Here is a 144,179-nt window from a genome sequence, read left to right on the forward strand (position 1 = left end):
CATGGCAGCCTGCTGTTTAATGAAAACACACCCATCCATTCTTATGTCATTTGTGTAAATGGTACAGTATGATTGGAAAACCATTGTGTGTTTTTTATAAATATTGATTTGATGAAAAGTATTAACGACTTTGTGAGTAAATATTAACTACATTGAATCCATTGGAACACAGGTTCTTTTTTCCATTATCTGAAAAGAACAGTATTGGACATACAAGGTTTCCACCTGGCAGTGATGATATGCTGTAAACAGGATATTGATACTCACTGCTTGGAGGAATCAGTTCCATGCTGTTCCTTCTCCTGACAGCTGGTAGGGTTGATTCTACTGGCTCCTTCACCACAGACTTACAATTAAATCAAATATAAAGTAAATAAATAAGAATTAAAATGTGTGTGATTGATGTAAAAAACTTAAGTTTAATCTATAAAACAGCTTCATCTATCACACTTACATCAGCATCAGTCTGGGTAGGAGCATCACTCATGGTGTCATATGCTGAAGAGCGTGTTCCACCACTCACTGGAACAGAAGACAGCAAGACATTTACAATGATAATAAAAACACACCTGGATGTCAAAACCCTGCAGCCCAGCACAACATCTCTACATGTCTCTAGTTCCTCACATATGAGCCATGATGTGATTTTGACCGTGACCTCTTACAACGAAAACTTCATCATCTCGCACGCGCACGCACGCAAGCACGCACGCACATACACGCGCACGCGCACACGCACACACACACACACACACACACACACACACACACACACACACACACACACACACACACACACACACACACACACACACACACACACACACACACCACACACACACACACAGGAACAATGACAATATGCTGCAGGATATTGATACTCACTGCTTGGAGGAATCAGTTCCATGCTGTTCCTTCTCCTGACAGCTGGCAGGGTTTTTTCTTCTGGTTCCGTCACCACAGACTTCAACATCCTCTCTACGATCTCCTGCTCTCTCTTCTTCCATTGTTCTTCTGTTCTTCCTTTCAATCTTTCCAACAGTGTCATCTGTCTTGAAGGTCCAAAGTGTCCTCTGTTCCTCATCACCATGTCTTCTATTTTCTCCATCAGCTTTTCTACTCTTGAAATGTCCCACTTGTGGAGCTGGAGGACATGGTACCTGTATCCACATTTCTCCAGGATCCACCTCAGAGGTTCCCCTTCAGACTCTATGAACTCCTCAACACGTCTCTCTGCCAGCCACCATCCCCGTGTGAACAGAACCAGAGTGTGTCTCCAGACTCCGTCCCCCAGCAACTCCATGTGTTCCTCCACTGATCTCCTGTCAGCTTCAGAGAAACTGGACCTGACATCAACAGTCAACAGGACAGCGTGGGGTTCAGGAGAACACAGAGTCACACCATGTAGAAGGACGTCTTTGATCTTCTGTGATGGAGGTGTAGTCGACCAGTCTGGACAGTTCACCACACTCACTTTTCTTCCAGCAACTTGTCTCTGTTGTCTGACACATTCTGTCAGTTTAGTCTGAGTTTTAAACTCCTGGAATATGAAGTTTACTGTATGTTAGTCATAATAATCAAAACATTCACTCTATTCTGTCTTCACTGGAGTTCCTCTTCAAGCTTACCAGAAATTAACTAACTGAATGTATCATTCTCCATCACTTTGCCTAACAGTGCCACAGTAATATGGGATTAATAGCATGCCATAATCTGATTTCTGAAACTGAAAAAAGCTTTCAAAGCTTTCAAAAGTGTTTGAAAGCTTGATGTACAGGTGTGCATCAGTCAATTTGAGTGAAGTCATTCATTATAACATAACATCCATATAATATTACTCACCTTGACCGGAGTTCGTTTAAACACAGCCTCCTGCAGTATGACATCTCCAGCTCTACCTCTCTCATTCTGCTCTCCACCAACCAACATCACCTTCACATCTGGTAGATTCTGATGCTCTCCTGAGACACACACACACACACACACACACACACACACACACACACACACACACACACACACACACACACACACACACACACACACACACACACACACACACACACACACACACACACTACATTAGTTCACTTAACAGTAAAATGACCCATTATGCAAAAAAAGCCTATATCAGAATAATAAATATTTGTTATTGCATTATAATTATTGATGCTTTAATGTTGGAGATTATTTTAACTACTTTAATACTGCTACCCCTCATCATTATACTGTAGATCTTATCTTAATCTAATAATGCTCCTAATGTATGTATTGCTTATCATGTATTATTTATCTCATTTGCATACAGTACTTGAGTAAATGTACTTAATAACTTTCGACCATTTGTTATAACAGGGGTCAACGTTTTTCCAGGCCAAGGACCCCTTGTATTAGGGACCCCCAATACATTTTCATAGATTTCTTAGATAGCTTCATAGATTAGTTTGACAGCACTAGCATCAATGTTGTGTAAATCATTTTTTTGTTTATACATTATCTTATCTATTATTGGATTCATGTTAATGTGTATTTTTAGACATTTAACCACTTAAACCCTCAATACTGAGTAAACTTGACCTGTAACTCTGTACTGTAGGGTTCAAGTGGTTAATGTAAAAAAAAGGTCCAATCACAGAAAGATTTGGCGGCCCCCCTGTAGTAACTCTGAGGAACCGCTAGGGGTCAAGGACAGAGAGGCAGACTGGCACGCACGCACACACACACACACACACACACACACACACACACACACACACACACACACACACACACACACACACACACACACACACACACACACACACACACACACACACACACACACACACACACACACTTGATAAACATCACCTTCAAACAGAGCTTTCAGAGCAGTTCTTTGTCTCTGTGTCTTGGTCAGGAATGTCTGGACATGTTCCTCTGTGATCTTCTTCCTCTCTGACAACGTCTCTGAAACATCTCCATCATCTTCATAGTGTCCACCTCTGTTTCCTGTCACCATCTCCTCTATCTTCCGCAGCAACTCTGTGACCTGAGTGTCATCTGTCTTCTGATTGTTGAGGACATGATATCTGTTCCCACATTTGTCAACAAGCCAGCGGAGGTCTTCCCCTTCAGCCTCAATGTGCTGCTCAATGCTTGTGTCTCCCAGACAGTCTCCATAGTTGAACAGTACTATAGCATGACTCCACACGCTCTGTGACAGAAGTGTCATGTGTTCCTCTAATGCTACTCTCTGTGCTTTGGTGAATGCTCTATGAAGAGGAACCGTCACAAGAACAGCATGTGGTCCAAGAGGACAGAGAGACACACTGTTCTGAATCTCCTGTTCGTCCATCTCTGAGGTGTCCTGTAGTGGACTGTTGTAGTACCAGCCTGGTGAGTCAACCACTGTCACATGTCTCCCTGCTACTTCACCATGTCTCACCTGACACTGCACTGACCTTTGACCTCTCTGACCTCTCTGATTAACTTTAAAACCACTTCCTCCCAGAATGGTGTTTCCTGCTGAACTCTTCCCAGAATACTGCCTTCCCAACAACACAATCCTGAGGTCAGTCAGTCCTGTCAGAGAAAACATTGTTTACTTTTCTTTGACAGCTTCTTATTTAACCACTTAAGACATATCATTATTTCATAATTCATCACACGACAAATAGTGAAAATAGCAGATCTACAAGCTCACAACACAATGTGTTGTGAGCTTGTAGTTTTGTTTGGAAATTTCCACCTACAGTATAACAACATGCTCACATTAGGCATGCCAGGATTGATATATGATTAAGAAACAAGACTACAATGTCCAGGTCTATATGTTGTTCTTAATATCTATTAAATAAATAGCTAAAAAAAAAGATTATTAACAGCAGATAGGTGTGTTCAGAACAAATGTCCTCCAGGAGACATCATAGAATTAATAATAATGTGCATTACTACCTAGACTAGACTCATGTAACAATATGTGTGTAAAACAAAACATACCAGTATCTTTTGGAAGTCCAGTTGTTTGCTTCTGAGCGTCTGCCATCCTTTGTTCTGCTCTTCTGCTGATAGTTCTCTCCATCTCCTTCAGTTCCTCTGAGACGTGTTTCTCTAACTCATAGTGACAACCGTTACTAGTCACCATCTGATCTATCTTCTCTATCAGCTCTGTGACCTGACTTCTATCTCCTCTGTCACTAATGTTAAGAACATGGAAGCGGCCTTCACATTTCTCAGTAAGATATCTTAAGCTATGGCTAGATCTAATAAGATCTCTCACAGGACTCATTTTGTTTTTATCAGCCACAGTGAACACCACAATAGTGTGTCGCCACACTCGGTCACCGAGGAGAAGACTCAAATGCTCCTCTACTGACATCGCTGTCCCTTCATATGTGTTGTCCAATGGCATCACAAGGACAAAGGCATCGGGTCCTGGAGGACACAGATTCACACTCTGTTGGATTTCTAACTGAGTACGTTTTGGGGTCAGATCTAGGGGATGAGTAGACCTCCATCCTGGAGTGTCAACCACAGTGACCTTTCTACCAGACACTTCCTCTTGTCTCATGACACTCTTGACTGTTCTTCTGTTTCTTTCAAAGACATGTCTGCCCAGGATGATGTTTCCTACTGAACTCTTTCCACTGGGTTTACCTCCATATCCTGGTTCCCCGAACAGAACAATTCTCAGTTCTGTCGGGTCGCTGTTCTTCCCTGATTGGGAAAATAAATAAATAATATTCATAAAGATAACAGATGTTACTAAATCAGTATCAGTTTGCTGGTTTCATGTGTTTTAATAGAACTCACCTCTGATGGAAGCTGAGGTTCCACTGGCCATCCTGTCTACAGCTGTTGTTTGAACTGTAAAACAGTAACATACAGTAAGTCACACTAATCTGTTATTATAGTTTTGTTGTCATTACTGTTATATCACACAGTTGACAATATAATGAATGGTCAGACCACGTCTTAAGGGGAATACCACTCATTTTCAACATTGAACTATGTATTTAATACACCTAGAGCTGTAAATATGAAAAAAAAAACTTCTATGTTGCCTGGAACTGGAGAATTGATTGAGGTCATGTGATCAGTGACATACGCACGGTGTACTCTTGGCTCCACCCTCTAGGCTGCTGCATTCACTAGAATGGGGAATCTGACTTCCAGCTGAAATAGTCTTGAATAAGACTTTTTAGAGCATTTTCAGCAAATTGATCTATATTATCTATGTCTTGTGAAATGTGATATACTGTATAACCATAATGCCATTATAAACTACTACAAGTCGCACCTTTTCAGCTGGAAGTGAGATTCCCCATTCTAGTGAATGCAGCAGCCTAGAGGGCCGAGCCAAAAGTACACCATGCGTATGTCACTGATCACATGACCTCAATCAATTCTCCTGTTCAAGGCAACATAGAAGGGGGGGGAACTTTTTTTCTTATTTCCACACAACAGCTCTAAGGTGTATTAAAGACATAGTTCAATGTTGAAAATGAGTGGTATTCCCCTTTAAGTGCAAAAAGAAATGTTTGATTATAAGGACACCAGCAGTTTGTGATTGTATTGTCTCCCCATCAAATAATATCAAGCAAAAAGGAAACATTGGGCACGCAAAGCGCCTGGATATAGTCAGCAAGAGCTTCACATTTAAGTATAGCTGTGCAAGGCACCAACCTGCTCATCGGGAACAATTAGGGGTTCAGCGTCTTGTTCAATAACACTTTGACAGTAACTCTTCTGGGGGAGCCCGGAATCGAACTGGAAACCTCACGGCTTCCATCCGGCCACTCTACCCCTGAGCTACTGCCGCACTCATACAAACATGAACCAGCTGGAATTTAATCACTGTACACAGATCACACTGAAATGTGAACAGATCTGACCTACCACCAGGTGTGACTTGCCTAAAAACCCCAGGGCCCCGCCCCTCACACACAGTGATGTGCATTCCCATTGGCTCCAATTGATTCATCTCGTCAAGCTAAGCTAAGAAGCTAAGTTAGCTACATTGAATCATGTTGATGTTTTTGAACCACATATACATTTATCAATGTTCAAGGACTACAGTATGAGTATGATGCCATTTAAAAGTTATGTTAGAAGGGATATCGCCACCCATCAGTATGCGGTTGTGCCTCACAGACCTCAAGGCCTCAATGTCTGCCTTGTTGTTCTAAGCTCACCATGTCACTGCACCATGTCAGGCTTTCTGCAGTGTTGTGGAAAGACTAGTTTCTATTTAGTGTTCAGTGTTCTGATCCGGTCTAGAGCCCGCCTACTGTATCCTGTAATTTGCACACACACATACAGTACATGCATCACCGTGTCCCTATCCGTTCTACAGACCCAGAGTGGATCAGCTCCCTGCAGAGCAAACTGATCCCAGTCTACATTGTTCAGTATCACACACTGCCACACCCTCCCAGTGAAACACCTGATATATATATTATTTGTCTGCAAAAACTGCTTTCAATAGACTACATTTGTATTTAATGAAGACATTTTAAAAGATTTCATCAACATCATCTTTACTACTTAATGTACATACAGTTCTATAGTACAATGTAACATGTGTTAGATTTTCTGGTTCAGTCCTTACCTGTCAATGAGTTGTGTCAGTCCACGATTGTTGTCTGTAGTTTGAGATATAGTCTAGTTGTTTTGTAGATGCACTGTTAGTCACACAGCATCAGATACAAGTTTCTATTTCCTGTTCAGAAAAGGGTGGAGAGAGAGAGAGAGAGAGAGAGAGAGAGAGAGATGGTAACCACATCCTGCACTACTGATGTTCAAGTTCCAAGAACAGGGCTGTTGTCTGTGGGTGCATCCACACATGTCCGTCAAGTTGTCGTACGGAAGTGCGTGTGCGTGTGCGTGTGCGTTTGCGTGTGCGTGTGTGTGTGTGACGTCATTGAAATAGTACTGCCCCTGTGAAAAATCCCCACTACACTACTGGTTGTGATATAGAACTATAAATTCATAAATTATTATTATACAGTACCACACCAATCAGATTGATCATGTTTGATAGAAGTAGACAATACGTCAAAGTGGTTACATTTAGAACAACAGAGATTAAACCTTCCATGATATAGACATATATTATTTAATACTTTCACTGTTTTATCATTTTTAATCTAGCACTTATCTTTTATTGTTGGTTCCTTCCTTTTCTTTATGTAAAGTGACATTGGGTACTTAGAAAAGCGCTATATAAATCTGAGCTATTATTATTATTGTCAACTCCTTCCATGTTGCTCAAGAAGCTCAAGATGTTTATCAATAGCAATATGAATATCAGTTTATTATTATTAACCTAATAGCATGTGTATTTTACTTATGTAGATCATAAAATGTGTTTACCCTAGGCCTGATATGTGGAAACTAAACTACTTATAATATTCATAAACTGTATCATATTTATAATGAACACATTTGCTTGTAACATACAGTAGAGTAGGGCCTAGGTCAGATGTAAAAATGCATCAGCATGTTAAGTTCACTGTCCTGCAGATTGCACCAACCAACAGTACTTAATGAAATAAGTACATAAACCATAAACATAACTAATAACAAAACTGTTACAGTGATAGTCAGTGCACATTCCTCACGGTCTGTCATTATGTAATAACGATGCAACTCTGACTCTCACTCAGGTGTGCGTCATAATCCTCAAAGCCTCACTGTCGAACGTACGTCCAAAGGTTTATTATAGAAGAAATGTTCACAGCATCAGAAGATGAGCAGGCAGCGATTCACCCCCTCCTTCTCTATTAATTACATTCATTCTAATGTGGGCTCTGAAAATGTCCTCGGTAGGACCTCTGGTGCTCCTCTCCAACCCTTGCCTCACTCTCTCCCTTCATCTGTCTATGGGTGTCACCAGGCTTTCCACAGTACCTGTCTCTATTTATTAGAATATACTAGAAACCACAGTAGAGCCTGACTACTGTATCTGGTAATTTGCACAAGCGCGCGCACACACACACACACACACACACACACACACACACACACACACACACACACACACACACACACACACACACACACACACACACACACACACACACACACACCACACTGTACGCTGCCGTTTCTGTATGAACTATAGACTCACTGCTTTCAAACTGCTTTTAATAGACTTTACATTTGTATTTAATGAAGACATTTCTAAAGATTATATCAGCATCATCTTCATATACAGTTCTATCCTATGTACAGTAGCATGTGTTTGATTTTCTGGTTCAGTCCTTACCTGTCAATGACTCCTGTCTGTCAACGATCCTTGTCTGTAGATTGAGATGTAGTCTAGTTGTTTTGTAGATGAACTGTAGTCACACAGCATCAGATACAAGTTTCCATTTCTTGTTCAGAAAAAGTGGTTGCGAGGTTGGGCGGCTTGGGCGGTGAGAGAGCGAGAGAGAGAGATATGGTAACCACATGCTGCTGACACTGCTGATGTTCAAGTTGCAAAGACAAAAAAATCAAAAAATGATAATGAAATTATGTTTTTCTTAGGGGAAAAAAATCTAAACAAAAGATGATATGATGAAATGATGTTCTTCCCCTGTCTAACTGTCTGTAGATGAACTGTAGTCACACAGCATCAGATACAAGTTTCTATTTCCTGTTCAGAAAAAGTGGTTGGGCGGTTGGGCGGCTGGGGCGGTGAGATTAACGATGTTCTTCCCCTGTCTAACTGTCTAAACAAACACAAAGACTACAGATTCTATTTTAGGGTTTGAAATTGCCGGATGACTCTGCAGCTCCATTCCATCTACAAGGCCTCATAATTTCAACTTCATAGTTCATTAAATTGCAATGACAGTTTTTTATACTAAGGATGAAAAAGTTATTGCCCGTCCTGTTAGATATTTTAGTTCCTCTATATTTTGAAAGAGACGTAGATGTGAACACAACTGTGCACTTACAATTCATGAATAAAAATCTCTTTTTAAGGATAGTCTTTCTAACTTTCTCACAGTACCAGAAGGCATGTACGAGGGAGTCCCTTTACGTGACACATTTTAAACATCTATCAGAGGACGTAGAATCAAATGTATTAATATTATCTCTAGTGTAATACATTCTTGTCATGAATTTGTCATGAATTTAGAATGAATTAGTTTAACATTTTCAAACAAATAATTAGGTGCAACAAATAACATAAAACATAAAATGATTGAGCTTGAGCAAATATTGTAATAATGTTGAAATACATGCTCTCTTCAATGAAAGATGATATTGTAAATGTAGCCTATAAATGATAACTTGTTTAGAGCCTGACTGATGTGGGATTTCTGAGACAAATAGAGATTTAAGAAAGGGAAAATTCACCAGCATTCCAGCAACATACCAAACATCAGCTGGATGATATACTGTATCGGTCAGGCTCTAGTTTAGATACATTTTCTTCTGTTCTTAAATCTGACTTATATAGTAAACAACATATAGAAATATATACATGAAAAAATAAAACACCTGTACAACAACTCAAAGTTTTAATGAACTGATTCAAAAGATGCAATACACACTGCAAAGAAACAACAATGCACATGACTAGCTGACACAGGCGTGCAACAAAGTATAAATCAAGCCTAAAGTTTTATCTATGAAACATCTTCATCTCTCACACTCATCACATCTGTGTCTGCCTGGCTGGGAGCTATACTCATGCTGTCATATCCTGAAGAGGGCGCTATTGATCCAAAATGTGTAGCCAGCCAATCAGAGACCTTGATAGGTGACCAGCAGTATGTTCCACTTGCTGGAACAGAAGACAACAGACAGCAAGACATTTACAATGATAATAAAAACACACCTGGATGTGAAAAACCCTGCAGCCCAGCACAACATCTCTACATGTCTCTGTTCCTCACATATGAACCATGATGTCATTTTGACCTTTGACCTCTTCCACCGAAAGGTTCATCATCTTTTCAGAGCACACTACTGATCATTCCCTCCAAGTTTCATGAAAATGCACACATCTATTCTTTGTATTTTATGCACACAGGCACATTGTAATAATGTATTTATGTCCACATAAGAGGATAAAGGTAAGACTCACTACTTGGTTCTTGTGGCTCCATCATCACAAACGTCAACATCCTCTCTATCGCCTCCTTCTCTCTCTTCTTCCATTCTTCTTTTTCTTTCCTGTCAGTCTTTCAAACAAAGTCTTCTGTCGTGCCTACTTGTCACAATATCGACAGGTAAGAGAGGGAAAATTCACTGACAAGTGACAACATCTTTGTATATAGTATAGTATTTGTACTTGTTGATTACATGCATTTCTCCAGGAGCTTCATTTTTGTGTGAATTTGTTATGCTATGTTGATGAATTGAATACATAGGCCCACAATGGAAACAAGTCCTCAGGACCTTTTTGTGTTATCCTTTTAGCCCAAATGTCTTGTACCTCTGTGCTGTTTGTGTTTACATTTCTGACTAATAAAGTATTCAATCAGCCAAAAAAAAAAAGCTTACACAAAAAGAAACATCACACACGTTTAACTAAATGTAATGTAATATAGATATAATAATAAAGTAATAGCCAGGGAGGAAAAAGAAACAAATATTACTGTGTTCTTATAATGATCATCAACAATGATACAAAATGAATCCGTTACGATGTCATGTAGGCTACTGTATGAAAAAAAGACAAGGTAAAGACATACAGTAAGAATTAAAATGTGTGTGATTGAAGTAAAATTAAGTTTAATCTATGAAACATCTTCATCTCTCACACTTACATCAGCATCAGCCTGGGTAGGAGCTGCATGGTGTCAAATTCTGAAGAGCGTGTTCCACCACTCACTCTCACTGGAACAGAAGGCCTACACAAAATCCTATCTACAAGCTCAGGCTTGGAGATAGGCTATTTTCACCAAATATGAATCTGACCAGAATAAGCATGATATTCTTGATATTATGGTTAAAAAGGTTATGTTGCATGTTACTGTTGACGGTATAGTGGTTATATCTGACCACAGACTCATTCAATAACCACCACCCTTTTCCTGGACTAATTTCCCCCAGAGCCTTCACATCTGTCTCTCCTACACCGTCTCCCTCTGAGATACTCTCTGTCTCTCCAACACTGTTGCCCTGTCAAGCTTCCCTACTGTCTGTCAAAATAGAAAATACAATAAAGATTTCAATGTGAGTGGACTACCACTGCACTTGGAAAATGTAACAACATTGTGTGTCTGTTGTCTGATCTGCCTTTGCACCACCGAGCCTCTGCAGAGCAGAGGGGGGAGACACCATTTAGCTCTGGTTGGGAATCGCTGGCCCAGTAAAACTGCTGTCCACACAAACAGGTTTTGTCAAACGAAGCCAATCCACATTGCCTTGTCTCTTCTCTTGTATCCCTGATTAGAAGAACAAACATGAGTTTTCAGTGTTTTCAGTGGCAGCTGTAGGCTAGTGAGTAGAAAGGTTGTCTGGTAATCAAATGGCCACCGGTTCACCCCCCCAGCAATGGTCAGTACATGTGTTGAAGTGTCCCTGCGCAAAACTCAGAACCCCTACGCACTGGGTATAGGCAGGTTTCTGAACTGTCCACAGCCTTCCTCTGAGACACAGAGCGAGTAGACATAAAAGGTGCCATCTTCTTATGAGCATTAGTGAGGACCAACTATGTGAAAAAAATAAAAATGGGTGAAGTGGGCCTTTAAGTCAGTGGTTGTCAACCTGTGTCCCACAATATCTATCTGTGGAACCGAGTCAACTCCTACAATTTCAAGTGCTTGTCAGGGTGTGGGGTCCCCAGTTCAAATATGATTATGTTGGGGGGTTGCGGCCTGAAAAGGTTGAGAACCACTGACTGACCTGCTTTAAGTACAGTTATCACCTCAGTTATGGATAAATCCAAATGTTCTTTGGACCTTTTTGCTTGTTTGTTGATTAAAGTTATGAGCCATGATCTTTGTTTCATGTAAGCCACACAGTGTGGACAGGCCTTCCATTTCATTTGCTGTTTTTGTATTCTGCCCAGTAGGCTACTGTTGTCTTTCGTAGTTTGTATTTTGTGTGCTGGCTGTTTGTCTGGATTGCAAGTCCTCTGTTACCGTCAGCCGTTTCTAGCTCCATTTATACATGACTGATGGTCTGGTCAGTGAAATGATTAGTTTAATTCACCTTTTAAGTTTGTTTAACATCTTACTATTTAACCTTTTATTTAACTGTTTATTTGACAATTACCTTTTCTAATGTCTGTTATCCTTTCCTCTCTTCCCACAGTACACTGCCATGGCGGCTGTTCAATCGTCAATTAATCTGTGTGGAAAATAAACAAGCACCTTCACACACCTGCAAGCTCAGACTGAGCGTCTCCTTCTGCAGTAATACTGGTCATCAGACCCTGACTGCATGTGACACAAACAGGGTTTGATTTGTAAATTCACCCATTTTCAACATTACCTTCATATAATTCCTCACTAAATGCTTAATATGAGATGGTACGATTTGTGTCTGTTTCTCAGAGGAGGGCGGTGGGCAGTTCAGAAACCTAGCTGCTTACCTATGACGTCATCGGTAGGCATGGTCATTTCGAGATTTTTTAATTTTTTAATTAATGGCATCTATTTCAGTGTTCTACTGTAACTTTCCAGAAAGAGAAAGGCTGTCCCCATCGATGATGTCAGGTAGGCGGGTTTCTGAACTGTCCACAGCCCAACTCTGAGACACAGAGTGAGTAGACAGAAATGGTACTACTACCAATTATATGAAGATAGTGTTAAAAATGGGTGAAGTGCTTATTTAAGCCCCACATACTTCTTCATACGACATTATACTGATAATAGCCAATCCAGAAACTTTTTAAAATCTTTTGTAGCTATTTTCCAGAGGTCCCCTCACCTCATTCAACTGTGCGTGTTGTCCCAAACAAGACACAAAGATACAAATCATTAAATCATTGTACGATTAGGTTTCTTTTTAATGTTCCACTGCTCTTTGTGTTTATTGTATTGTTAGAATTGTATTAGTTTAATTTCTTTATAGGAAGCACTACATAACCACGTTATTTCCTGTGGGAAAACTGCTACTTTATGGAAAGCAATACTTTGCTAATGGAATGCATTACGTACTGTAGCAACAGACCATAATGTAATCTGGGTAAATCTGAGGTTTCTAATTGACCTCATTTTGCGTTTCCTTTTGCTTCTGACCCAAATGGACCAAGTTGTGTTGTGACATTTCCTCTTGCGGAAATGTGACAATTATGTTGCCAATAACAGCACGTACGTTAATCTTATATCTTGAATCTTATAATGATCTGGTCATATAAGACTCTCTCTCTCCTTCTCACACACTTGTGAGGGTGATAAATGTCTGCCTAGTTCAGATGAAAATCCGGAGAGTAAACCCGAGAGTAAACTCGAAAGTAAATCCAAAAGTATAAAGATACACCCGTATCTTTATACAGGAAACATTATTGTGTGTGTATATCTTTGAGTATATCTGGGCTATTTTTTGCCATTTCACACGCCCACCCCCACACACACACACACACACACACACACACACACACACACACACACACACACACACACACACACACACACACACACACACACACACACACACACACACACACACACACACACACAGTGTGCCCTATCTCCTTTAGTCTCCTGCAGCTATGTTTAATGCACTACACTTTACTTTAGGATTAAAACCTATTATTTTCTGTTTAATCTCACTATTATCTTAATAAATACTTTTGTTTAATGTTTGCCCTGTGTGGTGTTCTTTTCTAGCATGGCCATGAGCCAGGCATGTGTAACAACACAGTATACACACAAACGTGCTTGTGTGTGCACTGCACTACACCACAGCACTCCACGGCGAACCAATAAATGGGTGTGTTCAAAGGGGTTTAAAACTGCATGTCATAACCTCATTAACTCACACACACACTCATTCATTGCTGGTTACTTCGTACACGCATCCATCGTGACAGGTGAGTTATTAGATGTCTATCATTTAAAAATGTGTACTAATATAATGAATCATATTTAATCATATACGTATCTTTTTTTCTATAGTGTTAATTGTTTTAATATATATATATATATATATATATATATATATATATATATATATATATATATATATATATATAATAACCTTATCTAGGCTGTAGCACTTCAGTTTAGAAGCCTATTTCAAGGGATATTTACAAAATTAAACAATAAAAAACAGAACATTTGGAAAATGTGCAAGCCTAAAGGGAACAAGCTGAAACGTACTGTACACAACACACCACATAGGCTACAGGTATGTAAAGTTAAGTTTCTACCAAAACTGAATCATCACAACAGACAAACCGTGAGATGAATATCAGAGACACAATCTTCTTATCTTTAGGACAGTTTCAAACCTCTTTGTATTAATTTGTTCGTATTTCAGTCTTAGTTGATCGTGTTATTCTCTTTTTGGTTGAAATAGCACAATATAACACTAATGTGATTTTATCATTTAACTGAATTGTTGCACAGTAACCCAGTGAAATAGCCTACAGACGGACTGCAAGTGACCTCTACCGTGAACAGTGACATCACATCTGTACAGAATGTCCTTTGTTTTGTTCTTTACAGATTTTCTGCAATCAGTGCCTCCCTGGAAATAAGGAAGGAGGTCAAAAGAGGAAGAGGAAATTTCCTAAATTGTTTCATATAGTATTATTTCGGTAATATAAGAGACATCACAACAAACAGAAATCAGTCCCTCTTCACTGCTCGGCCAGAATGACTCCAGACCACAGCAGTATCTTCAGCAACACCACCAGCACGCCAGCCTACACCACCCACAATCTCTCTGGGGGTCATGGCGGCGGCTGCCCGCCGGTCGGCATCCAACTCGAAGGCCTGATCCTGCCTCCCATCCTCTGCATCGACGTCATACTCGGGCTTCTGGGAAACGTAGTGGCCTTCTGGATCTTCTGCTGGAGGCTGAAGGCGTGGAACCCCAACAACCTGTTCCTCTTCCAACTGGTCATCGCCGACTTCATGGTCCTGGTCAGCCTGCCGCTGAGGATCGATGCCTTGCTCAGGGGCCACTGGGTGTTCGGGGACGTGCTGTGTCGCATGAACCTGTTCCTGATGTTCACCAACCGCTCGGCCAGCATCGGACTCATGACCGTGGTGGCGGTGTACCGATACTTCAAGGTGGGTGGAGCACTGGTTCTCAAACCTTTTCTCAAGGACCCCCAAATTTGATATGTATTTGGCCGCAGACCCCCATCTGAATAGGTTTTGTGTCAGGGATCCCCCAAGAAGATAAGATTTATGTAAAAATAATCAAAATATTTTCGATATTTAAGTTTTCAAAATTAGCAGATGTACAAGCTCGTCACTGTGAGCTTGTAGATCTGCCATTTTGAATAGCCAACATTTAAATGGATAAAGTGGTTGCGGATTATACATTTATTGCCCATTTGATCTGAAGTCTCTGAGGTAAATAAAATTGCCTTATTGTTAGGAACGGAAGTCGGTCATAATGCAGATTTATGATGGGGCATGATGGACAGGTTAATTATTGTTTTCTGTTGATGGGAGTGTTTTCTGTCCGAAGTGTTGTAAAACAAACAGCCTATAGTGCATCATATGAGCCTATGCAGTGAAATGGTGAAATGGCTTCTTAATTTGTAAATCAGTCTCTCATGGCTCGGCATGTCTCTGGTACGGTATTAAGGATGCTGGCCTGGCATGCAGATATATCTGATCATACAAACGCTATTGTGAGGAGATTTTTCTACGGTTATGTTGTTGCCGTACACAACACATAACATTATCTATATCTATTTCACACTTGAGGGTGCGGTCACACCAAACTTTAATTCTGCCTATGAGGCCACCAGATATAGGCAGAATTAAAGTTTGGTGTGACTGCACCCTGACAGCGTAAACATTCTAAAATGATTTAGTTTATTTCCTGTTGCAATTGTTACTATGAGTAGCTGACTTGGGCTCAAACCGTTCCCTAGCAACGTAATTCCACTGAAAATGTCAGATGCAGGTAAAATACTGTGAAAAAATGTAGCCTAGTAGAAACCACATGTTAGCCATTATCATATCAAATCAAAACATTTCCCTTTGCTCACCACATCGCTGCAGTGATTCAATAACTGATAAACACCAGTGAACATCTCATTCCTTGTATTACTCACTCCATGCAACACAGTAGTACAGTTGTAGGGCATTTGTGGGTCAAGAAAGCACCTGTAGAGAACAGAATTTACATTCTAAAATGGCGCTATAGGAGGCCTGTGACTGCCATATAGGAGGGGTCTTGTATTGTATCGGCTGAGGGGCCTACGTATGAAGCGTTAACCTATACATTTTAATAAATCGTCATTGAGCCTCATGGCCCAAGGGCCCCTGGTAGTCAAGGGCCCCTGTGCACTGTCCCGCTCTATAACCTGTCCATGATTCTACCTGTTTCTGTTCCTCCAGGTGGTTCATCCTCATCACCGCTTCAACCGTATGACCATGAGGCAGGCCGGGTGGATCACCGTCGTCGTGTGGCTTCTCGTGATCGGCCCTCGGGCTCCCATGCTGGCCTACAGTCACATCAAAGTCCGCGGCGCCGAGACTCAGTGCTTCTTCTTCACGTCGTACAAAGAAGCCTCCCGCGCCATCCTGTTCCTGGTGGGGATGCACCGCGTCCTCTCCGTGTTCGAGTTCTTCGTCCCGCTGGCGCTGCTGCTGTTCTGCTCCGCCCGCATCTCCTGCATCCTGCGCCAGAGGACCATGATCAAGGCTCAGAACGTGCGGCGGGCCATGCAAGTCTGTGCCGTCATCGTGGCCGTGTTCATCGTCTGCTTCCTGCCGGGGACGGTGACCACGGTGGGGCTGTGGGTCATCCGTGCCCACCGGCCGTGGGACTGTGCGTCGTTCTACACCTTCACCCAGCTCACCATCGTCTCGTTCGGGCTGACCTTCCTCAACTCGGCCCTGGATCCCATCATCTACTGCTTCTCCAGCTCCATGTTCCGGAAGGCGCTGGTCGGCTCGCTGGTCGGGACGCTGCGCTGCCGGTGCGTGGGCGTAGAGGGAGAGAGCGAGTCAGGGCAGACTGGAGGAACCACGTCTGGGAGTCAGAGCAACAAACCGACTGATCTGACACCCATGAAAGAGAACAGCCAGGGGAAGTGAGGACAATCAGGACATGTCCTGAAGTTTTAAACCGTGTCACTTGCTTTTATTATGTTCAAATACTGCAGTGGATCTCAAGCGTTTTAATTTCAACGACCCCCCCGCCCCAGTTTGGTATGCATTAGGCCTCAGAGTCAGACCCCCATAACTCTGAGAGCGTACGAATGGAACAAAATTGACACGTTTTGTTCCATTCATACACTATAGCCCCCTTTCCATTGCAGCTTAAGCACCACACCACACCACACCACACTACACCAAAATATCTACCGTTTCCATTACAAACAAAAAAAACGCTCAAATCCACAGGTATGAGTAGCAGACTCCGGTCATTGACACTCATTTGTAATGTAAACATAGGTGGAGGTCATTGCTTTTTGTCTAACAATGTAATGTAAATGAGATGCCAACTGTCCTGTGTACAAATGCAAATCACCTGTGCACGTGTGGGTGAACCATTTGGTTCGGTCATTGCTTTTTGTCTAACAATGTAATGTAAATGAGTGGCCAACTGTCCTGTATACAAATGAAAGTCACCTGTTCCTCAAAACATTCACACTGTGTTGAGGAACAAATGCCACCCTTTTAACATTGCCCCATTATAGCCGATTTTTGCTCTTTATTGGCTCGACGCCTTATCTTGTTCAATTGGAAATCAGCCAGTCCTCCATCGCATCGACGCTGGGTCGGAGATGTGATGGCTCATCTAAAACTTGAGAAGATGAGATATTCTACCAGGGGTTCTGTTGAGAAATTTTACAGGGTTTGGCAGCCATTTCTGGATTATTTTGATCAATAATTCCCGGCTGGGGACACCTAGGTATGGGACGGTGAACTAATAATTTGACAATTCTTGTATGGCAAGTGACAATCTGTATGAGAACGACATGTTTTTTGTTTGTTTTTTTATTTTTATTTTGGGTTTATTTTCTGATTTTTGTATTACTGTCTATTTACTTAAGGTATTGTTAATGTACGGTTAATGTATGGTTATGTTCCTTCCTGTAATGTATGTATGTATGTATGTATTGTTGGTGTTGAAAAATCAATAAAAACAATTTAATAATAATAGCCGATTTTTGCAAAAGACATTTTTTTATTACTCCTACAAATTTATTCCAAACATCACAGAAATCGGTACACATTATCTCTATAGTTTATCTCTTATATTTTTCATATTCCATCCTGATTGGCAAATTCCGAACATTGCTGGCCCACAACAACCTGACCTGTGCTCCGAGGAGCACTTTTTCTTCTGTAACCATACAGAATAATATCTCACTCTTTTCTTACAAAAAGAGTCATTGACTTAATGTGGTTGTCACCACACTGTACGTGATTAGCACCTATTGTCATTTAATTTCAAATCTTTATTTATTCTCGAAGGACATTGAGGTTGCCCTCATTTGCAGTGTCGCCGAGATACATCACAGTACAGTTTCATTTTCTTTTTTTTTTTTTTTTTAAGATTTTTTTTTTGTGGCTTTTTATAGCTTTATTGGGAGAGGGATAGTGAAAGTAGGCTGACAGGAAATGGGGAGAGAGATGGGGGAAGACACGCAGCAAAGGCCGTCGGGAACGGGACGCGAACCCGCGGCACGCTGTCTGTTAAGGGATTTCAACCAGGGTGCCTGGACCGCGACGCCACGGCCCAGGCCTACAGTTTCATTTTCACATCAATATTCATCAATGTAAAAACAAAAGAAAACAAAACAGAAACTTTCATCTATCGTCTGATACAACACAAATTATACAACAGGTAGTTCCGACCAAGCAATCTGATTGGTTGAAATAGCTATCTAGCCGTGCTTCAAACCAGCATGATAGCACAGGCCTAATCACATTAATAAATCACTCCGTACTGCAGTCCGCACCTGATTAGACCATATATGGCACAGCTGTGCTGTGACGTCACGCTGTCCCACGGTACAAACAGACAGCCTGACCCACCGCCTGACCCACCGCCGCCACCGGAGAACTAACAGCTATGCAAAATGGACTATGTTGTTCATTTTGACTTAACATCCATACTGTATAAATATCCTCCTGTGTTAAAGTAAAATTACTCCCATTTCGTTAACAGTCCAGTGTATGTTATACTTTATCGTACAAAGGTATCGCACGGCGAAAATAGACGATCTACAAGTTCACAACACGTCGCCAAGACTCGCCATCGTGACGCGTTGTCAGCTTGTAGATCAGTTATTTTGGCCACGTGACACGGTCATACGACGGAGCATATTCACCTGTTTCCTAGGCTTAACACTTCCTGTGTGTTTTCCACTTCCTGTCGATTTGATCCAATGAAATCCAATGAAACTGGTCAGATGACTAATGATATCCAATGAAATCCGACAGGAAGTGGAAAACACACACACACACACACACACACACACACACACACACACCTACTGTAGGAAACAGGTGGATAGCGTACTGGAATCAGCTGTGTTGATGAGACGGTGCCTCGGAGCGCTGCTACAGGGACTATTTAATGTCTCAGTCAAATAAACTCTTCTCTTTACAGGGAAACGGATAATAGCGAAACATTTTTATCATGAATTGCCCCACAATATGAATACATTTGGATGTGTTTTGTTGGTAACTGTTGTATAATCGCAATATTACACTCGAGGGTGTGCTTTACCTACATTATTGGCACTTCAGTGATGCTTGCGGAACTCGGCTCCGCCTCGTTCCTGACTGCATCACTGGCGTGCCAATAATAACGGTAAAGCACACCCTCTCGTGTAAAATTGCTCAATTGAAAAGCAGTTGCAGACGCTTGTGGGTAGGCATGCAATCAAAGATTTAAAGTGACCGTATGTTATGAGAGAACAGATCTTTAATTTAAGCTATAGGTCATTCCAAGAGTCCATATATTCACACGGCGTCCATTTTGGAATTTAACATTGCGTTGCTGTGGCAACTGGGGTGGCAACTGGGGTGGCATTTCATTGACTTAATGGCAATATGGCCGCCGTGTGAATATGGTCTATTGGGGCACTAAAACAAAAGGCTGTTTTCCCCCATTCAGTCTTTACTTTGGGGACTTTTAGCGTGAGCCAGTCACTGGAGCGTGTAGTCTTTCAATATTCTATCAAAGGTTCTCAACATTCTGAATATGTGTTCATCTTGTGGACTTCACATAAGAATGTCTGAACGTACATCACTGCTGTTTGTCCACAAGATGGTCACATGTTTCGGCAGGTCACCAATTTCACCGTAAACTTCCATGCTGGAGGACAAAGCAAGATGCAGAAAGTTTTGAGATTTGGCTTATGTCTTTTTGGATATAAAATATTGTGTTCCAGGGACCCCCAGAAGCAAAGATTTGAGTTACAAATGTTCGCTTAAAAACGTATTCAAAGATTTGCACAAATGTTGACAATTCTTCAAAAATAGCAGATCTACAAGCTTGTACAGTAGTGCATCACTCGGTGCAGCGCTATGAGCTTGTATATCTGCTATATTTGAATAGCCCAAGACATTTAAAATGACACAGATGTGTTCCCGGCTTTAATGGGTTAATGATTTTTTTTTTTTAATTTTGCATGGTAGAGTAGCCTATTTTAATACAATATAACTAGTACATCTGTCAGTGGCTGGAGGTGGCCTCTCTTCTCTTCCATTGAGAAATGTATATTTGTGTCAGGTAGGACACCTACTGGTTGAATGGAGGTACTGCCCGAAGGTCATAATCTATCTGGAAAGAGTGGTCTCTCATGTGTGACATACGAAATCTAAGTTATGGATTGCAGCTTTAGCCAACAGGTTTACACCAGGTATTAAAACCCTTCAAAAAAAGGACAAGTCATGTTATCTCACATGCTGTAGTCATTAACATAGAGTGATCAGCCAAAATAACTATTTCTGTATGCCAAGACAAAGTATTCAATAATGTAAGTGTGTGATACGTTGAAAAATATCAAAATCATATTTTGTGTATGCCCCAAAAATATATATAACAGATATACACTGAACTTATATCGCTTGATTTGTTACGCAATCGGAATGCAAGCAGAAATATAGCTGCAAGCAGCGATAATACGGGGCCAGGAGAGAGAAAGAGAAATGATAATTCCTTTAACAGGTCAGTTCATGAAAGTCCTTGCGGTCTTGTTTCCAATGAGGGCCTGTGAGCAATTAGGGGTTAAGAGTCTTGCTTGTGTCGATGACAAATTTCATCGACACATTTGCTGACCTGGCCTGGAATCGTACTATGGCCGCCCCTGAGAGAGAGAGAGAGAGAGAGAGAGAGAGAGAGAGAGAGAGAGAGAGAGAGAGAGAGAGAGAGAGAGAGAGAGAGAGAGAGAGAGAGAGAGAGAGAGAGAGATGGAATAGATTGAAGATAGAAACGGAATAGATTGAAGAGACAGAGAGAGAGAGACATGGAAACGGAATAGATTGAAGAGAAAGACATGGAAACGGAATAGATTGAAGAGAGAGAGAGAGAGAGCCATGGAAACGGAATAGATTGAGTCATGTTTTTTGCAATTCAACTTAAATGAGTGTGCATCAAGTGAGACTTGAACCAGCAACCTTGCGGTCGTGAGGCACTCTTAGGTAGCTGCAACACTACCTATAGTGCTATAGCTTTGTCCAGGCTGATGTTGTCTGTTGAGGATGACAAACGCTTGCCTTCTGTCATGACCCAAGCCCCTGTTTCACTAACACTAAGATCACTCGTTCACAAACCATTTACCAATGAAGAAATTGTACATCTCCTCAGAAGCAAAACTAGTGAAAGTAGCCGATCTACAAGCTCTCAAACCATTAAAAGTTGTCAGATTGTACATCGGCTATTTTCACAATGAAGTATGTTATACATTGAAAAAACATACTCTCATTGCTATCTGAAAAGTTGTGAGATTGTAGATCAGCTGTATGTAAAAAACACTCAATTAAGTATTTCATGTTATCTTTAACAATTGCAGATGTATTCATTGATAGTCATGTTGTGTGAAATGCAACTTAGATGAAGTCTGCACCAAGTGAGGCTTGAACTGGTGACCTTCAGGTTGTGGGGCACACATTTAAGCGAGAAGCCACCAACATACAAGAACCTGTGAAAGGAGATCACACAGATGATACAGTTTCACGCAAATAGCTGAAAAATCCTGGGTTTAAGTGTTTTTCAAACTGCTCAAGATTGCGGACAATCTAAGGGCGGTGCTTACTGGTCAACGTGATAGATGTGTTCCTCATTAGTCAAGGCACATGTGTAAGCAGGTCTAATGGCTGTCGGCCAAACGAGGCATGACTTTTGCCTGTTTAAAGTTTGCATTTAAAAAAAATTGCTATAGCGCCCCCGTTTGACCAATTGGAGTAAGATTGGTTTTAGTGATATTTGGAATGGCCCTTTACATTTCTGCAAAGTTTCAAAGAATGGTAAGTCTGCATGTATGTGTTAGGGGCAGATGAATAATTGTCATAAAACTGCAATATTCATTGGCTCATTAAAGCTTCATTTTTTCACTTATGGAAAATATTTTGCAAACGTTTTTTGGCATAGGTCCAAAGTTCATGTGTAAAAAGTTTCGTGCAGATTACTCAAAAATCCCAGGAGGAGATAGGTTTTAACTGTTTTTCATATAATTCAAAATGGTGGGAGATCTAAAGGTCAGAGGTCAAAAGTCAGAGTGTGAAAGTTGTTCAGCATGAGGAGACGCATGTGTGCATCGAAGTTTCATGGCTGTAGGTGAAACAGGGCATGAGTTGCACCTGTTCAAAGTTGGCATTTTTCAATTGAGTGCTATAGCGCCACCTTTTGACGAAAGATTGTGAGAATTATTTCTTGATCGTTTTTCATGACCATCTATCATATGGCCGAGTTTCATAAAAAGCGACTGCACGGTTCAGCCAGAACTGCCAAAAGTGGCAGAAGAAGAAACGGAATAATCAGAATAACAATACGGGTCCATGCTGGAAGCCTGGCCCCGTAATGACTTGCTTCACTGAATCAGATTTTTCCCCCCATTAAAAGGTACAGCAGATTAAATACATGGAAGGTTAGTAAGAAACACAGCTGCAGCTAATAAAATGAATGGGACAGGTGTGTTAGAGGTGTGCCCAGAGCCATGGGTGTGCCAATACCATAAATAGTAGCCAACCTAAATCTGACACATCCATTGTTCATTTGATTAGCTGCAGTGTTGCTTACATCACTATGTACTATATGGTCAGCCATGTTTTTACCCTGCTGTAGTTGACCCTGACCCAGAAAACAAATGGCAAAGTCAGCTTAGGGTTTCTTCCTCCTTAAATACATCACAAAATACAACATAGGCTAACTGCCTAATTGACCCATTGTCAGCCTTCTTGATTGGTCCCTGACCGAAATATATAAAAAATATCCAGTTTGGGGGGAAAAACTAAGCACAACAACTTAATGCCCAGGTATACCGCACCAAAGATGTTCCTTGTAGTGGATGGAAAGAGGATTGTTTTTGTCCAAAAAAGCAAGAGGGACGGGATCACGGTGGGACTTGACAAAGGTTAATTTGCCATCAGATAACTGGTCCATTGTGTAAATGTGGTCAAACAGGCATCCTTGCAGGAGAGATCACACATCGTCACCTTGCTAAACTAATGGCCTAAGTCATTTTTTGAGGAAAATGTTATTTTTGTTTAAGTCAGCTCCTCATGACACTGGCCACCTCTGGTAAAATCGCCCATCTCCTAATTGAAAAGGATCATGCTGTTCACTCCCCTTTTAGTATAATGGCCTATCTCCCCAGTGTGACTTAGGCCAAATTATTTACTAATTTAGGCCATTAAAAAAATATATATACATACATTTATTTTGGCCTAAGTCAGATTTAATCCTATTTAAACCTATTTAAATCTCTTATGTTACATAACTGACAGAAAGTGTTGTTTCTATTTTAATTGTCATAATTTGTTATAAACATTTTGGGTGAAATGATTAAGAAATATCATACAGTTTTGTTTTGGATCAGTTTTTTTATTTTTCCTGAAAGACTTTAAAAAATTACATAGGCCATTAGTTTAGCAAGGCGACGACATGTCTTTGTGCCTTATAGTCTCTTGATTGATCAATGGTGGTCCTGGTTAAAAATCACAAGAAGGAAAAGTACAAAATAGGCCTTTTAGATGCATGTGGATGATGTCCATTGTGTTTCAACATGGTTGGTTTCAAGTATAGGATTTCATGCAGTACAACAGTGGTTCTCAAAATGGGGATTGGGGACCCCCAAAGGCCCTTGAAGGGGTTCCAGGGGATCCCCAACAAAATGTGTTAATATACCATCAAAATCACTTCCTTATTTTATGCTTCGGCTATTCGAAAATAGACAATCTACTAAATGCTCTCTTATTGGGGTCCCTGGCACAAGATATTTCCAAATACATATAAAGTTGGAGGTCCTTGACATGAAAATGTTTGAGAACCACTGTGGTACAATTAAACTGAACGTTGATGAATTCTCCAAGAATGAATTGCAGCAGCTGACAGCACCATGAATTGTGCCTGCCATCTGCCCCATCTCAAGGTCGGGGTAAAGTTTTCACGATGAGTGATAATTATTTGCCTGTGTTTTGCTGCATCTGATTGCAATAATGTATGTGTCCAAGCATAAATGGTGGCTTGGACACAAACAGGGTAATTCACAAAAGTGCATATTCATTTTATTTTTGTGTGGATTTAATGGGGGAAAAAACTGTACAAATCTTTAGTGAATTCATGCCAGAAAGTCTGAAAGCTCCTTACACCCAACTGGGTTGCAGGGTGATGCTAGAGGTATATTCACATATAAATAATAATTAGGGTTCACGATCCAGGGAGCATGAATTGTCTCATCAGGTTTCATGACTGTATGAGTCAGAAACGGTCCATAAATCATGTACTTTTTGTCATCTTTGTATAATAATAATCCTACTATAATTCTAGTAACCTCTGTGCGTTTGTAGTGGTGGTGTTTGTAGTGGTGGTGAAGCTACCCGGTTCTCCCCACTGGCTGGACCAATTGCTCTGATTTTGCACACAGCCATTGACCATTACCATCTGAACTTAACTGTGAAGCCCGTTTTTCAATTTCATCAAATCTCAGCTTCTTATTAGCGTTTTTGTGTCAAACACTGTCGCCATGGTTACGGGCCTGCCCAGCTATGGGACGAACTGCCTCCCGGGTTGCCAGATCATGTGCGCATATCCCCCCACGGATGCGCTGCGCCGACCGGGTATGGTCTAGTAATATATAATTATATCTAGCACATAGAATAAAATCAATACAATAAAATTGACTATATGTAATTTAAATATATTTAAAATGAAACCTTTTTAGGATTGCTTTTACTTACTTGTCACTGTTCCATGTCCTGAGCCAGATATTCCTCATTATCTTCCCCATCTTCTTGGGGGTTTTGATTTTCTGCTGGTAAGTAAACTTCTCAAAACCCTGGTGTGCTCTCCCAGGAATGTACCTGAAGAGATATGGGGAGAGATTTGTCTCAAAGTTATTTGTGAATCCAATACCATGATGCACAAATATTCCATGATTTACAAATGTGTTTCCATGATTCACAAATGTGTTTTGCAATCTGCAAACACACATTATTTATTTGTGACTTTTTTGAATATGAATTTGTACATTTTACAAAAATGTATTATACTTGTGTGTGCATTTATCATAAAATATCATTTGTAAATCATCGATTCTGCGTGTCAATTGATGAGTCTGCATTTGTGAGTAGACCAACACACACATTCCTTTTCCCTGTTACATCATTTTGAGACAAACGTCACGCTTTATAAGAACATTTTTACAAATGTATTCTCCTATCTAACTTACTGTACTTGTAAGTTGGCATTTACATACGTGCTATGTAAATGTATATGTGCTATGATTTGTACAAACTATTTGTAAATACATCATTTGCAATTTATACTTTTTATACTTGCAGGCGCATTTATCATAAAATATAATTTGTAAATAATCAATTCTGCGTGTGAATTGTTGAATCTGCATTTGTGAGTACACCAACACTCGCATTCAGTTTTGAGACAAGCTTCACACTCTTTGCCTGCAGAAGATCCACACTAGTGCTTGGACTGCCCCACCCCCACCCCATGGCAATTACAGCCAGGTGGGCACTGCCACTAATCAGGATTTCAGAAAAAAATGGTATTTGGGTTGTAAAAGTTGGGAAGCTGACTATTTTACATAAGACAAGGGTGCTGAATCTGAATAACATGGTTCCCAAACGAATTTTATTGTTTTTAACCTTCAAATTTGCATTAAAAAATGGCTGCCAATGTTGAACAAATTTAACAAGGCAAGCAAAACTGAAAAATAAAGTGTCTATATCTATGTTCTGAGGGTCAGACAATGTGTGTAAGGTATGTTTAATGTAATTAGTGGTAAGCCGACTCCTAAATATGCAAATTGGAGGCCACCATTACAGGAAACTCTGTAGTACTCAAAGAAGTGGTCCATATGCACCCCCTTATTTTCTTTTCTACTTATCTGTATTTTTGTGTGCACTTCAGACAGTTGTGTCTAAACATTGATTCAAGCGATTCAATATTTAGACATTTAATATTAATTTAATCAGTTGCATGTGTTCATGCTACGTACATACATACATGCGTACTGTACATACAGTACATACAGTACTACATACATACGATCAGCACCAAACTTGTCACATTCACTAGTCAGGGATCTGCCATCAGAATAGCCACACCAGGGGCCACATGTGGCCCTCAGGGGCCACATCAGGGGCCCCCGGGGTTCCACAGGTGCACTGTTGCCCCTATCTGCACCAAACTTGGCACAAACACTGTTCAGGGGTCTGCCATGACAATAGTCAAACCAGGGGCCCCCTAATGTATTTTACCGTTTGTATCAACGTATCTCTGTGACAGTAGTACAGTATTTTCATGCTGGCATACCTGAAGAATATGTACAGGGCAAGGTTCGAGCCAGAAAAATGACATGGAACATGAGACTCCTCATTAGCCAAGAAGAGACAGACATGGACCACCTGTAATCATGCCATGAAAAACAGAAAAACAGACACGTCGATGTAGTTAACAGCTGTTACTGGGAAGTAGTTACTGGGAACTTCCACAGTAAAGGGAGTTTGAATCTCAAGAAGGGGAAGTGTACCGGATTGCCTTAGTTATCATTATTAGGAAATGTGCCCATGTAGGGTGTGTCTGCTCACTAATACATAAGTTACAAATCAGTATATCAGTTAATACGTGTTTGGTTCCTCCATTGTTGTTTGTCAAACTTTTTGGGCTGACCCCATGTCCAGCTGACCGTAGTCTAGTTATCTCCCATCATTACTATACAGGGTAATGTTTCAACCAAACTGAAATGCAGATGTCCTTTGTTAACATCAATGACAATCAGTCATAATACAGTATGGTCATAAAACAATAAAATAAACCAAAATAATATAATCACATTCTTGATTATTTCTTCAGGATCAAAAAAGTAATATTAAGGAAGAACTGACTAGTCTCAAAGTATAAAAGGGATAAAAATGAATTAAATCAACAATAATTCACAATAATAACCCTTTTGTCAAAATCATAGCATATCATAGTAAAATGAGTTCCGATAATTAATATCACACTTTAGCGTAATTTATAATTGGTTCTACGGTATAACACAACCAAACTAGAAAAAGTGCTCCTCGGAGCACAGGTCTCCGCCAGGTCAGGTAGGTTATTGTGGCCTCCTGGTGGCGCTATAATAGGCCAATGTGAAAAGGGTGCCATTTCTTCTTAGGCCTTGCACGGCAATCAGACACTGCATTCATGAATTGAGACATTTTGTTCAAAAAATGTGTTTTGCTAAATTAGACCTGGTGGTGGCGCTATAACAGGCCAATGTTAAAAGGGTGACATTTGCTCCTCAACATAGTGAGAATGTGTGTGCAAAGTTTGACCGCAATCGGACGCTGCGTTCATGATTTGCGTCATTTTGTTCAAAACAAGCCACTACTGCAAACTTTAAATGTCAATCTTAGCCAATCAGGATGGAATATGAAAAATCACACACATCCGTCTTGATCACATGACTATAGAGATCATGTGTACCAATGTGCGCAAAATTTGGATAAAATTGGAAGGAGTAATATAAAAAAATGTGTTTTACATAAGTCGGCCTCCTGGTGGCCGACTTATGTGAAAAAAGCAGGGCAAAGGTTTTTCCTTGACCTCTAGAGAGTGCGCTTACAAAGTTTTACACAGATCGGTGCAGTTATAGGTAAAAACAAGAATCGGCCTGTCATTGCGCCACCATGAGGCTGATTTGAAAATGTTCAAGTGGCATTTCTTCCTGGGCATAGTGGAAATATGCGTGGAAATTTTCAAGGAAATTGCATACTGTGTTCATGATTTGAGGCATTTTGTTCAAAACGGAGCACTCCTACACTCCTACTTTGGAAGACATTTTTAGCCAATCAGGATGGAATATGAAAAATGTGAAAGACCCGTTTCGTTTAATGACTATAGAGATACTGTGTACCAATTTGCGGGATCTTTGGACAAAATCTGTAGGAGTACTGTCAAAAAATGTTTTGCACAAATCGGCCTCCTGGTGGCGCTATAAAATACCCATGTGAAAAATTTGGGGCAGAGGTTCTGCTGTGGCATCCAGGGAGTGTGTGTGCACAGTTTTGTTGCGATCAAGACAACGGTGCCGGAGATTAGCTGGTCACAGACGGACGGACGGACTCACGGACACGCGGACGGACGGACAGACAGGGGGAAAAACATACTCTCTCGACATGCCTATCGGCCTGGCGGAGACAATAATGCCAATATCAAAACGGAGCCATGCTTGTGCCTGGCCCCGTAAAAAAAGGATTTAGCTGCATGGCAGTAACGTACTGGGTTCCACAGAATGACAAAAAGTGGGGATTTAATTTTATGCTGGAGGCTTAACTGTATATGTCCATAATCAGATGTACATTCCGGACCAAGTGTCACCTACTGTAGCCCTGTAGGACAAATCGATCACAGCGCTGCACTTATTTACGTTTCTGTGCTGTGAAGTGGCCAAAATCCAGACTGGGACTTTGGCCAGCAAAGTAATTGTAAGTTACTAAGCCGTTCACTTATGAAGGGTTTGTTTAATATACTGTAAGTCTGTAGCTTCGGAGGCATCTAGATTAGTCTTTTTTTTTATAACTTAAAGCATGCTCTTATTTACCTACCTTCTCCACAGAAACAGACTTCATTCCTCTCTACTTCAGAGAGACATGCAGTGGCAGCAGCAGTAGTTATGTGTTCTTGAGGTGGTGGCATCCACACCAAGTCCACCAGTCTGTGTGAGAGTCCACTAAGCCACTCCATTTGGGCCTCAGCGTCTGTGGGGAAGTCTGAAGGCTGCTGATCAACAGTTTCAAGGTTGCACTCGGTAGCAGCGTATAAAGTGATGTAAGTGGAAGTCACAAACTTTGTAGGAAACAAAAAAACATTTGTTTTTGGTTTAGGTGATGTGTATTGCAGAACATGCATGGAAACATTATATAAGTATGAGGAAAGTTAAAGCAATGCAATGCATATTTTCGGAATATTACCGTGATGAAATCCAAATCCCAGACATGTTGGATTGTTTCCTTGACCTTTCCTTCAATACTCAGGCCTCTCACTGCAAACACTGATTTGAGCTGGGACAGAGATCCTCGAGCCTCCAGGCTCTTCTCACTTAACAGCATTTGCATAATGTCCTGTGGTTCAAGAGATGATGATAAATATAATTGCCAAAAGTAGACAACTTTTTTTTGTGTACCCAGTTATTTTCATACTATTCTTTTTCTTCAAATGAATCCGTTAAGACAATTGATCCTCCCTTCTGTGTCCCTACTGCTGTTTTAACCTACTGGCTCACCTGCCAATGAGGAGCCCCCACCGGGAGGAACTCTGACAGGCGCCGCCCCAGCCCATAGCAGCCACTAGCACAGCGACAAACATCACCCTGACCAGTAAGGTAAATTATTGTGGGCCAGCAATGTTCGGAATTCCATGTCCTATTCCATCAGGATGGAATAGGAAAAATCGGACGGATCTGTCTTGATCACTTGACTATAGAGATAATGTGTACCAATTTGCGTGATATTTGGACAAAATCCAAAGCCATTTCAGGATGGAATTTGAAAAATCAAAACAGTTTTACGGTGCAGTTATAGGGAAAAATTACTAATAATCCTGTTATAGCGCCACCATGAGGCTGATTCGAAATTTTTCAAGTGGCATTTCTTACTCGGCCTAATGGGAAATCACACGCTGTGTTCAGGATTTGAGGCATTTTGTTCAAAATGGAGCACTCCTGCAAACTTTGGAAGCCAATCTTAGCCAATTGGGCTAAGAGAAATATGAAAGACCCGTTTTGTTTAATGACTACAGACACACCGTATACCAATTTGCAGAAAAATACCATTACTGCATCAAAAGTAACCAACAAACTATACTACAAATTGTCAAATAATATAAGAAAGAGGCAGAAATTGTGAAAATACCACATTGTCTCCTCGATCTGCTATTTTCACAATACTATTTCAAACCAAGTCAACTCCAAGTGCTTGTCAGGGTGAGGGGTCCCCAGTTCAAATATGATTATGTTGTGGGGTCGCAGCCTGAAAAGGTTGAGAACCACTGCTTTAAGTACAGTTATCACCTCAATTATGGATAAATCCAAATGCTCTTTGAACCTTTTTGCTTGTTTGTTGATGGTAAAGTTAAGAGCCATGATCTTTTGTTTTATGTAAGCCACACACTTTAGTTTAATTAACCTTTTAAGTTTGTTTAACATCTTATTATCTAACCCCTATAGCTGTTTATTTGACAATTACCTTTTCTAATGTCTGTTATTCTTTCCTCTCTTCCCAGAGTACACTGCCATGGCGGCTGTTCAATGGCCAATCTGTGTGGAAAATAAAAAAGCACCCTCATACACCTGCAAGCTCTCTCTCCTTCACACACACTTGTGAGGGTGATAAATGTCTGCCTAGTTCAGATGAAAATCTGGAGAGTAAACTTGCCAACTCAAAGTATAACGACACACCCGTATCTTTATACAGGAAACATTATCGCGTGTACATCTTTGAGTATATCTGGGCTATCTTTTTAGCCATTTCACAAACCCAAACCCAACCACACACACACACACACACACACACACACACACACACACACACACACACACACACACACACACACACACACACACACACACACACACACACACACACACACACACACACACACACACACACACACACACACACACACACACACACACACACACACACACACTTACCGGAATACTTGCAGCCAGGTGCGTGTACTGGTGTGCGCATGCATGATTGGGCTAATTGGCTTCATGAAGCATAGAGGATTTGTCTGCTTCAGTGTGTATATCTCCTTTAGTCTCCTGCAGCCATATTTAATGCACTACACTTTACTTTAGGATTAAAACCTATTATTTTCTGTTTAATCTCACTATCATCCTAATAAATACTTTTGTTTAATGTTTGCCCTGTGTGGTGTTCTTTTGTTGCATGGCCATGAGCCAGGCATGTGTAACAACACAGTATACACACAAACGTGCTTGTGTGTGCACTGCACTACACAGCACTCCACGGCAAACCGATAAATGGGTGTGGCCAAAGTGGTTTAAAACTGCATGTCATAACCTCATTCACTCACACACTCATTCATTGCTGGTTACTTCTTACACGCATCCATCGTGACAGGTGAGTTTTTAGATGTTTATCATTTTAAAATGGTGTAATAATATAATTAATTATATTTTTATTATTACTCATCTTTTTTTCTGTAGTGTTATATTTTTTACATAATAACCTTATCTAGGCTATTAGCACTTTTCAGTTTAGAAGCCTATTTCAAGGGATATTTACAAAATTAAACAATAAAAAACAGGACATTTGGAAAATGTGCAAGCCTAAAGGGAACAAGGTGAAACGTACACAACACACCACATAGGCTACAGGTATGTAAAGTTAAGTTTCTACCATACATGAATCATCACAACAGACTAACCGTAAGATGAATATCAAAGACACAATCTTCTTATCTTTAGGACAGTTTCAAACCTCTTTTTATAAATTTGTTTGAATTTCAGTCTATAGTTGATCCTGTTATTCTCTTTTTGGTTGAAATAGCACAATATAACACTAGTGATTTTATCATTTAACTGAATTGTTGCACAGTAACCCAGTGAAATAGCCTACAGATGGACCGCAAGTGACCTCTACAGAATGTCCTCTGTTTTGTTCTTTAGGCTACAGATTTTCTGCAATCGGTGCCTCCCTGGAAATAAGGAGGGAGGTAATTTTTTTTGGTATCATACAGTATTATTTCGGTAATATAAGAGACATCACAACAAACAGTAATCAGTCCCTCTTCACTGCTTGGCCAGAATGACTCCAGATCACAGCAGTATCTTCAGCAACACCACCAGCACGCCAGCCTACACCACCCACAATCTCTCTGGGGGTCATGGCGGATGCCCGCCGGTCAGCATCGAACTCGAGGGCCTGATCATGCATCGATGCATCCTCTGCATCGACGTCATAATCGGGCTTCTGGGAAACGTAGTGGCCTTCTGGATCTTCTGCTGGAGGCTGAAGGCGTGGAACCCCAACAACCTGTTCCTCTTCCAACTGGTCATCGCAGACTTCATGGTCCTGGTCAGCCTGCCACTGAGGATTGATTCCTTGCTCAGGGGCCACTGGGTGTTCGGGGACGTGCTGTGTCGCATGAACCTGTTCCTGATGTTCACCAACCGCTCGGCCAGCATCGGACTCATGACCCTGGTGGCGGTGTACCGATACTTCAAGGTGGGTAGAGCACTGGTTCTCAAACCTTTTCTAAGTCAAGGGCCCCCAAATTGATATGTACTTGGCCGCGGACCCCCGTCTGAATATGTTTTGTGCTAGGGACCCCCCAGAAGATAAGATTTATATAAAAATAATCAACATATTTTCGATATTTTTCAGAAGTTTTCAAAATTAGCAGATGTACAAGCTCGTCTCTTCGTGCCACGCTGTGAGCTTGTAGATCTGCTAACCACAAAAATGTTATGAAGCATTTCAAATATAGCCGATCTACAAGCATACGTGTTGAATCATCGCTGTGAGCTGATCTGCTATTTTCAAAAGCAATTCAAAATTCTTGCCATACCCAAAATAGGAACGCCACGGTTAGTGTGGTTGTAGCTTTATTCAAATGAAGTGTTCAAATTGTCCGCTCTATAACCTGTCCATGATTCTACATGTTCCTGTTCCTCCAGGTGGTTCATCCTCATCACCGCTTCAACCGTATGACCATGAGGCAGGCCGTGTGGGTCACAGTCGTCGTGTGGCTTCTCGTGATCGGCCCTCGGGCTCCTATGCTGGCCCACAGCCACATCAAAGTCCGCGTCACCGGGACTCAGTGCCTCTTCTTCACGTCGTACAAAGCCTCCCGCGCCCTCCTGTTCCTGGTGGAGATGCAACGCGTCCTCTCCTTGTTCGAGTTCTTTGTCCCGCTGGCACTGCTGCTGTTCTGCTCCGCCCGCATCTCCTGCATCCTGCGCCAGAGGACCATGATCAAGGCTCAGAACGTGCGGCGGGCCATGCGCGCCTGCGTCGTCATCGTGGCCGTGTTCGTCGTCTGCTTCCTGCCGGGGACGGTGACCACGGTGGGGATGTGGGTCATCCGCGCCCACCGGCCGTGGGACTGCGCCTCGTTCTACACCTTCACCCAGCTCACCATCGTCTCGTTCGGGCTGACCTTCCTCAACTCGGCCCTGGATCCCATCATCTACTGCTTCTCCAGCACCATGTTCCGGAAGGCGCTGGTCGGCTCGCTGCGCGGGACGCTGCGCTGCCGGTGTGTGGGCGTAGAGGGAGAGAGCGAGTCAGGGCAGACTGGAGGAACCACGTCTGGGAGTCAGAGCAACGCACCGACTGAACTGACACCCATGAACGAGAACAGTGAGGACACGTCCTGAAGTTTTATTTCGTGTCACCTGCTTTTATTATGTTCAAATACTGCAGTGGATCTCAAGCGTTTTAATTTCAACAACCCCCCCCCCCCACCAGTTTGGTATGCATTAGGCCTCAGAGTCAGACCCCCATAACTCTGAGAGCGTAAGAATGGAACAAAATGGACACGTTTGATTCCATTCATACACTCTGAGTTACAGACCTGTAAGGGTCCATTTGGTTCTTAACTATCAATAATTTCGCTGGGGACGCCCTGGAGCCCCTTCAAGGACCCCTGGGGGTCCCCGGACCCCACTTGAGAACCACTGAAAAAGTTTATTTAAGCTACAAGCTTGTGAAAAAATAAGTTTCATAATATATAAACACAAAATATTACTCATTTAGTGCCTGCAGTTAGAAATGGGCGCAGTACAAGCACAGTATACAGGCTGTATGGAGATTTATTTAGGGACACAGTGAACACATCAAGTACAGTAGTTTAGCATGTGGCATGTTGTCTTCACTAGGACAAACGCGCTGTTGCAGTGTTATAGCTCTAGTATCCGATAGATCCTGTAATTCTGAGTAGTTTTTTGTAATATTTCTGTGTAATCCGCAAAGTGATTGTGATGCTTGCTTGATTGCATTTTGAAATATGTCGGGTTTTGATCCAATCCTTCTCGAGGGGAAGTAAGATCTGTCATTGAGATTATGGTTACACAAGTTGGCAGTCAACACGAAACCAAAATGTAATTGCAATGTAGGACGAGATGTACACACGGTATATGTGAAAGGTGGCAGACCATGCTAGCATAGTCTCACAAGAGAGACCTCAGATGGTAATAGTAAACGTTATAATTGGTTATTGCTCAGCTATTCTACGCTTCATTAACCCAGTTGAAATAATGTGATTGTGATGCCTTTATTTTATCATTACTCCTTCAGATTTTATCAAAATTTCTCGCAAATCGGTACCCATGATCTCCTGTGATCAGGACGTATCTGTTCGATTTTTCATATTCCATCCTGATTGGCTAAGATTGACTTCTGAAGTTTGCGGAAGTGGCTTGTTTTGTAGAAACATACGTTTTTCAGAAAACTGATTTTGGAAGACATTTTTGGAGAAATCGGCCTCAGGTCTTAAAGGGTTAACCTAAATTCAGTTATTTTATGCACATTTCCTCCACCTTGGAATGCTTTTGGCAGATTCATCAGATTTTAGGTGCTGCTGTGCTGAGTGCCTGTCCATCTACATGTAACACGTTAATAGACATGAGTTTTCTTGTCTGCAACCATACATTCATTAGCTACTTTCAACTTGGTGTCCCTATTTTGGGAATGCCATTATAGGCAAACAGTTTAAAAAATGTAAACTTTTTTTTAAAAGTACAAAACAGGGCTTAAGTTAATAGAGCCACCCAGACTGTTGACTGTAGATCATTACCACAATATACAAGGTTTATTCATAAAAAACAATATCGTCTTTCAATATTCTATCAAAGGTTCTCAACATTCTGAATATATTATTCACATAAGAATGTCTGAACGTACATCACTGCTGTTTGTCCACAAGATGGTCACATGTTTCGGCAGGTCACCAATTTCACCGTAAACTTCCATGCTGGAGGACAAAGCAAGAGGAGGCAGACAGTTTTGAGATCTGGCTTATGTCTTTTTGGCAAGCCAGGCAGTTTACCTCCAAGAATAAACCACATTGCCCAGGTTGATAAAGCTGCAATCCAAAAGTTATTTCAACCCGTTTAGACCGAGTCTAAAAAAAATAATGCTTCTATATCAGTGGTTCTCAAAATTGTTCTCAAACATGTCAAGGACCCCCAAAATTATATGTATTTGTCCACAGACCCCCATCTCAAAATATTGTGTTAAAAAAAAGTAGCAGATCTTCAAGCTCGTAGCGCAGCACTCAGTGCCGGGCTATGAGCTTGTATATCTGCTATTTTTGAATAGCCAAAGACATTTAAATTGACACAGATGCATTCCCGGCTTTAATGGGTTAATGAATATTTTTAATGTTAATACTATATAAGTTATAACTAGTCTAACTACTAATCTGTAGTGGTTGGAGGTGGCCTCCCTTCTCTTCCATTGAGAAATGTATATATGTATGTGAGGTGGGACACCTACTGGTTCAATGGAGGTACTGCCCGAAGGTCATAATCTCTCCCAAGGCCAAGCAGGGATCTGGAAAGAGTGGTCTCTCATGTGTGACATGCGACATCTAAGTTATGGATTGCAGCTTTAGCCAACAGGTTTACACCAGGTATTAAAACCCTTTTGAAAAAAGGACAAGTCATGTTATCTCACATGCTGTAGTCATTAACAGAGTGATCAGCCAAAATAACTATTTCTGTATGCCAAGACAAAATATTCAATAATGTAAGTGCGTGATACGTTTTAAGCATTATATATATTTGACTCATACAATTTTAAATTACTTTTTATTTTGCTATGCAGAATGAATTGCTTTCTAATGAAAAATATCAAAATCTTGTGTATGACCCAAAAATATATATAACAGATATACACTGAACTTATATCACTCGATTTGTTACGCAATCAGAATGCAAGCAGAATGACTTGCTTCATTGAAAAATCACAATGAAAAATGTATAAATCTTGGCATGAAACCTGAGGCAGATTTTTTTCCCCCGATTCAGGTTAAAAACTACAGCAGATTAAAAACATTGAAGATTAGTAAGAAACGCAGCTGCAGCTAATACAATTAATAATGGGACAGGTGTGTTAGAGGTGTGCCCAGAGCCGTGGGTGTGCCAATACCTTAAATAGTAGCCAACCTAAATCTTGCACATCCCTTGTTAATTTGATTAGCTGCAGTGTTACTCACATCACTATACATACTATATGGTCAGCCTTATGCAGCTTGCCATGTTTTTACCCTGCTGTAGTTGACCCAGAAAACAAACTACAAAGTCAGCTTAGGGCTTCTAAGCTGAATACTATAAATATAAATACGAGACAACTGAAAAATAAAAAAAATCAATGGTAGTGGATGGAAAGAGGATTGTTTTGGTCCAACCAAGCAACAGAAACCAATGGGAGCGAAGAGGGACAGGGTCACGGGTGGGACTTGACAAAGGGTCATTTGCCATCAGATAACTGGTCCATTGTGTAAATGTGGTCAAACAGGCATCCTTGCAGGAGAGATGACACATCTTTGTGCCTCAAGAGTCTCTTGATTGTCCTGGTTAAACATAACAGAAGAAGAAAAAGTACAAAAGAGGCCTTTTAGATGTGGATGAAGTCCACTGTGTTTCAACATGATTGGTTTCAAGTATAGGATTTCATGAGGTACAACAGTGGTTCTCAAAGTGGGGATTGGGGACCCCCAGAGGCCCTTGAGGCGGTTCCAGGGGATCCCCAGCAAAATGTGTTAATATAGCATCAAAATCACTTCCTTATTTTATGCTACGGCTATTCAAAAATAGACAATCTACTAAATGTTCTCTTATTAAATTGGGGTCACTGGCACAAAATATTTCCAAATACATATCAAGTTGGAGGTCCTTGACATGAAAATGTTTGAGAACCACTGTGGTACAATAAAACTGAGGGGTGATGAATTCTCCATGAATGGATTATAGCAGCTGACAGCACCATGTACAGTATTGTGCCTGCCATCTGCCCCATCTCAAGGTCAAGGGTAAAGTTTTCATGATGAGTGATAATTATTTGCCTGTGTTTTGCTGCATCTGATTGCAATAATGTATGTGTCCAAGTATAAATGGTGACTTGGACACAAACAGGGTAATTCTCAAAAGTGCACATTCATTTTATTTTTGTATGGATTTAGTGGGGGGGAAAAAGCAGTGCAAGTCTTTAGTGAATTCATGCCAGAGAGTCTGAAAGCTCCTTACACCCAACTGGGTTGCAGGGTGATACTAGAGGTATATTCAAATGTACATAATAATTAGGGTTCACGATCCAGGGAGCATGAATTGGCTCATCATGTTTCATGACTGTATCAGTCGGAAAGAATCATCAGTCATCATACTTTTTGTCATGTTTGTATAATAATAATAATAATGTATAATTATGTGAAGCACATAGAATAACATCTTAAGACACCCTTTTAGGATTGCTTTGACTTACTTGTCACTGTTGGTCCATGTCCTGAGCCAGATTCCTCATCATCTTCCCCATCTTCTTGGGGGTTTTGATTTTCTGCTGGTAAGTGAACTTCTCAAAGCCCTGGTGTGCTCTCCCAGGAATGTACCTGAAGAGATGGTCCTTCTTATACTCGGCCACAAACTTAGCGATGTCAGCTTGTCTTCTTGTCTTGTAGACGTGTGACGATGGCAGCGACGTTGTGAGGCCGCTGCCGTTCCCTGCTCCTATCGTGATGAGAAGCCGATTCGCCTTGCTTCCAATTGCTCCTGCCATCATTCCACAGAGCTCCATCCTTTCATTGGTGTAGTGGTCGCTCACACGTCCCAAGGACTCTACAAAATACAGAGTTACAGCTCAGTATGTCACATCAGGGAACCTCGAGGGACCCTTGAGGTTTTAATGAAACATTACAAATGTAATGTTTAATTAATATTAATGGGCCCCCCGTGAAAATCTATTCTACCTTTATTTCACCAATCATTGCAATGCTACCATATGATTGACTATTGTGATAATTAGATGCCCTTTCTCCACTATTTACTCTTAATTCCAGACAGTTAAAGAATTCTGGAATAGATGTTTTTTAATAATAAAGATCTCCTCAGAAGGGAGAGCTTCAGACCATCGCTGTGAGGGAGAGAGAACCAGTCATAAATTAATAAAATATAGACTATTTCCAAATTAATATAAAATGATATAATATGTATTGATAATGACTATAAATCACAACAGTACATAGCAGAATGTTCTTTTAATATGTCCATGGGCTGTTTATTTATCGCTCCAACAGCCAACGCTGATCTGAGATGTTTTAATGGTCCACAGCGATGACAGAATTGACGGCGACCTGAGTCGTGTCCGAAATGTTTTTTTTAAATTATTATTTAATCGATGAGTTCACTTTATAGTCCTCTACATCTGACTCACTATATAGGCAGTAGCGTATGATGAGTATTCAGACAATTAGTAAACAAGGGTTTGTGTGATAATGCAAAGCCTTGACATAATCAGGATGAGAACTGTCAAATTTGTCACTCAACAAATGACATAAATGTGAAATTAATTAGCAAATAGTTCAGTAACATACCTTTAAATTCGATATTCATGAATTCATTGACTAAATCCAAGCTGATGTTGCATCCAGGTTTTCCTTCAAGGTTTGCCACACGGTTCCACTTCAGGTCTTGTCTAATCTCCTCTGGGTAGAATCCTTCAATCCCTATTCAAACAAGATGCACTTGATTAATGACATTGGTATAACAGTGACAGAATGTCCATAGCAACACATTACATTTTCTAAGTCCTACCGGTGAGCATTCGATGGCAGGTGGTAAAATCCTTGAGGTGTTTTCTAGCCCAGAACAGAACCATGTCCATTTTCCAGAAGTCTGTCATGGCTTCTCCATCACCTTCTTTGATAGCATCTCGTCTTGCCATGTTATAAAGCCCCTCCCACACAAGAGCCTTCGTGTAGTTGAGCACATGGTCGTCTGCATCAGACGCAATGAAGCACATCTCTGAACAGTACCATGTAGCTGTAATGGGGAAAGAAACAGTATCAAGCATTTTGTAAAGCAAATTATATTTCAAATGTAGCTGTCGGGCAGAAACTTTGTATCTCCATATTTCAACTTTTTATGTTTTTTTCAACACTTCAAGCCCTACTTCGTCGTACAAGAGTTTCAAGCAAAACTAGTGAAAATAGCCGATATACAAGCTCACAACGGGAGCATGTAGACCTATTTTATGTACATAATAGCTTAATTTGTACACACATTTCTTTTACTTTTTAATTCATAAAAGTCAAAGTTCAAAGCTCAAGCCCCAGTCATAAAACCTCCAGGTCTGAAGACATAGATGGTCGAGTCATAATCAAGTTACAAGTCACTAATTATTCGAGTCTAGGAGTCTAGGAGGTCAACACTAAAGGACATTGGAAAGGACAACAAGTTATTTCTTACACTCCTCAGAGTCAGCATTGCCTTGTTCTGACGGACTCAGACAGTCCTTGTGGTACCACTCATGTCTTCTGCACTGGTCCATGAGTGCACACTGTACCATCTGTCCCCCTCGTTGCTCTTTACAGAAACAGTATATGTAGGTGCCATCTCCTTGACAAGCTGGGCTGCAGAACCAATCCTGAGTGACGGTCGGATCGGTTGTTGGGTCTATCGGCGCACAACCTTCATGGAACCACACACCTCCACAAAGGTTGCTGCAGCACTGCACTAATTGTTCACCTGGTTTTTCTAAAATGAAGTAGACAGAGATTTAATTATGATATACAATCACTCAAGTATCTGACATCTAAGGCAAGGCAAACTTATTTGTTTAGGACTTTCATTCACAAAGGCAGTTCAAAGTACTATAAAAGACATAAAAAGGCATTCAAAAAGAGAGAAAAAAACCCATTTAAAAGCATGATTTACAGAAGAAAAACGAAATAAAAATGATTTAGCTGCATGGCAGTAATGGACCGGGTTCCACAGAATGACAAAAAGTGGGGATTTTTTTTTGTATCCTGGAGGCTTGATTGTTTATATTATGTCCAGAATTAGATGTACATTCCGGACCAAGTGTCACCTCTGTCGGACAAATCGATCACAGTGCTGCACTTATTTACGTTCCTGTGCTGTGAAGTGGCCAAAATCCAGACTGGAACTTAGCAAAGTAATTGTAAGTTACTAAGCTGTTCACTTATGTTTGCTTATGAAGGGTTTGTTAAATATACTGTATGTCTGTAGCACCTGAAGCATAGACCTACCAGCATGCAATGCGGGTCTACAAAGAGACTCAGCACTAGTCATTTCTCGACATATTCTCGACATGTTTTCGATCATTGGCTGTCCTTTAAGCCAATGGGGATACTTTCCCATACTCTGAGCGGGCGGTGTCGTCCTCCCAAGCTATGGTACTAGACACGCCTCTCGCCTCTGAGGCTACTATACACGCCTGCTGTCGGTTAAAATCGCCAGTGACACAGAGTAATATACAGTATAGGACAAAATTTAGGTAAAGTACTTGAGTAAATGTACTTAGTTACTTTACACCTCTGCATACGCGCTGCGGAGCGTCCATTCTGCATGCTGGTATACATGACTGAGTCATGTCTTGTTTTAACTTAAAGCATGCTCTTATTTGCCTACCTTCTCCACAGAAACAGACTTCATTCCTCTCTACTTCAGAGAGAATTGCAGTGGCAGCAGCAGTATTTATGTCTTCTTGAGGTGGTGGCATCCACACCAAGTCCACCAGTCTGTGTGAGAGTCCACTAAGCCACTCCATTTGGACCTCAGCGTCTGTGGGGAAGTCTGAAGGCTGCTGATCAACAGTGTCAAGGTTGCACTCGGTAGCAGCGTATAAAGTGATGTAAGCGGAAGTCACAAACTTTGTAGGAAACAAAAACAACATTTGTTTTTGGTTTAGATGATGTGTATTGCAGAACATGCATGGAAACATTATATAAGTATGAGGAAAGTTAAAGCAATGCAATGCATATTTTCGGAATATTACCGTGATGAAATCCACACCCCAGACATGTTGGATTGTTTCCTTGACCTTTCCTTCAATACTCAGGCCTCTCACTGCAAACACTGATTTGAGCTGGGACAGAGATCCTCGAGCCTCCAGGCTCTTCTCACTGCACAGCATTTTCATAATGTCCTGTGGTTCAAGAGATGATGATAAATATAATTGCCAAAACTAGACTTTTTTTTGTGTACCGACTACGAGTTATTTTTACACTCTTTTTTTCTTCAAATGAATCCGTTAAGACAATGAATCCTCCCTTCTGTGTCGCCACTGCTGTTTTAACCCACTGGCTCACCTGCCAGTGAGGAGCCCCCACCGGGAGGACGTAGCACCTCTGACAGGCGCCGCCCCAGCCCATAGCAGCCACTAGCACAGCGACAAACATCACTCTCACCAGGTCAGGTAAATTATTGTGGGCCAGCAATGTTCGGAATTCCCCAATCAGGATGGAATATGAAAAATCGGACGGATCTGTCTTGATCACTTGACTATAGAGATAATGTGTACCGATTAGCGTGATGTTTGGACAAAATTTGTAGGAGAAATATATTTTTTATTTGCAAAAATGGGCCTCCTGGTGGCGCTATAATAGGGCAATATTGAAAGGTGGCATTTGTTCCTCAATGTAATGTGAATGTGCATGTAAAGTTTCACCGCAATAGGATGCTGCAAAGTTTTACGGTGCAGTTATAGGTAAAAATACTAATAAGCCTGTTATAGTGCCACCATGAGGCTGATTCAAAACATTTCAAGTGGCATTACTTACTCGGCCTAATGGGAAATCGCACGCTGTGTTCATGATTTGAGGCATCTTAGCTAATCAGGCTAAGAAAAATCTGAAAGACCCGTTTTGTTTAATGACACCAATTTGCGTGATGTTTGGACAAAATCTGTAGGAGTGCTGTAAAAAAAAAGTATTTTGAAAAGATCGGCCTCCTGGTGGCGCTATAACAGGCCCATGTAAAATATTTGTGGCAGAGGTTCTGCTCTGGCATCCAGGGAGTGTGTGTGCACAGTTTCGCTGTGATCAAGCCAACGGTGCCGGAGATTAGCTCATTACGGACACACACACACACACACACACACACACACACACACACACACACACACACACACACACACACACACACACACACACACACACACACACACACACACACACACACACACACACACACACACACACACACACACACACACACGATAGTTAATTCATTCTTCATTCATACATTTATACAACTTAGTTTGTCACCTGGTAACACAGGGATTCCTTGGGATATTCTGGTGGCGCGTCCACAAGCCCTTCAAATCTCTGTTCGGCTGTTGATTCACTGGGCTCCTCCGTAGTGTTAATGTTTAGGCCGTCTGAACAGCACAATACTTTGTGGGGTTTCTTCAACAATGTTGGAACATATTCAATAAGGCCGTCAATTATCTCAGTATCTCCTTCTGTTGTGCTCGAGACCACAGGGACTGCACCAAGATTGACCTGTTAAAAACAACAACAAAAAACGGCCCATTAGAGAAATTTAAAGGCATAGTTCTTTTGGGGGGAATTTTATTATCTTTAGCCTCGCTAGTCTAAATAAAAGAGGGCCAGTCTGTCTGTCAGCTGGTGGGTGGCATCAGTCCATCCCTATGTTCCCGGGTTCTATGTTCCCCGCTTATGTTAGGTTGTAAGTGGGTTGTAAGCGGGGAACATAGAACCCAGGAAACATAGATACGATCCAACAATTCAAAGAAATAGAAATTTAAAGAAATAGTAAAAAAGTACATTTATGTGCCGACTTACAACATTGCTCTTCTCCTTCATCTGCTTGGAGTATAAGTGGGGAATGTGCCATACAACCTTGCTTCTCAATCCTTCCAGGGCTGTGAGGTTGTCAACAATTATGCGCATCACAATTGTCTTCATGCGCTGCCGCAGTGCCTCATATGTCTAACATAAAAAAAGTATATAAAAGTATATAATATATTTATTTTTTACAGCAGGCTGGTGGTCATGTGTATGTTTTCTTTAAAGGATGTGTACCTGTTTGGATGGGAGGATGATGCCTGGGGACACCTCAACTGCCTTTTTCGGAGGCCCCTGTAGATAGCTGAAAGGTATGCGGTTTCTATGGGCAAAGCGAAATGCCCAAATCGTGGGCTTGTTTCCTCCTAGACGTTCATGCTTGGCATGGGATGCTATCTGTTATGGGAAGGCATGAGGTTTTATTGCTAGGGAAGAATTCATTCAACAAAATGGTAATAAACCAAAATGACGTAAACGTTAAAGTAATACCTTGACTCGGTCCCAAGTGAGAGAAAAAGCTGGAACTCGATTGGCATGACCTTTGAATCCAGATTTCCTCTTTCCATGTATCGCATATATCCACCTTAGTTCTTTCTAAACGTAATGGAGATGAATGGACAGGTGTTAAATGAAAACAATTATTCAATTTGAATCACACCATCAAGCTATATATATATATATATGTATACATACATGAGTTAGTTTTATATGGTTACAATTATTTTTTTTACAATACATATACATTTTTATAAGGTTTCATTGTCATATTGCCCCCCTATATACTCACCTCAACCTGTCCTTTCCACAGCTTAACCTCTTTATCGTGGTCATCTTGGAGTCTGACTATGTGGTTCCTTGAAGCAACTCTGGACTGGGAGACGCCAAGGCTATTCATGATCTTGAACATCTTTTGAGGACAACCTTCCCTCCACATCTCAACACCAATAACAGACTGGACAAATGTATGTCTTCTGCTGTTGCCGGTGAATAGAACGATAGACATGGCCATTGCAATCCTCTTATCCACCAGCTGTTGAGCTTCCTCTTCAGTCATGAACCTACACTCCAACATTAACATACATAGTTAGCTCCATTATAAAGTACTAACTGGTGATTATTAGAAAGACATCAAACTCAAAAGTTAGCGCTATGTTCTTTTACAGTATACTGACGTGATTATTAGAACTTTTGTTTTTACAGTGGAAGTGAAATACTATTGGACTGGATTGAATTGCTTTTTAACATAATACAATTAATATGTATAGCAAAATTGTGAAATAAATCTCCACCACTAGTGATCAAGATCAAGACTTTTTTTTATTTAATTCCAGTTGGCTATGAATTGGTTTTGCAAGAAATGCCATACAACATATCCTTCGCTACAGTTAATATTTATGACTACAATGTGAAGAAAACAAATAGTTGTTTGTTACTAAAGGCTGGCAGTAGCAGTTGTTAGGTTATGAGTAGGTATATTTTCAGAGTGCAGTTATAGGGAGATACAGAAGTCACTCAGCCAATTACAATGCAATGTTGAACTGACTGTGGTATAATAACTAGAATTATTCTATTGTAGATTTTTGGGGACTTTTTCCATGTTCATAACTTGAAGCAGTTCACTACAAGGCCAGGGCAGCAGGGTTACGCAGCGCGCGTGCATGTGTCCCGTATCATGCGTAGAGCCCCTGTGGAGTCTAAAGCGGCACTGGGCGAAAGTATTCAGCTCTACAGTATAAAGTTAACTCTTTAACCTGAAAAGACTGCAAGGTCGAAACGTTGTCAAGTTTGTAATATACTAAGTACGTTTGGAATAAAGTTGGAGCATCTTAAAAGTGATTTGAGAGCCCTTCCTTTTTCTAAAATATACAAATCAAAAATGTCATTAAGAGAGTTACACACCTCCGTGGTTCTTCTTTAACATTATGAACCGCATATTGTCCTGTGATTTTCTTTGCCTGTGGGAACATCGACCGCAGGCAAGTAAGAGTAAGAGGCGCCTTTTCCTCAACCCATTCATTTGTCTTCTTCCAACAAAATGAGGACAGGTTTTCGGGTGTGAGTTGCTTCCTGAAAGGTCCCTCCATATCTCTGTCCATCTTAATACGCTGTAAACAATATTTAAAAAACAATAATCAATACATACAGCTTTCTTTTAAGATAATGACATCATTTCAATGTTAAGAATAATATTTTGTGGGTGCCAGTATCTACAGGGTTTAACAGGGACAAGGATTTTAACAATTCTTTTTTGTAACTTTTCCAAAGTATTTTACCCCATTTGTAGTCCTATAGCAATTATGTGGTGCAAAATAAGGCTCTTACACCAGTGTGCTATCAATGCCCCAAGACAGACTTGAGTGAACAACAGATCTACAAGCTAACACCTTATCATGGTGCAACGTGTTGTTTTAGCTTGTAGATAAATTTGTTTTGTCACATGACATCTTATATCTTGTTTACAAGGCCACTCTCGAGTGAATCGTGCAGCGCAGCACCACATTTTAACATGTTACATATTTCACGGATGTTAGACATGTTCTGGGTCATGTTTTTTTATGAACCATATAAACAAAAACAAAGTATGTCCAAATATTTTCCAAAACATTTGATTCATGCCAAACCTTTTCCAGGCCTAATTTCCAAATATTTCCAGGAATTTCATGACCATGGAACCCTGTATCTAAGAATTTGTACCCCATGTCTAGGGATAAGAGGGCATATAAGATGTGATCTTTTATCACGGTAAAAAAAACGAAATTTGTCTGGGTTCATAAAAAATGTAAAATGCACTATATTTTTACTGTATCTATGCCATGATGAGATTTAAAGAACAGACTCACACAATGGTTGCTATGTTTATTTGATACATGTATTTATTTATTTATCTATCTATCTATCCATGCAGGGGCAACTTAAAATTAATGATTACCTTATTTTTCCCTTACCCACAAAAATGTCTATAAAATGATTTGAAAGATAGCTGATCTATAAGCACGCAACGCTTCACTGTGCAATGCAAGGCCAAGAACACTTCGGTAGAGGTTTGGGTTGTGTAGTTACCTCACCATGATGCAACTCCAATAGTGGGCAAGAAATAAAAAAATATTGACTAGACTGATAATTCAAAATATGCTCCTCATTGACTTACATTGTACGGTGAAGAGGTTCAGGAGGATTTTTTTTTAGCCCATAAACAAACGCAAACAAATCCGATTCTGACAATATGGAACATAGTCAACTTCCTGTTGATTTTACTATTTGAAGATCCGTGGATCCAGACCGGGTTTTCTTCTTTTCTCAAAGCATCTATACTAGCCATCCCTAAAGAAATTATTGCCACATTATCCAAGGATTCAGCGAAAAATACCATAGTTTGTCAGTAGGCCTATTGCTCAGCTCAGGGTTAACCTATTTGTAGACCTGTCACAATTATTACACAATTGCCTAATCGCAATTATTTGACATAGTCGCAACTTATCGCAATTATTTTGCATAATCATCATAATTGTTTCCATGTTGACCAAGTTTCATATATTTAAGTGGAAATAGCAGATCTACAAGCTCAGAACGCATTGTGAGCTTGTAGATGGGCTATTTCAACTATCAATGTTTTTTTTAATAGAAATATATAGTAATAAAGTATAAAGTATAAAGTAATTAAATATGTCAGTCATTTCTTTGTATATTCAAGTCATTTGTCATATCTACCCTGTGCAACTTCAAAGCCTAAAGGGCAAACAGAAATCTAATTTGTCTTCATATGTTTAATGCCAAAAACACAATTAAAATCGTTAATCACAATTATTTGTATGACAATTAATCGTCAACTAAAATGTCACGATCACGACAACCCTACCTCTTTGCGTATGATTTCTTGGCACACTTTGTTGAAAGCGGCTGTAGCAGCTGGCAGTTCAAGCAGTCGTCTTATTGCAGCAGCATAATTTCCGTGTCTTAAATAGCCAATCGCTTTGTTGATTTTCGACCCCTTCTTGGGCGCTGGAGATGGCGCTGGAGATGGACCATCTGGTGTGGACACTGGACAGACAACATGAATGGCTTAAGGGGGGGGATCTTGTTTATATACTGCAAAATTGTATTCAAATCCTTTAAAAGTCATTTGTATGGTTGGTAAATTCCAAATGCATAATGCATTTATTTTGGGCTGAATTCTTTGGTTTATATCCTGGCTTATGTGACTAATCTAGTGGACAATTAAAAAACTTAACTGTCTTAAGCCATACATACTTGGTCGTACGTCAAATAGATAGACACTCACACAACATCTTGCTTGTCAATCTGCTATTTTTGAAAATAATAATAAAATAATAATAAGGACTCCTAAGAAGACTGACAAAAAAGCCCAAACATTGTTACTGTATGTTCCTTGCAGAACATAATCATATTAATAAGAATAGTTCATATAATTATTCGTATACATATAGTACTTATTATTATTGTTAATAATAATAATAATAATAATAACCTGATTTCGTGTTTGAAGAGTCATGATCCATCCTAATCTTTTTGCGAGGCACTGGAGGCAGAGGGTATTTCTTCACAGAAAACCCGGTCCAGGTGCGCTTATATTTGTATTTAATGCATGGCTTTGTTTTTGAATGTACCCACTTTTCACACGGATCTCTACATATAAACTCCTCCGGTGAAAGATGGGGCAACAGTACTTGCGCAGTCTTCAAATCAACCAGCTTAGAAATTCTTACTCTCGCCAGGGACCTGTATGCGTCGGGTAAAAGTTCTTTTTTGCAGAGACTGCAGCGTCGCACGCCCTCAGAACCGGACCCCTCCGCGCTCTGTTCAGACGGACATGGCATGTCGTCGTACTTGGCAGAATCTTTCACGTTCCAATTGGTAGGTAGCACAGGAGGTAGCCTGGGAACTACAACATATTGTAGAGAACCCTTCGTGTTGGGTGGAAAAGTAAGTGGTACCTTGACAGTCCCTTCCACGTTCGGTTTAGAAGTAGATGGTGCCTTGACAGAAGCTCCCATGTTCTGCTCAGCTGGTTTATTGACAGAACTTGCCATGTTTAGCACAGAAGCAGATGGTCCGATGACAGTAACTCTGTTCATGTTTGGTCTAAGGGGTTGTAGAACGTTGACAGAGCCTTCGTTCTGTTTGGACGGAGCTACAGAAAGTATTCTTTTTGGAATGACAACGTAGCGTATGGAACCCTCCGTGTTCTGCGTAGATGTAGGTGCAGGAGGCAGCGATGGAACCCCACCACCACCCACAGTACCCTTCGTCTTGTCTTGTTTAGATGGAGGTGGTGTACTGTCGACAGAAGAGGAACCACTCCCGGCCCATGTGCGCCTTTTGTTGAAGCCGTTGAACTTTGTCTTTGATTTGACCATCGTGACACACTCTGTGCATAGAAAGTCTGATGCCGGAAGATGAGGGAACAGTATTTTCGCAGTCTTCGCGTCGATGAGCGTTGATATTCTCACTTTGCTCACGCACCCCTCTTTCTCGTTGTAGTTGAGCCCCGCTTTGCAGTTGCTGCAGCGTTCCAGGTCAGAACCGGAACCCAAGTCCATGTTCTGCTCAGAAGTAGATGCTGTGCTGTCGACACAATCCTCCTCCATGTTCTGTTCAGATAAAAGAAGAGAAGACCTTTATTAATCACGCTGGGGAAATGCAGGCTCCAAAGACAGCACAGCAGTTAAAAACAGATTATGGGGGGGGGGGGGGGTAGATACAGCATGATGGAGAGACATCAAGGTCAAGGCAATACCATCAGTAAGGTGGCAAAAATAAAATGTATATAAATATGTATGGACCAGCTATTATCTTTATGAATCATTGTTTTGCTTAATTCCTCTGATACTACATGTGATTCTATTGAGTCCTGATGTTCCTTACAGAGGACAAGCTTTCCGTATTATTATACATCATGTGTGGGGGACCGGGGGGTTACAACAGTATTTCTCAACCTCTTCAGGCCGCCACCCCCCAAAATAATCATATTTGAACTGGGAACCCCCCACCTTGACAAGCACTTGGAATTGTAAGAGTTGAGGCATTACATTGTGTTTGACTCAATTCCATAAAGATATATATAGTGAAAATAGCAGATATACATGTTGACAACATTGTAGATTTTCACAGTTTTTCCTCTTTCTTATATTATTCGACAATTTGGCCAATGTTTGACCAGTTTTTATAGTATAGTTTGTTTATTTTTTTTTAATATGCTAATATGCTTTTTTCCATTTCATTTTTGAATTGAAAAGGTGTTAAAAGTCCTTAAATCGTCACTTTACTGTCAACTGCGGACACCTCCCCAAATCATGTGGGTCCCGACCCATAGGTTGAAAACCACTCAGTTATGTGCACATTTTTCAAAAGACAGCAAAAAGCCTAGTTGGCATGGCCACACCCACACATGATATATCATTGGAAAGCTACGATTGTCCAATGTCCTCTGTAAATAACATCAGATCTCAACAGTCACATGTATATTAGAAGAACTAAGCGAAAACTGTTGTGCACTACAGTCTATACCTCTATGACTACAGTGCACACAAATATTATTTGCTGGGTCTCAAGAGGATATTATAAATAAGATATGCAATGCAATACACAACACTAACGGTACGTTTTAACAGCGGGCAACTCTGGGCGATGCCGGGCGACATCGCCCAAAAAGATAAAGAAAATCCATCTTTTGGACGATGTCGCCCGGCATCGCCCGGCATCGCCCGATCGCCGGCTCTCATAGACTTTCATTATATTTTTGGGCGACGTCGCCCAGTATTGCCCGCTGTTAAAACGCAGGGTTAGCCTTGGATCACAAGAAGACGGTCATCGGTCATAATGATATGAGCGTCTTGGACTTTTTTCAAAATAGTGTTTGCACTTTCTCCCTTTTTGGTCCGTACATGTACATAAACGTTCAAATTCCATATATAAAGTGCTTTACCTCATGGCCACGGATGTTACAATTATGTACGGGCCCTTCAGAAGTACCCGTATGTTCCGTATTGTTAAATAAAAGGCATTTTAATCCGATATGTGGCCATTATCCCCGCATGGTCTCAACTGCACGACCCTATCGGTTGGAAGGTGTATTGCACTCTAATACATCGACTATCAAAATGGCCACCGATGGGATTAAATGCTTTTTATTGAACAATACGGAAGATACGAGTACTTCTGATGGGCCGTACATAATTGTAACATCCGTGGCCATGGGGGAAGTCCTTTATATTTGAAATATGAACGTTTATGCGGATGTGCAGACCAAAAAGGGAGAAAATGCAACACTATTTTGAAAATCATCCAAGACGGCCATGACGGATGACAAACCTCCATGTTCTGATCAGAAGTCGATGCCATGTCGGTGGCAGAACCCTCTGTGTTCTCTTCAGCAGGTGGAATGTTGTCACAATCCTCCTCCATGTTCCGTGTATTAGTAAGTGATGTTGATATCGACACAGTCAATATTAACGGTGAATGTTTGCAGCTTAATTAGGAAAAAAAACGATGTTTATTTTTCAACAAGACGTTCAACCGCCAAACGGCAACTTTCCAGGGGTCCTGCAAGGTAGCTTAGTTAAGGAAGAGACACCGACGTCATTTTCTCTATCCAGCCATTCCTCCAAGTAGTAACGGCTGCAACCTTGGATGACAGGGCCGGTTCGTCACACTGGGGAGCGTCATGGCGCATCCCCGGGTCCAGCTCGACCCTTCCTTAAATAATGTTCCTTGGGGTCCTGGTAGACCACGTGTCGCTTCCATATGATGTCACGTCAAAACAAAACACAACCCAGCCGAGAGTTGCTGTCGGGCAAAAAAACAACAACTCATATCTTTACCTTTTTATGTTTTTTTCGTAAATGCCTTATTTTGTCACATAAGTAGTGAAAACAGCCAATCTCCAAGCTTGCGATGCGTTGCATTGTGAGCTTGTATATCGGTTATTTTCACGATAGTATTTCATTTAAAAAAAAACTTAATAAAAAAGTAACGGTTTTGGACATGGTTTCCACACGAAAGCAACGGAAAGAGCGTCACAGAGCGTCACGTTCTAAGCACTGGAGATAAACTGGAGCCTAAACTTTGACGAAATGCATTATTATATCAAGCACCTTGTCTAATGAAAAGGTTTAGTAAAATAAAAGACAAAGTAAGAATCTCCAGGTCAGAGAACTTTCAATTAGTATTTCTAAGTCTTATTTTATCCACAGGATGGCGCCATTTACAACGTAAAACGGAGCACCCATCTAACAGGACTACAACAGAGGTCTGAACTTTCGAGCATAATGAAATCCCTGATTCATCACTTGTACAGTGTTTGTAGCTTTAACATGTTAGTCTGTGGTCTGTCCAATAGAGAAAACATATATTACAATGACATAATTAAAATGTAGGCATTTATAAATAGCTAAATTGTAATCTTGTTCAGGTAAGACAACTCACATCAAACTACATTGTAGGCTTTAGAGTTCTACAATTAGCCTATGGTATACTAGTCAGTTTGTTCAAAAGTCAGTTATTTTGGGGACATTTTAAGCCTTTATAGGAGAGACAGAAAGCGAAGAAATATGGAGAGTAGGGTAATAATTCCTTCAAAAGGGGATCTCCTATGATTAAAGTTAAAAAAAGAGGTCCTGCACACTGTCTGGAACTTGCAAAAAAAAACAACACACCTTTGCCCCTTACCAAAAGGAAATGATCGCTGTGGTCATTAATGTGCGCAGTGTAATAACGAATACAAGACAGGTGGGCACTAGGGACATCTGGAACCATATTTTTGGGATGACAAGGCCTTGTCACTAGGCACCTGCAGAGGTGGGCATTTAGGGGTGGAGATAACTGGGTACCTGGACGAGTGTGCACCGGGAGAGGTGGGCACTAGGACAACTGGGCACCAAAACCATCTGGGCACTAGGGACATGAGGGCACCTGGACGAGTGGGCACTTAGGGGTGGAGATAACTGGGGACCTGGACGAGTGGGCACCTGAATTAGGATTCGTGTCCATAAGTGTTTTTTAACTTTACATAGCATGCTGCTTTGTTGTTGGTAAGTGATATATAACCCACTGTTCTTTAAGCCCCCAAACACAACACGAGGTCAAAGGTACAATATAAGAGTGTATTTACCAAAATAGAAGTAGCCTACTGTTAAAAAAAATAGAACAAAATGGGAAAATGGTAAAATATCAAAAATAATTAAGGATTCCAAAGAAAATTCAAATGATAAATGTTAGGAGAAAACATAGCTAAACAGTACACTATACATTGATAGTCAGAGTTGGTTCAACATTGTAGCACAACATCAAAATAATCAAGAATAAAAACAGGTAGTAAAGTGATGGCAATATGCACATTCTACTTTGAGATAACCAGTGTGTGTGCGTGTGCAAGTGTACAGTTTGACTTTCCAAAAGGGTGGTGCTCGAGGAAAGGCCATGGGTGACAAAAAAGGTGTAAAAAGTGGTTTATGGACAGAGAGGGACCGACCTAGCCATCCATAGAGTGCTAGTGGGGCTAAAACACTGGATGAGTCAAATTACACTCCATCACTTACTTTTTGTTGTATTTTAATATGAAGCATATTGTGCTACACAAATAAACTTGACTTTACGTAAGAATGAATACACTCCCCGACACTAAATGCGAGGTGAACAGTGGTACTTATTTTCATTTGTATTATTGGACGATCTCTCATGATTGTTTGTCCATGTCCTGCGCCAGATTCCTCATCGTCTTCCCCATCTTCTTGGGGGTTCTGATTTTCTGCTGGTAAGTAAACTTCTCAAAGCCCTGGTGTGCTCTCGCAGGAATGTACCTGAAGAGATGGTCCTTCTTATACTCGGCCACAAACTTAGCGATGTCAGCTTGTCTTCTTGTCTTGTAAGCGTGTGATGATGCCAGGGATGTTGCGAGGCCGCTGCCGTTCCCTGTGAAGAGAAGGCGATCCGCCTCACTTCCAATTGCTCCTGCCATCATTCCACAGAGCTCCATCCTTTCATTGGTGTAGTGGTCGCTCACACGTCCCAAGGACTCTACAAAATACAGAATTACAGCTCAGCTGTGGTGAAAAAGTACTCGGAATATTTTACTTAAAGAAGGGTTTACTTTCTTTCAATTACACACCCCATGAAGCCTTGAATTCATGGAGATTCTTTAGTTTTTGACGCATTCCTGAGCCAATAATTTGATGACCGGGTGTATTTCCGGTAGGAGACTCAAAGAGACTCCTTTGAGTCTCCTACCTACCGGATACATTAGCATCTTTCCGCCGGTAGTCAAATTATTGTCTTAGGCATGTGCCAAAAACTAAAAAATCTCCATGAATTCAATACTTCATGGGGTCAAAATGTCCCCTTTCACATGAGCTTGTTGATCGGCTAGTTTCAAATAGCCAAATCCAAGTGGCCAAGTGGTTAATGTATGTTTTGTAATAATAATCAAAACCTACAAAGTAACAAGTAGCTAAAGTTTTCAAATAATTGTAGTGGATTAAAAAGTACAATATTTGCATCTGAGATGTAGTGGAGTAGAAGTAAAAACGTATTGAAAATTGTATATACTCCAGTAAAGTTAAAGTTAAAAATACTTTGTACTTAGTTACTTTACACCACTGCAGCTCCGTATGTCATATCAGGGTATGAACCTCGAGGGACCCTTGAGGTTGTATTAATGGGGCCTCTGTGAAAATGATTTCTACTTTTATTTCACCAACCATTGCGATGCTTCCATATGACTATTGTGATCATATGTTGCCCTTTCTCCACTATTTACTCTTAATTCCAGACATTCTGGATTTCTGGAATAGATATTTTTTAATAATAAAAATCTCCTCAGAAGGGAGAGTTTCAGATCATAGCGGTGTCCGAAATCATTCCCTACTGCCTAGTGCCTATATAGTGCACTATATAGTGATTACACCATTTTGAAGTAGTGTTGGAAATGTATAGTATCATTATTACACCATACATAGTGGACTAATTTTATCCCTCAATGCACCGTGAAATGTAGGGTACAGACGATGGTCACTAACTAAGCTCTACCAAAGCTCTCCCACAATGCATTGCGCAGGTTCGGCTGAAAGGAAAAACGACAACAACGATGGCGGTGCCTGTCACAGAAGAACGAGAGCGAGGGAGAGATAACCTGTCATACAATAATAATATATAGACCAATTACATATTATTATATAATTATATAATAATATGTAATGACAATAACTATAAATCACAACAGTGCATAGAAGAATGTTCTTTTAATACATCCATGGGCTGTTTATTTATTGCCCCAACAGCCAACGCTGATCTGAGATATTTTAATTGTGCCACAGCAATGACGGAATTGGCGGCAACCTGAGTCGTATCCAAAATGTTTTGCTTTTTAAAAATGTCATTGATGACTTCACTATATAGTCCTATACATCTGACTACCAATGTCTTGGTAAACAAGTGGTTGTGTCATAATGCAAAGCCATGACATAATCAGGATGAGAACTATGTCAAATTTGTCACTCAACAATTTACATACCGTAACTGTGAAATTATTTAGCAAATATAAGTTCAGTAACATACCTTTGAATTCGATATTCATGAATTCATTGACTAAATCCAAGCTGATGTTGCATCCAGGTTTTCCTTCAAGGTTTGCAACACGGTTCCACTTCAGGTCTTGTCTAATGTGCTCTGGGTAGAATCCTTCGATCCCTATTCAAAGAAGATGCACTTGATTAATGACATTGGTATAACAGTGACAGAATGTCCATAGCAACACATTACATGTTCTAAGTCCTACCGGTGAGCATTCGATGGCAGGTGGTAAAATCCTTGAGGTGTTTTCTAGCCCAGAACAGAACCATGTCCATTTTCCAGAAGTCTGTCATGGCTTCTCCATCACCCTCTTTGATAGCATCTCGTCTTGCCATGTTATAAAGCCCCTCCCACACAAGAGCCTTTGTGTAGTTGAGCACATGGTCGTCTGCATCGGACGCAATGACGCACATCTCTGAACAGTACCATGTAGCTGTAATGGGGAAAGAAACAATATCAAGTATTTTGTAAAGCACATTATATTTCAAATGTACTTAGGAATATATCGTCACTGTCGGGCAGAAACCTTGTATTTCCATATTTCAACTTTTTATGTTTTTTTAAATTCACTTCATGCCCTACTCCGTCGTACAAGAGTTTCAAGCACAAGTATTAAAAATACCGATATACAAGCTTACAACAGGAGCATGTAGACCTATTTTCACTGTTTCTGACCATTTTTGTTCAGTTTCCTGAAAAAAGTAACGGTTTTGGACATAGCGACAATATATTTGTTAGATGTAACTGGTTAGCAGTGTTGCAGTGAAGTCAATTAACCCCAAGTCCAACTCAAGTCTCCAGAACTCAAGTCCAAGTCCCTCTATCATCAGACCAGAGTAGCTTATGCTGTATAGTGTGAAAATATATCATGGGACTCTTAATTCACAAGCTCAAGTCCCAGTGATAAAACCTCCAGGTCTGAAGTCATACATGGTCGAGTCAAAATCAAGTTACAAGTCACAGATTACCGTATTCTAGTTTAGGAGGTCAACACTAGGACATTGGAAAGGACATAGTTATTTCTTACACTCAGAGTCAGCATTGCCTTGTTCCGACAGACTCAGACAGTCCTTGTGGTACCACTCATGTCTTCTGCACTGGTCCATGAGTGCACACTGTACCATCTGTCCCCCTCGTTGCTCTTTACAGTAACAGTATACGTAGGTGCCATCTCCTTGACAAGCTGGGCTGCAGAACCAATCCTGAGTGACGGTCGGATCGGTTGTTGGGTTCCATGAAGGCACACAACCTTCATGGAACCACACACCTCCACAAAGGTTGCTGCAGCACTGCACTAATGTTTCACCTGTTTTTTCTAAAATGAAGAAGACACAGATTTAAGTTTGATATACAATCACTCAACTATCTGACATTCACAAAGGTAGTTCAAGGTACTATGTAAGGCATAAAAAGGCTTTCAAACAGAGACAGAAAATACCACGTAAAAGCATGATATACAGGAGAAAAACTAAATAATAAAAAAGGATTTAGCTCCATAGCAGCATTGGACCGGGTTCCACAGAATGACAAAAAGTGGGGAAATGTTTTTATGAGGCTAGATTGTTTATATGTCCAGAATGAGATGTACATTCCGGACCAAGTGTCACCTCTGTAGGACAAATTGATCACAGTTATGCAATTATTTACATTTCTGTGCTGTGAAGTGGCCAAAATCCAGAAGGGAACTTAGCAAAGTCATTGTAAGTTATTAGGCTGTTCACTTATGAAGGGTTTGTTTAATATACTGTAGGTCTGTAGCATCTAGATTAGACTTTTTTTTTTAAATAATTTAAAGCATGCTCTTATTTGCCTACCTTCTCCACAGAAACAGACTTCATTCCTCTCTACTTCAGAGAGACATGCAGTGGCAGCAGCAGTATTTATGTCTTCTTGAGGTGGTGGCATCCACACCAAGTCCACCAGTCTGTGTGAGAGTCCACTAAGCCACTCCATTTGGGCCTGAGCGTCTGTGGGGAAGTCTGAAGGCTGCTGATCAACAGCGTCAAGGTTGCACTCGGTAACAGCGTATAAAGTGATGTAAGCAGAAGTCACAAACTTTGTAGGAAAAGAAAAACATTAGTTTTTGGTTTAGGTGATGTGTATTGCAGAACATGCATGGAAACATTATGTAAGTATGGGGAAAGTTAAAGCAATGCAATGCACATTTTCTGAATATTACCGTGATGAAATCCACACCCCAGACATGTTGGATTGTTTCCTTGACCTTTCCTTCAATACTCAGGCCTCTCACTGCAAACACTGATTTGAGCTGGGACAGAGATCCTCGAGCCTCCAGGCTCTTCTCACTGAACAGCATTTGCATAATGTCCTGTGGTTCAAGAGATGATGATAAATATAATTGCCAAAACTAGACAACTTTTCTTTTGTGTACCCACAATGAATGAATGAATCTGTTAAGACAATGAATTCAACTCAAACCCTTAAATTGTCACCTGGTAACACAGGGATTCCTTGTGATATTCTGGTGGCGCGTCCACAAGCCCTTCAAATCTCTGTTCGGCTGTTGATTCACTGGGCTCCTCCGTCGTGTCAATGTTTAGGCCGTCTGAACAGCACAATACTTTGTAGGGTTTCTCCGACCATGTTGGAACATATTCAATAAGACCGTCCAATATCTCAGTATCTCCTTCTGTTGTGCTCGAGTCCACAGGGACTGCACCAAGATTGACCTGTAAAAAACAAAACAAAAAACGGGCCATTAGAGAAAATGTAAAGGCGGCTGTGACAGATATGGCCATATATGGAGATCTGTGTGTCCGTCAGTCCATGTCTCTTGGGCTATTTACACTCATGCACATTAAGCTTCATTTAAAGGGTGTCACTTGCCCCCCAGAAGCTAGTAAGTCTGTTTGTTTTGGCGAGCAAAACCATCATATGACGCAGTACAAAAGGTGAAACACACATCCCTGCACATACACACTGGTGTCTCCCTCTATTGGGTGCCCGTCCTGCGCGACGGGAGCCCATGATGGTCCGCTTACGTTTCACGGATGTGGCAATACCAGCTCTTGTTTCTCGCACACGATTGGCAACACGGGAGACCCGTATGGGAGACCTGTACACCGTACACCGCCACGCATGCGAGCGGCTTCTCTATTGTATAGATAGATAGATAGTTCTTTTTGGGAGAATTTATCTTATTATCTTTAGCCTCACTAGTCTAAAGAGGGCCCAGTCTGTCAGCTGGTGGGTGGCATCAGTCCATCCCTATGTTCCCCGGGTTCTATGTTCCCCGCTTACGTTAGGGTTAAGGTTAGTGAGTGAAAGTGGGTTGTAAGCGGGGAGCATAGAACCCAGGAAACATAGATACGCTCCCAGTACAACAATTTGTTCCCACACAACATATGGCATCTAAAGAAATACAGTCTGGATTTCCATGGGATTTGCTGTTAGTAATGTGAGTGATTGTATATTTGTACGTGCCGACTTACAACATTGCTCTTCTCCTTCATCTGCTTGGAGTATAAGTGGGGAATGTGCCATACAACCTTGCTTCTCAATCCTTCCAGGGCTGTGAGGTTGTCAACAATTATGCGCATCACGATTGTCTTCATGCGCTGCCGCAGGGCCTCATATGTCTAACATAAAAAAGAAAAAAAAAGAAAATATCATATTTATTTTGTTGACAGCAGGCTTGTGGTCATGTGTATGTTTTCTATAAAGGCTGTGTACCTGTTTGGATGGGAGGACGCTGCCTGGTGACACCTCAAGTGCCTTTTTCGGAAGTCCTCGTAGAACGCTGAAAGGTATGCGGTTTCTATGGGCAAAGCGAAATGCCCAAGTTGTGGGCTTGTTTCCTCCTAGACGTTCATGCTTGGCATGGGATGTTATCTGTTATGGGAAGACATGAGGGTTTATTGCTAGAGAAGAATTCATTCAACAAAATGGTAATAAACCAATATGACGTAAACGTTAAAGTAATACCTTGACTCGGTCCCAATTGAGAGAGTAGGCTGGAACTCGATTGGCTAGACTTTTGGATGCAATTATCCTTTGCATCCTACTCTTTGGTATCATTAGTTCTTCCTAACATAATGGATATGAATGGACAGGTGTGTAATGAAAACAATTATTCAATTTGAATCAGAGAAAAGGTTAGTTATTTTTTACAATGCGTATACATTTTTCAAGGTTTTATGGTCATATTGCCCACCTGTATATACACTCACCTCAACCTGTCCTTTCCACAGCTTAACCTCTTCATCGTGGTCATCTTGGAGTCTGACTATGTGTTTCCTTGAAACAACTCTGGACTGGGAGACGCCAAGGCTATTCAGGATCTCGAACATCTTTTGTGGACAACCTTCCCTCCACATCTCAACACCAATAAGAGACTGGACAAATGTTTGTCTGCTGCTGCTGCCGGTGGATAGAGCGATAGACATGGCCATTGCAATCCTCTTATCCACCAGCTGTTGAGCTTCCTCTTCAGTCATGGCCCTAAACTCCAACATTAAAATACATAGTTAGTTTCATGTTCCTTTTATAAAGTACTAACTGGTGATTATTAGAAAGACATCAATCTCAAAAGTTAGCGCCATGTTCTTTTTAACTGTATACTGACGTGATTATTAGAAAAAATTTTTTACAGTGGAAGTGAAATACTATTGGATACTATTTTAACATACAATTAAAATGTGTAGCAAAATTGTGAAATAAATCTTCAACACTAGTGAAGTGATCAAGACAAGACTGTAAGGTTGGCTACGAATTGGTTTTGCAAAAAATGCCACGCATCATATCCTTCGCTCCAATTATTATTTATGACTAGAATGTGAAGAAAACAAACAGTTAGTTTGTTACTAAAGGCTGGCAGTAGCAGTTGTTAGGTTACGAGTAGGTAAGTGTTCAGAGTGCCGTTATAGTTCATAAATTGAAGCATGGCTTTGCCTTGTGGCGTAAGTATTCTGCTTTACAAGTATAAAAGTTAACACTTTAACCTGAAAAAGACTGCAAGGTCAAAAGATTGTTAAGTTTGTAATATAATAAGTACGTTTGGAATAAAGTTGGAGCATCTTAAAATTGATTTGCGAGCCTTTCCTTCTTGTGAAATATACAAATCTAAAATCATGTCATTAAAAGTGTTACACACCTCCGTGGTTCTTCTTTAACATTGTGAACCCTATAGTGTCCTGTGATTTTCTTTGCCTGTGGGAACATCGACCGCAGGCACGTAAGAGTAAGAGGTGCCTTTTCCTCAACCCATTCATTTGTCTTCTTCCAAGAAAATGAGGACAGGTTTTCGGGTGTGAGTTGCTTCTTGAAAGGTCCCTCCTGATCTCTGTTCATCTTAATACGCTGTAAACAATATTTTAAAAACAATCATCAATACATTCATACAGCTTTCTTTTAAGATAATGACATTATTTCAATGTAAAGATGAATATTTTCGGGGCCAGTATCTACAGGGTTTAACAGGGACAGGGATTTTCAAAAACTTTTCCATAACTTTTCCAAAGTATTTTACCCCATTTCCAGGCCTATAGCAATCATGTGGTGCAAAATAAGGTTCTTACACCAGTGTACTATCAATGCCCCAAGACAGACTCGAGCGAAAAACAATTCTACAAGCTAACAACGTATCATGGTGAAACGTGTTGTTGTAGCTTGTAGATCTATTATTTCTGTCACATGACATCCTGTATACATTAGACCTCAATCATGCAGCTTGTGCAGTGCAGCGCCACACTTTAACATGTTTATTAATTATTATTATTATTAATAATAATAATAATTTCACGTTTTTTCAACGTGTATTTTATGAACCAAATCAATAGCCAAAAACAATGCATGTCCAACCATTTTCCAAAACATTTGATTAATTTCAAACCTTTTCCAGGCCTGGAAGTTTTTCCAATTTCAAAATATTTCCAGGAAATTCATGACCGTGGAACCCTGTATCTAAGAATGTATACCCCATGTCTAGGGATGAGAGGGCATTTAAGATGTGATCTCTAGACCAGATCAGAATGTTTGAATCTTTGTAAACAAACCGGTATTTTCGGGTAGAATGTCTATGGATATCTATCTACTCAAATTAAGTGTCCAGAGCATTCGCAACAGTATGTCTAGTTTGAATTTTGGTTATAGTAATATTGTGACAAATTAAATGCTCCTTCCTGGGACTTAAAGGCCAAGAACACTTTGGTAGATGGTTGGGTTGTGTTGTTACCTCACCATGATGTAACTCCAATGGTGGGCAAGAAAAAATAATTGCTCCTTTGACTAGACTGATAATTCAAAATATGCTCCTCATTGACTTACATTGTACAAATGTAAGTCTTCAAATGGTAAAATCACCAGGAAGTTGATTTTTTTATTTAAAAACAAACAGCACTGGGTTTGGTGATGTTCTGTACTGTCAGAATCAGCTTGGTTTACATTTGTTTACGGGCTCAAAAGTGCCTGCCTGCCAAGTGGTCTTGCCGTACCATATAAGTCAATGAGGAGCATATTGCCCACCTTTGTTGTTACATCATGGCAAGTAACTACACAACCCAAGCCTCTTACCCTTTAAGTTCCAACTAAAAGGATGGATCATGGCCAATCAAACATCTGAACATTTTTAAATAGGCTTAAATAGTAGAAAAAAACTAGGTCTTTTTTTTTTTACTGTTGTTTTTTGTCTTCTGTTGAATACGGATGGAAATTAGCATTCTTGCTAAATCTGGTGTAATTTATACAGCATTTTGTGTGTGGTGTTCATTAATATGCGCTGTCCCGTCCAAATAAACATACCAATAAACAAACAAACAACTTCTCAAAGCATCTATAGCATATATCTATGTAAATAGCAGATCTACAAGCTCAGAACGTGCTGTGAACTTGTAGATGGGCTGTTTCCACTATTAATGTTTTTAGCGGTGCCAACCGCTCTATACGTGGCTTTGTCTGTATGTCCGTCCGTCCGTCCGTCCGTATGAGCCTGACGGCAAAGAAGAAACACATACAAACACACACACGCACACGCACACACACACACACACACACACACACACACACACACACACACACGCACACACACAGACTTGGAGATTGCCTACGCCAACTCTCCCCTCATTGCCCACACGTGCCACTGGCTATCAAAGAGGGGTCCAGGGACCCCTCAGCTTATGTTCTGTCCGTCGTCCGTTTCAGCACGGGCTTTAAACAGCTATAACTCCAGTTCGCAGCATGCCAGCAAGTCCAAATTTGGTATGTGGACTTAGACCACCAATAGGGACGAGCATTGACTGCTGAAGCCCCGCCCTATTATAGCGCCACCAGGAGGCCACTGGCTTTAAACAGCTATAACTCCAGTTTGCAGCATGCCACCAAGTCCAAATTTGGTATGTGGACTTACACCACCAATAGAGACGAGCATTAATTGCTGAAGCCCCGCCCCGCCCTATTATAGCGCCACCAGGAGGCCCCGCCCCAAAGGCACCGCTTCCTTCACACAGGGTGTGATTTTTCTTTAAGTATTAAGTTATTAAATATGTCAGTCATTTCTTTGTATATTCAAGTCATTTGTCAGATCTGCCCTGTGCAACTTCAAAGCCTAAAGGGCAAACAGAAATCGAACTTGTCTTCATATGTTCCATGCCAAAAACTCAATGAAATCTTTAATCAATTATTTGTATGACAATTAATCGTCAACTAAATTGTCATGATGGTGACAACCCTACCTCTTTGCGTATGATTTCTTGGCACACTTTGCTGAAAGCGGCTGTAGCAGCTGGCAGTTCAAGCAGTCGTCTTATTGCAGGAACATATTGTCCAATTTTTAAATACCGAATCGCTTGGTTGACTTTCCCCACCTTCTTCTTGGGCGCTGGAGATGGACCATCTGATGTGGACACTGGACAGACAATGAATAGCGTTAAGGGGGGGGGGGTGGGGGGGAGGATTTTGTTATATATACTGTAACATTTTATTCAAATCCTTTAAAAGGTCATGTGTGTGGCTGGTAAATTCCAAATGCATAATGCATTTATTTTGGGCTTAATTCTTTGGTTTATATGCTGGCTCATGTGACTAATCTAGTGGACAATTAACTGTCTTAAGCCCTACATACTTGGTCGTACGTCAAATAGATCGCTCACAACAACACGTTGAGCTTGTCAATCTGATATTTTTGAAAATAATAATGACTCTAGTCCAGGGTTCATGTGGTTAAGAAGAATGACCAAAAAAGCACATACATTGTTACTGTAATCTGTTATTTCCTTGCAGAAAATAATTATATTAATAAAAATAGATAGAATTGTATATAAATATATACACATATATTATAATTAATATATAATAATAACCTGAGTTCGTGTTTGTAGAGCCATGATCCATCCTCATTATTTTGCGAGGCACTTGAGACAGAGGGTATTTTGTCATAGAAAAACCGGTCCAGGTGCGCTTCATTTTCTTTTTGGCGCATGGCTTTGTTTTGGAATGTACCCACTTTTGGCATGGATCTCTACATATGAACTCCTCCGGTGAAAGATGGGGCAACAGTACTTGCGCAGTCTTCAAATCAACCAGCTTAATTATTCTTATTCTCGGCAGGGATTTGTGTGCGTCGGGTATGAGTTCTTTTTTGCAGAGACTGCATCTAATAATCTTAGAACCGGACCCCTCCGCACTCTGTTCAGACGGACATGGCATGTCGTTGTTGTTGGCAGAATCTTTCACGTTCCAATTGGTAGGTAGCACAGTAGGCAGCCTGGGAGCGGCAACATATTGTAGGGAACCCTTTGTGTTTGATTTAAAAGTAGGTACCTTGGCAGACCCTTTCACTTTCGGTTTAGAAGTAGATGGTGCCTTGACTGAAGCTCCCATGTTCTGCTTTGGTTGTTTCTTGACAGAACCTGCCATTTTCAGCATAGAACCAGATGGTCCGATGACAGTAACTCTGTTCATGTTCGGTCTACAGGGTTTTATAACGTTGACAGAGCCTTCGTTCTGTTTAGACGCAGTTACAGAAATGATTCTTTTTGGAATGACAACGTTGCATATGGAACCCTCTGTGTTCTGTGTAGATGTAGGTGCAGGAGGCGGCGATGGAACCCCACCACCACCCATAGTACCCTTCGTCTTGTCTTGTTTAGATGGAGGTGGTGTACTGACGACAGAAGAGGAGCCACTCCCGGCCCATGTGCGCCTTTTGTTGAAGCCGTTGAACTTTGTCTTTGATTTGACCATCGTGACGCACTCTGTGCATAGAAAGTCTGATGCCGGAAGATGAGGGAACAGTATTTTCGCAGTCTTCGCGTCGATGAGCGTTGATATTCTCACTTTGCTCACGCACCCCTCTTTCTCGTTGTAGTTGAGCCCCGCTTTGCAGTTGCTGCAGCGTTCCAGGTCAGAACCAGAACCCAAGTCCATGTTCTGCTCAGAAGTCGATGCTGTGCTGGCGACACGACCCTCCTCCATGTTTTGTTCAGAAGTAGATGCTATGTTGACAGAAACCTCCATGTTTTGTTCAGAAGTAGATGCTATGTTGACAGAAACCTCCATGTTTTGTTCAGAAGTAGATGGCATGTTGTTGCCACAATCCTCCTCCATGTTCTGTTCAGATAAGAGAAGATAAGAGAAAACCTTTATTGACAAAAATGAATAAAATTCATTTTAAAAGTAATTGAAAAAACACGGCCCCCTCACGTATTATGAGGGCAAGATGAGTCACCAGAACCATGGACGGGTGTTTTTGATGAATCTAACATGTTAAAATGGAGTTTGAAGTTATAATGGGTTTGTATAGGAAGGGGGCGTGTCTGATAAAATGAATATCAAAAATCTAAATACTGAATCAAGCAACTTAAAAACTCTGGGGGCTCACAAAAGCTTGAGTGGACGATAGAATGAGCCAATATTTTTTTAAAGTGAAATATCCCTTTAAATTGTCCACTGTCAAATCATGTGAGAACCCCCCTGGGGGTCCCGAACCACAGGTTGAGAACCACAGTATGTGCACTGTTAGTGCACATTTTTCAAAAGACAGGTAGAAGGCTAGTTGGCATGGCCACAACATGAGACACATAATAAACATATTGGAAAGCTATGATTGTCCTCTGTAAGGAACATCAGGACTCAATAGTGACATGTTAACTAAGTGACTAAATGACTGTCTACAGGGGACAAAATGTTTTATTGCTGGGTCTCAAGAGGATATATAAAATAAGATTAGCCTTGATATACAAGACTGTCATATTATATGACAGTCTTGGATGATTTTCAAAATAGTGTTTGCACCTTTTCCCTTTTTGGTCCGTGCATCTACATAAACGTTCATATTTCAAATATAAAGTGCTTAACCTTTCTGTAGAATACAACTCTCGTAGACGTATTTATGATTCTGACGTTTTCAATCTACAAGAGTTGTAGGGTTCACCCCCCATAAACACAGGGACTTTCAGCACTATACCCCGTAGACACTCCAAACATGTACAAATGAAAATAAGGTGCTTACCCCCACGCCCCAAATGTTAACTCTCGCTACGGGGTAGTAGTTTAATGTAATAATCCATATATTTCAATAAAGAAGTGTTTTAATGCCGTCTGTGGCCGAACGCCATTTTTTCACCCTCGTTCACTACCTGTTTACATTGAGAGTAATTCCGGGTTTCACCAGTTGGGAGCGTCACTACCGCCCATTGGGAACTTCCGACAGAATCGGCCACAGACGGCATTAAAACACTTCTTTATTGAAAGATATGGATTATTACATTAAACTACTACCCCGTAGCGAGAGTTAACATTTGGGGCGTGGGGGTAAGCACTTTAATTTCAATTTGTACAAGTACATGATTGAAAACGTCAGAATCATAAATACGTCTACGAGAGTTGTATTCTACAGCTATGCTTAACCCATGGCCACGGATGCCAATTATTACAAGTATGTACGGGCCCTTAGAAGTACCCGAATCCTCTGTATTGTTAAATAAAAAGCTTTTTAATCCGATTGGTGGTAATTTTCTCCACACGCTTTCAACGGCGCGAGCCCTATCGGTTGGGAGGTGTATACTCCGATACATTGCAACTATGAGAAAATGTTCACCGATCGGATTAAATGCTTATTTAACAATACGGAACATACGGGTACTTCTGATGGCCCGTACATAATTGTAACATCCATGGCCATGGGGTAAGCTCTTTATATGTGAAATATGAACGTTTATGTAGATGTACGGACCAAAAAGGGAGAAAGTGCAAACACTATTTTGAATATCATGCCAAAAAAAGTAGCCTCGTTTGATGAGGGAGCAGTACAGACACCTGCCGCTGGGCGTTCTTCCGGGTTGAATGGGGGAAACATGGCACAGGCTGACTAAATACGCGTTTTAAACGGGGTTTTCAACTTCATCGGTTACATTTTACTTTCCGACGAAATTGCAAAATTCAGATGTATCGGACAACGTTTACTTTTTGAATACAATGTTGGGAAAAGGGGTTTTTCACTGCATTTGCCGGGACCCCAGACAGCGGGACCTCATCTCGGAGCTATAGTGGAGAGTGAGATTCCAGAAGGGTCTTGACAAACCTCCATGTTCTGATCAGAAGTCGATGCCATGTCGTTGGCAGAACCCTCCGTGTTCTCTTCAGCAGGTGGAATGTTGACACAATCCTCCTCCATGATCCGTGTATTAGTAGGCGATGATAATATTGGCACAGGCTGGAGAGTATATTATGTTTGCGGGCTTGCGGCTTAATTAGGAGAAAAAGACAATGTTTTTTTTTCAACAGGACGCGCAACCGCCAAGCAAATCCGTGAGCGCCGCCAACCAGTGTTGCCAGGTTTTGTGAGAGAAATAAGCAACCACAAGGTGTAGGTAAACAAGCCCAAAATAAGCAACTTTAGGCCACATGAGCACTTTAAACCTATGTGTCGGCTACAAGCTCACAACGCGTCGCATTGTAGATCTGCTCATTTCAAAATATATTTTTAAACATTCTAACACAAATGTTCCCTGGCACATAACATTTTCATGAACATATTTGAGAACCACTGGTTTAAATAATAATTAAAACATTTTGGAAGCAAGCCTAAATAAAGTACACGTTAGAAACAAGCTCCAAAAAAAGCAAACCGCAACTACCGATTTTTACAAGCAACCTAACAGAAAAATAAGCCCAAAGTCACTTATAATAAGCGGACATGGCAACCCTGCCACCAACTTTCTGGGGGTCCTGTTAGACCACGGGTCGCTTCCATGTGACGTCACGTAAAAACAACAACACAACTGACAGCCAAGGCAAAAAAGAGCCCAAACTTTGTTGAAATGCATTATAATGTCAAGGTCTTGTCAAATAAAAGGGTTTAGTAAAATAAAAGAAGACAAAGTAAGAATCTCCAGGTCAGAGACCTTTAAATTAATATTCTAAGTCTTATTTTATCCACAAGATGGCGCCATTACTACATAAAACGGAGCACTCATCTAACGGCACTACAACAGAGGTCTGAACTGTCGAGCATAATGAAATCCCTGATTTCATCACTTGTACAGTGTTTGTAGCTTTAACATGTTAGTCTATCAATCAATCAATCAAAGTTTATTTATATAGCACGTTTCATACATCAAGTGCAGTTCAATGTGCTTCACAGAAAAGGTTTAAAAATAAAGATTAAAAACCCGGAGGAAAAACAGCAAAATAAGGAAAAAAGAAAACGTTTAGAGAAGAAAAACAAGAAAATAATAAACAATAATAATAATAAAGCAAAGCAAAACATATACATATACATATATATTCACATATATATACACATATATATACGAATACATGCATAGAAGGCTGGATTAATGCAGACATCTAGGTAAAAGCAATACTAAACAGGTGTGTCTTAAGATTTATTTTAAAAATATCGACTGATTCGGTGAGCCGCAGGGCCTCAGGCAGGCTGTTCCAGAGGCTAGGACCATCTATGATCTGTCCAATAGAGAAACAATATATTACAATGACATGATTACAATTTAGGCATTTGTAAATGGCTAAATTGTAATCATGTTCAGGTAAGACAACTCACATCAAACTACATCCATATTGTAGGCTTTAAAGCCCTACAATTACCCTATGGTAATGGTACGTAAGTCAGTTTGTTCTAAAGTCATTCATTTTGGGGACATTTTTAAGCCCTTATAGGAGAGACAGAAAGAAAATAAATGTGGAGAGTAGGGTAATGATTCAGCAAATGGTCCAGCCTGCCAAGAATCAAACAGTAATTTTTCAGCACTTACGTCATGCTGTGACTTTGGGTTCGTTAATTGGATGGACTGCCCTATGTAATAGACTTGTGTTTTTTTATTTTTTGGAGATTTGTGTTTTATACTCTTATCTTTATTCTCACTGTTTTTTTATTATGACTACTAGGTCCACTAATGGGGTCCCTTTTTTTAATTTAGGCCTATAGATATTGAAGACCCGGTTGTATGACTTATACAGGCCATTTCCTCAGTTATTCAGAGTTTAACTTGTGATGCCATGACCATAAGAATGTTGTATTGTGATTGCAAACACTCCGTTTTCCATTGGGGTGGGTCTAATATGATGGTGATGGGGTTTGGGATTACTTGTGCAGCCAATAGGCTGAATGTTGACTTACACACTGTAGGTGTAGTCTTTAAAGGTTTGGTGGTTGTAGTGCCCTGTATGTCTGTCCTGATGAAGGTCTAACGACCAAAACATCGACCTAATAAAGAGCAACATTTTTGCAAATCCCTTTCTTTGATGTTATTACTGGAGAAAGTGGAGATCCCCTTTTGAACATGTGCACCTTTGTCCTTTGCACCTGTCACCAACCTTTGAGGTGTGCATCGGCCTTCTTCAAAACATTTCGGGGTCCTTCACATGAAAAGGTTTGAGAACCACTGGTTTTGCTGATCAGGACAGTGCACCCATGTGGCATGTGCTCTAATCGCTTGGCTATTGGGATACCACAATATACATTTTATTATATGGATCTCTATGAGTAAACAAGAGTAAAATTCTTTGGATTTGGTTCAACATTGTAGCACAATAACACAATAATTAAGAATAGCACCACGTAGTAAAGTGAGAAATAGCTAAATATGTACATTAATCCTCATGTTGAGCTGCTTGAAGATGCTGTGTGCATAGGTCCTACCTCTATACCTATGATTAAATTATTTTTAACAAAATAAGCAGGTGATAAGCAGCAGTTGTTCCCCCAGCGCTTTCAAGGCTACCAGCAGCCACCGATTACTGTGGAAATCACAGACAATTATGGATTTCACTTGGACCACAGTAACTTAGTTTCAAAGATGGCTACAGTGGTGGTTAACCATTAGGCTAAATATTAAGGCTAAAAGCATCAGTATAAGTGGCGAGCATTAAAGAAGGCAGCAGAAATGGTCACACATTCAACCTCATTCATTAAATGTATGTTACAGGGAGCATGCATTTGCTTGCCAAAAGGCATATGGCAATATGCGCATTCTACTTTGAGATAACGTGTGTGTGCAAGTGTAATGCTTGACTTTCCAAAAGGGTGGTGGTCGAGGAAAGGCCATGGGGGACAAAAAAGGTGTAAAGGTGGTGAATGGACAGAGGGGCTGACCTAGCCAGCCATAGAGTGCTAGTGGGGATATAACACGGTATGAGTCAAATACACTCCATCACTTACTTTTTGTTGTCTTTTAATATGAAGCAAATTGAGCTTACATTGTACGAAATTGTGCTATACAAATACATTTGACTTTACATAAGAATGAATACACTCCCAACACTAAATGCGAGGTGAACAGTGGTACTTATTTTCATTTGTATTGGACGATCTCTCATGATTGTAGGTCCATGTCCTGCGCCAGATTCCTCATCGTCTTCCCCATCTTCTTGGGGGTTTTGATTTTCTGCTGGTAAGTGAACTTCTCAAAGCCCTCGTGTGCTCTCCCAGGAATGTACCTGAAGAGATGGTCCTTCTTATACTCAGCCACAAACTTAGCGATGTCAGCTCGTCTTCTTGTCTTGTAGACGTGTGATGATGCCAGGGATGTTGTGAGGCCGCTGCCGTTCCCTGCTCCTAGCGTGATGAGAAGCCGATTCGCCTTCCTTCCAATTGCTCCTGCCATCATTCCACAGAGCTCCATCCTTTCATTGCTGTAGTGGTCGCTCACATGCCCCAAGGACTCTACAAAATACAGAAGTACAGCTCAGCTGTGGTGAAAAAGTACTCGGAATGTTTTACAATAAGTAAAAGAATTAATACAACATTGTAAAAAATACTCTGTTACAATTAAAAGTCTGTTCACTTGAGTAAAAGTACAAAAGTATCGGCATGAAAATGTAATTAAAGTACCAAAGGTAAAAGTACTCAACATACAAAATGTCCCATTTCACGTGAGCTTGTAGATTGGCTGAAAGTGGTTAATGTATGTTTTGTAATAATAATCAAAACCTACAAAGTATCTAGTAGCTGAAGTTTTCAAATAATTGTAGTGGAGTAAAAAGTACAATATTTGCCCCTGAGATGTAGTGGAGTAGAAGTAAAAGTATTGACATTTGGTTACTTTACACCACTGTGGCTCAGTATGTCATATCAGGGTCTGAACCTCGAGGGACCATTTAGGTTGTATTAATGGGGCCTCTGTGAAAATGAATTCCATTTTTATTTCACCAACCATTGCCATGCTTCCATATGATTGACTATTGTGATCATATGTTGCCCTTTCTCCACTATTTACTCTTAATTCCAGACAGTTATGGAATTCTGGAATAGATGTTTTTTAACAATAAAAACCTCATGAAATGGGAGAGCTTCAGACCATAGCTGTGTCTGAAATCATTCCCTACTGCCTATATATAGACTTTACATAGTTACGCCATTTTGAAGTAGCGTCGGAATGTATAGTATCATTATTACACCCAACATAGTGGACTCATTTTATCCCTCAATGCACCGTGAAAGGTAGGGAACAGACGATGCTCACTAACTAAGCTCTACCAATCCCACAATGCATTGCGCAGGTTCGGCTGGAAGGAAAAACAACAACCATGGCGGTGCCTGTCACAGAAGAACGAGAGCGAGGGAGAGAGAACCTGTTGCACAAAAATAATATATAGACTAATTACATATTAACATATAATGATATAATATATGTAATGATAATAACTATAAATCACAACAGTGCATAGCAGAAGGTTCTTTTTTTTTAAATATATTTTTGGGGTTTGGGATTTTTTGCCTTTAGTGACACACAGCAAAGGTCGTCGGGATTGGGAGTCGAATCTGCGACCGGCTGTCAGGCGGCATTATCAGTCCAGGTGCCCAGACAGCTACACCAACCGTCCGGGCCAGAATGTTCTTTCAATACATTCATTGACCCGACCTGAGTCGTGTCCGATATGTTTTTTATTTGTTCACTATATTGTCCATTCTTCTCCATAGGCAGTAGCGTATGTGACTGAATTCGCACACAACCAACAAGGGTTTGTGTCATAATGCAAAGCCTTGACATGTCAAATTTGTCACTCAACAAATTACATACCGTAACTGTGAAATGATTTGGCAAATATAAGTTCAGTAACATACCTTTGAATTCGATATTCATGAATTCATTGACTAAATCCAAGCTGATGTTGCATCCAGGTTTTCCTTCAAGGTTTGCCACACGGTTCCACTTCAGGTCTTGTCTAATCTCCTCTGGGTAGAATCCTTCGATCCCTATTCAAACAAGATGCAGTTGATTAATGACATTGGTATAACAGTGACAGAATGTCCATAGCAACACATTACATTTTCTAAGTCCTACCGGTGAGCAATCGATGGCAGGTGGTAAAATCCTTGAGGTGTTTTCTAGCCCAGAACAGAACCATGTCCATTTTCCAGAAGTCTGTCATGGCTTCTCCATCACCTTCTTTGATAGCATCTCGTCTTGCCATGTTATAAAGCCCCTCCCACACAAGAGCCTTCGTGTAGTTGAGCACATGGTCGTCTGCATCCGACGCAATGAAGCACATCTCTGAACAGTACCATGTAGCTGTAATGGGGCAAGAAACAGTATCAAGCAACGGTTTTGGACATAGCGCGACGATTAGGCCTGTAATCGTCGCTAGGATTTCTATAGTCAAATCTGATTGGCCAAATGTTGCCTATAGTCGACAAACAGTCAACTAATGCAACACCAACATTTTTTTTGTCATGATTCGACTGAGATTGGCAGTCGAATCAGTCTGATTCGACTGCCAATCTCTCAGCCAAATCATGCAAAAAACATGTTATGCAATAGAGTAACATTCCATTTGGGCTGTAGGGTTGCTTAATTTCTGATTTAATATATACTTGCTTGGTTTCTCTCAATAAATCATGATATATATCCTATTTTTGGCAAACTATTAGTTAATTAATATAACAAATTAGGCCAATCTCAGTCGAATAATGAAGAAAAAGCTAAAAAGATTGGCAGTCGACTCAAGACTCCCCTCGACTGATTAGTCGAACATTCGAATAATCAAGGTCACGCCTAGTGACGATATATTTGTTACATTTAACTAATTAGCAGTTTTGTAGTGAAGTCATCTCAAGTCTCCAGAACTCAAGTCCAAGTCCAAGTCCCTTATCACCAGTCTAAACTCTTGTTTACGGGTAACTTATGCTGTATAGAGTGAAAATAATAAATATATCATGGCACTCTTAATTCACACATGTCCCCTCTACTGGTGATCATTATCAGATCATTTACTTCAGGTAATTCTAGTTTTAGTCTATTTTTTGTACACAATAGCTTAATCTTTACATGCATATCTGTTATTATTTTTAATTCATAAAAGTCAAAGTTCAAAGCTCAAGTCCCAGTCATAAAACCTCCAGGTCTGTACATGGTCTAGTCATACATGGTCTAGTCAACATCAAGTTACAAGTCACAGATTATTCTAGTCTAGGATTCTAGGCGGTCAACAACACTACAGGACATTGGAAAGGACATAGAGTTATTTCTTACACTCTTCAGAGTCAGCATTGTCTTGTTCTGACAGACTCAGACAGTCCTTGTGGTACCACTCATGTCTTCTGCACTGGTCCATGAGTGCACACTGTACCATCTGTCCCCCTCGTTGCTCTTTACAGTAACAGTATACGTAGGTGCCATCTCCTTGACAAGCTGGGCTGCAGAACCAATCCTGAGTGACGGTCGGATCGGTTGTTGGGTCTATCGGCGCACAACCTTCATGGAACCACACACCTCCACAAAGGTTGCTGCAGCACTGCACTAATGTTTCACCTGGTCTTTCTAAAATGAAGTAGACAGAGATTTAATTATGATATACAATCACTCAACTATCTGACATCTAAGGCAAGACATGTTTATTTGTATAGCACTTTACATTCACAAAGGCAGTTCAAGGTACTACATAAGGCATAAAATGGCATTCAATGAGGAAAAGAAATTAAAAGCATGATATACAGGAGAAAAACTAAATAATAAAAATGATTTAGCTGCAGCGGCGGTAATGGACCCGATTCCAAAGAATGACAAAAAGTGTTTTTTTTATCCTGGAGGCATGATTGTTTATATGTCCAGAATCAGATGTACATTGCGGACCAAGTGTCACCTCTGTAGGACAAATCGATCACAGCGCTGCTCTTATTTACGTTTATGTGCTGTGAAGTGGCCAAAATCCAGACTGGAACTTAGCAAAGTAATTTACTAAGCTGTTCACTTATGAAGGGTGTGTTTAATATACTGTAGGTCGGTAGCATCTAGATTAGACTTTTAATAATAACTTAAAGCCTGCTCTTATTTGCCTACCTTCTCCACAGAAACAGACTTCTTTCCTCTGTACTTCAGAAAGACATGCAGTGGCAGCAGCAGTATTTATGTCTTCTTGAGGTGGTGGCATCCACACCAAGTCCACCAGTCTGTGTGAGAGTCCACTAAGCCACTCCATTTGGGCCTGAGCGTCTGTGGGGAAGTCTGAAGGCTGCCCATCAACAGCGTCAAGGTTGCACTCGGTAGCAGCGTATAAAGTGATGTAAGCGGAAGTCACAAACTTTGTAGGAAAAGAAAAACATTCGTTTTTGGTTTAGGTGATGTGTATTGCAGAACATTCATGGAAACATTATGTAAGTAAGTATGAGGAAAGTTAAAGCAATGCAATGCACATTTTCTGAATATTACCGTGAGTAAATCCACTCCCCAGACACGTTGGATTGTTTCCTTGACCCTTCCTTCAATACTCAGGCCTCTCGTTACAAACACTGATTTGAGCTGGGACAGAGATCCTCGAGCCTCCAGGCTCTTCTCACTGAACAGCATTTGCATAATGTCCTGTGGTTCAAGAGATGATTTTAAATATAAGTTGCCAAAACTAGACAACTTTTCTTTTGTGTATCCACAATGAATCTCGAATGAATGAATCTGACAAACATCACCCTCCCAGACCGACTTCCCACCCAGGAACATGGACATTTTTGTATTTGTATAGATGTCACAGTGTGATTGGAAAACCAGTCAGATTGAAAAAGGTGCACTCGTTTTCAGCGATAAAGGCGCGCGGTCTGAAGGTGACTTGTGCCACGAGAAGCACCGCCGAGCAAGCTTAGCCGAGCGAGTCGCCGTGCCGTGCGTTGCGAAGTCACCTTCAGTCGACTCAGCGCCATCCGAGTTATGTCCAGACAGGGACAGAATCGTAAATCATCGCCCCCCCTAATCTTGGTACCTCAGAGACGTCATTTCTTTTTTGACGGGGAGCCCCGCCCCGCCGCAGGGGGGGCGGGGCACATATACACTCGGCCAAGCAGGATGCACCGTGGTGGATTCGAACCCCTAGACTCCATGGTTGATGGTGCACAGGTAATTTAACCCTTAACCACCTGAGCGCCCTCAATATTAGATAAGTTATGTGATAGTTCATTAATTCTTCATTCATACATTTATACAACTCGAACCCTTAAATTATCACCTGGTAACAAAGGGATTCTTTGCGATATTCTGGTGGCGCGTCCACAAGCCCTTCAAATCTCTGTTCGGCTGTTGATTCACTGGGCTTCTCCGTCGTGTCAATGTTTAGGCCGTCTGAACAGCACAATACTTTGTGGGGTTTCTCCGACAATGTTGGAACGTATTCAATAAGGCCGTCCATTATCTCAGTATCTCCTTCTGTTGCACTCAAGTCCACAGGGACTGCACCAAGATTGACCTGTAAAAAACAAACAAAACAAAAAACGTCTCATTAGAGAAAGGTAAAGGCATAGTTCTTCTTTGGGGAATTTCATTATCTTTAGTCTCGCTAGTCTAAAGAGGGCCCAGTCTGTCTGTCAGCTGGTGGGTGGCATCACTCCATCCCTATGTTCCCCAGGTTCTATGTTCCTTGCTTACGTTAAGGTTAGTGAGTGTAAGTGGGTTGTAAGCGGGGAAAATAGAACCCAGGAAACATAGATATGCTCCCAGTCCAACAATTTGATCCCACACAACATACAGCATCTAATGAAATACAGGCTGGATTTCCATGGGATTTGCCGTGTTAGTAATGTGAGTGATTGTACATTTGTATGTGCCGACTTACAACATTGCTCTTCTCCTTCATCTGCTTGGAGTATAAATGGGGAATGTGCCATACAACCTTGCTTCTCAATCCTTCCAGGGCTGTGAGGTTGTCAACAATTATGCGCATCACAATTGTCTTCATGCGCTGCCGCAGTGCCTCATATGTCTAACATAAAAAAGAGAGAAAATGAATGTATTTTGTTGACAGCAGGCTGGTGGTCATGTGTATGTTTTCTATGAAGGATGTGTACCTGTTTGGATGGGAGGATGCTGCTTGGTGACACCTCAACTGCCTTTTGCGGAGGCCCTTGTAGAACGCTGAAAGGTATGCGGTTTCTATGGGCAAAGCGAAATGCCCAAGTTGTGGGCTTGTTTCCTCCTAGACGTTCATGCTTGGCTTGGGATGTTATCTGTTATGGGAAGACATGAGGTTTTATTGCTAGGGAAGAATTCATTCAACAAAATGGTAATAAACCAATATGACGTAAAAGTTAAAGTAATACCTTGACTCGGTCCCAATTGAGAGAGTAGGCTGGAACTTGATTGGCAAGTTTTTTGCATGCAATTTTCCTCTTTGATAACTTTAGTTCTGTCTAAAAATAATGGAGATGAATGGACACGTGTTTAATGAAAACAATTATTCAATTTTAATCAAACCATCAAGCTATATATACACATGCATGAGAGAAAAAGTTAAGTTTTATATGGCAACAACTTGCGTACACATTTTTATAAGGTTTTATGGTTATATTGCCCCCCTATATACACTCACCTCAACCTGTCCTTTCCACAGCTTAACCTCTTTATCGTGGTCATCTTGGAGTCTGACTATGTGGTTCATTGAAGACATTCTGGACTGGGAGACGCCAAGGCTATTCATGATCTTGAAAATCTTTTGAGGACAACCTTCCCTCCACATCTCAACACCAATAAGAGACTGGACAAATGTTTGTCTACTGCTGCCGGTGAATAGAGCGATAGACATGGCCATTGTAATCCTCTTATCCACCAGCTGTTGAGCTTCCTCTTCAGTCATGGCCCTATACTCCAACATTAAAATACATATTTAGCTTCATGTTCTTTTATAAAGTACTAACTGCTGATTATTAGAAAGACATCAATCTCAAATGTTTGCGCCATGTTATTTTACAGTATATTGATTATTAGAATTTTCTTTTACAGTGGAAGTGAAATACAATTGGACTCTTGCTTTTTAACATAATAAAATTCAAATGTACAGCAAAATTGTGAAATAAATCTCCCCCACTAGTGATCAAGATGGTATCTGTCGGATTTTTCAAATTCCATTCCCGTTGGCTACCAATTGGTTTTGCAAAAAATGCCACACATCATATCCTTCGCTCCAGTTAATATTTATGACTAGAATGTGAAGAAAACAAATAGTTGTTTGTTACTAAAGGCTGGCAGTAGCAGTTGTTAGGTTACGAGTAGGTATGTGTTCAGAGTGCAGTTATAGGGAGATACAGTAGTTACTCAGCCAATCACAATGCAAGGTTAAACTGACTGTGGTATAATAACTAGAATTATTCTATACTAGTTTTTTGGGGGACTTTATTAACTGTTTCCATGTTCATAAGTTGAAGTTGTTCACTGCAAGGCCAGGTCAGCAGGGTTATGAGTCATGGCTTTGCCTTGTGGCATAAGTATTCTGCTTTACAAGTATAAAGTTAACATTTTAATCTGAAAAAGACTGCAAGGTCGAAACGTTGTTTAGTCTGTAATATAATAAGTTATAATACGTTTGGAATAAAGTTGGAGCATCTTCAAATTGATTTGTGAGCCCTTCCTTCTTGTAAAATATACAAATCGCATGTCATTAAGAGTGTTACATACCTCAGTGGTTCATCTTTAACATTGTGAACTCCATGAAATTGTCCTGTGATTTTCTTTGCCTGTGGGAACATCCCTTGTAGGCACTTAAGAGTAAGAGGTGCCTTTTCCTCAGCCCATGCATTTGTCTTCTTCCAACAAAATGAGGCCAGATTTTCGGGTGTGAGTTGCTTCCTGAAAGGTCCCTCCATATCTCTGTTCATCTTAATACGCTGTAAACAATATTTAAAAACAATCATCAATACATTCATACAGCTTTCTTTTAGGAAATGACATAATTTCAATGTAAAGATGAATATTTTGGGGGGCAGTATCTACAGGGACAGGGATTTTTCACAACGAACAGGGATGAAAACAATGAAAGAGCGAACAACAAATCCACAAGCTAACAACGTATCATCGTGCAACTTGGTTGTAGCTTGTAGATCTATTGTTTTTGTCACATGACATCCCGTATACATTAGGCCGCAATCAAGCAGCTCGTGCAGCGCAGCACCACATTTTAACATTTTAATGAATTATTATTATTAATTATAATTATTATTTCATGTATGTAGACATGTTCTGGGACATGTTTTTTTATGAACCAAATCAATAGCCAAAAACAATGTACATCCAAACATTTTCCAAAACATTTGATTCATTCCAAACCTTTTCCAGGCTTGGAAAGGTTTTTCTTATTTCAAAATATAGGAATTTTATGACCGTGGAACCCTGTATCTAAGAATTTATACCCCATGTCTAGGGATGAGAGGGCATATAAGATGTGATCTTTTATCAAGGTAAAAAAAAAATTGCATGGGCTGATAAAAGATTTTAAAGGCTCCCTTCAAAGTGTTACAGTTCGACTCTGTCTGTGCCATAATGACAGTTGGACTTTATTCTTATTTAAAGAACAGACCCACACAATGTTGCTGTTTTTTTTTTAAATATATATATATACATTTTATTTTATATATTATATATATTTCTTTATATATTATATTTATTTCTCTATCATTTATGCAGGGGCACCTTAAAATTCATGATTATGTAGTGACATGGCCATGATGTAACAACAAAGGTGGGCAAGAAAACAATAATTTCTCCATAGACTAGAAATTGATCATTTAAAATATGCTCCTCATTGACTTACATTGTAAGGTGAAGAGGCTCAGGAGGAGCTCTTTTAGCCCGTAAACAAACTCAAACAAAGCTGATTATGACAGTACAGAACATCACCAAACGCAGTACTATTTGTTTTTTGAATATAAATGTTAACTTCCTATTGATTTTGTTATTTCTATTAGGAAGAAAACCCGGACTGGATCCGCGGATCTAGATCCAGATTTTCAAATAGTAAAATCAACAGGAAGTTGGAATTTTTATTACAAAAAACAAACAGTACTGGGTTTGGTGATGTTCTAAACTGTCAGAATCAGCTTTCTTTACATTTGTTTATAGACTCAAAAGAGCCCACCTCAGAGTGGTCTTGCCATACAATGTAGGTCAATGGGGAGCATATTTCCCACCTTTGTTGTTACATCATGGCAAGGTAACTACACAACTCAAACCTCTACCAAAGTGGTCTTGCCCTTTAAGGTCCAACTAAAAGGATGGATCATGGACAATCAAATATCTGAACATTTTTAAATAGCCTTAAATAGTAGGCTTTTTTTTAGTTTTCTTGAGTGTCTTGTATTTTAGGTCAAAACTAGGTCAAACTTTCTGTTTGTACCCTTTTAGTAATGTTTATATGTGCTCTTTTTTTGTAATGTTGCTTGTTTTCTGTATGGGGACTACAGATGGAAATTAGCATTCTTGCTAAATCTGGTGTATTTACACAGCATTTTGTGTGTGGTGTTCGTTAATATGAGCTGTCCCGTCCAAATAAACGTATAAATAAATAAAGAACTTCTCAAAGAATCTATACCAGCTCAGAGCACGCTGTGAGCTTGTAGATGGGCTGTTTCCACTATTTATGTTTTTTGTAAGTATAAAGTTATTAAATAAAATATGTCATCTCTTTGAATATTCAAGTCATTTGTCATATCTGCCCTGTGTCACTTCAAAGCCTAAAGGGCAAACAGAAATCTAATTTGTCTTCAATGCCAAAAACTCAATTAAATCATTAATCACAATTATTTGCATGACATTTAATCATCAACTAAAATGTCATGATCATGACAACCCTACCTCTTTGCGTATGATTTCTTGGCACACTTTGTTGAAAGCGGCTGTAGCACCTGGCAGTTCAAGCAGTCGTCTGAATGCAGAAACATATAATCCGCGTTTTAAATGGGTAATCGCTTGGTTGACTTTCCCCACCTTCTTCTTGGGCGCTGGAGATGGACCATCTGATGTGGACACTGGACAGACAACATGAATGGCGTTAAGGGAGGGGAAAATCTCGTCTTATATAATGGAAAATTGTATTCAAATCCTTTAAAAGTCATTTGTATGGCTGGTAAATTCCTAATGCATTTATTTTGGGCTGAAATCTTTGGTTTATATCCTGGCTCATGAGACTACCGGTAATCTAGTGGACAATTAAAAAACTTCACCTCTTAACTGTCTTAAGCCCTAGTACATACTTGGTCGTACGTCAAATAGATTGACACTCATACAACACGCTGTGAGCTTGTCAATCTGCTATTTTTGAAAATAAGAATACTAAAATAATAAGGACTTCAGTCAAGGGTTTATGTTTTTAAGTAGACTGACCAAAAAGGCACATACATTGTTACTGTAATCCGTTATTTCCTTGCAGAAAATGATCATATTAATAAAAATAGTTAATTAATATATTTATATATAAATAAATTATATATATATATATATATATATATATATATATATTTCTTTCCTCTTTATTATTAATAATAATAACCTGATTTCGTGTTTGTAGAGTCATGATCCATCCTCATTTTTTTGCAAGGCAGAGGGTATTTTTTCATAGAAAAACCGGTCCAGGTGCGCTTATTTTTCATTGGCTTTGTTTTTGAATGTACCCACTTCTGGCATGGATTTGTACATATAAACTCCTCCGGTGAAAGATGGGGCAACAGTACTCGCGCAGTCTTCAAATCAACCAGCTTAGATATTTGTATTCTTGCCAGGGATTTGTGTGCGTCGTATTTGAGTTCTTTTTTGCAGAGACTGCATCTAATGATCTTAGAACCGGACCCCTTCGCACTCTGTTCGGACGCAGATGGCCCCTCCGCGCTCTGTTCGGACGTAGATAGCCCCTCCGCGCTCTGTTCGGACTTAGATGACATGTCGTTGTTGCCAGAATCTTTCACATTCCAATTGGTGGGAAGCACGGTAGGCACGGTCCAGGTGCGCTTATATTTGTATTTACCGCATGGCTTTGTTTTCGAATATACCCACTTTTGGCACGGATCTCTACATATAAACTCCTCCGGTGAAAGATGGGGCAACAGTACTTGCGCAGTCTGCAAATCAACCAGCTTAGATATTCTTATTCTCGCCAGGGATTTGTGTGCGTCGTATTTGAGTTCTTTTTTGCAGAGACTGCATCTAATGATCTTAGAACCAGACCCCTTCGCACTCTGTTCGGACGTAGATGGCCCCTCCGCACTCTGTTCGGACGTAGATGGCCCCTCCACACTCTGTTCAGACGTAGATGGCCCCTCCGCACTCTCTTCGGACGTAGATGGCCCCTCCGCACTCTGTTCAGACTTAGATGACATGTCGTTGTTGCCAGAATCTTTCACGTTCCAATCGGTAGGTAGCAGAGTAGGCACGGTACAGGTGCGCCTATTTTTGTTTTTAGTGCATGGCATTGTTTTTGAATGTACCCACTTTTGGCACGGATCTCTACATATAAACTCCTCCGGTGAAAGATGGGGCAACAGTACTTGCGCAGTCCGCAAATCAACCAGCTTAGATATTCTTATTCTCGCCAGGGATTTGTGTGCGTCGTATTTGAGTTCTTTTTTGCAGAGACTGCATCTAATAATCTTGGAACCGGACCCCTCCGCACTCTGATTGGATGTAGATGGCATGCCGTTGTTGTTGGCAGAAGCTTTCACGTTCCAATTGGTCGGTAGCTGGGACCTGGGAACGACTATGTATGTCGTTGTATGTGGTACCTTGATAGTCCCTTTCACGTTCAGTTTAGAAGTAGATGTTGCCTTGACAGAACTTCCCTTTTCCTCCTTTGATATTTTCTTGAGAGAACCTGCCAATTTCAACATAGAAACAGAATATGGTCCGACGACAGTATCTCTGTTCATGTTTGGTCTTTTTGGACTCTTTGAACCCTCCGTGCTCTGCTTAGATGTAGGTGCAGGAGGCAGCGATGGAACCCCACCACCACCCACAGTACCCTTTGCCTCGTCTCGTTTAGATGGAGGTGGTGTACTGTCGACAGAAGAAGAGCCCCTACCGGCCCATGTGCCGTCCTTGACGCACTCTGTGCATAAAAGGTCAGACGGCTTAAGATGAGGGAACAGTATTTTCGCAGTATGCGCGTCGACGAGTGCTGATACTCTCACTTTGCCCTCTTTCTCGTTGTAGTTGAGCCCCGCTTTGCAGTTGATGCAGCGTTCCAGGTCAGAAACGGAACCCAAGTCCATGTTCTGCTCAGAAGTAGATGCTGTGCTGTCGACACAATCCTCCTCCATGTTTTGTTCAGAAGTAGATGCTATGTTGACAGAAACCTCCACCTTTTGTTCAGAAGTAGATGGCATGTTGTTGCCACAATCCTCCTCCATGTCCTGTTCAGATAAGAATAAGATAAGAGAAGACCTTTATTGATCCCGCTGGGGAAATTCAGGCGCCAAAGACGGTACAGCAGTTAAAATAAAATATACACATACCACGATACCAGTGGTGTGTTCTACTGTGTTATGCAGATTATTTGGGGAAAAGCGTATACAGTCTAATAACCATTTCATCCATTGAAAACGCACTAGCGTATCGGCATGTCGTGCAGGGAATAATTATCTTATTTTAGTAGTGTATACTTTGTTGATGACTTTTGATGCAGTAAATGGTATATTTCTTGTTTAAAAAAAATGTTGTGTTAAAAAGGTCTTAAAAAGCCCTTAAATTGTCACTTTACTGTCAACTGTCAAATCATGTGGGGACCCCCCTGAGGGTCCCGACCCACAGGTTGAGAACCACTGTGTTACAACATGTGCACTGTAGTGCACATTTTTCAAAAGACGGTAAAAGGTGGCATGGCCATGTCCACAACATGATACATTCTTGGAAAGCTATGGTTGTCCTCTGTAAAATGTTTTATTGCTGGCTCAAGAGGATATATAAATAAGATTAGCCTTGATATACATAACTGTCATATTATATGACAGTCCTGGATGATTTTCAAAATAGTATTTGCATTTTCTCCCGTTTTCGTCCGTGCATCTACAAAAACGTTCATATTTCAAATATAAAGTGCTTAACCCATGGTCACGGATGTAACAATGATGTACGGGCCCTCAGAAGTACCCGTATCTTCTGTATTGTTCAATAAAAAGCATTTTAATCCGATTGGTGGCCATTTTCTACGTACGCTTATAACTGCGTGACTATCGGTTGGGAGGTGTATTGCACTCTGAATAACTGTGAGAAAATGTTCGCCGATCAGATTAATGCTCATTTTTACAATACGGAGGAAGACACGGGTACTTCTGAGGGCCCGTACGTACATAATTGTAACATCCGTGGCCATGGGGTCGAATCTGAACGTTTATGTAGATGTACATAGCCCCGTATGGAACCTCAACTCTCCACGATAGCTCCGAGATGAGGTCCCGCTATCTCGGGACCCGACAGAGGTAGAGTCCGTCCAAATGCAGTGAAGATCACCCTTTTCGCAACATCGTATCCAAAAAGTAAAGGTATTCCGAGACACCTACAGATGTTTGCAATTTCACTGGAGAGCCAAATTTAACCAAACGGTTTGGAAAAAAACGTTTAAATCGCTTATTTAGTCAGCCTGTGCCATATTTTCCCATTGAAGTCGAATCGGGAGCAGTACTGGCACCTGCCGTAGGGGGTTGTTCCGGGTTGAACGGGGAAAACATGGCACAGGCTGAGTAAAAAGTGTTTAAAACGGGTGTTTCAACCCCGTTGGTTAAATTTTACTTTCCGGTAAAATTGCAAACATCTTTAGATGTCTCGGACAACCTTTACTTTTTGGATACGATGCTGCAAAAAATGTATTTTTCACTGCGTTTGCTGGGACCCCAGACAGAAGGACCTCATCTCGGAGCTTTCGTGGAGAGTGAGATTCCAGAGGGGTCTTGACAAACCTCCATGTTCTGATCAGAAGTCGACGCCATGTCGTTGGCAGAACCCTCCGTGTTCTCTTCAGCAGGTGGAATGTTGACACAATCCTCCTCCTCCATGTTCTGTGTATTAGTAGGCGACGATGATAATATTGGCACAGGCTGCACAGTATATTATGTTTGCAGCTTAATTAGGAGAAAACGTTTTAGTTTTTTTTTTCCAACAAGACGTTCAACCGCCAAGCAAAGCTGATAATAACCGCCAACCAGTGTTGCCATGTTTTGTGAAACAGAAATAAGCAACAAGGTCGAGGTAAAGAAGCCTAAAAGAAGGAACTTAGGCCACATGAGCACTTTAAACCTATACGTACAAGCTCACAACGCTATCCGCTATTTTCAAAAGCTCTTGCAATAAAATGTGGAATATATTTTAAACATTCTAACAACACACAAAACATTTTCATGAAAATATTTGAGAACCAACTAATAATTAAAACATTCGGAAGCAAGGCAAGCCTAAATAAGGAAGTACACGTCAGAAACAAGGGCAACAAAAACACAACGCGCAACTACCAATTTTTACAAGCAACTTAACAGAAAGAATAGCCCAACGTCGCTTATAATAAGCGGACATGGCAACCCTGCCACCAACTTTCTGGTGGTCCTGTTAGACCACGCGTCGCTTCCTTATGACGTCACGTAAATGAGTTGCCGTCGGGCAAAAAATCTCGTGTCTCCGTATTTTAAACCTTTGTGTTCTCGTAAATTAATGTCGTGAGCTTCTATATTAATAGCCAATATAGAAGCTCACGACTTGAGCATTACCATCAAGCACCTTGTCAAATATAAAGGTTTAGTATAATAAAAGAAGACAAAGTAAGAATCCTTTAAATTAGTACGTCTATGTCTTGTTTTATCCACAAGATGGCGCAATTAGTACATAAAACGGAGCACCCATCTAACAGGACAACAACTGAAATGTCAGGCATAATGAAATCCCTGATTTCATCACTTGTACAGTGTTTGTAGCTTTTAGTCTATGATCTGTCCAATACAGAGAAACAATACATTACAATGACATAATTACAATTTAGGCATTTGCAAATGGCTAAATTGTAAATTGTAATCTTGGTCAGATAACTAACTTGGTCAGATAATGACATCCATATTGTAGGCTTTAAAGCCCTACAATTAGCCTATGGTAATGGTACCTAAGTCAGTTTGTTCAAAAGTCAGTTCTTTTGGGGAATGTTTTAATCTTTTATAGGAGAGACAGAAAGAGAATAAATGTGGAGAGTAGATGGTCCAGCCTGCCAAGAATCAAACAGTAGGCTACAGATCAGCTGCTAGTCCATGTGGACTAGCTCAGTAGATAGGGTCTGGAGACGCCCAGGGGTCCTTGTGGGGGCTCAAACTTCTCCATGAAATCCATGCAAGCTAAATTACTTAATATAGCATCAAAATCCATTTAACCACTTCAGCCCTATATACTGTGCTCGGCTATTTGAAAGTAACCCGCTTTTAGATCGGCCTCTTTCAAAAACAAACATTTTCTTTTGTGTAACATTTTATCTTGTATGGGGTCCCTGGATCAAAATATTTTCATATGGGGGTCCGTGGCCAAACACATTTTTAGTTGGGGGTCCTTCAAAAGGGAATCTCCCATGATAAAATCAAAGAAAGATGTCCCGCACACTGTCTGGGGAAAAAAAAAACACTTTGCCCGAAAAGGAAATGATCCGTTGTGGTCATCGTGCGCAGTGTAATAACGAATACAAGACAGGTGGGCACTAGGGACATCTGGGCACCATATTTTTTAGATGACTAGGCACCTGGAGAGGTGGGCACCAGGACAACTGGGGACATGAGGGCACCTGGACGAGTGGGCACTTGGGTGGATATAACTGGGCACCTGTACGAGTGTGTTTTTTTTTTACTTTACATAGCAATGCAGCTTTGTTGTTGGTAAGTGATATTTAACCCACTGTTCTTTAAACCCCCAAACACAACACAACGAGGTCAAAGAGAGAGAGAGAGAGAAAAAGTGATAGAGACAGACAGAGACACACAGCAGTTGTTCCCCAGCGCTTTCAAGGCTACCAGCAGCCACCAATTACTGTGGAAATCACAGAAAATTATGGATTTCACTGACCACACTGTCAACTTAGTTTCAAAGATGGCTATAGTGATTAACCATTAGGCTAAATATTAAGGCTAAAAGCATCAGTATAAGTGGCGAGCATTATCGAACGGAGCAGCAATGCTCACACATTCAGCCTCATTCGTTAAATGCATGTTCCAGGGAGCATGAATTTGCTTGCCAAAAGGCATATGGCAAAATGCTCATTCTACTTTGAGATAACTTGTGTGTGCAAGTGTACAGTTTGACTTTCCAAAAAGGTGGTGGTTGAGGAAAGGCCATGGGGGACAAAAAAAAAAGTGTAAAGGTGGTGAATGGACAGAGAGGGGCCGACTTAGCCATCCATAGAGTGCTAGTTGGGCTAAAACACTGGATGAGTCAAATACATTCCATCACTTACTTTTTGTTGTCTTTTAATATGAAGCAAATTGAGCTTACATTGTATGAAATTGTGCTATACAAATAAACTTGACTTTACATAAGAATGAATACACTCTCCAAAACTATATGCGAGGTGAACAGTGGTACTTATTTTCATTTGTATTGGACGATCCCTCATGATTGTAGGTCCATGTCCTGTGCGAGATTCCTCATCGTCTTCCCCATCTTCTTGGGGGCTTTGATTTTCTGTGGGTAAGTAAACTTCTCAAAGCCCTGGTGTGCTCTCCCAGGAATGTACCTGAAGAGATGGTCCTTCTTATACTCAGCCACAAACTTAGCGATGTCAGCTTGTCTTCTTGTCTTGTAGACGTGTGATGATGCCAGGGATGTTGTGAGGTGGCTGCCGTTCCCTGCTCCTAGCGTGATGAGAAGCCGATTCGCCTCACTTCCAAGTGCTCCTGCCATCATTCCACAGAGCTCCATCCTTTCATTGGTGTAGTGGTCGCTCACACGTCCCAAGGACTCTACAAAATACAGAATTACAGTTCAGCTGTGGTGAAAAAGTACTCGAATATTTTACTTAAGTAAAAATATTAATACAACATTGTAAAAAATACTCTGTTACAAGCAAAATTGACTTGAGTAAAAGTACTAAAGTATCGGCATCAAAATGTACTTAAAGCACCAAAAGTAAAAGTAATCAATATGTAATATGTCCCATTTCACGTGAGCTTGTAGATTGGCTGAAAGTGGTTAATGTAGGTTTTGTAATAATAATAAAAACCTACAAAGTAACTAGTAGGTGAAGATTTCAAATAATTGTAGTGGAGTAAAAAGTACAATATTTGCCTCTGAGATGTAGAGGAGTAGAAGTAAAAGTATTTAAAATTGGATATACTCCAGTAAAGTAAAGAATACCTCAAATTGTACTTAGGTACAATACTTGAGTAAATGTACTTTACACCACTGCAGCTCAGTATGTCATATCAGGGTCTGAACCTCAAAGGAACCTTGAAGTTGTACAGTACTAATGGGGCCTCTGTGAAAATGTATTCTACTTTAATTTCACCAACCATTGCAAAGCTTCCATATGATTGACTATTGTGATCATATGATGCCCTTTCTCCACTATTTACTCTTAATTCCAGACAGTTTCTTAATTCTGGAATAGATGTTTTTAACAATAAAGAGCTTCAAACCATAGCTGTGTCCGAAATCATTCCCTACTGCCTATATATAGACTTAATATAGTTACAGCATTTTAAAGTAGCGTTGGAAAGTATAGTATCATTGTTATACCCTACATAGTGGACTCATTTTATCCCTCAGTGCACCGTGAAATCTAGGGTACAGACGATGGTCACTAACTAAGCTCTACCAATCCCACAATGCATTGGCAGGTTCGGCTGGAAGGAAACGATGGCGGTGCCTGTCACAGAAGAACGAGAGCGAGGGAGAGAGAACCTGTCGTACAATAATAATATATAGACTTTTATTTATTTATTTATTTTATCGATGAGTTCACTTTATAGTCCTCTACATCCGACTTACTATATAGGCAGTAGCGTATGAGTGGCTGAATTCGGACACAACCAATGTCTTAGTAAACAAGGGTTTGTGTCATAATGCAAAGCCTTGACATGATCAGGATGAGAACTATGTCAAGTTTGTCACTCTACAAATGACATACCGTAACTGTGAAATGATTTAGCAAATATAAGTTCAGTAACATACCTTTGAATTCGATATTCATGAATTCATTGACTAAATCCAAGCTGATGTTGCATCCAGGTTTTCCTTCAAGGTTTGCCACACGGTTCCACTTCATGTCGTGTCTAATGTGCTCTGGATAGAATCCTTCGATCCCTATTGAAACAAGATACACTTGATTAATGACATTGATATAACAGTGATATAATGTCCATGGCAACACATTACATTTTATAAGTCCTACCGGTGAGCATTCGATGGCAGGTGGTAAAACCCTTGAGGTGTTTTCTAGCCCAGAACAAAACCATGTCCATTTTCCAGAAGTCTGTCATGGCTTCTCCATCGCCCTCTTTGATAGCATCTCGTCTTGCCATGTTATAAAGCCCCTCCCACACAAGAGCCTTTGTGTAGTTGAGCACATGGTCGTCTGTATCGGACGCAATGAAGCACATCTCTGAACAGTACCATGTAGCTGTAATGGGGAAAGAAACAGTATCAAGCATTTTGTAAAGCACATTTTATTTTAAATGCCGTAGGAATGTATCGTCGGTTTTGGACATAGCGACGATATATTTGTTAGATTTAACTGGTTAGCAGTTTTGTAGTGAAGTCAATTAACCAAAAGTCCAAGTCCCTCTATCACCAGTCTAAAACTCTTGTTTGCGACAGAGTAGCTTATGCTGTATAGTGCTCAAATATATCGTGGGACTCTTAATTCACACTTTGTCCCCTTCTACTTCTACTGGTGATCATTATCAGATCATTTACTTCAGGTAACTCTAGTTTTAGTCTATTTTTTGTACACGATAACTTAAGTTTTACATGCATTCTTTTACTTTTTAATTCATAAAAGTCAAAGTTCTCAAGTCCCGGTCATAAAACCTCCAGGTCTGAAGTCATAGATGGTCGAGTCAAAATCAAGTTACAAGTCACAGATTATTCTAGTCTACGAGTCTAGGAGGTCAACACTACAGGACATTGGAAAGGACAACAAGTTATTTCTTACACTCCTCAGAGTCAGCATTGCCTTGTTCTGACGGACTCAGACAGTCCTTGTGGTACCACTCATGTCTTCTGCACTGGTCCATGAGTGCACACTGTACCATCTGTCCCCCTCGTTGCTCTTTACAGTGACAGTATATGTAGGTGCCATCTCCTTGACATGCTGGGCTGCAGAACCAATCCTGAGTGACAGTCGGATCGATTGTTGGGTCTATCGGCGCACAGCCTTCATGGAACCACACACCTCCACAAAGGTTGCTGCAGCACTGCACTAATTTTTCACCATTCTTTTCTAAAATGAAGTAGACAGAGATTGAATTATGATATACAATCGCTCAACTATCTGACATATAAGGCAAAACAAGTTTATTTGTATAGCACTTTACATTCACAAAAGCAGTCAAAGGACAAGTGTCAAAGTGGCCAAAATCCAGACGGGAACTTAGCAAAGTAATTGTAAGTTACTAAGCTGTTTGTTGTTGTTTAATAAACGGTATGTCTGTAGCCAGTGCCGCTTTAGACTCCACAGGGGCTCTACGCAGGATACGGGACACATGCACGCGCGATTCGGTTTTCCCGCGGATAGTTACTTTTTTGGTTACTTTATTTCGGTTTTAGGGTGACAAGCAGCGCTGCGCAGCCTGCGCTGATGTGAACGCAGTAATGCACGTTATTTTCTGCTGAAGGGAGGGGGCGGAGATGGGGCTCCTTTGATCGGCAGGTAGGCGGGGCCCCACGCAACCTGCGTAGTGTGCGTGTAGGGAGAAGCGGCCCTGTCTGTAGCACCTGAAGACTTTTTTTTCTTATTTGCCTACCTTCTCCACAGAAACAGACTTCTTTCCTCTCTACTTCAGAGAAACTTGCAGTGGCAGCAGCAGTATTTATGTCTTCTTGAGGTGGTGGCATCCACACCAAGTCCACCAGTCTGTGTGAGAGTCCACTAAGCCACTCCATTTGGGCCTGAGCGTCTGTGGGGAAGTCTGAAGGCTGCTGATCAACAGCGTCAAGGTTGCACTCGGTAGCAGCGTATAAAGTGATGTAAGCGGAAGTCACAAACTTGGTAGGAAAAGAAAACAAAAAAGAAACATTAGTTTTTGGTTTAGGTGATATGTATTGCAGAACATGCATGGAAACATTGTATAAGTATGAGGAAAGTTAATGCAATGCACATTTTCGGAATATTACCGTGATGAAATCCACACCCCAGACATGTAGGATTGTTTCCTTGACCTTTCCGTCAATACTCAGGCCTCTCACTGAAAACACTGATTTGAGCTGGGACAGAGATCCTCGAGCCTCAAGGCTCTTCTCACTGCACAGCATTTGCATAATGTCCTGTGGTTCAAGAGATGATGATAAATATAATTGCCAAAACTAGACAACTTTTTTTTCTTTTGTGTACCCACAATGAATGAATGAATCTCAAATGAATCTGTTAAGACAATTAATCCTCCCTTCTGTGTCGCCACTGCCGTTTTTTAACCTACTGGCTCACCTGCCAGTGAGGAGCCCCCACAGGGAGGACGTTGCACCTCTGACAGACGCCGCCCCAGCCCATAGTAGCCACCTCTGACAGACGCCGCCCCAGCCCATAGCAGCCACTAACACAGTAGTCTCGCGTCACCAGACTGTTGCCTCCCACAATTTACAAATGTTTCCGGCATACAGTCTGGGACTCGGAAGCTCTAAAAATGCTTAAGGGGAAAGCGGAAGCCCCTCCCCTACCCACTTCCGTTTTAGCATTGTGCAATGGCGCAAAGGAGTCCGACTGGAATCAAAACAAAAAGTGTTAAATAATATAAATATGATATATGTATGAATATATATACAAATATATATATGTATCATATATGATACATATATGAATATAATGATAAACAATCCTCGCACAAATAACATGAATCTACCTATGACTCCCTATGCTTCCGCCTCGGTTCTGTTTCCACTGGGACTACAGGTCCGCGGGCACCGCGTCGTGATTGGTCGAATGTTTTTCCGGTCTGAGTAGCTTCCGTTAAGCAGCTTTCGGGAAGTGGAGTTCCAGACTCTATATAGCATTCAGAGATTGTGGAATAGTTGTCTGGTGACGCGAGACTACTAACACAGCAACCTAACACATCACCCTCCCAGACCGGCTTCCCACCCATGGACAATTTTGTATTTGTATAGATGCCACAGTATGATTGGAAAACCAGTCAGACTGAAAAAGGTGCAGTCGTTTTCAGCGACGGAGGCGCGCCGTCTGAAGGTAACTTGAGCCACAAGAGGCACCGCCGAGCAAGCTCAGGCGAGCGAGACGCCGTGCCGACCGTTGCGAAGTCACCTTCAATCCGAGTTATGCCCCGATAGGGACAGAATCGTAAATCATCGTCCCTCCCTTCCCAGTCTCGGTATCTCAGAGACGTCATTTATTTTTTTGTCGGAGAGCCCCGCCCCGCCTTAGGGGAGGTGAACTTGAAGAAAGCGAGCACTCCTTTTCCAATCTGACTGATTTTTCAATCTGACTGTGACATATACACTCGGCCAAGCAGGATGCACCGTGGTGGATTCAAACCCCTAGACTTCATGGTTGGTGGTGCACAGGTACTTAACCACCCGAGGGCCCTCGTTATTAGATAAGTTATGTGATGGCTAATCAATTCTTCATCATACATTTATACAAATCAAACCTGTAGTTTGTCACCTGGTAACAAAGGGATTCCTTGTGATATTCTGGTGGTGCGTCCACAAGCCCTTCAAATCTCTGTTCGGCTGTTGATTCATTGGGCTCCTCCGTCGTGTCAATGTTTAGGCCGTCTGAACAGCACAATACTTTGTGGGGTTTCTCCAACAATGTTGGAACATATTCAATAAGGCCGTCCATTATCTCAGTATCTCCTTCTGTTGTGCTCGAGTCCACAGGGACTGCACCAAGATTGACCTGTAAAAACAAACAAAACAAAAAACGGCCCATTAGAGAAATGTAAAGGCATAGTTCTTTTGGGGGGAATTTCATTATCTTTAGCCTCGCTAGTCTAAAGAGGGCCGGGTATGTCAGCTGGTAGGTGGCATCAGTCCATCCATATGTACCCCGGGTTCTATGTTCCTCGCTTATGTTAGGGTTAGTGAGTGCAAGTGGGTTGTAAGCGGGGAGCATAGAACCCAGGAAACATAGATATGCTCCCAGTCCAACAATTTGGTCCCACACAACATACGGCATCTAAAGAAATATAGGCTGGATTTCCATGGGATTTGCCGTGTTAGTAATGCGAGTGATTGTACATTTGTACGTGCCGACTTACAACATTGCTCTTCTCCTTCATCTGCTTGGAGTATAAGTGGGGAATGTGCCATACAACCTTGCTTCTCAATCCTTCCAGGGCTGTGAGGTTGTCAACAATTATGCGCATCACAATTGTCTTCATGCGCTGCCGCAGTGCCTCATATGTCTAACATAAAAAAGAAAGAAAGTATATTTATTTTGTTGACAGCAGGCTGGTGGTCATGTATATGTTTTCTATAAAGGATGTGTACCTGTTTGGATGGGAGGATGCTACCTGGGGACACCTCAACTGCCTTTTTCGGGGGACCTTGTAGAACGCTGAAAGGTATGCGGTTTCTATGGGCAAAGCGAAATGCCCAAATCGTGGGCTTGTTTCCTCCTAGACGTTCATGCTTGGCATGGGATGTTATCTGTTATGGGAAGACATGAGGTTTGATTGCTAGGGAAGAATTCATTCAACAAAACGGTAATAAACCAATATGACGAAAATGTTAAAGTAATACCTTGACTCTGTCCCAATTAAGAGAGTAGGCTGGAACTCGATTGGCTAGACATTTGTATGCAATTGTCCTCTTTGATATCTTTAGTTCTTTCTAAACATAATGGAGATGAATGGACACGTGTTTAATGAAAACAATTATTCAATTTGAATCACACCATCAAGCTATATATACACATACATGAGAGAAAAGGTTAGTTTTATATGGCTACAACTCTTCTTTTTTCTTTTACAATGGGTATACATTTTTATAAGGTTTTATGGTCATATTGCCCCCCTATATACACTCACCTCAATCTGTCCTTTCCACAGCTTAACCTCTTTATCGTGGTCATCTTGGAGTCTGACTATGTGTTTCATTGAGGACCCTCTGGACAGGGAGACGCCAAGGCTATTCATGATCTTGAACATCTTTTGAGGACAACCTTCCCTCCACATCTCAACACCAATAAGAGACTGGACAAATGTATGTCTTTGGCTGCTGCCGGTGAATAAAACGATAGACACGGCCATTGCAATCCTCTTATCCACCAGCTGTTGAGCTTCCTCTTCCGTCATGAACCTACACTCCAACATTAAAATACATAGTTAGCTTCATGTTCTTTTTATAAAGTACCAACTGGTGATTATTAGAAAGACATCAATCTCAAAAGTTAGTGCCATGTTCTTTTACAGTATACTGACGTGATTATTAGAACTTTTCTTTTTACAGTGGAAGTGAAATACTATTGGACTCTTGCTTTTTAACATAATACAATTAAAATGTATAGTAAAATTGTGAAATAAATCTCCCCCACTAGTGATCAAGATTGTATCTGTCAGATTTTTCAAATTCCATTCCCGTTGGCTACCAATTGGTTTTGCAAAAAATGACACGCATCATATCCTTTTCTCCAGTTAATATTTATGACTAGAATGTGAAGAAAACAAATAGTTGTTTGTTACTAAAGGCTGGCAGTAGTAGTTGTTAGGTTGGTAGGTATGTGTTCAGAGTGCAGTTATAGGGAGATACAGAACTGTCATTGAGCCAATCAAAATGCAAGGTATAATAACTAGAATTATTCTATATACTATTTTTTTGGGGGGAGTTTCTTAACTTTTCCCATGTTCATAAGTTGGAAGCGGTTCACTCCAAGGCCAGGGCAGCAGGGTTATGAGTCATTGCTTTGCCTTGTGGCCTAAGTATTCTGCTTTACAAGTATAAAGTTTTTACTTTAACCTGAAAAAGACTGCAAGGTCGAAACATTGTTAAGTTTGTAATATAATAAGTACGTTTGGAATAGTTGGAAAAGTTGGAGCATCTTAAAATTGATTTGCGAGCCCTTGCTTGTGAAATATACAAATCTAAAATCATGTCATTAAAAGTGTTACACACCTCCGTGGTCGTTCTTTAGTATTGCCAACCCCATATTGTCCTGTGATTTTCTTTGCCTGTGGGAACATCGACCGCAGGCAAGTAAGAGTCAAAGGTGCCTTTTCCTCAACCCATTCATTTGTCTTCTTCCAAGAAAATGAGGCCTGATTTTCGGGTGTGAGTTGCTTCCTGAAAGGTCCCTCCTGATCTCTGTTCATCTTAATATGCTGTAAACAATATTTAAAACAATCATCAATACATTCATACAGCTTTCTTTTAAGATAATGACATAATTTCAATCTAAAGATGAATATTTTGGGGGACAGTATCTACAGGGATTAACAGGGACAGGGATTTTTAACAATGAATTTTTAAAACTTTTCCAAAGTATTTTACCCCTTTTCCAGGCCTATAGCAATCATGTGGTGCAAAACAAGGCTCTTACACCAGTGTACTATCAATGCCCCAATTCTACAAGCTAACAACGTATCATGGTGCAACGTGTAGTTGCAATTTGTAGATCTATTATTTTCGTCACATGACATTCCGTACACATTAGGCCGCAATCAAGCAGCTCGTGCAGCAGCACATTTTAAAACGTTAATTAATGAATATTATTATGAATTATTTCAGGTATGTTAGACATGTTCTGGGGCCAAAATAATGTATGTCCAAATATTTTCCAAAACATTTGATTCATTCCAAAACTTTTCCAGGACTGGAAAAGTTTTTCTAATTTCAAAATATTTCTAGGAATTTTATGACCATGGCACCCTTATTTTTCACTTACCCACAAAAATGTCCAAATGATTTGAAAAATAGCTGATGCACAAGCACACTCTTCACAGTGCAATGCATACAGTGTGTCATGTGATCGGCTTTAAAACATTTTAAATGTATTTCTCTCTAATAAACCTGGTCTAATAAGGTATAGACCAGATCAGAATGTTTGAATCTTTGTAAACGAATGTGTATTTTTGGGTAGAATGTCTATGGATATCCATCTACACAATATCAAGTTAAGTGTCCAGAGCATTAGCTAGTTTGAATTTTGGTTATAGTAATACTGTGACAAATTAAATGCTCCTTTACGGGACTTAAAAGGCCACACACGGGCATCAGTACAAGGGCCGTCACCAGAGGGGATTGTGAGGTGCAGTCTAGACTCTAACATAGTGTCCATCCTACATCTTTTAGGGCAAGACCACTTTGATAGAGGTTTGGTTGTGTAGTGACCTTGCCATGATGTAACAACAAAGGTGGGCAAGAAAACAATAATCATTTCTCCATTGACTAGAAATTGATCATTTAAGATATGTCTGATTCTGACAGTATAGTTCACCAAAACCAGTACTATTAGTTCTTTTTAATAAAAAAGATTAACTTCCTATTGATTTTGTTATTTCAATTAGGAAGAAAACCCAACTGGATCCGTGGATCTCGATCCGGATCTTCAAATAGCAAAATCAACAGGAAGTTGGATTTTTTTTAAATAAAAAAATGGGTTTATTGATGTTCTATAGCTATACTGTCAGAATCAGCTTTGTTTACGGGCTCAAAAGAGCCCGCCTCAGAGTGGTCTCAATGTAAGTCAATGGGGAGCATATTTCCCACCTTTGTTGTTACATCATAGCAACTCAAACCTCCACCAAAGTGGTCTTGCCCTTTAAAGTCCAACTATAAGGATGGATCATGGACAATCAAACATCTTTAACATTTTTAAATAGGCTTAAATAGTAGGCTTTTTAGCCGCCAGCTGAAAGCGCGGCTCTGTATTCACTCTGACTCTGACCCGACAGATTTCCGACATGTATTCAACACTTTTTTTGCTATTGGCTGTCCTGGCTGTCCTTCACTACTTCACAGCCAATGGGGAGACACTACTTTAAAGCCAATGGACGGCCGTCCTAGCCAATGGACGGCTGTCGTTTACAGCACCCGCCTCCCCTCGCAGCACCGCGGCACAGGCGCGCCGGGCAGTTGTCCTCCCACCCCCCCTTACCTCTGACTGCAAAGGTCTAATAGCGGCCAAACAACGGATGCACGCTTATACAGTACTTGAGTAAATGTACTTAGTTACTTAGAACATTTATTTTTCGACGACTTCACATCGCCCGTCCCCGCAGGGAAGGGGGTTCCCTGGCTCAAAACAGATGTGGGGGGGGGGGGGCTGTTGACAAATACATATTAATCTGGGGGTCCATGAACATGTTTGAGCACGCGAGTTTTCCTTTCGCCTCCGAGGCACCCAAACCAGTAGAGAGTAGAGACGCGAAAGGAGTTGGGGAGAGCCTGGCTGTGTTGTTGACTGACAACGGGTGCATTTCTCCTTTCCGACATGTCGCCTTTCCGCCGTTGACTAACCCTATACCTAACCCTAACCCTAACCGCACGCGGAAGCCACTAGTCGGAGTGGTGAGATGTCGGAATGGAAGGAGCACCCCACTGGCAACAGATGCACGCTTTTATGCGAAACAACAACAATACAACCTGGCGCAACAGTTGCGTGCATTAGCGCAAGATGAGCACAAAGGAAACGTGTGTTTCAATCACCGTCTCACAGAGTACTCACACACGCGCATACTGTCTGAAATACTCTGAAAACAGCCGATCTACAAGCTCACAATCATTGTACTTTACTGGAGTAAATGTACTTAGTTACTTTACACCCCTAACAGACGAACATACGTGTTGAGGCTCCGAAAAACTCAACGAGCCACAACTCACTATCTCTCGCCCCTAAACACGGTCGCCCCTGATCGCAACGGTCTGGGGTGAGCGACCAGTGCCGTTCTGCCTCGCCCCTAAACACGGTCGCCCCGGATCGCAAAGAACGGTCTGGAGTGAGTGATCTGCTCTGCCCTTCAGTGCATATTTGCATGCACATAATGATATTGTTGTTGTGGTTAAGTTGAAATAAGTTGCACAAGTTGTAACAATAGTGCTGTATCCTTACTTTGTCGCAGTAATCAATTCATTACAATATATGTACAATGACTGACAGAATATATATATATATATATATATATATATATATATATATATATATATATATATATATATATATATATATACATATTCCAAATATTATTTAACTTTTTCTTTTCAAGATATTTTTGCAAATAGCCGATCTACAAGCTCAAAAAGCGTCGTGCATGCAACACTTTGCGAGCATGTAGATCTGCTATTTTCAAATAGCCAATGTACTAGTCTGTGCTACTGCTCGTATGTATGTGTGTATGTGTATATATATATATATATATATATATATATATATATATATATATATATATATATATATATATATATATATATTCCAAATATTCTTTAACTTTTTCTTTTCAAGATCTTTTTGAAAATAGCCGATCTACAAGCTCAAAAAGCGTTGTGAATGCAACACTTTGCGCACATGTAGATATGCTATTTTCAAATAGCCAATGTACTAGTCTGTGCTACTGCTCATGTAGCCTAGTCGCTTCTTTTGGCTTTGTTTTCATAGAACTGACTGCTTATTTCACTCATGCAAGAGAGCCTAGTCAGCCTACGTGACACATAACATCACACTTTTGCGGATTCCCCTGTATTGCACGTTTAGATGGAGAAGCGAGGCTGCGCCATTTTCACCCTGAAAGGTGGTTTCACTTAGGATTAGGGTTGCACTTTACTTTCATAGCCTAAGCATAAGTAGGCTAGGCTAACTATTTTTGTTGCTGATACAAATTTAATTTACTTCTACTCAACTACATCTCAGAGGCAAATATTGTGCATTACATTATAAAACATACATTTAACACTTTAGCCCTATTTCACACCTACAAGTATAATACCTACTTGTAGATCTGCTATTTTCAAACATTTTAGTACTTTCACTTTTGGAACTTTACGTACATTTTCATACCAATACTATTGTACTTTCACACAAGTACATTGCGGCACACACACACACACACACACACACACACACACACACACACACACACACACACACACACACACACACACACACACACACACACACACACACACACACACACACACACACACACACACACACACACACACACACACACACACACACACACACACCCTTTATATTGGTAGCCAACCGATGAACCTCTCTGTTGAGTTATTTTGGTTGCATTGGAATGGCTGAGATTTCATTTTAAAGACCACTTTTACATTTTGTGCTGCAGATTGGGGCAAAAAAAGCCTGCCGCTGGCGGCTATATTATGACTTTAGTCATTTCTTGTTTAGTTATCTTGAGTGTCTTGTATTTTAGATCAAAACTAGTTTTTTTTTACTGTTTTTTCTCTTCTGTTTGTACCCTTTTAGTTATGTTTATATGTGCTCTTTTTTGTCCACTGTGTGCACATCAGTTTGTGTGTGGTGTTCATTAATATGCGCTGTCCCGTCCAAATAAACGTATAATAAACAAAAAACTTCTCAAAGCACCTAAACACCATATATCTATGGAAATAGCAGATCTACAAGCTCAGAACGCGTTGTGAGCTTGTAGATGGGCTGTTTCCACTACTAATGTTTTTTAAGGGTAAAAAGGTATTATGATGTATTTCTTTATTAGTTATTCTATTTATAGTGGCTCATAGGAATTTATAGACTACGTGACAACCAGGAATAGTTTGGTGACCACAGGAGAGACTGTTGACAGCCGGAATGTAGACGGTATCCCGGGAGCAGTGTGGGTTAGCGCCCCAGGCTGTGTCTTCCGTGAGGAAGAATCCCAACAAACCCGCGGTGAGCCCTTTAGGAGGGCCATTCCATTCCAGCGTACCGCAAGCGGAGCTAATACCATTAGACGGCCCAATCTAGTGATATCGGCCCAAGGAACCATCACGCCAGAAGGAAATGTTTGGTTCGGGATGGTACAGAGGATCTGGTACAGCGCTCAGGTCCTGGACCTGGTGAGACGAAGGAGGAGCCCGGCCAGGAGACAACCCACAGAGCCTAGTCCCTCCACGTGCCAGAGCCTCTCCCGAGTCCCGGCAGAGTACTTCCGGAGAAGCGGACTGAGTGGCCCTGTCTTTCCCTATAGGACTGACCGTGGGTGCTACTGGGACGTAAGTTGGGGCTTGATCAACCCTGGCTGGGTCACCTGGGCGAGGGTGTATGTTGTATGTTGCGAGACCCGAAACACCCTATGACCCCAGGCTACAACACTGATGATGCGTTCCAGTTGCATCCATGTGATGTATTTCTTTATTAGTTATTCTATTTATAGTGGCTCATAGGAATTTATAGACTACGTGACAACCAGGAATAGTTTGGTGACCACAGGAGAGACTGTTGACAGCCGGAATGTAGACGGTATCCCGGGAGCAGTGTGGGTTAGCGCCCCAGGCTGTGTCTTCCGTGAGGAAGAATCCCAACAAACCCGCGGTGAGCCCTTTAGGAGGGCCATTCCATTCCAGCGTACCGCAAGCGGAGCTAATACCATTAGACGGCCCAATCTAGTGATATCGGCCCAAGGAACCATCACGCCAGAAGGAAATGTTTGGTTCGGGATGGTACAGAGGATCTGGTACAGCGCTCAGGTCCTGGACCTGGTGAGACGAAGGAGGAGCCCGGCCAGGAGACAACCCACAGAGCCTAGTCCCTCCACGTGCCAGAGCCTCTCCCGAGTCCCGGCAGAGTACTTCCGGAGAAGCGGACTGAGTGGCCCTGTCTTTCCCTATAGGACTGACCGTGGGTGCTACTGGGACGTAAGTTGGGGCTTGATCAACCCTGGCTGGGTCACCTGGGCGAGGGTGTATGTTGTATGTTGCGAGACCCGAAACACCCTATGACCCCAGGCTACAACACTGATGATGCGTTCCAGTTGCATCCATGTGATGTATTTCTTTATTATTAAATGTCAGTCATTTCTTTGTATATTCAAGTCATTTGTCATATCTGCCCTGTGCAACTTCAAAGCCTAAAGGGCAAACAGAAATAAAATCGTCAACTAAAATGTCATGATGGCGACAACCCTACCTCTTTGCCTATGATTTCTTGGCACACTTTGCTGAAAGCGGCTGCAGCAGCTGGCAGTTCAAGCAGTCGTCTTATTGCAAGAACATATCGTCCGATTTTTAAATAGCGAATCGCTTGGTTGACTTTCCCCACCTTCTTCTTGGGCGCTGGAGATGGACCATCTGATGTGGATGACAGACAACATGAATGGCGTTAAGGGGGGGGGGGGGTGGAATCTTGTTTTATATACTAGAAATTGTATTCAAATCATTTAAAAGTAATTTGTATGGCTGGTAAATTCCAAATGCATAATGCATTTATTTTGGGCTGAATTCTTTGGTTTACATCCTGGCTCATGTGACTAATCTAGTAGACAATTATCTAGTAGAACAATATCTTTATTATTATTAATAGTAAAAAATAACCTGATTTCGTGTTTGTAGAGTCACGATCCATCCTCATTTTTTTGCAAGGCAGAGGGTATTTCTTTATAGAAAAACCGGTCCAGGTGCGCTTTTTATTTTTGTTTCTAGGCATTGGCTTTGTTTTTGAATATAACCACTTCTTGCACGGATTTCTACATATAAACTCCTCCGGTGAAAGATGGGGCAACAGTACTTGGGCAGTCTTCAAATCAACCAGCTTAGATATTCTTATTCTTGGCAGGGATTTGTGTGCGTCGTATTTGAGTTCTTTTTTGCAGAGACTGCATCTAATAATCTTAGAACCGGACCCCTCCGCACTCTGTTCGGGCGTAGATGGCCCCTCCGCACTCTGTTCAGACGTAGATGGCCCCTCCGCACTCTGTTCGGGCGTAGATGGCCCCTCCACACTCTGTTCAGACGTAGATGGCCCCTCCGCACACTGTTCAGACGTAGATGGCCCCTCCGCACTCTGTTCAGACGTAGATGACCCCTCCGCACTCTGTTTGGACGTAGATGGCATGTCGTTGTTGTTGGCAGCATCTTTCACGTTCCAATTGGTAGGTAGCATAGTACGCAGGTTCCTGGTGCGCTTATTTATGTGTCTAGCGCATGGCATTGTTTTCGAATGTACCCACTTTTGGCACGGATTTCTACATATAAACTCCTCCGGTGAAAGATGGGGCAACAGTACTTGCGCAGTCTTCAAATCAACCACCTTAGATATTCGTATTCTCGGCAGGGATTTGTGTGCGTCGGGTATGAGTTCTTTTTTGCAGAGACTGCAGCGTCGCACCGTCTCAGAACCGGACCCCTCCGCACTCTGTTCGGACGGACATGGCATGTCATTGTTGTTGGCAGAATCTTTCACGTTCCAATTGGTAGGTAGCACAGTAGGCAGCCTGGGAATGGCAACATATTGTAGAGAACCCTTCGTGTTTGGTTTAAAAGTAGGTGGTACCTTGACAGTCCCTTTCACGTTCGATTTAGAGGTAGACGATGCCTTGAAAGAAGCTCCCATGTCAGAACCAGAACCCAAGTCCATGTTCTGCTCAAAAGTAGATGCTGTGCTGTTGACACAATCCTCCTCCATGTTTTGTTCAGAAGTAGATGCTATGTTGACAGAAACCTCCATGTTTTGTTCAGAAGTAGATGGCATGTTGTTGCCACAATCCTCCTCCATGTTCTGTTCAGATAAGATAAGAATAAGATAAGATCTTTACAGATCCCGCTGGGGAAATTCAGGCGCCAAAGACAGTACAGCAGTTAAAATAAAATATACACACACACAAACACACAGCAATTATTTTTGTTCACTGTAGTAGTGCACAGTTTTTGCTTAATTCCTCTAATATTATACATGTGACTATGACTCCTGAATGATGTTCCTTACAGAGGACAAGCTTTCCGTATTCTACATCATGTGTGAGTGAGGGACTGGGGTGGTTCTCAACCTTTTCAGGCCGTGACCCCCCAAAAGAATCATTTAAACTGGGGACACCCGACCCTGACAGGCACTTGCAATTGTAAGGGTTGAGGCTTTACGTTGCGAGGCATCTTGAGCTTGTAGATCGGCTATTTTTGCATCTTTTTATATTATTTGACAATTGTTTAACCAGTTTTTATATTGTATACTTTGTTGATGACTTTTGATGCAGTAAATGGTATATTTTTTTTAAATACATTTTTTGGTGTAAAAAGGTCTTAAAAGTCCTTAAATTGTCACTTTACTGTCAACTGTCAAATCATGTGGGGACCCCCCTGGGGGTCCGAGTCCGGACCCACAGGTTGAGAACCAGTGTTACAACATTTTTCAACGTCCACAACAACATGATATATTATTGGAAAGCTATGGTTGTCCTCTGTGGAACATGAGGACTCAATAGTCACATGTTAACTAAGGGAAAACTGATGTGCACTACAGTGGACAAAAAAATATAATTGCGGAGTCTCAAGAGGATATATAAATAAGATTAGCCTTGATATACAAGAAGACTGTCATATTATATGACAGTCTTGAATGATTTTTAAAATAGTGTTTGCACTTTCTCCCTTTTTGGTCTGTGCATCTACATAAACGTTCATATTTCAAATATAAAGTGCTTAACCCATGGCCACGGATGTGTACGGGCTCTCAGAAGTACCCGTATCTTCTGTATTGTTCAATAAAAAGCATTTTAATCCGATTGGTGGTCATTTTCTCCGCACGCTACATCGTAACTATGAGAAAATGTTCACCAATTGGATTAAATGCTTATTTAACAATACAGAAGATACGGGTACTTCTGAGGGCCCGTACATAATTGTAACATCCGTGGCCATGGGGTAAGCACTTTACATTTGAAATCTGAACGTTTATGTAGATGCACGGACCAAAAAGGGATAAAGTGCAAAAAATATTTTGAAAATCATCCATGACGGTCTTTAGCCTCGTTTGGAACCATACACTCCATGATAGCTCCCGCTGTCTCGGGTCCCGACAGCAGAGGTAGAGAGTCCGTCCAAATGCAGTGAAGATCAGTTTTTTTCGCAGGATAGTAGCCTACCCAAAATGTAAAAGTAGTCCGAGACACCTACAGATGTTTGCAATTTCACTGGAAAGTAACATTTTACCGACGGGATTGAGAAAAACGTTTAAATCACTTATTTAGTCAGCCTGTGCCATATGTTCCCATTGTAGTCGAATCGGGAGAAGTACTGGCACCTGCCGTAGGGGGGTTGTTCCGGGTTGAACGGGGAAAACATGGCACAGCCTGACTAAATAAGCGTTTTAAACGGGTTTATAAACCCCGTCGGTTACATTTTACTTTCCGGCGAAATTGCAAACATTTGTAGGTGTCTTGGACAACCTTTACTTTTTGGATACGATAATGCAAAAAATGTGTTTTCCACTGCATTTGGACGGACTCTACCTCTGGCCGGGACCCCAGACAGCGGGACCTCATCTCGGAGCTATCGTGGAGAGTGAGATTCCATAAGGAGCTTGACAAACCTCCATGTTCTGATCAGAAGTCGATGCCATGTCGTTGGCAGAACCCTCCGTGTTCTCTTCAGCAGGTGGAATGTTGTCAAAATCCTCCTCCTCCATGTTATGTGTATTAGTAGGTGATGATAATATCGGCACAGGCTGCACAGTATATTATGTTTGCAGCTTAATTAGGAGGAAAAAAATATGTTTTTCTTTTTCAACAAGACGTTCAACCACCAAGCAAAGCTGATAGCCGCCAACCAGTGTTGCCAGGTTTGGTTTTGTGAGAGAAAAAAAAGCAACCACCAGGTCTAGGTAAACAAGCCGAGAAGAAGCAACTTAGGCCACACGAGCACTTCAAACCTATGCGTCGGCTACAAGCTCAGAACGCGTCGAATTGTAGAGCTGCTATTTTCAACTTTTTTTTATGACAACACAAATGTTCCCTGGCACAAAACATTGTCATGAAAATATTTGAGAACGACTGGTTTAAATAATAATTAAAACATTTGGAAGCAAAGGCTTTCTTCCAAATGTTTTAATTATTATTTATATAATAAGGAAGTACACGTTAGAAACAAGCCCAAAGAACTTAACCCGCAACTACCAATTTTTACAAGCAACTTGACAGAAAAACAAGCGCAAAGTCGCTTATAATAAGAGGACATGGCAACCCTACCACCAACTTTCCGGGGGTCCTGTTAGACCACGCGTCGCTTCCATATGACGTCACGTGAAAATAACAACATTAACCGACAACCAGTATCTCCGTATTTTAACTTTTTGTGTTTTCGTAAATAATGCCTTATTTTGTCACGCAGGAGTGTCCCACAAAAGTAGTGAAAACAGACGATAAACAAGCTCGCGTTGTGAGATTGTATATTGGCTATTTTCACTATTTAATTTAAAAGCAAACTTTTTTTTTTTTTTAAAGTAACGGTTTTGGACACCTTGTCAAATAAAAAGGTTTAGTAAAATAAAATACAAAGTAAGAATCTCCAGGTCAGAGACCTTATAATTAGTATTTCTAAGTCTTATTTTATCCACAAGATGGCGCCATTACCACATAAAACGGAGCACTTATCTAACAGCACTACAACAGAGGTCTGAACTTTCGAGCATAATGAAATCCCTGATTTCATCACTTGTACAGTGTTTGTAGCTTTAACATGTTAGTCTATGATCTGTCCAATAAAGAAACAATATTACAATGACATGATTACAATTTAGGCATTTGTAATGGATACATTGTAAATTGTAATCATGTTCAAGTAAGACAACTCACTTTACACTACAATTAGCTTTTCAATTCATCAATTAATGATGAATTTGCACTTATGTCATGCTGTGACCATTCGTTCGTTAATTGGATGACTGCCCTATGTAATAGACTTGTGCTTTATACTCCAATCTTTATTCTCACTGTTTTTGTATTATTACTACTGGATCCACTAATGTCGTCTCCCTTTTTTATTTATAGATATTGAAGACCTGGTTGTATGACTTATACAGGCCATTTCCTCTGTTGTTCAGAGTTTAACTTGTGATGCCATGACCCATAAAGAATGTTGTATTTTGTGATTGCAAACACTCCGTTTTCCATTGGGGTGGGTCTAATATGATGGTGATGGGTGGGTCTTTGAGGTTTGGGATTGCTTGTGCAACCAATGGGCTGAATGTTGACTTACACCCTGTGGATGTAGTCTTTAAATGTCTGGTGGTTGTAGTGCCCTGTATGTCTGTCCTGATGAAGGTCTAACAATAACGTCGACCTAATAAAGAAAGAGCAACATTTTTGCAAATTCCAGACAGTGTGCAGGACCTTTCTTTGATTTCATTATCGGAGATCCCCTTTTGAACATTTGCACCTTTGTCCTATGCACCTGTCACCAACTTTTGAGGTGTGCATCGGCCTTCTTCTAAAAATGTGGGGGTCCTTCACAGGAAAAGGTTTGAGAACCACTGGTTTTGATGATCAGGACAGTGCGCCCATGTGGCATGTGCCCATATCATTTTGGTATTGGGATACCACAATATACATTTTATTATATTGATTTCTACGAATAAACAAGAGTAAAAATCTTTGGATTTGGTTCAACATTGTAGCACAATAACAAAATAATTAAGAATAGCAACAGGTAGTATAAGTGAGAAATAGCTAAATATGTACATTAATCCTCATGTTGAGGTGCTTGAAGATGCTGTGTGCATAGGTCCTACTTCTATACCTATGGTTAAATTAGTTTTAAAATAAGCAGGTGATAAGCAGCAGTTGTTCCCCCAGCGCTTTCAAGGCTACCAGCAGCCACCAATTAAAGTGGAAATCACAGAAAATTATGGATTTCACTTGGACCACACTGTCAACTTAGTTTCAAAGATGGCTACAGTGGTTAACCATTATGCTAAATATTAAGGCTAAAAGCATCAGTATAAGTGGCGAGCATTAAAGAATGGAGCAGCAATGCTCACACATTCAGCCTCATTCATTAAATGTATGTTCCAGGGAGCATGAATGTGCTTGCCAAATGGCATATGGCAATATGCGCATTCTACTTTGAGATAACGTGTGTGTGCAAGTGTAAAGTTAGACTTTTTTGAGGAAAGGCCATGGGTGACAAAAAAAGGTGTAAAGGTGGTGAATGGACAGAGAGGGGCCGACCTAGCCACCCATAGAGTGCTAGTGGGGCTAAAACACTGGATGAGTCAAATACATTCCATCACTCACTTTTTGTTGTCTTTTAATATGAAGCAAATTGAGCTTACATTGTATGAAATTGTGCTACACAAATAAACTTGACTTTACATAAGAATGAATACACTCTCCAAAACTATATGCGAGGTGAACAGTGGTACTTATTTTCATTTGTATTGGACGATCCCTCATGATTGTTTGTCCATGTCCTGTGCGAGATTCCTCATCGTCTTCCCCATCTTCTTGGGGGCTTTGATTTTCTGTGGGTAAGTAAACTTCTCAAAGCCCTGGTGTGCTCTCCCAGGAATGTACCTGAAGAGATGGTCCTTCTTATACTCAGCCACAAACTTAGCGATGTCAGCTTGTCTTCTGGTCTTGTAGACGTGTGATGATGCCAGGGATGTTGTGAGGTGGCTGTTGTAGCCTGCTCCTGGCGTGATGAGAAACCGATTCGCCTCACTTCCAAGTGCTCCTGCCATCATGCCGCAGAGCTCCATCCATTCATTGGTGTAGTGGTCGCTCACACGTCCCAAGGACTCTACAAAATACAGAATTACAGTTCAGCTGTGGTGAAAAAGTACTCAGAATATTTTACTTAAGTAAGGTATTAACTCATATACTGCCTAGAACGACTAAAACGACTTCTGTCCATAAGCCATGCCTGCCAAGAACGACTAAAACGACTTTTTAAAAAAATTAAAAAATTAAATATATATATATATATATATTTTTTTTTTAAAGATTTTTTTTTTTTTTTTTGACCCAAAGACCAAGGAGATATGATTTTTCGAAGATATAGACTCCCATCCACTTCCTTGTTAACTTAAAACTTAAAAATTCTGTATCTCGGCTCCTGAGTACTTTTTTTTTTTCAATGAAAAATATGGCAGTGTTCAAACGCGGCCAGAAATAATTCTGGCAGTGAATGAGTTAATACAACATTGTAAAAAATACTCTGTTACAAGTAAAAGTCTGTTATTCAAAATTGACTTAGTAGTAAAAGTACAAAAGTATCGGCATCAAAATGTACTTAAAAGTACCGAAAATAAAAGTACTCAATATGTAAAATGTCCCATTTCACGTGAGCTTGTAGATTGGCTGAAAGTGGTTAATGTATGTTTTGTAATAATAATAAAAACCTACAAAGTAACTAGTGGCTGAAGTTTTCAAATAATTGTAGTGGAGTGAAAAGTACAATATTTGCCTCTGAGATGTAGAGTAGAAGTAAAATTATTGAAAATTGGATATACTCCAGTAAAGTAAAAAATACCTCAAATTGTACATAATTAGGTACAATACTTGAGTAAATGTACTTAATTACTTTACACCACTGCAGTTCAGTATGTCATATCAGGGTCTGAACCTCAAAGGAACATTGAAGTTGTATTAATGGGGCCTCTGTGAAAATGTATTCTACTTTTATTTCACCAACCATTGCAATACTTCCATATGATTGACTATTGTGATCATATGATGCCCTTTCTCCACTATTTACTCTTAATTCCAGACAGTTTTGGAATTCTGCAATAGATGTTTTTTAACAATAAAAAATCTCCTCAGAGATTAACTGAATTCGGACACAACCAATGTCTTAGTAAACAAGGGTTTGTGTCATAATGCAAAGCCTTGACATGATCAGGATGAGAACTATGTCAAATGTGTCACTCAACAAATTACATACCGTAACTGTGAAATGATTTAGCAAATATAAGTTCAGTAACATACCTTTGAATTCGATATTCATGAATTCATTGACTAAATCCAAGCTGATGTTGCATCCACGTTTTCCTTCAAGGTTTGCCACACGGTTCCACTTCAGGTCTTGTCTAATCTCCTCTGGGTAGAATCCTTCGATCCCTATTCAAACAAGATGCACATGATTAATGACATGGATATAAAAGTGACAGAATGTCCATAGCAACACATTACATTTTCTAATTCCTACCGGTGAGCATTCGATGGCAGGTGGTAAAATCCTTGAGGTGTTTTCTAGCCCAGAACAGAACCATGTCCATTTTCCAGAAGTCTGTCATGGCTTCTCCATCACCCTCTTTGATGGCATCTCGTCTTGCCATGTTATAAAGCCCCTCCCACACAAGAGCCTTTGTGTAGTTGAGCACATGGTCGTCTGCATCGGACGCATTGACGCACATCTCTGAACAGTACCATGTAGCTGTAATGGGGAAAGAAACAGTATCAAGCATTTTGTAAAGCACATTTTATTTCGAATGCATTGATTGATTTTCAAGCAAAAGTAGTGAAAATAGCCGATATACAAGCTCACAACGGGAGCATGTAGACCTTCTATTTTCTCTGTTAGATGTAACTGGTTAGCAGTTTTTTTTGTGAAGTCAATTAACCACAAGTCCAACTAAAGTCTCGAACTCAAATGCAAGTCCCTCCATCACCAGTCTAAACTCTTGTTTTACAACAGAGTAGCTTATGCTGTATAGTGTGAAAATAATAAATATATCATGGGACTTTTAATTCACACTTTGTTCCCTCTACTGGTGATCATTATCAAATCATTTACTTCAGGGAATTCTAGTTTTAGTCTATTTTTTGTACACAATAACTACATGTTTAAATGCATTTCAAGTACTTTTTAATTCATAAAAGTCAAAGTTCAAAGCTCAAGTCCCAGTGATAAAGCCTCCAGGTCTGAAATGAAGTTACAAGTCACAGATTATTCTAGTCTAGGATTCTAGGCGGTCAACACTACAGGACATTGGAAAGGACAACAAGTTGTTTCTTACGCTCTTCAGAGTCAGCATTGCCTTGTTCTGACAGACTCAGACAGTCCTTGTGGTACCACTCATGTCTTCTGCACTGGTCCATGAGTGCACACTGTACCATCTGTCCCCCCCGTTGCTCTTTACAGTGACAGTATATGTAGGTGCCATCTCCTTGACAAGCTGGGCTGCAGAACCAATCCTGAGTGACGGTCGGATCGGTTGTTGGGTCTATCGGCGCACAACCTTCATGGAACCACACACCTCCACAAAGGTTGCTGCAGCACTGCACTAATGTTTCACCTGTTTTTTCTAAAATGAAGTAGACACAGATTTAATTATGATATAAAATCGCTCAACAATCTGACCTATAATTCGACAATTTTATTTGTATAGCACTTTACAATCACAAAAGCAGTGCAAGGAACTACATAAGGCATAAAAAGGCATTACAAAAGAGAGACAAAAATGTAATTTAAAAGCATGATATATGGGGGAAAAACGAAATAATAAAAAGGATTTAGCTGCATGGCAGTAATCGACCGGGTTCCACAAAATGACAAAAAGTGGGTAAATGTTTTTATCGTGGAGGGTTGATTGTTTATGTCCAGAATTAGATGTACATTCCGGACCAAGTATCACCTCTGTAGGACAAATCTATCAGAGTTCTGCACTTATTTACGTTTCTGTCCTGTGAAGTGGCCAAAATCCAGACAGGATCATAGCAAAGTAATTCTAAGTTACTAAGCTGTTCACTTACGATGGGTTTGTTTAATATACTGTATGTCTGTAGCACCTGAAGCATTAGACCTTTTTTTAAATAACTTAAAGCATGCGCTTATTTGCCTACCTTCTCCACAGAAACAGACTTCTTTCCTCTCTACTTCAGAGAGACATGCAGTGGCAGCAGCAGTATTTATGTCTTCTTGAGGTGGTGGCATCCACACCAAGTCCACCAGTCTGTGTGAGAGTCCACTAAGCCACTCCATTTGGGCCTCAGCGTCTGTGGGGAAGTCTGAAGGCTGCCCATCAACAGCGTCAAGGTTGCACTCGGTAGCAGCGTATAAAGTGATGTAAGCGGAAGTCACAAACTTTATAGGAAAAGAAAGAAAGAAAAAAACATTTGTTTTTGGTTTAGGTGATATGTATTGCAGAACATGCATGGAAACATTATATAAGTATGAGGAAAGTTAAAGCAATGCACATTTTCGGAATATTACCGTGATGAAATCCACACCCCAGACACGTAGGATTGTTTCCTTGACCTTTCCATCAATACTCAGGCCTCTCACTGCAAACACTGATTTGAGCTGGGACAGAGATCCTCGAGCCTCCAGGCTCTTCTCACTGGACAGCATTTTCATAATGTCCTGTGGTTCAAGAGATGATGATAAATATAATTGCCAAAACCTTTTGTGTACCCAGTTATTTTTACACTCTTTTTTTTTTCAAATGAATCCGTTAAGACAATGAATCCTCCCTTCTGTGTCGCCACTTCTGTTTTAACCCACTTGCTCACCTGCCAGTGAGGAGCCCCCACTGGGAGGACGTAGCACCTCTGACAGGCGCCCCCCAGCCCATAGCAGCCGCGACAAACATCACCCTCACCAGGTCAGGTAAATTATTGTGGGCCAGCAATGTTCGGAATTCCCCAATCAGGATGGAATATGAAAAATCGGACGGATCTGTCTTGATCACTTGACTATAGAGATAATGTGTACCGATTAGCGTGATGTTTGGACAAAATCTGTAGGAGTGCTGCAAAAAAAAATGTTTTGAAAAGATCGGCCTCCTGGTGGCGCTGTAACAGGCCCATGTAAAAGATTTGTGGCAGAGGTTCTGCACTGGCATCCAGGGAGTGTGTGTGCACTGTTTTGCTGAGATCAAGCCAACGGTACCGGAGATGAGCTCATTACGGACGGACGGACGGACAGACACGCACGCCCACACCCACTAGTTAATTCATTCTTCATTCATACATTTATACAACTTAGTTTGTCACCTGGTAACACAGGAATTCCTTGGGATATTCTGGTGGTGCGTCCACAAGCCCTTCAAATCTCTGTTGGGCTGTTGATTCACTGGACTCCTCCGTTGTGTTAATGTTTAGGCCGTCTGAACAGCACAATACTTTGTGGGGTTTCTTCAACAATGTTGGAACATATTCAATAAGGCCGTCCATTATCTCAGTATCTCCTTCTGTTGTGCACGAGGCCACAGGGACTGCACCAAGATTGACCTGTTAAAAACAACAACAAAAAAGGCCCATTAGAGAAATTTAAAGGCATAGTTCTTTTGGGGGGAATTTCACTATCTTTAGCCTCGCTAGTCTAAAGAGGGCCCAGTCTGTCAGCTGGTGGGTGGCATCAGTCCATCGCTATGTTCCCCACTTACGTTAGGTTAGTGAGTGTAAGTGGCTTGTAAGCGGGGAACATAGAACCCAGGAAACATAGATAAGATCCCAGTCCAACAATTTAAAGAAATAGAAATTTAAAGAAATACTAAAAAAGTACATTTATGTGCCGACTTACAACATTGCTCTTCTCCTTCATCTGCTTGGAGTATACGTGGGGAATGTGCCATACAACCTTGCTTCTCAATCCTTCCAGGGCTGTGAGGTTGTCAACAATTATGCGCATCACAATTGTCTTCATGCGCTGCCGCAGTGCCTCATATGTCTAACATAAAAAAAGAAAGATTTATTGTTTGCAGCAGGCTGGTGGTCATGTGTATGTTTTCTTTAAAGGATGTGTACCTGTTTTGATGGGAGGATGCTGCCTGGGGACACCTCAACTGCCTTTTTCGGAGGCCCCTGTAGATAGCTGAAAGGTATGCGGTTTCTATGGGCAAAGCGAAATGCCCAAATCGTGGGCTTGTTTCCTCCTAGACGTTCATGCTTGGCATGGGATGCTATCTGTTATGGAAACACATGAGGTTTTATTGCTAGGGAAGAATTCATTCAACAAAATGGTAATAAACCAATATGACGTAAACGTTAAAGTAATACCTTGACTCGGTCCCAAGTGAGAGAAAAAGCTGGAACTTGATTGGCTTGACCTTTGAATCCAGATTTCCTCTTTCCATGTACCGCATATATCCACCTTAGTTCTTTCTAAACGTAATGGAGATGAATGGACAGGTGTTTAATGAAAACAATTATTCAATTTGAATCATACCATCAAGTTATGTATACATACATGAGAGTACATTTTTAAAAGGTTTTATGGTCATATTGGCCCCCATATACTCACCTCAACCTGTCCTTTCCACAGCTTAACCTCTTTATCGTGGTCATCTTGGAGTCTGACTATGTGGTTCATTGAGGTCACTCTGGACAGGGAGACGCCAAAGCTATTCATGATCTTGAACATCTTTTGAGGACAACCTTCCCTCCACATCTCAACACCAATAAGAGACTGGACAAATGTGTGTTTGCTGTTGCCAGTGAATAGAACAATAGACATGGCCATTGCAATCCTCTTATCCACCAGCTGTTGAGCTTCCTCTTCAGTCATGAACCTACACTCCAACATTAAAATACATAGTTAGCTTCATGTTCTTTTTATAAAGTACCAACTGGTGATTATTAGAAAGACATCAATCTCAAAAGTTAGTGCTATGTTCTTTTACAGTATACCGACGTGATTATTAGAAAAACATTTTTTTTTACAGTGGAAGTGAAATACTATTGGACTCTTGCTTTTTAACATAATATAATTAAAATGTATAGCACAATTGTGAAATAAATCTCCCCCACTAGTGATCAGGATCAAGACTGTATGTCAGATTTTTCAAATTCCATTCCGGTTGGCTATGAATTGGTTTTGCAAAAAATGCCAAGCATCATATACTTCGCTCCAGTTAATATTTATGACTAGAATGTGAAGAAAACAAATAGTTGTTTGTTACTAAAGGCTGGCAGTAGCAGTTGTTAGGTTACGAGTAGGTATGTTTCAGAGTGCAGTTATAGGGAGATACAGTACTGTCACTGAGCCAATCAAAAAGCAAGGTATAATAACTAGAATTATTCTATACTATTTTTGGGGAGTTTCTTAACTTTTTCCATGTTCATAAGTTGGAAGCAGTTCACTCCAAGGCCAGGGCAGCAGGGTTATGAGTCATTGCTTTGCCTTGTGGCGTAAGTATTCTGCTTTACAAGTATAAAGTTAACACTTTAACCTGAAAAAGACTTTAAGGTCGAAACGTTGTTAAGTTTGTAATATAATATGTAATATAATAAGTACGTTTGGAATAAAGTTGGGGCATCTTCAAATTGATTTGCGAGCCTTTCCTTCTTGTGAAATATACAAATCTAAAATCATCATTAACAGTGTTACACACCTCCGTGGTTCTTTTTTAGTATTGCAAACCCGATGTTGTCCTGTGATTTTCTTTGCCTGTGGGAACATCGACCGCAGGCAAGTAAGAGTAAGAGGTGCCTTTTCCTCAACCCATTCATTTGTCTCCTTCCAAGAAAATGAAGCCAGATTTTCGGGTGTGAGTTGCTTACTGAAAGGTCCCTCCTGATCTCTGTTCATCTTAATACGCTGTAAACAATATTTAAAAAACAATCATCAATACATTCAAACATACAGCTTTCTTTTCAGATAATGACATAATTTCAATCTAAAGATGAATATTTTGGGGGGCTAGTATCTACATGGATTTTTAACAATGAATTTTAAAAACCTTTCCATAACTTTTCCAAAGTATTTTACCCCATTTCCAGGCCTATAGCAATCATGTGGTGCAAAATAAGGCTCTTACACCAGTGTGCTATCAATGCCCCAAGACAGACTCGAGCGAACAACAATTCTACAAGCTAACGTATCATGGTGCAACGTGTAGTTGTAGCTTGTAGATCTATTATTTTTGTCACATGACATCCCGTATACATTAGGCCGCAATCAAGCAACTCGTGCAGCTGCACATTTTAACATCCTACTATAATTCTAGTAACCTCTGTCTGGTGAGTGAGTAGGTGAAGCTACCCGGTTCTCCTCAGTGGCTGGACCAATTGCTCTGATTTTGCACACAGCCATTGACCATTACCATCTGAACTTAACTGTGAAGCCCGTTTTTCAATTTCATCAAATCTCAGCTTCTTATTAGCGCTTTTGTCAAAGAATGTCGCCATGGTTACGGGGCTGCCCAGCTATGGGACGAACTTCCTCCCGGGTTGCCAGATCATGTGCGCATATCCCCCCACGGATGCGTCGACCGGGTATGGTCTAGTGTTAATTAATTATTATTAATTATAATAATTATTTCAGGTATGTTAGACATGTTCTGGGACATGTTTTTTATGAACCAAATCAATAGCCAAAAACAATGTATATCCAAACATTTTCCAAAACATTTGATTCATTCCAAACCTTTTCCAAGCCTGGAAAAGTTTTTCTTATTTCAAAATATTTCTAGGAATTTTATGACCATGGAACAATGTATCTAAGAATTTATACCCCATGTCTAGGGATGAAATATCAAATTAAGTGTCCAGAACATTAGCTACATGCATGTCTAGTTTTAATTTTGGTTATAGTAATACTGTGACAAATGAAATGCTCCTTTCCGGGACTTAAAGGCCAAGAACACTTCGGTAGAGGTTTGGGTTGTGTAGTTACCTCACCATGATGCAACTCCAATAGTGGGCAAGAAATACAAAATAATTGCTCCTTTGACTAGACTGATAATTCAAAATATGCTCCTCATTGACTTACATTGCACGGTGAAGAGGCTCAGGATGAACTCTTTTAGCCCATAAACGAATGCAAACAAAGCTGATTCTGAAATATGGAACATAGTCAACTTCCTGTTGATTTTACTACTTGACGATCCGGATCTAGATCCAGAACAGGTTTTCTTCCTAGTAAAATAGCTAAATCAACAGGAAGTTTCCTTTTCTTATTTTATTCATAGCACTACACAACTAGCCGTTTATGAACTTATTAGGCTGTTCTAGTTGAGTGAAATGAACAACTAACACCTGTACTTATTTGGCCATCATGTTTCTCAAATCTTTCTATTAACAACTAGGGGGATTTATAAAATGTAAGCCTGACAAAGGCATCAGTACAAGGGCCGTCACCAGAGGGGATTGTGGGGTGCAGTCTAGACGAACAGCCTTTGCGCAAAATTCCTTTTCAGTTCAAGGAATCCAATTTGGAACAATCTACCCACTAACATAGTGTCCATCCTTTCCAAGACCACTAAGATAGAGGTTTGGTTCTGTAGTGACCTTGCCATGATGTAACAACAAAGGTGGGCAAGAAAACAATAATTTCTCCATTGACTAGAAATTGATCATTTAGGGGGCACGGTGGCGCAGTCGGTAGCGCTGTCGCCTAACAGCTAGAAGGTCCTGGGTTTGATTCCTGCCGGGGACGCTGGGGGGGCGTGTTCTCTCCTCCGTGTCATCAGTGCCCATACCCTAGGTGGGGTTGGCCTCCCCCTGGTCAGCCGGGGCGCCTGATGGAGGGGGAAGGACCAGGGAACATCCCCCCTGTCGGGTGATAAGAATCGGCTTGCTAGCTCTCATGCATTGAAGGAGGCATGAGCTCGGCTCTAGGCTCTCCCTAGGCTGGCAGAGGTAGTGTAGCGCCCAGGATTACTTAGACAATTGCCACTGGGTGAAAAAATGGGTTACAAAATCGTGGGATAAAAATGTAAGCAAAAGAAAAAAATTATCATTTAACATATGCTCCGCATTGACTTTGTACGGTGAAGAGGCTCCGGAGGAGCTCTTTTAGCCCATAAACAAACTTAAACAAAGCCGATTCTGACAGTATAGTTCACCAAACCATGTACTATTAGTTTTTTTTAATAAAAACGTTAACTTGCTATTGATTTTGTTATTTCAATTAGGAAGAAAACCCGGACTGGATCCGCAGATCTCGATCTTCAAATAGTAAAATCAAGAGGAAGTTGGAATTTTAATAAAAAAAAAAAAACAGTACTGGGTTTGGTGATTCTCTATACTGTCAGAATCAGCTTTGTTTACGGGGTCAAAAGAGCCCGCCTCTGAGTGGTCTTGCCGTACAATGTAAGTCAATGGGGAGCATATTTACCACCTTTGTTGTTACATCATGGCAAACCTCTACCAAAGTGGTCTTGTCTTTTAAGGTCCAACTAAAAGGATGGATCATGGACAATCAAACCTCTGAACATTTTTAAATAGGCTTAAATAGTAGTTTTTGTTTTGTTTTCTTGAGTGTCTTGTATTTTAGGTCAAAAATAGGCATTTTTTACTGTTGTTTTTTCTCTTCTGTTTGTACCCTTTTAGTAATGTTTATATGTGCTCTTTTTTGTAATGTTGCTTGTTTTCTGTATGGGGACTACGGATGGAAATTAGAATTCTTGCTAAATGTGGTGTATTTACACAGCATTTTGTGTGTGGTGTTCATTAATATGCGCTCATTAATATGCGCCGTCCAAATAAACATATAATAAATAAACAACTTCTAAAAGCATCTAAACACCATATATCTATGGAAATAGCAGATCTACAAGCTCAGAACGCGTTGTGAGCTTGTAGATGGGCTGTTTCCACTATTAATGTTTTTTTAAAGGGTAAAAAGGTATTAAATGTCAGTCATTTCTTTGTATATTCAAGTCATTTGTCATATCTGCCCTGTGCAACTTCAAAGTCTAAAGGGCAAACAGAAATAAAATCATTAATCACAATTATTTGTATGACAATTAATCGTCAACTAAACTGTCATGATGGTGACAACCCTACCTCTTTGCGTATGATGTCTTGGAACACTTTGTTGAAAGCGGCTGTAGCAGCTGGTATTTCAAGCAGTCGTCTGAATGCAGAAACATATTTTGAGCTTTTTAAATAGTGAATCACTTGGTTGACTTTCCCCACCTTCTTCTTGGGCGCTGGAGATGGACCATCTGATGTGGATGACAGACAACATGAATGGCGTTAAGGGGGGGGGGTCTTGTTTTATATACTAGAAACTGTATTCAAATCATTTAAAAGTAATTTGTATGGCTGGTAAATTCCAAATGCATAATGCATTTATTTTGGGCTGAATTCTTTGGTTTATATCCTGGCTCATGTGACTAATCTAGTAGACAATTACAAAACTTCACCTCTTAACTGTCTTAAGCCCTACATACTTGGTCGTACGTCAAATAGATTGACACTCACAACACGTTGTGAGCTTGTCAATCTGCTATTTTTGAAAATAAGAATAATAAAATAATAAGGACTCCAGGCAAGGGTTCATGTTTTTAAGAGACTGACCAAAAAGGCACATTGTTACTGTAATCCGTTACTTCCTTGCAGAAAATTATCATATTAATAACAATAGTTAACTAGAAAAAGTGCTCCTCGGAGCACAACTCTCCGCCAGAAGACTTGTGTTGGGAATGTTGGGAATGTTCTATCTATGTAATGTTGGGAATGTTCTATCTATGTAAGTGTCCTATCCCTCCTATCCGTCCTGTCTGTATACTGTAAGTGTCCTATCCGTCCTGTCTGTGTAAGTGTCATATCCCTCCTGTCTATGTAAGTGTCCTATCCATCCTGTCTGTGTAAGTGTTCTATCCGTCCTGTCTGTATAAGTGTCCTATCCGTCCTGTCTGTATAAGTGTCCTATCCGTCCTGTCTGTATAAGTGTCCTATCCGTCCTGTCTGTATACTGTAAGTGTCCTATCCGTCCTGTCTGTGTAAGTGTTATATCCCTCCTGTCTATATAAGTGTCCTATCTGTCCTATCTGCCAATTATGTATCAGCCATGCAGCCATTTCGTGATGGTTCCTGTCTTACCTCATTTTGAAAGTGGCGCAGACACTTTCAAAATGACGCCATGTATATATAGACCACTATGCGTCACTAGCCAATCAGATCACAGTATTTCACCGTATTGTCACGTGTCACGTGAGGCTTGACCAATCGGTGTGTCATATTTAGAAAGTGAAAACAATACTCTCCTGGCGGAGAGTAATAATAAAATGATTCATATATATAAATATAATAATATATAAATATAATGATTCATATATATAATTATATATATATATATATATATATATATATATATATATATATATTCATACATACATACATACATATTTTTTCCCCCTGTATTATTAACACATTCCCTGCCAGAGGGGTTTTTCAGAAAAGGTTCCCTCAGTGCCAGGGATTTTGACCATTCTGACTAATATTTGAGGACACACAGGACATTTTGTGCTATGACTATGAACACATAGAATATCTCAAAATAAAGCTTAGAATCTCTTCTTTCATCTGAAAGAAAAAGTGAGTTTCTAGCATGTTCTGTTCTTTAGCTAGAGGTAGTTGAATACAGCTTGCCTTCACCAAAAAATGTCATTTTTTTCTTAGATTCAGAGATATAAGCGATTTAGTAAAATAAACACGTTTAGAGTCATAAAAATCTTTGAGGACACACAGAACATTTTGTGCTAGGACTATGAACACATGGAATATCTCAAAATAAAGCTTAGAATCTCTTCTTTCATCTGAAAGAAAAAGTGAGTTTATAGCATGTTCTGTTTTTTAGCTAGAGGTAGTTGAATACAGCTTGTTTTCACCAAAAACTGTCCTTTGTTCTTGGATTCAGAGTTTTAGTGAAAGAAACACGTTTAGACATAAAAAATGATTTCAAGTCTTTGACGTTTATTTTTCACCTTCATTGACATCAGTCATGTAAACAATACTTTATAAAAATAAAAAAAATAAAAAAACTGCTTTAGATTCAGAGATATAAGCGATTTAGTAAAATAAACACGTTTAGAGTCATAAAAATCTTTGGGGACACACAGAATGTTTTGTGCTAGGACTATGAACACATGGAATATCTCAAAATAAAGCTTAGAATCTCTTCTTTCATCTGGGAAAAAAGTAAGTTTATAGCATGTTCTGTTTTTTAGCTAGAGGTAGTTGCATACAGCTTTCTCTTGGATTCAGAGTTTTAGTGAAAGAAACACGTTTAGACATAAAAAATGATTTCAAGTCTTTGACGTTTATTTTTCGCCTTCATTGACATCAGTCATGTAAACAATACTTTATTTTAAAAAAACTGCTTTTGAACACATTTTATCACATGGCATATCAAGTGCAACACAGCTCAAAGTCTTTCTTTTCAAAGTAATAAAGAGAGAGAGTGTGTGTGTGTGTGTGTGTGTGTGTGTGTGTGTGTGTGTGTGTGTGTGTGTGTGGGGGGGGGTGTGTGTGTGTGTGTGTGCTCAATTGTTACAGGGTTATATTGCAGAGATTGCTATTGTAGAGGTTGTCCATCCACAATCGGTATCCTTCACCTGCAAGGCCTCCTAGCAGGTAGGTGACGGTATCCGGGATAGAACACTTGATGCCACAGTCTGGCTTCATGTTGTGAAGATAGCCAGTCGTTGAGTCACAGAGCATATAAGATTTGATGCCATACTTATCGGGTCTTTAGAAGGAGTGTCATTGAAGTGAAGATTGCTCCAAATCAACTGGAAGCGGTTCCTGCTCATGGTCCTGCCGAAGAACGGTGTTACTAGGTTCTCATCGGTTGACCAGTAGTGTGAAAGCTCAGGTTTGGAAACAAGCCCAGACAGAAACAGCAGCCCCAGGAAACGCTTCAGCTCTACAACGGTCAATGCTGTCCAACGCTTTCCTCTGGCATGTGGCTTCTCTGAAAGTCTCTGCTTAGCATATGAGTTGGTTTGGTTGCATATCTCCTGGAGCAGAACATCAGGCAGGAGTAGCTGTAGAAAGTCGGCAGGGCTGTCGGATAGCTGTAAATATACATACACAAAATACCAATTTAGACTTTTAGCAAACACTCGTATCCAGACAGAGCGACTAAAAATAGCAGATCTACAAACTCACAAAGAGCTTGTAGATCTGCTATTTTTATAAGGCACCGACAATAGAACATAGTAAATATATAGCCTACATTATCATCATTCATAATCAGACAGAGTGTGTTGGTGGTGCTACAGTGTTGTGTGTGAATCTATAGTCAGTCCAATTCAGATCAACACACAGGGGGGCTGTGTGCACATGCATCCCCCTCCAAAAAAAAGAATAAAAAGAGCAGATCTACAAACTCACAACGAGCTTGTAGATCTGCTATTTGTTATGGCACCACACACATGCATGATAAATATATAGCCTACATGTACCATTGTTTTGTGGGGTTTTAGCAATTGTATAAGGCATCACACAATAGAACATAGTAAATATATAGGCTACATTATCATCCTTCATAATCAGTGTCCCCATGCTACAGTGTTGTGTGTGAATCTACTGTCAGTCCAATTCAGATCAAAGAGGATTTTGAAAAGGTTTGTTGACATGAACTGGACATTTTTTATGGCACCACACACATGCATGGTAAATATATAGGCTACATGTACCATTGTTCTGTGGGGTTTTAGCAATTTTGTATTCCTGTGTACAAGTGTCATACAGAAAAAGTTCTTACCTCTGCTAGATGGTCTGGCCAGGGTTGTCCGGCCATCCTCCACATCCTCAACCATGTCAAAGTCTGAAATGAAATATCAAATACTTGGTAAATATTATGAAGATCAAATCAATTTAGGTATTTAGCAAACACTCTTATCCAGACAGAGTGACTTACAATAAAGCACACCTGCCTACTCCCCCATAAAAATAGCAGATCTACAAACTCACAACGAGCTTGTAGATCTGCTATTTTTATAGACAAGGTCAGAGGAGAGTGCTTTGTGCACCTGCATCCCCCTACAAAAAAAAGAATAAAAATAGCAGCCATCTACAAGCTCACAAGCTTGTGGATCTGCTATTTTTATGAGGCATCACTCACCAGCACAGTAAATATATAGGCTAACATCATAATCAGAGACGGTGTCCCCATGCTACTCTGTGTGTGTGTGTGTGTGTGTGTGTGTGTGTGTGTGTGTGTGTGTGTGTGTGTGTGTGTGTGTGTGTGTGTGTGTGTGTGTGTGTGTGTCTCTTATAACTTATAAGCAGACCTGGCAACAACTTCTCGTGTCTAGTCCACCAAACACACACAATAAAACACAATAAAAAATAATCTTACCACTGCTGAAGTGAGCTCCGGGCTCCGGACGGGTCCTGCCGCTCCGACGAACACCATCGGTCGGTACCGCGGCAGTAGATGGGCCCGCTGCGGCCGTAGTAGAGGTCGCCCCCACTAACTGTTGCTCGTCCTCCCCGTCCACCGGAGTAGATGGGCCCGTTGCGGGCGTAGTAGAGGTCGCCCCCACTAACTGTTGCTCGTCCTCCCCGTCCACCGGAGTAGATGGGCCCAATCCCAGTAACTGGCGTAACCGCTTCTTATCGTCCACAAGCGGCGCTGGTTGTGCCCCAGTAGCCCGAGTCATCAACGACTCCAACAGTGTCTGCTGGCGTAGCGAACCGGTCACTTGTTTGGCGCCCCTGTTTGAGTTTTTTTTTGCCCTCATATTATCACAGAGAGAGACAGTATTATCTTATACTACGCTATATCTGATCTCCTCTTTTCTTTTCTTCTCCTCTCCCGATCACTATAACTGACCTCTCCTCTCCTCTCTGCTCCGCTCTCCGACCACACCAAATGATCTCTCCTCTTCTCCCCCATAACTACAAGCTTTTCTCCTCTCTCTCCGACCACACTACACCAAATGATCTCCTCTCCTCTCCTCTCCTCTCCTCTCCTCTCCTCTCCTCTCTCGACTGAAATAAAACTAAAAACTAAAAAACTAAAACTAAACTAAAGACACTCAAACGCTCACACTTTCTAACACACACTCTCTCACACACACACACACACACACACACACACACACACACACACACACACACACACACACACACACACACACACACACACACACACACACACACACACACACACACACACACACACACACACACACACACACACACTCTCTCTCAATCACTAACTGACTCACAAACTGTCTCACACACTGACTGACCTGTCTCAAAAATAATTTTAACTCTATTGCTGTTACCAACCCCCACTCTTTTCACTCCGATCACCGTCACTCTCTGTCTCTCTCAAATGTTTGGGCGCAATGGCCGATGCTGCACTACCGTCTCCATTTTGTCACATTTGGGCAAACAGCTGTTTGTGATCAGCTGACTGATCACGTGTTTTTTCGGTTAACCCCTTCATCTACAGGTCCAATATTAACGCACAGGCTGCGCAACAGTGTAATATACAGTAAATCAATGAAAAAACACATTCACGGTTTAAACCGTGAATGAGCCCGTGGCAGGTAAAGGGGTACATTTTGATTCACGAGTAGAACCGTGGATAGTAGGTAATGTGTTAATAATAACAACCTGATTTTGAGTTTGTAGAGTCACGATCCATCCTCATTTTTTGGTTGACTTTCCCCACCTTCTTCTTGGGCGGTGGAGATGGACCATCTGATGTGGACACTGGACAGACAACATGAATGGCGTTAAGGGGGGGGGGGGGGGATATTGTTTTATATACTGGAAAATTGTATTCAAATCCTTTAAAAGTAATTTGTATGGCTGGTCAATTCCAAATGCATAATGCATTTATTTTGGGCTGAATTCTTTGGTTTATATCCTGGCTCATGTGACTAATCTAGTGGACAATTAAAAAACTTCACCTCTTAACTGTCTTATCTACCTACTTAGTCGTACGTCAAATAGATAAGACACTCAAAACACGTTGTGAGCTTGTCAATCTGCTTTTTTTGAAAATAAGAATAATAAGGTAATAAGGACTCCAGTCAAGGGTTCATGTTTTTAAGTATACTGACCAAAAAAGCACATACATTACTATAATCCGTTATTTCCTTATAGACAATAATCATATTAATAACAATAGTTAATATAATTATTCATTCATATTTATATATATATATATATATATATATATATATATATATATATATATATATATATATATATATATATATATATATATATATATATATATATATCTTTATTATTATTAATAATAAAAATAACCTGATTCCGTGTTTGTAGAGTCATGATCCATCCTCATTTTTTTGTAGGGCAGAGGGTATTTTTTCAAAGAAAAACCAGTCCAGGTGCGCTTATTTTTGTTTCTAGGCATTGGCTTTGTTTTCGAATGTAACCACTTCTGGCACGGATTTCTGCATATAAACTCCTCCGGTGAAAGATGGGGCAACAGTACTTGCGCAGTCTTCAAATCAACCAGCGTAGATATTCTTGTTCTTGCCAGGGATTTGTGTTTTTTGTCAGGTATGAGTTCTTTTTTGCAGAGACTGCAGCGTCGCACGGAATCAGAACCGGACCCCTCCGTGCTCTGTTCGGACGGACATGGCATGTCATTGTCGCCAGAATCTTTCACGTTCCGATTGGTAGGTAGCACAGTAGGCACGGTACAGGTGCGCTTATTTTTGTTATAAGCGCATGGCATTGTTTTTGAATATACCCACTTTTCGCACGTATCTTTACATATAAAGTCCTCCGGTGAAAGATGGGGCAACAGTACTTGCGCAGTCTGCAAATCAACCAGCGTAGATATTCGTATTCTAGGTAGGGATTTTTTTGCGTCGTATTTGAGTTCTTTTTTGCAGAGACTGCAACGAATAATCTTAGAACCGGACCCCTCCGCACTCTGTTCAGACGTAGATGGCATGTCGTTGTTGTTGGCAGAATCTTTCACGCTCCAATTGGTAGGTAGCACAGTAGGCAGCCTAGGAACGACAACATATTGTGGAGAACCCTTCATGTTGGGTAGAAAAGCAAGTGGTACCTTGACAGTCCCTTTCACGTTCGGTTTAGAAGTAGATGGTGCCTTGACAGAAGCTCCCATGTTCTGCTCAGATGGTTTATTGACAGAACTTGCCACGTTTAGCATAGAAGCAGATGGTCCGATGACAGTAACTCTGTTCATGTTCGGTCTACAGGGTTTTATAACGTTGACAGAGCCTTCGTTCTGTTTCGACGGAGCTACAGAAAGTATTCCTTTTGGAATGACAACGTTGCGTATTGAACCCTCCGTGTTCTGCGTAGATGTAGGTGCAGGAGGCAGCGATGGAACCCCACCACGACCCACAGTACCCTTTGCCTTGTGTCGTTTAGATGGAGGTCGTGTACTATCGACAGAAGAAGAGCCCCTACCGGACCATGTGCCGTCCTTGACGCACTCTGTGCATAAAAACTCAGATGGCTTAAGATGAGGGAACAGTATTTTCGCAGTCTCCGCGTCGATGAGCGATGATACTCTCACTTTGCTCACGCACCCCTCTTTCTCGTTGCAGTTGAGCCACGCTTTGCAGTTGCTGCAGCGTTCCAGGTCAGAAGTAGCGTAGCGAACGTAGCGTCTGGAACCCTCTGTGTTCTGCTTAGATGTAGGTGCAGGAGGCAGCGATGGAACCCCACCACCAACCACAGTACCCTTTGTCTTGTCTTGTTTAGATGGAGGTGGTGTACTATCGACAGAAGAGGAGCCACTCCCAGCCCATGTGCGCTTTTTGTTGACGCCGCTGAACTTTGTCTTTGATACGACCATCGTGACGCACTCTGTGCATAGAAAGTCTGATGCCGGAAGATGAGGGAACAGTATATTCGCAGTCTTCGCGTCGATGAGCGTTGATATTCTCACTTTGCTCACGCACCCCTCTTTCTCGTTATAGTTGAGCCCCGCTTTGCAATTGCTGCAGCATTCCAGGTCAGAACCAGGACCCAAGTCCATGTTCTGCTCAGAAGTAGATGCTGTGCTGTCGACACAATCCTCCTCCATGTTTTGTTCAGAAGTAGATGCTATGTTGACAGAAACCTCCATGTTTTGTTCAGAAGTAGATGGTATGTTGTTGCCACAATCCTCCTCCATGTTTTGTTCAGAAGTAGATGCTATGTTGACAGAAACCTCCACCTTTTGTTCAGAAGTAGATGGCATGTTGTTGCCACAATCCTCCTCCATGTTCTGTTCAGATAAGAATAAGAGAAGAGAAGACCTTTATTGATCCCGCCGGGGAAATTCAGGCGCCAAAGACCGCAGTTAAAATAAAATATACACACAAACACACAGCAATTATTTTTGTTCACTGTAGTAGGGCACAGTTTTTGCTTATTTCCTCTAACATTATACATGTGACTATTGACTCCTGAATGGTGTTCCTTACAGAGGACAAGCTTTCCGTATTCTACATCATGTGTGAGTGAGGGACTGGGGTGGTTCTCAACCTTTTCAGGCCACGACCCCTCAAAATAATCATATTTATTACTGGGGACACCCCACCCTGACAAGCACTTGGAATTGTAAGGGTTGAGGCTTTGCGTTGCGAGGCATCTTGAGCTTGTAGATCGGCTATTTTTGCATCTTTTTATATTATTTGACAATTGTTTAACCAGTGTTTATAGTGTATACTTTGTTGATGACTTTTGATGCAGTAAATGGACGTTGTTGTGGACGTGGCCATGCCACCTAACCTTTTACCGTCTTTTGAAAAATGTGCACTACAGTGCACATGTTGTAACAGTTACAACATGTGCACTGTAGTGCACATTTTTCAAAAGACGGTAAAAGGTTAGGTGGCATGGCCACGTCCACAACATGATATATTATTGGAAAGCTATGATTGTCCTCTGTAAGGAACATCAGGACTCAATCAGTCACATGTTAACTAAGGGAAAACTTACAGTGGACAAAAAAAATAATTGCCGGGTCTCAAGAGGATACATAAATAAGATTAACCTTGATATACAAGACTGTCATATTATATGACAGTCTTGAATGATTTTTTAAATAATGTTTGCACTTTCTCCATTTTAATCCAATTGGTGGTCATTTTCTCCGCACGCTACACAATGAGGAAATGACCACCTATTGGATTAAAATGCTTTTTATTGAACAATACAGAAGATACGGGTACTTCTGAGGGGCCGTACATAATTGTAACATCCGTGGCCATGGGGTCAGCACTTTATATTTGAAATCTGAACGTGTATGTAGATGTATGGACCAAAAAGGGAGAAAGTGCAAAAAATATTTTGAAAATCATCCATGACGGTCTTTAGCCCCGTTTGGAACCATACACTCCATCGCACATTTTCCACTTTACATGTTTCTTACCCCTTTCTGCACATCGTATCCAAAAAGTAAACGTTTTCTGAAACGCTCACAGATGTTTTAAAGTTCTAACTGGCAATAAAATCTATCCAACGAGTTGAAACAAGTATTTAACTCGCTCCTAGCTGTCCTCAGCCGGTTGTTTTTTAAGACATTGCGCAAGAGTTGCGCCAGTAGAGATAAAATTACTGATTCCCCTACTGGTCAGAAGTTGAATTGCATCTTCTAATGCAAAATATTATGAAACCGGCTGAGGACAGAGGCAAATTAAATACTTTTTTCAACTCGTTGGATAGCTTTTATTGCCAGCTAAAACTTAAAACATCTGTGAGCGTTTCAGAAAACCCTTACTTTTTGGATACGATGTGCAGAAAGGGGTAAGAAACATGTAAAGTGGAAAATGTGCGACAATGTCCTGCTAAAACGGCACCGGGAAATATAGGACCTCATCTCGAAGCTTCATAGCGGAGGGAGAGGTTCTATGGGGCTACACTCCATGATAGCTCCCGGCCTCCCGCTGTCTCGGGTCCCGGCAGAGGTAGAGAGTCCGTCCAAATGCAGTGAAGATCAGTTTTTTTCCGTAGCCCCATTTAGAACCCCTCCCTCAGCTATGTAGTTCCGAGATGAGGTCCTACGTGGCCCTGTGCCGTTTGAGAAGGACATTTTCGAATATTTTACACTTTACATGTTTCTTACCCCTTTTCTGCACATCGTATCCAAAAAGTAAAGGATTTCTGAAATGCTCTCAAATGTTTCAACTTCTAGCGCGCAATAAAATATATCCAACTAGTTGGAAAAAAAGCGTTTAAATAGCTTCTCTCCTCAGCCGGTTCCATAATATTATGCATTAGAAGATGCAATTCAACATTTGACCAGTAGGGGAGTCAGTAATGTCGCCTCTGTGGGCGCAACTTCCGGGTATGTCTTAAAAACATTTAGGAGATAAGCTATTTAAACGCTTTTTTCAACTCGTTGGATAGATTTTATTGGGCGCTATATGTTAAGACATCTGAGAGCATTTCAGAAAACCTTTACTTTTTGGATACGATGTGCAGAAAGGGGTAAGAAACTCGGAGCTATCGTGGAGAGTGAGATTCCAGAAGGGGAAGTTGACAAACCTCCATGTTCTGATCAGAAGTCGATGCCATGTCGTTGGCAGAACCCTCCGTGTTCTCTTCAGAGGGTGGAATGTTGACACAATCCTCCTCCATGATCCGTGTATTAGTAGGTGATGATAATATTGGCACAGGCTGCACAGTATATTATGTTTGCAGCTTAATTAGGAGAAGAAAACTATGTTTTTTTTCCTAACGAGACGTTCAACCACCAAGCAAAGCTGATAGCCGCCAACCAGTGTTGCCAGGTTTGGTTTTGTCAGAGAAATAAGCATCCACCAGGTCTAAGTAAACAAGCCCAAAAGAAGCAACTTATGCCACACGAGCACTTCAAAGTACCTATGCGTCGGCTACAAGCTCACAATTGATTGATTGATTGATTGATGTACTTTATTTAGTAAGACATGAGAACAACAGTACATGGAAGTACAAATTCACAATACAAGGTCTAGCCATTGACAAAGGTCTAGCCAATGACAACGCGTCGCATTGTAGATCTGCTAATTTCAAAAACTTTTGCAATAAAATTGGGATTTATTTTTATGACAAGTTGACAACACAAATGTTCCCTGTCACAAAACATTGTCATGTCATTATTTGAGAACCACTGGTTAAATCATAATTTAAAAAAATTGGAAGCAAGCCTAAATAAGTTAGTACACGTTAGAAACAAGCCCAAAACAACTTAACCCGCAACTACCGATTTTTACAAGCAACTTAATCTGAGTTCCCAGAAGTTTTCGCCAGAGCTGGCAAGGACAAGCAACTTGAACGAAAAACAAGCCCAAAGTCGCTTATAATAAGACATGGCAACCCTGCCACCAACTTTCCGGGGGTCCTGTTAGACCACGCGTCGCTTCCATATGACGTCACGTAAAAATAACAACCACCCATCCGACAACCAAGGAGTTGCCGTCCGTCAAAAGCCTCTTATCTCCGTATTTTAACTTTTTATGTGTTTTCGTAAATAGTGCCTTATTTTGTTACGCAAGCGTGTCCCACAAAAGTAGTGAAAACAAACGATAAACAAGCTCGTGTTGTGAGCTTGTAATTTGTATATTGGCTATTTTCACTATTTAATTTTAAAGCAAACTTTACTAAAAAAAAGGTTACGGTTTTGGACATACAAGGTTTCCACCCGAGAGCAATGAAAGGAACTAGGTCACGTTCTAAGCACTGGGACAAGCTGGAGCCCAAACGTTGTTGAAATGCATTATTAAAGTAAGAATCTCCAGGTCAGAGAACTTTAAATTAGTATTTCTAAGTCTTATTTTATCCACAAGGTGGCGCCATTTCTTCATAAAACGGAGCACTCATCTAACGGCACTACAACAGAAGTCTGAACTTTCGAGCATAATGAAATCCCTGATTTCATCACTTTCTTTTACAGTGTTTGTAGCTTTAACATGTTAGTCTATGATCTGTCCAATAGAGAAACAATATATTACAATGACATGATTACAATTTAGGCATTTGTAAATGGCTAAATTGTAAATTGTAATCATGTTCAAGTAAGACAACTCACACCAAACTACATCCATATTGTACAGCCCTACAATTAGCCTATGGTAATGGTACCTAAGGCAGTTTGTTCAAAAGTCAGTTATGTTGGGGACATTTTTAAGCCTTTATAAGAGATACAGAAAGATGTGGAGAGTAGATGGTCCAGCCTGCCAAGAATCCAACAGTAGGCTACAGATCAGCTGCTAGTCCATGTGGACTATAGCTCAGTAGATAGGGTCCGGAGACGCCCAGGGGTCCTTGTGGGGGCTCAAACTTCTCCAAGGGGTCCCCACTTTTTTTTTAAAAAGTGAAACATTTTAACAACACAAATATTGTATGGGGTCCCTGGATACAAATATTTTCATATGGGGGTCCGTGGACAAACACATTTCCTTCAAAAGGGGATCTCCCATGATAAAATCAAAGAAAGATGTCCCGCACAAAAACAGCCCCAAAAGGAAATGATCGTTGTGGTCATTGTGCGCAGTGTAATAACTAATACAAGACAGGTGGGCACTAGGGACATCTGGACCAGGACAACTGTGCACCAAAACCATCTGGGCACTAGGGACATGTGGGCAGGGCACTTAGGTTCGGACCTCGTTGTTGTGTTGTGTTTGGGGGTTTAAAGAACAGTGGGTTAAATATCACTTACCAACAACAAAGCAGCATGCTATGTCAAGTTTAAAAAAAAATACTAATCCTAATTCAGGTGCCCACTGTCCCTAGTGCCCAGATGGTTTTGGTGCACAGTTGTCCTGGTGCCCACCTTTCAGGTGCCCACTTATCTCCACCCCTAAGAGTGCCCACTCGTCCAGGTGCCCACATGCCCCTTGTGTCCAGATAGTTTTGGTGCCCACCTCTCCAGGTGCCCACTCATCCTGGTGCCCAGTCATCTCCACCCCTAAGTGCACACTCGTCCAGGTGCCCATATGTCCCTAGTGCCCAGATGGTTTTAGTGCCCACCTGTCTTGTTAACGTAATAACACTACCAAAACAACGCACTTATCATGTAGCTTTCCGCACACGGGGGGAAGAAAAGTTCCCTATTGGAAGTGTCATCACCTGCGCCAGCCCTCATGTAATCGACATGATACAATGCCCCTAGCCCATGTTGGTTAAACTAGAAAAATAAAGCAAAGTATTAGTGAGCGCAAGAGCTCAATACGCAGGAACGATCGGGACTATCCTGTTGCTATTAATTTCAATGATGCAAAACACGACCAATCCTCCTTCAGGTGGCGATATGGACTTTCTATTAGAGAGAAGGGGCGCCTTCTGGATATTTACACTTCAAACATTGGCTAAAGGCTTAAATGATGAATTTGCACAATTCCAGCTTTTGAGGTGTGCATCGGCTAAAAATGTGGGGGTCCTTCACAGGAAAAGAACCACTGTTTTTGATGATCAGGACAGTGCACCCATGTGGCATGTGCCCTAATCACTTGGCTATTGGGATACCACAATATACATTTTATTATATTGATTTCTACGAGTAAACAAGAGTAAAAATCTTTGGATTTGGTTCAACATTGTAGCACAGTAACAAAATAAATAAGAATAGCAACAGGTAGTATAAGTGAGAAATAGCTAAATATGTACATTAATCCTCATGTTGAGGTGCTTGAAGATGCTGTGTGCATAGGTCCTACTTCTATACCTATGATTAAATTATTTTTAAAATAAGCAGGTGATAAGCAGCAGTTGTTCCCCCAGCACTTTCAAGGCTACCAGCAGCCACCGATTACTGTGGAAATCACAGACAATTATGGATTTCACTTAGACCACACTTTCCACTTAGTTTCAAAGATGGCTACAGTGATTAACCATCAAGGCTAAAAGCATCAGCATAAGTGGCGAGCATTAAAGAACGGAGTAGCAATGCTCACACATTCAGCCTCATTCATTAAATGTATGTTCCAGGGAGCATGCATTTGTTGCCAAATGGCATATGGCAATATGCGCATTCTACTTTGAGATTTCAGATGTGTGTGTGCAAGTGTAAAGTTTGACTTTCCAAAAGGCTGGTGTAAAGGTGGTGAATGGACAGAGAGGGACCGACCTAGCCACCCATAGAGTGCTAGTGGGCCTAAAACACTGTATGGGTCAAATACACTCCATCACTTACTTTTTGTTGTCTTTTAATATGAAGCAAATTGGCCTTACATTGTATGAAATTGTGCAACACAAATAAACTTTACTTTGCATAAGAATTAAATAATACACTCCCCAACACTAAATGCGAGGTGAACAGTGGTACTTATTTTCATTTGTATAGACCCCTTAACAGACGACGTCACACTGATAAGAACCAGTTTGCGTGCGCAGGCCGGCACCAAATGAAATCCATTCTGTCATGTCTCGCTAGGACGCGCCTCACTAGCCAACACACAAGAGGTCGAATGTACTGAAACCAGCGCACCCCAAAACAATATGTTGGGGATTGATTGCATGAAACAATCACCTGTGTGTCCAGTCTCAATGTTGGTAAACAAATAATTGGTCTATTGGACAATCTCTCATGATTGTAGGTCCATGTCCTGTGCGAGATTCCTCATCATCTTCCCCATCTTCTTGGGGGCTTTGATTTTCTGTGGGTAAGTAAACTTCTCAAAGCCCTGGTGTGCTCTCCCAGGAATGTACCTGAAGAGATGGTCCTTCTTATACTCAGCCACAAACTTAGCGATGTCAGCTTGTCTTCTTGTCTTGTAAGCATGTGATGATGCCAGAGATGTTGTGAGGTGGCTGCCGTTCCCTGTGATGAGAAGCCGATTCGCCTCACTTCCAAGTGCTCCTGCCATCATTCCACAGAGCTTCATCTTTTCATTGGTGTAGTGGTCGCTCACACGTCCCAAGGACTCTACAAAATACAGAATTATACAGCTCAGCTGTGGTGAAAAACATTGTAAAAATACTCTGTTACAAGTAAAAGTCTGTTATTAAAAATTCACTTGAGTAAAAGTACAAAAGTATCGGCATGAAAATGTACTTAAAAGTACCAAAAGCAAAATGTCCCATTTCACGTCAGCTTGTAGATTGGCTGAAAGTGGTTAATGTATGTTTTGTAATAATAATCAAAACCTACTAAGTAACTAGTAGCTGAAGTTTTCAAATAATTGTAGTGGAGTAAAAAGTACAATATTTGCCTCTGAGATGTGCCTGTCACAGAAGAATGAGAGCGAGAGAACCTGTTGTACAATAATAATAATATACCGACTAATTACATATTAATATATAATGATATAATATGTAATGATAATAACTATACATCACAACAGTGCATAGCAGAATGTTCATTTTAAAGATATGTTTGGGGGCTTTCTTTGCCTTTAGTGACACGCAGCAAAGGTTGTCGGGATCGGGAGTTGAACCCACGACACGGTGTCAGGCGGCATTAGCAGCCTAGGTGCCCAGACGGCTACACCCTCCAGACCAGAATGTTCTTTTAATACAGCCATTGACGGCAACCTGAGTTGTGTCCTATATGTTTTTTATTTATTTCATTGATGAGTTCACTTTATAGGCCTCTACATCTGACTCACTATATAGGCAGTAGCCTATGAGACTGAATTCGGACACAACCAATGTCTTAGTAAACAAGGGTTTGTGTCATAAATAATGCAAAGCCTTGACATAATCAAGATGAGAACTATGTTACATTTGTCACTCAACAAATGACATACCATAACTGTGAAATTATTTAGCAATTATAAGTTCAGTAACATACCTTTGAATTCGATATTCATGAATTCATTGACTAAATCCAAGCTGATGTTGCATCCAGGTTTTCCTTCAAGGTTTGCCACACGGTTCCACTTCAGGTCTTGTCTAATCTCCTCTGGGTAGAATCCTTCGATCCCTATTCAAACAAGATGCACTTCATTAATGACATTGGTATAACAGTGACAGAATGTCCATAGCAACACATTACATGTTCTATGTCCTACCGGTGAGCATTCGATGGCAGGTGGTAAAATCCTTGAGGTGTTTTCTAGCCCAGAACAGAACCATGTCCATTTTCCAGAAGTCTGTCATGGCTTCTCCATCACCCTCTTTGATAGCATCTCTTCTTGCCATGTTATAAAGCCCCTCCCACACAAGAGCCTTTGTGTAGTTGAGCACATGGTCGTCTGCATCGGACGCAATGAAGCACATCTCTGAACAGTACCATGTAGCTGTAATGGGGAAAGAAACAGTATCAAGCATTTTATAAAGCACATTTTCACACTTTATCCCCTCTACTGGTGATCATTATCAGATCATTTACTTCAGGTAATTCTAGTTTTAGTCTATTTTTTGTACACAATATCTACATTTTACATGCATTTGTATTACTTTTTAATTCATAAAAGTCAAAGTTCAAGTCCCAGTAATAAAACCTCCAGGTCTGAAGTCAGTTACAAGTCACAGATTATTCTAGTCTAGGAGTCTAGGCGGTCAACACTACAGGACATTGGAAAGGACATTGAGTTATTTCTTACACTCTTCAGAGTCAGCATTGCCTTGTTCTGACGGACTCAGACAGTCCTTGTGGTACCACTCATGTCTTCTGCACTGGTCCATGAGTGCACACTGTACCATCTGTCCCCCTCGTTGCTCTTTACAGAAACAGTATACGTAGGTGCCATCTCCTTGACAAGCTGGGCTGCAGAACCAATCCTGAGTGACGGTCGGATCGGTTGTTGGGTCTATCGGCGCACAACCTTCATGGAACCACACACCTCCACAAAGGTTGCTGCAGCACTGCACTAATGTTTCACCTGGTCTTTCTAAAATGAAGTAGACACAGATTTAATTATGATATAAAATCGCTCAACAATCTGACCTATAAGGCAAGACAATTTTATTTGTATAGCACTTTACATTCACAAAACCAGTGCAAGGTACTATATAATGCATAAAAAGGCATTAAAAAAGATGGAAAAAAATACCATTTAAAAGCATGATATATGGGGGAAAACTAAATAATAAAAAGGATTTAGCTGCATGGCAGTAATTGACCGGGCTCCACAGAATGACAAAAAGTGGGTAAATGTTTTTATCGTGGAGGGTTGATTGTTTATATGTCCAGAATCAGATGTACATTCCAGACCAAGTGTCACCTCTATATCAATCAGAGTTCTGCACTGGGTTTGTTTAATATACTGTATGTCTGTAGCACCTGAGGCATTAGACTTTTTTTTAAATAACTTAATGCATGCTCTTATTTGCCTACCTTCTCCACAGAAACAGACTTCTTTCCTCTCGACTTCAGAGAGACTTGCAGTGGCAGCAGCAGTATTTATGTCTTCTTGAGGTGGTGGCATCCACACCAAGTCCACCAGTCTGTGTGAGAGTCCACTAAGCCACTCCATTTGGGCCTCAGCGTCTGTGGGGAAGTCTGAAGGCTGCTGATCAACAGCGTCAAGGTTGCACTCAGTAGCAGCGTATAAAGTGATGTAAGCGGAAGTCACAAACTTTGTAGGAAAAGAAAAGAAAAAAAATCATTTGTTTTTGGTTTAGGTGATATGAATTGCAGAACATGCATGGAAATATTATACAAGTATGAGGAAAGTTAAAGCAATTTTAAGTAAGAGCACATTTTATGAATATTACCGTGATGAAATCCACACCCCAGACACGTAGGATTGTTTCCTTGACCTTTCCTTCAATACTCAGGCCTCTCACTGCAAACACTGATTTGAGCTGGGACAGAGATCCTCGAGCCTCCAGGCTCTTCTCACTGCATAGCATTTGCATAATGTCCTGTGGTTCAAGAGATGATGATAAATATAACTGCCAAAACTAGACAACTTTTTTTCTTTTGTATAATGAATGAATGAATCTCAAATGAATCTGTTAAGACAATTAATCCTCCCTTCTGTGTCGCCACTGCTGTTTTAACCTACTGGCTCACCTGCCAGTGAGGAGCCCCCACGTAGCACCTCTGACAGGCGCCGCCCCAGCCCATAGTAGCCACTAGCACAGCAACAAACACCACCCTCCCAGACCGCCTTTACACCCATGAACATGGACAATTTTGTATTTGTATAGATGTCACAGTAGGATTGAAAAAGGTGCACTCATTTTCAGCAACGGAGGCGCGCCGTCTGAAGGTGACTTGAGCCACAAGAGGCACCACCGAGCGAGCTTAGGCGAGCGAGTCGCCGTGCCGAGCGTTGCGAAAGGTCCCTAGTCTCGGTACCTCGGAGACGTCATTACTTTTTTTGTCGGGGAGCCCCACCCCGCCGCAGGGGAGGAGAATTCGAAGAAAGCGAGCACTCCTTTTCCAATCCGACTTATTTTTCAATCTGACTGCAACATATACACTCGGCCAAGCAGGATGCACCGTGCTGGATTCAAACCCCAAGACTCCATGGTTGGTGGTGCACAGGTACCTTTCCCCTTAACCACCTGAGGGCCCTCATTATTAGATAAGTTATGTGATAGTTAATTAATTCTTCATCATACATTTATACAAATCAAACCTGTAGATCGTCACCTGGTAACAAAGGGATTCCTTGTGATATTCTGGTGGCGCGTCCACAAGCCCTTCAAATCTCTGTTCGGCTGTTGGGCTGTTGGGCTCCTCAGTTGTGTCAATGTTTAGGCCGTCTGAACAGCACAATACTTTGTGGGGTTTCCCTGTTGGAACATATTTAATAAGGCCGTCCATTATCTCAGTATCTCCTTCTGTTGTGCTCGAGTCCACAGGGACTGCACCAAGATTGACCTGTAAAAAGAAAAAAGAAAAGAAAAAAAAAACAGCCCATTAGAGAAATGTAAAGGCATAGTTATTTTTGGGGGAATTTCATTATCTTTAGCCTCACTAGTCTAAAGAGGGCCCAGTCCGTCAGCTGGTGGGTGGCATCAGTCCATCCCTATGTTCCCCGGGTTCTATGTTCCTCGCTTATGTTAGGGTTAGTGAGTGTAAGTGGGTTGTAAGCGGGGAGCATAGAATCCAGGAAACATAGATATGCTCCCAGTCCAATGATTTGGTCGCACACAACATACGGCATCTAAAGAAATATAGGCTGGATTTCCATGGAATTTGCCGTGTTAGTAATGTGAGTGATTGTACATTTGTACGTGCCGACTTACAACATTGCTCTTCTCCTTCATCTGCTTGGAGAATAAATGGGGAATGTGCCATACAACCTTGCTTCTCAATCCTTCCAGGGCTGTGAGGTTGTCAACAATTATGCGCATCACAATTGTCTTCATGCGCTGCCGCAGTGCCTCATATGTCTAACATAAAAAAGAAAGAAAATATATTTATTTTGTTGACAGCAAGCTGGTGGTCATGTTTGTGTATGTTTTCTATAAAGGATGTGTACCTGTTTTGATGGGAGGATGCTATCTGGGGACACCTCAACTGCCTTTTTCGGAAGCCCTCGTAGAACGCTGAAAGGTATGCGGTTTCTATGGGCAAAGCGAAATGCCCAAATCGTGGGCTTGTTTCCTCCTAGACGTTCATGCTTGGCATGGGATGTTATCTGGTAATGGGAAGACATGAGGTTTTATTGCTAGGGAAGAATTCATTCAACAAAATAGTAATAAACCAGTATGACGAAAAAGTTAAAGTAATACCTTGACTCGGTCCCAATTGAGAGAGTAGGCTGGAACTCGATCTGCATTGAATGCGTATCTCCTCATCTTTAGTGTCTTTAGTTCTTTCTAAACATAATGGAGATGAAAGGACAGGTGTTTAATGAAAACAATTATTCAATTTGAATCACACCATCAAGCTATATATACACATACATGAGAGAAAAAGTTAGTTTTACATGGCTACAACTTTTCTTTTTTACAATGGGTATACATTTTTACAAGGTGTTATGGTCATATTGCCCCCCTATATACACTCACCTCAACCTGTCCTTTCCACAGCTTAACCTCTTTATCGTGGTCATCTTGGAGTCTGACTATGTGTTTCATTGAGGACACTATGGACAGGGAGACGCCAAGGCTATTCATGATCTTGAACATCTTTTGAGGACAACCTTCCCTCCACATCTCAACACCAATAAGAGACTGGACAAATGTATGTCTTTGGCTGCCGTCGAATAGAGCGATAGACACGGCCATTGCAATCCTCTTATCCACCAGCTGTTGAGCTTCCTCTTCAGTCATGAACCTACACTCCAACATTAAAATACATAGTTAGCTTCATGTTCTTTTTATAAAGTACCAACTGGTGATTATTAGAAAGACATCAATCTTAAAAGTTAGTGCTATGTTCTTTTACAGTATACTGACGTGATTATTAGAACTTTGTTTTTTTACAGTGGAAGTGAAATACTATTGGACTCTTGCCTTTTAACATAATACAATTAAAATGTGTAGCAAACTTGTGTAATAAATCTCCCCCATTAGTGATCAAGACTGTATCTGTCAAATTTTTCAAATTCCGGTTGGCTACGAATTGGAAAAATGCCATGCATTATATACTTTGCTCCAGTTAATATTTATGACTAGAATGTGAAGAAAACAAATAGTTGTTTGTTACTAAAGGCTGGCAGTAGTAGTTGTTAGGTTGGTAGGTATGTGTTCAAGAGTGCAGTTATAGGGAGACACAGTATTGTCACTGAGCCAATCAAAATGCAAGGTATAATAACTAGAATTACTCTATACTTGTTTTTTTGGAGAGTTTCTTAACTTTTTCGTTCATATGTTCATAAGTTGGAAACGGTTCACTCCAAGGCCAGGGCAGCAGGGTTATGAGTCATTGCTTTGCCTTGTGGCCTAAGTATTCTGCTTTACAAGTATAAAGTTAACACTGTAACCTGAAAAAGACTGCAAAGTCGAAACATTGTTAAGTTTGTAATATAATAAGTACGTTTGGAATAGTTGGAGCATCTTAAAATTGATTTGCGAGCCCTTGCTTCTTGTAAAATATACAAATCTAACATCATCATTAACAGTGTTACACACCTCCGCGGTTCTTTTTTGCCAACCCCATATTGTCCTGTGATTTTCTTTGCCTGTGGGAACATCGACCGAAGGCAAGTAAGAGTAAGAGGCGCCTTTTCCTCAACCCATTCATTTGTCTTCTTCCAACAAAATGAGGCCAGATTTTCGGGTGTGAGTTGCTTCCTGAAAGGTCCCTCCTTATCTCTGTTCATCTTAATACGCTGTAAACAGTATTTTAAAAACAATCATCAATACATTCATAGAGCTTTCTTTTAAGATAATGACATCATTTCAATCTAAAGAATAATATTTTGGGGGGCAGTATCTACAGGGTTTAACAGGGACAAGGATTTTTAACAATGAATTTTACCCCATTTCCAGGCCTATAGTGTTGTGCAAAATAAGGCTCTTACACCAGTGTGTTATCAATGCCCCAAGACAGACTCGAGCGAACAACAATTCCACAAGCTAACGTATCATGGTGCAACGTGTAGTTGTAGCTTGTAGATCTATTATTTTTGTCACATGACATCGCGTATACATTAGGCCGCAATCAAGCAACTCGTGCAACAGTTAATTAATTATTTCAGGTATGTTAGACATGTTCTGGGACATGTTTTTATGAACCAAATCAATAGCCAAAAACAATGTATGTCCAAACATTTTCCAAAACATTTGATTCATTCCAAACCTTTTCCAAGCCTGGGGAAAAAAATCTTATTTCAAAATATTTCTAGGAATGTTATTACCATGGAACCCTGTATCTAAGAATGTATACCCCATGTCTAGGGATGAGATATCAAATGAAGTCTCCAGAGCATTAGCTACATGTACAGTATGTCTAGTTTTAATTTTGGTTATAGTAATACTGTGACAAATTAAATGCTCCTTTCCGGGACTTAAAGGCCAAGAACACTTCGCTAGAGGTTTGAGTTGTGTAGTTAGTAACTACACAGTTACTAACTAACAGTAGTTACCTCACCATGATGCAACTCCAATAGAATAGTGGGCAAGAAATAAAAAATAATTAGAAGAAATAAAATAAACTCAAACAAAGCTGATTCTGACAGTATAGTTCACTGGGACATGTACTCTTTTTTTTGTGTTTTTTTAATTAAAAATACTGGAACCCCGGATCTTGATCCGGATCTTCAAATAGTAAAATCAACAGGAACTTGGAATTTTTATAAAAAAAACACCTCAGAGTGGTTTTGTGTGTGGTCGTGGTGTTCATTAATATGCGCTGTGTCCTGTCCAAATGAACCTATAATAAATAAACAAACAACTTCTCAAAGCATCTATACACCATATATTTATGGAAATAGCAGATCTACAAGCTCAGAACGCGTTGTGAGCTTGTAGATTGGGCTGTTTCAAAAGGCTATTATTAAATGTCAGTCTATTTGTCTTCATATGTTCAATGCCAAAAAACACAATGAAACCGTTAATCACAATTGTTTGTATGACAATTAATCGTCAACTAAAATGTCATGATCGTGAAACCCTACCTCTTTGCATATGATTTCTTGGAACACTTTGTTGAAAGCAGCTGTAGCAGATGGCAGTTCAAGCAGTCGTCTTATTGCAGGAAGATATTGTGAGCGTTTTAAATAGTAAATCGCTTGGTTGACTTTCCCCACCTTCTTCTTGGGAGCTGTAGATGGACCATCTGATGTGGATGACAGACAACATGAATGGCATTAAGGGGGGGGGGGGGATCTTGTTTTATATACTAGAAATTGTATTCAAATCCTTTAAAAGTCATTTGTGTGGCTGGTAAATTCCAAATGCATAATGCATTTATTTTGGGCTGACACTCACAACACGTTGTAAGCTTGTCAATCTGCTATTTTTGAAAATAAGAATAAAATGATAAGGACTCCAGCAGTGGCGTACCCACCATAGAGGCAGGGCAGGCGGCCTGCCCAACTAAAATCTAGCCTCCCCTAGAAAATAAAGTAAAAGACTGAAAAACAGGCAGTGAAAAAAATCCAAAGAGAATAGTGGCCGTCGGACCTCGTCCATTCACGCGGGCAGCTAATCACTACCGTATCCAAACAGCAGAGCGACGTCGCCTATACTATAGTGATGCAAATGTTTGATTTTATCTTCATGGGGTGCCAGGTGTGGGGGTCTCTGGGCCATCACCTGTACTCACCAGGCATAAAAGGGGCTCTGAGTATGAGAGCAGCTTGAACCATTAAACTACAACATGAAGAGACCACTGCTGAATAATTGATTGATCGATTATACTTGCATATTGTTTTTATTAACGTTTTTCAGTTTTGTAGTCAGTGTTGCGTTGTTAACTTGTTTCCCCCGAGATTTTTTTCCCGAGTACCCCCCCCCCCCCTTCGGAGGGGGGGGGGGGGGGGGGTAGGTAGAGAAAAAAATCTCGCCTGCCCTAAATGTAATTTCTGGGAACGCCACTGGACTCCAGTCAAGGGTTCATGTTTTTAAGTAGACTGAAAAAAAGTTTACTACTGTAATCTGTTATTTCCTTGAAGAAATTAATCATCATATTGATAACAATAGTTATACATATATACACACACACACACACATATTTTTTTTTTTCTTTATTAATAATAATAATAATAATAATAATAATAATAACCTGATTTCGTGTTTGTAGAGTCACGGTCCATCCTCATTTTTTTGCAAGGCAGAGGGTTTTTTTTCATAGAAAAACCAGTCCAGGTGCGCTTATTTTTTTGTTGTTTTTTGATTTTTGGCATTGCCTTTTGTTTTTGTACCCACTTCTCGCACGGATTTCTACATATAAACTCATCCGGTGAAAGATGGGGCAACAGTACTTGCGCAGTCTTCAAATCAACCAGCTGAGATATTCTTACTCTTGACAGGTTTTTGTGTGCGTCGTATTTGAGTTCTTTTTTGCAGCGACTGCATCTAATAATCTTAATAGAACCGGACGCCTCCGCACTCTGTTCAGACGTCGATGGCCCCTCCGCACTCTGTTCAGACGTCGATGGCCCCTCCGCACTCTGTTTAGACGTCGATGGCCCCTCCACACTCTGTTCAGACGTAGATGGCATGTCGTTGTTGGCAGAATCTTTCAAGTTGCAATTGGTAGGTAGCACAGTAGGCACGGTACAGGTGCGCAATTGTTTGTCTCCTCGACCTGGCTTTGTTTTTGAATATACCCACTTTTGGCACGGATCTTTACATATAAACTCCTCCGGTGAAAGATGGGGAAACAGTACTTGCGCAGTCTTCAAATCAACCAGCTTAGATATTCTTGTTCTTCCCAGGGATTTGTGTCGTTTGTCGGGTTTGAGTTCTTTTTTGCAGAGACTGCAGCGTCGCACGGAAACAGAACCAGACCCCTTCGCGCTCTGTTCGGACGGACATGGCATGTCATTGTCGCCAGAATCTTTCACGTTCCAATTGGTAGGTAGCACAGTAGGCACGGTACAGGTGCGCTTATTTTTGTTTTTAGTGCATGGCGTTGTTTTTGAATGTACCCACTTTTCGCACGTATCTCTACATATAAACTCCTCCGGTGAAAGATGGGGCAACAGTACTTGCGCAGTCTGCAAATCAACCAGCTTAGATATTTTTATTCTTGCCAGGTAGCGTCGTGACGGTGTCGTGTATTTGAGTTCTTTTTTGCAGAGACTGCATCTAATAATCTTAGAACCGGAATCCTCCGCTCTCTGTTCGGATGTAGATGGTATGTCATTGTTGTTGGTAGGTAGCACAGTAGGCAGCCTTGGAACGTATATATTATTATTATAGTATATACGTACATATTGTAGAGAACCCTTCGTGTTTGGTTTAAAAGTAGGTGGTACCTTGACAGTCACTTTCACGATTGGTTTGGAAGTAGATGATGCCTTGAAAGAAGCTCCCATGTCGGAACCAGAACCCAAGTCCATGTTCTGCTCAGAATTAGATGCGGTGCTGTTGACACAATCCTCCTCAATGTTTTGTTCAGAAGTAGATGCTATGTTGTTGACAGAAACCTCCATGTTTTGTTCAGAAGTAGATGGCATGTTGTTGCCACAATCCTCCTCCATGTTCTGTTCAGATAAGAGAAGAATAAGATAAGATCTTTATTGACCCAGCTGGGGAAATTCAGGCGCCAAAGACAGTAGAGCGGATAAAATGACATACATCATACATACATATTATTCAATTATGTTTGTTCACTGCAGTAGTGCTGGTGCATATACATTTGTCTTAATTTTTAATATGTGACAATTGACAGCCTGAATGATGTTCCTTACAGAGGACAAGAGGATAAACTGGGGACCCCCACCCTGACAAGCACTTGGAATTGTAAGAGTTGAGGCTTCACGTTGCGAGGCATTGTGAGCTTGTAGATTGGCAATTTTAAAAAAATGGCATATTATATTATACATGCATATTTCTATTAAAAGATTGGTTTTAAAAGGGTCTTAAAAGTCCTTAAATTGTCACTGTACTGTCAACTGTCAAATCATGTGGGGACGCCCCTGGAGGTCTTGACCCACAGGTTGAGAACGACTGTGTTACAACATAGTGCACATTTTTCAAAAGACAGGTAAAAGGCTGGTTGGCATGGCCACGTCCACAACATGTCATATTATATGACAGTCTTGGATGATTTTCAAAATAGTGTTTGCACTTTGTCCCTTTTTGGTCCATGCAAGTACAAAAAGGTTAATATTTCAAATATAAAGTGCTTAACCCAATGCCACGGATGTTACGATTATGCACGGGCTCTCAGAAATACCCGTATCTTCTGAATTGTTCAATAAAAAACATTTTAATCCGATTGGTGGCCATTTTCTCCGTACGCTATCAACTGCGTGACTATCGTTTGGGAGGTGTGTGCACTCTGATACATTGTAACTATGAGAAAATGTTCACCAATCGGATTAAATGCTTATTTAACAATACGGAAAATACGGGTACTTCTGAGGGGCCGTAAATAATTGTAACATCCGTGGCCATGGGGTAAGCACTTTATATTTGAAATCTGAACGTTTATGTAGATGTACGGACCAAAAAGGGACCAAGTGCAAACACTATTTTGAAAATCATCCAAGACGGTCATGACAAACCTTAGCCCCTTTTTTTAACCATACTCTCTCCACGATAGCTCTGAGATGAGGTCCCGCTGTCTCGGGTCCCCACAGAACAGTCCGTCCAAATGCAGTGAAGATCACTTTCTTTCGCAACATCGTATCCAAAAAGTAAAAGTAGTCCGAGACACCTACAGATGTTTGCAATGTCACTGTAAAGTAACATTTTACCGACGGGGTTGAAAAAAACGTTTAAATCGCTTATTTAGTCAGTCTGTGCCATATTTTCCCATTGTAGTCGAATCGGGAGCAGTACTGGTTGTTCTGGGTTTAACAGGGGAAACAATGGCACAGGCTGACTAAATAAGCGTTTTAAACGGGGTTTTCAACGCCGTCGGTTAAATGTTACTTTCCGGCGAAATTACAAACATCTGTAGGCGTCTCGGACAACCTTTACTTTTTGAATAAGATGTTGCGAAAAGGTTTTTTTTTCACTGCATTTGGACGGACTCTACCTCTGCCGGGACCCCAGACAGCGGGACCTCATCTCGGAGCTATCGTGGAGAGTGAGAGTCCAGAAGGAGCTTGACAAACCTCCATGTTCTGATCAGAAGTCGATGCCGTGTCGTTGGCAGAACCCTCCGTGTTCTCTTCAGCAGGTGGAATGTTGTCACAATCCTCCTCCTCCATGTTCTGTGTATTAGTAGGTGATGATAATATCGGCACAGGCTGCACAGTATATTATGTTTGCAGCTTAATTAGGAGAAAAACAATGTTTTTTCAGCAAGATGTTCAACCACCAAGCAAGGCTGAGCAGATAGCCGCCAACCAGTGTTGCCAGATTTTCTGAGAGAAATAAGCCACTAGGTCTACGTAAACAAGCCCAAAAGAAAGCAACCTAGGCCACATGAGCACTTTAAACCTATGCGTTGGCTACAAGCCCACAGCGCGTGGCATTGTAGATCTGCTATTTTCAAAAACTCATGGGGGGAAAAAAAATTACAAGCAACTTAACAGAAAAGAATAGCCCAACGTCGCTTATAATACGCGGACATGGCAACCCTACCACCAACTTTCCGGGGGTCCTGTTAGACCACGCGTCGCTTCCATATGGCGTCACGTAAAAACAACAACAGCCCACAGACAAGCAAGGAGAAGTTGCCGTCGGGCAAAGACCTCGTATCTCTCTTTAACTTTTTATGTTTTTTCGTAAATTAATGCCTTATTTTGTCACACAAGAGTGTCCCATAAAAGTAGTGAAAACAGCCAATATACAAGCTCGCGCTGTGGGTTTGTATATTGGCTATTTTCACTATTTAATTTAAAAGTAAACTTTATTTCTTTTTTTAAAGTAACGGTTTTGGACATACAAGGTTTCCACCCGACAGCAACGTTCTAAGCACTGGGAGGCAACCCTGGAACCCAAACTTTGTTGAAATGCATTATTATATCAAGCTAAGCACCTTGTCAAATAAAAAGGTTTAGTAAAAAAATAATAATAATCAAATAAATGCGACTTGTATAATATTATGCAAGTATTTCTAAGTCTTATTTTATCCACATGATGGCACCATTACTACGTAAAACGGAGCACTCATCTAACAGCACTACAACAGAGGTCTGAAGTGTCCAGCATAATAAAATCCCTGATTTCATCACTTGTA

At 40.8% G+C, this 144,179-nt stretch overlaps 11 protein-coding genes across 12 annotated transcripts in view; 2 read left to right on the plus strand and 9 right to left on the minus strand.

The window, feature by feature from the left end:
* The window catches only part of LOC311060578 (uncharacterized protein), a 4,533-nt gene extending 1,642 nt beyond the window's left edge, over window positions 1–2,891 (minus strand). The window contains exons 1-5 of the mRNA XM_084078812.1: window positions 2,851–2,891; window positions 1,843–1,961; window positions 886–1,540; window positions 455–522; window positions 268–346 (exon numbers count right to left, since the gene is read on the minus strand). Coding sequence (XP_083934938.1) covers window positions 268–346; window positions 455–522; window positions 886–1,540; window positions 1,843–1,929 — 889 coding nt within the window. The 5' untranslated portion in view covers window positions 1,930–1,961; window positions 2,851–2,891. The remainder of the gene's footprint in view (window positions 1–267; window positions 347–454; window positions 523–885; window positions 1,541–1,842; window positions 1,962–2,850) is intronic.
* On the minus strand, window positions 2,083–3,580 carry LOC311060044 (GTPase IMAP family member 7-like; the record flags this gene model as incomplete). Its single annotated transcript, XM_084078169.1, has 2 exons — window positions 2,083–2,090; window positions 2,851–3,580. 2 exons carry the CDS (start codon window positions 3,578–3,580, stop codon window positions 2,083–2,085), a joined length of 738 nt encoding a protein of 245 aa, XP_083934295.1.
* An 11,126-nt stretch (window positions 3,581–14,706) lies between these two features.
* Window positions 14,707–17,162, plus strand: LOC311060045 (hydroxycarboxylic acid receptor 2-like; the record flags this gene model as incomplete). Its single annotated transcript, XM_084078170.1, has 2 exons — window positions 14,707–15,173; window positions 16,461–17,162. Exons 1-2 carry the CDS (start codon window positions 14,754–14,756, stop codon window positions 17,160–17,162), a joined length of 1,122 nt encoding a protein of 373 aa, XP_083934296.1. The 5' UTR covers window positions 14,707–14,753.
* Window positions 17,163–24,206: 7,044 nt separating this feature from the next.
* On the minus strand, window positions 24,207–66,958 carry LOC311061009 (uncharacterized protein). The gene is made up of 17 exons (XM_084079478.1): window positions 66,728–66,958; window positions 64,657–64,755; window positions 48,095–49,208; window positions 47,465–47,646; window positions 45,508–45,713; window positions 44,396–44,666; window positions 44,098–44,202; window positions 43,846–44,004; window positions 43,606–43,752; window positions 43,066–43,302; window positions 41,796–41,945; window positions 41,429–41,669; window positions 40,244–40,531; window positions 39,590–39,817; window positions 39,370–39,501; window positions 38,265–38,614; window positions 24,207–24,232 (listed from the first exon to the last, which is right to left on the minus strand). Exons 1-16 carry the CDS (start codon window positions 66,818–66,820, stop codon window positions 38,268–38,270), a joined length of 3,999 nt encoding a protein of 1,332 aa, XP_083935604.1. The 5' UTR covers window positions 66,821–66,958; the 3' UTR covers window positions 24,207–24,232; window positions 38,265–38,267.
* Window positions 32,586–34,159, plus strand: LOC311060046 (hydroxycarboxylic acid receptor 2-like; the record flags this gene model as incomplete). Its single annotated transcript, XM_084078171.1, has 2 exons — window positions 32,586–33,005; window positions 33,458–34,159. The coding sequence occupies 2 exons, from the start codon at window positions 32,586–32,588 to the stop codon at window positions 34,157–34,159; spliced, it is 1,122 nt and encodes a 373-aa protein (XP_083934297.1).
* On the minus strand, window positions 52,720–56,198 carry LOC311061011 (uncharacterized protein). Its single transcript, XM_084079480.1, has 3 exons — window positions 55,397–56,198; window positions 55,177–55,308; window positions 52,720–53,640 (listed from the first exon to the last, which is right to left on the minus strand). The coding sequence occupies exons 1-3, from the start codon at window positions 55,602–55,604 to the stop codon at window positions 53,300–53,302; spliced, it is 681 nt and encodes a 226-aa protein (XP_083935606.1). The 5' UTR covers window positions 55,605–56,198; the 3' UTR covers window positions 52,720–53,299.
* A 2,870-nt stretch (window positions 66,959–69,828) lies between the features above and the next one.
* LOC311061006 (uncharacterized protein) lies at window positions 69,829–84,023 on the minus strand. The gene is made up of 15 exons (XM_084079475.1): window positions 83,798–84,023; window positions 80,404–82,255; window positions 79,710–79,882; window positions 77,538–77,746; window positions 76,456–76,723; window positions 76,187–76,276; window positions 75,935–76,093; window positions 75,703–75,849; window positions 75,100–75,336; window positions 74,316–74,465; window positions 73,947–74,187; window positions 73,140–73,427; window positions 71,952–72,179; window positions 71,732–71,863; window positions 69,829–70,330 (listed from the first exon to the last, which is right to left on the minus strand). Exons 1-15 carry the CDS (start codon window positions 83,891–83,893, stop codon window positions 69,981–69,983), a joined length of 4,620 nt encoding a protein of 1,539 aa, XP_083935601.1. The 5' UTR covers window positions 83,894–84,023; the 3' UTR covers window positions 69,829–69,980.
* A 2,255-nt stretch (window positions 84,024–86,278) lies between these two features.
* Window positions 86,279–103,742, minus strand: LOC311061010 (uncharacterized protein). Its single transcript, XM_084079479.1, has 15 exons — window positions 103,507–103,742; window positions 100,518–101,700; window positions 100,114–100,274; window positions 94,143–94,348; window positions 93,059–93,329; window positions 92,772–92,861; window positions 92,520–92,678; window positions 92,288–92,434; window positions 91,690–91,926; window positions 90,192–90,341; window positions 89,822–90,062; window positions 89,011–89,298; window positions 88,249–88,476; window positions 88,029–88,160; window positions 86,279–86,818 (listed from the first exon to the last, which is right to left on the minus strand). Exons 1-15 carry the CDS (start codon window positions 103,600–103,602, stop codon window positions 86,469–86,471), a joined length of 3,939 nt encoding a protein of 1,312 aa, XP_083935605.1. The 5' UTR covers window positions 103,603–103,742; the 3' UTR covers window positions 86,279–86,468.
* Window positions 103,743–106,138: 2,396 nt separating this feature from the next.
* Window positions 106,139–127,466, minus strand: LOC311061004 (uncharacterized protein). 2 transcript variants are annotated; one of them, XM_084079472.1, is made up of 16 exons: window positions 127,094–127,466; window positions 122,882–124,829; window positions 122,219–122,317; window positions 116,645–116,805; window positions 113,248–113,453; window positions 112,158–112,425; window positions 111,914–112,018; window positions 111,662–111,820; window positions 111,438–111,584; window positions 110,909–111,145; window positions 110,127–110,276; window positions 109,757–109,997; window positions 108,931–109,218; window positions 108,120–108,347; window positions 107,900–108,031; window positions 106,139–106,712 (listed from the first exon to the last, which is right to left on the minus strand). In XM_084079472.1, the coding sequence occupies exons 1-16, from the start codon at window positions 127,184–127,186 to the stop codon at window positions 106,363–106,365; spliced, it is 4,812 nt and encodes a 1,603-aa protein (XP_083935598.1). In that variant the 5' UTR covers window positions 127,187–127,466; the 3' UTR covers window positions 106,139–106,362. The 2 variants fall into 2 exon arrangements, with proteins under 2 accessions (XP_083935598.1, XP_083935599.1); XM_084079473.1 differs by lacking the exon at window positions 127,094–127,466 and adding an exon at window positions 125,979–126,087.
* LOC311061012 (uncharacterized protein) lies at window positions 118,569–122,205 on the minus strand. Its single transcript, XM_084079481.1, has 3 exons — window positions 120,951–122,205; window positions 120,354–120,416; window positions 118,569–119,661 (listed from the first exon to the last, which is right to left on the minus strand). The coding sequence occupies exons 1-3, from the start codon at window positions 121,333–121,335 to the stop codon at window positions 119,618–119,620; spliced, it is 492 nt and encodes a 163-aa protein (XP_083935607.1). The 5' UTR covers window positions 121,336–122,205; the 3' UTR covers window positions 118,569–119,617.
* A 3,271-nt stretch (window positions 127,467–130,737) lies between the features above and the next one.
* On the minus strand, window positions 130,738–143,298 carry LOC311061008 (uncharacterized protein). Its single transcript, XM_084079477.1, has 15 exons — window positions 143,110–143,298; window positions 140,103–141,528; window positions 138,994–139,154; window positions 137,507–137,706; window positions 136,442–136,709; window positions 136,163–136,249; window positions 135,910–136,068; window positions 135,674–135,820; window positions 135,075–135,305; window positions 134,189–134,338; window positions 133,809–134,049; window positions 133,075–133,362; window positions 132,541–132,768; window positions 132,321–132,452; window positions 130,738–131,453 (listed from the first exon to the last, which is right to left on the minus strand). Exons 1-15 carry the CDS (start codon window positions 143,203–143,205, stop codon window positions 131,113–131,115), a joined length of 4,155 nt encoding a protein of 1,384 aa, XP_083935603.1. The 5' UTR covers window positions 143,206–143,298; the 3' UTR covers window positions 130,738–131,112.
* Window positions 143,299–144,179: the final 881 nt, after the last annotated feature.

The sequence above is a fragment of the Gymnoscopelus microlampas genome, assembly GCF_963454915.1.
Source record: "Gymnoscopelus microlampas genome assembly, chromosome: 14".
NCBI classification, from domain to species: Eukaryota; Metazoa; Chordata; class Actinopteri; order Myctophiformes; family Myctophidae; genus Gymnoscopelus; species Gymnoscopelus microlampas.

Bases quoted from the DNA above. Each gene is read 5' to 3' on its own strand.
- LOC311061010 (XM_084079479.1), bottom strand. From the start codon at position 103,602: ATGGAGGAGGAGGATTTTGACAACATTCCACCTGCTGAAGAGAACACG. The intron at 90,342-91,689 runs GTGACAAACTAC...CTTGAACCACAG, and splicing joins AGGAATCCCTTTGTTACCAG to GACATTATGCAAATGCTGTG. The intron at 86,819-88,028 runs GTATGTTACTGA...TGTATTTTGTAG, and splicing joins CATGAATATCGAATTCAAAG to AGTCCTTGGGACGTGTGAGC.
- LOC311061008 (XM_084079477.1), bottom strand. From the start codon at position 143,205: ATGGAGGAGGAGGATTGTGACAACATTCCACCTGCTGAAGAGAACACG. The intron at 132,453-132,540 runs GTAGGACATAGA...TTGTTTGAATAG, and splicing joins CTGCCATCGAATGCTCACCG to GGATCGAAGGATTCTACCCA. The intron at 131,454-132,320 runs GTATGTTACTGA...TGTATTTTGTAG, and splicing joins CATGAATATCGAATTCAAAG to AGTCCTTGGGACGTGTGAGC.
- LOC311061011 (XM_084079480.1), bottom strand. From the start codon at position 55,604: ATGTGCGTCATTGCGTCCGATGCAGACGACCATGTGCTCAACTACACA. The intron at 55,309-55,396 runs GTAGGACTTAGA...TTCTTTGAATAG, and splicing joins CTGCCATCGAATGCTCACCG to GGATCGAAGGATTCTACCCA. The intron at 53,641-55,176 runs GTATGTTACTGA...TGTATTTTGTAG, and splicing joins CATGAATATCGAATTCAAAG to AGTCCTTGGGACGTGTGAGC.
- LOC311061012 (XM_084079481.1), bottom strand. From the start codon at position 121,335: ATGAGGGCAAAAAAAAACTCAAACAGGGGCGCCAAACAAGTGACCGGT. The intron at 120,417-120,950 runs GTAAGATTATTT...ATTTCATTTCAG, and splicing joins CGGAGCTCACTTCAGCAGTG to ACTTTGACATGGTTGAGGAT. The intron at 119,662-120,353 runs GTAAGAACTTTT...GTATATTTACAG, and splicing joins GGCCAGACCATCTAGCAGAG to CTATCCGACAGCCCTGCCGA.
- LOC311061009 (XM_084079478.1), bottom strand. From the start codon at position 66,820: ATGGAGGAGGATTGTGTCAACATTCCACCTGCTGAAGAGAACACGGAG. The intron at 41,946-43,065 runs GTGACAAACTAA...CTTGAACCACAG, and splicing joins AGGAATCCCTGTGTTACCAG to GACATTATGAAAATGCTGTG. The intron at 39,818-40,243 runs GTAAGAAATAAC...TCCCCATTACAG, and splicing joins CAATGCTGACTCTGAGGAGT to CTACATGGTACTGTTCAGAG.
- LOC311061004 (XM_084079472.1), bottom strand. From the start codon at position 127,186: ATGGAGGAGGATTGTGTCAACATTCCACCCTCTGAAGAGAACACGGAG. The intron at 122,318-122,881 runs GTTATTTTTATT...TTGTCTGTCCAG, and splicing joins CTCTACAAACACGGAATCAG to TGTCCACATCAGATGGTCCA. The intron at 112,019-112,157 runs GTGAGTATATGG...CATTACGTTTAG, and splicing joins TGTGGAAAGGACAGGTTGAG to AAAGAACTAAGGTGGATATA.
- LOC311061006 (XM_084079475.1), bottom strand. From the start codon at position 83,893: ATGGAGGAGGAGGATTGTGTCAACATTCCACCTGCTGAAGAGAACACG. The intron at 82,256-83,797 runs GTTTGTCAAGAC...TTATCTGAACAG, and splicing joins CTTCTGATCAGAACATGGAG to GACATGGAGGAGGATTGTGG. The intron at 73,428-73,946 runs GTAGGCAAATAA...ACTTCATTTTAG, and splicing joins AGTCTGTTTCTGTGGAGAAG to AAAGACCAGGTGAAACATTA.